The 144179-nt window shown below is 37.1% G+C and overlaps 3 protein-coding genes and 1 long non-coding RNA gene across 21 annotated transcripts; 3 read left to right on the top strand and 1 right to left on the bottom strand.

Moving 5' to 3' along the window:
- The first annotated feature begins 10419 nt into the window (after nt 1–10419).
- Nucleotides 10420–30885, top strand: GUF1 (GTP binding elongation factor GUF1). Of its 4 annotated transcripts, none has more exons than XM_023925282.2 (17): nt 10420–10674; nt 11769–11880; nt 12774–12922; nt 13128–13208; nt 14836–14913; nt 15734–15817; nt 16283–16347; nt 18140–18343; nt 19836–19975; nt 21170–21293; nt 21667–21799; nt 23175–23318; nt 24259–24392; nt 26335–26436; nt 28450–28569; nt 29472–29508; nt 30541–30885. In XM_023925282.2, exons 1-17 carry the CDS (start codon nt 10543–10545, stop codon nt 30676–30678), a joined length of 1977 nt encoding a protein of 658 aa, XP_023781050.2. In that variant the 5' UTR covers nt 10420–10542; the 3' UTR covers nt 30679–30885. The 4 variants fall into 4 exon arrangements, with proteins under 4 accessions (XP_023781050.2, XP_086743977.1, XP_023781051.2 ...); XM_023925283.2 differs by lacking the exon at nt 10420–10674 and adding an exon at nt 10870–11009; XM_086887851.1 differs by lacking the exon at nt 29472–29508.
- A 2228-nt stretch (nt 30886–33113) lies between these two features.
- GNPDA2 (glucosamine-6-phosphate deaminase 2) lies at nt 33114–40998 on the bottom strand. Of its 14 annotated transcripts, XM_086887855.1 has the most exons (9): nt 40670–40975; nt 39372–39446; nt 39123–39286; nt 38718–38819; nt 38078–38260; nt 37581–37765; nt 37313–37487; nt 35448–35515; nt 33114–34151 (listed from the first exon to the last, which is right to left on the bottom strand). In XM_086887855.1, the coding sequence occupies exons 3-8, from the start codon at nt 39244–39246 to the stop codon at nt 35451–35453; spliced, it is 834 nt and encodes a 277-aa protein (XP_086743981.1). In that variant the 5' UTR covers nt 39247–39286; nt 39372–39446; nt 40670–40975; the 3' UTR covers nt 33114–34151; nt 35448–35450. The 14 variants fall into 14 exon arrangements, with proteins under 14 accessions (XP_086743981.1, XP_023781056.1, XP_086743984.1 ...); XM_023925288.2 differs by lacking the exon at nt 39372–39446 and having other exon boundaries at nt 40670–40998; XM_086887858.1 differs by lacking the exon at nt 35448–35515.
- LOC111928062 (uncharacterized) lies at nt 40830–78197 on the top strand. The gene is made up of 9 exons (XM_086887863.1): nt 40830–41006; nt 49850–50018; nt 52788–52850; nt 52981–53047; nt 53471–53652; nt 54105–54156; nt 69674–69786; nt 70063–70168; nt 77728–78197. Exons 1-4 carry the CDS (start codon nt 40830–40832, stop codon nt 53001–53003), a joined length of 432 nt encoding a protein of 143 aa, XP_086743989.1. The 3' UTR covers nt 53004–53047; nt 53471–53652; nt 54105–54156; nt 69674–69786; nt 70063–70168; nt 77728–78197.
- Nucleotides 78198–126910: 48713 nt separating this feature from the next.
- On the top strand, nt 126911–140715 carry LOC147652986 (uncharacterized). 2 transcript variants are annotated; one of them, XR_015286515.1, is made up of 6 exons: nt 126911–127047; nt 128328–128387; nt 135375–135526; nt 137042–137143; nt 138394–138610; nt 138712–140715. It is a non-coding gene; the product is annotated as an uncharacterized LOC147652986 (long non-coding RNA). The 2 variants fall into 2 exon arrangements; XR_015286514.1 differs by lacking the exon at nt 137042–137143.
- The last annotated feature ends 3464 nt before the right edge of the window (nt 140716–144179 follow it).

The following is a 144179-nucleotide window of genomic DNA, read 5'->3' on the forward strand; positions in this document are numbered from 1 at the left end:
TTTTAATTTTTTTTTTTTCTTTTTTTTTTTTTTTGGATAATTACATTAGCCATATTAAGCTGTATATAGTGTCTTTGATTTTTTTCAACTCTAAGAAGGGCTGGTGTTCCCATAAATTTACATCCTCCTGCTACCCCTGTGCAATGTATGCACTGGGCTGCCAGACGCGACCAATGCTTCCTCAAGAGAAAAACCGAGCAGCTCCCAGGCCACTCAAGTGCTGAGAAGTGTGATATGGCTGTGAGGGCAGCTGGGATGGTGGGAAGTTGATGATGAAACATGGCTTTTGCTCTATGGAAGGCCTTCAGATATGGGTTCTGCATGAGCAACTACCTTGCTAAGTACACAGGCCATGCAGCCACAGGCTGGCTAGCTTTCCTTTTTCTAGGAAACTAGAAACTTTTAACATTTTGCTTATGTGTTTTGTCTATTTTGTAAATATCTTTCACATTTTGGAAAATTTATTTTCTATATATCTTAGTTTTATTGTTCCTATACTCTAGAGTTCTATATTTAGTCAGAAACTTCTTGAAGCTGGCTGCACTAAACCAAACACTAGTTTTAAGAAAATATTATTTCTCTGCGAGGGTGCCATGGGGAAGTACTGAGTCTCTGAGACACCCATAGTGACAGAGGCAGAATGACTGCAGTATTGCATTCCCACAAATATTCCCAGTTAAAGCAGTTATTTTAAAATTACTAATTGCAAAGAAAGGGTTAACCTCAGGTAGAAGATGGGAAGAAGAATGGAATGGATCCAACCATACAAGAGGAAAGACCTGAGGGTGGGAGAGAAGGGGGACATGACATTATGCCATAGCATGCCACACTTCATGTGGCACACAAGACATTTTGTTACAGCACAAAGTCGGGGAAATCATAAAATGAGGACACATAACAGACATCTGCCTTGGAAGGAGGCCAGATGGATGAGACACTGCAGCAGACAGCAACTGACTTATTTACAGCAACAACAAAGGAAATATCTATTTCCTTGAAGAGCTTAGAAGCAGGATTTGTTCAGACTTCAAACAAATAGGGCCAAAAGGCCTAGATCTTAAAGAAAACCAAAAGATGCCAAATGCTCAAGAAGCTGGAGTCATTCAGAAATCGTCTTTTGAATGTGAAGCTGGACCAGGGCCACTTCACAGGATTGCTGTCAATATAAACTCTGAATACACAAGCTGTTTCCCCTGGAAACAGGGGAAGTAACTTCCCCACCTGCTTTCAAACCTGAGTTGGGGAATCACTGCTTTTGATACTGTAGCTACGCTTCCTATGAGAAATTTGGATTGTCAAAAACCTTGTTGAAGTTGAAAGCAGGGTTGAAGTTGAAAGCATCCTTTGTTTTTTTCTTCTGTATTCATTAGGTCAAGTAGTCTGTAATAAGATAGTTTTCTAACGTGACATAATTTTTTCCATTAATCCATCCTATCTTTTTCTTTTTAATGGTTATTATAAATTCAATAGTTAGCACTAATGTTTTTCTGACTATCAAAGTGAGTGAGTACTAGGTCTTCCTCTTCTTGCTGTTAGGTCTGTCCTTCTCTAAGGAGAACTGCCTGTCTTTCATGACATCTCAAGGACAAGTAATAACACAAATGAGCTATCTTCTCTATAGACTCTCACCCTTCATCACCTTATTCTTTTAGTGCCATGGGAATGGAGCTTTAGGAATCAGTGTGATCAACAACACACCACTGAGCAGACCTCTAGCATCCTGAAAACACATCTCCAGGCCTTGTAGATAATAGACAAGGCATATGGCCTATTACAGTTCAGCAGCAATCTTTATTCTCACTGAAGCAGAGGTAATGAAAAGCACTACATGTACAAAGGCACTTGCAATTTTATATCAAAGGCAAACCTGGGACACACACACCGCACACACCTCCCCACTCCAGATTTACTATGAAATGAGACAAAAAATTTGGAAATAATTATCACTTTGATGCTGCAGGTGCTGCACTTCTCAAACATCTACAACCAGTAGGTACTCATTCTCATGTTCTGCTAGTAGCTGAAACATATTGATGCTTCACTGAGTTACCCTCTCTGACTGAAGCTGTATTTTTAACAAAAATCTTTATTTGTTTTTTAATACATACAGCATTGTTTTGAAGGTTTGCTTAAATAATTTTTTTTCCTTTCTAATTATCATTGAATTACTTGATTTCCAGGCATCTATTGTGATGATATAGATGTAAAATAGGTCTCATGCAAAGAACTGATTTTTGTTCAAGTTAGCTCACACTGCCTTAAGTTTGTTGAAAGTCCCCATGAAAAACAATCAGAGCCACTAATCTGGGAAAATTCAGGTCCATTATAAATAGTCTAAAAAAGTAATACACTTCCTCCACCTTGGTGGATGATAAGTAAAATATGTGAGCTATGAAAAAGAGAGCATTTTTTTAATGTTTATGAGCTCTATTCTTAAAAAGGTTGTTATTATTTTTGAAAAGGTTAAGCAGCATGTTCATTATGTGATAGACTAAGGCACATTTTTATGTTCTACAAACCAGGTATCCATGCACAGAAAATCAATCTTTTATAGTAACAAGCCAATCTTTTGCCTTTCCTAGCTCTGTTTGCTCATGCCTAATTACAGCATGTCACTTGCAGTATTCCTATTAAATATTAACTGAGATAAATAATGGCTGTACTATAGAAAGAGCACAGCATTAACTGAAACAGAACAATACAAAGGGAAAGAGCAGAAATGGTTCTATACTAAATGAGCTACAAAACTTTGGTCAGTATCATAAAAAAGGGAGAAAATACAAGGGAAATATAATATTCAATTAATTGTTTTGTCATTTACCTACTCAAGACCTCCTAAACCATAACAATCTCACAATTACTCATCTGCCTTCTAGGATTTTTAACTAGTTTTCTTTCTCTATAACTGCAGGTTATGTAACTCATGGCCTTACAACTATTTATAGCTTTTTAAAAACAAAACAAAGTGTAGAGACAATGTTCTGATGAGGAATTTCAATATGTTCTTGAAAAGTACTTTGCTGACCTTCATCTACTTACACTAACAGAACACAGAACTTCAAAGTTAATCCAACTGTATCTTCTTCAGCATGAATCAATTATTACTGGCCCACATGGTAAACCTGGGTTCATTAATTCTGTCAATACTACTTATGTTTTGCAGGAAAAAGAAAATGAGTTTTGGCAAAATAAAAAGAATTTTTATACCTTTTTGGAAAGGATGGGGAAATGAACAAATGCAGAGTAGCATTCTACAACTGGAATTCCTTGGAGAATAGCTAAGGCTGGGCTGCCTTAACATGGCAACTCCAAAAATTTGATTTATTTTTGAGAGAATAAGACAACAGTTAACATTTTAAAACAAAGCAACTTGCAGCATGGTAGGCCTTTAACACCTCTTAAAAGCCAAAGGACAAAAGTATGGATTTTTCTCTAGGATACAGAGCTCTCACTGCAGTCCAGAACACTGGCAATAGCAGTGCCCAAAGAGTCACAGGGCACTCAGCAAAGACAGAGGCTACACTGATTCAACAAACCATTAATCTTAGAAGGGAAGAAGAGGTATAAGAAAAAAAATAAACAAGAAATGAAAGAAGATGTAAGGTGACAATAATTACTGTAAATAAGGAGATGAGATCCACAGATACTTGGTAATAGAGTTCTTTAGGAATTTTAAAGATGATTCATTGCTGACTCCAATATTTTCAGGGAACAAAATCCATTCCTCACGAGAAAAAACCTCCAATCCTATTTATGCATAGGGTGATTCACTTTTCAGAAAGAAAACAATATTTGCTATGGAGAACACTTCTCTTTTGTCAAAATCCTATCCAGCAATCTTTATATATGTATGTCACACAACAAGGAGGGTTAAATTTGTTAAATTCTAATAGCAGTACCAGAAAACATTGTGCTGTTTGATTTTAAAATAACTGTATCCAGATAACTTGCACACAAAACTTTTAATTCTGCTGCCTGACAAGCTCTGTGAACCATTGACATGGCTTTCCAGCAACTCTTGAAACACTGTCAGTTCAAGAACAGTGACAGAGAGGAAATGTGTTTCAGTTTTTAAAGTGGGCAATTATAGACCTGTCAGCTAGATGCCAATCATATGCAAAATAATGGAATGGAAGCTACAAGACTATAATCAAGAATTAAAGCAGGATAACATAATTAATGGCAGTCAACTTGGATTTGTGAAGAATATACTGCATCAAAATAATTTGATTTCTTGTTTAAAACAAGGTTAAGAATTTTGTTAACAGTGGTGGTAAATAACACTCTCAATAAAAAATATGTTTATTTTTATTTGGTATGTAACTTTAATAACATGTTAAATTTTACTATAAAATTGCAACAAAACTTTTAAACTGAACATCACACGGATTGGTGTACTTGTTAGATCTCAAAGGCTTGGTGAGAGGAAATGATCATCATGTACTTGTGTGTCTAGTGGAAGTCTAGGAGAGTTTTTCCTTGCTTATAAACATTTTTACAATTCTGTTTATTACTTCTAGGAAAGTGATTTCTAATACAATTAAAAATAAGACAAAGATTGAGGATTATTTAGATAATGAGAAGCACAACTCTGATACAAAGCAATCTGAATTGTACTGTAGGGTGGGCATTATCAAACCTGGAATTTGTGTTGGGGCCAAATGTAGTTACCTATCTAAGTACAAAGAAATTGGTTTCTATGGCAGCAGCATCAGCTTCAGAAATTTTGTGGCAACACAATTACCCTTGAACACATAAATAGTTCAATTATGAGAAAGGGAAAGCTATGCTACTAGCCTTTTCTCATTAAAAAATCATTAGCAGAGAACAATGCAAATGTGATAGGAAAATCGATTAACCAGGAAATAAAGGAAAACAATAAAAAAATGTAATTCCTTAAATCAAAACCAAAACCTTAGGGAATTTAATCTGATTTACAAAGAAGACCTTAAGGGAGGTTTCCTAATCATGTAAGAACTTACACAAGAGAGAATCTTTCCTGATGGCCTTTTCAGTCCTGGCAATAGGCAGCTGAGTAGTTCAGAATAGATATAATTCCACTTTTTTTAAAGATTTAAAACTAGGTAGTTATTAGAGTAATCACCCAATGTAAAGTATTCTGCATCACTAAGAGCCTTCTAAACAAAGACTCTTTGGTTTTTATTTATAATTGTATTATAGTACAAAGAAGAATTAAATCCAGAAACTCTAGAAACTCTTATTATGTGCAGGTGAAAAATGAAGGACTTTTTTTTCTTCTGTCCAGATACATATGATACTTTTTGAATATTTTGAAATGCCTAGAATGAACTTTGGATGAGTTCAATTTACTTCGTTAACTTTATGTTTTTCTATTCAGAGTGCTAGAATATACTCCTTATGAAGTATGCTCTAAAATTTAGAACATTCTCAATAAAACTAACTAGATAATAGAAAGGTGAAAACATATTTTAAAGAGCTCCATTTCTATGAAAAAGCTAAATTTTAATAATTCTAATGAAATTTTAAAAACCACATTTTTTCTCACCATGTAGTTTGTTAAAATAATGAAATCATAGAATAGTTTGCATTGGAAGGGACCTTTGAAGGTCATATGCTCCAACCCTCCTACAATAAGCAGTGACATCTTCAATTATATCTAGTTGCTCAGAGCCTTGTTGAAACCGAGTTTGAATGTTTCCAGGGATGGGGCATCTACCATCTCTCTGGCTAATGTTTCACCATCAGTGTTTCACCACCCTAACTGTTAAAAACTTCTAATATATGTTGTCCCTCTTTGAATTTAACATCATTACCTTCATAAAAAGAAGTTTGTCTTTGGTCTTTGTTTAAAACCCTGTTCAAGTACTGACAGGCCACAGTGAGGTCTCCCTGGAGCTTTTTCTCCGGGCTGAACAACACCAGCTCACTCAGCCTTTCCTTGCAGGAGAGGTGCTCCAGCCCTCCACTCATCTTTGTGGCTTTCCCCCAGTAGCTCTGTGTCCTTCCTGTGCTGGGACCCCAGAGCTGGTGCAGCCCTGCAGGTGGGGTCTCAGCAGAGCAGAGCAGAGCAGAGGGACAGAATCCCCTCCCTGGCCCTGCTGCCCACGGTGCTCTGGATGCAGCCCAGGACACGTTTGGCTCTCTGGGCTGTGAGTGCCCATGGCTGGGTCATGTCCAACCTCTCTGCCAGCAGCACCACCACCAAATCTTTCTTGACAGGGCTGCTCTGGATCTGTTCATCTCCAGTCTTGTATTAACAGGGATGAACCTATTAAATATGTTCAAATTATTTTGTAAACACCAAATCAAGCTAATAGGAACCCATCTACTATTAATTAAGCCTTCCAAGAAAATCTTAAAATAGACAATTTTCTATTAGACTGGTAAAGGCATGCAAAGTTCTGTATACTAAGAATATAATATAGGGGATAAGAAGGGAGAGAAACTTACTTAATCACTGCCCATTAAAAATATATTCAAATTACAAGCTGCAGGAAGTAAACAGAATATAATTCTAAAATATTGTCTTTGTGGAAAGCAGAACATAGAAGATACATGTCTTCAATGAAAAAAAGTTTCCAATATAAAGAAAAACAGCAATTATTCTGTTATGCACTTCACTATATACTCTTCTTCCTCTGTAGGCTTTGGCCTAGAAACATACAGTTTGTCATTATTTATAAAACAAGGAAAAATGATTTTTTTTCTTTTTATTAGACAGACATTGATAATCTCAGCAGTTCTCTTTCAGAGACTAAAACACTGCTGTTTCCCCTCAATTTCTGCAGTGACTTTTGAAGATTAGAGAGGAAGATGCTAACTACCTTTTCTGCCTATTTTTAAGGCAAGAAGTAAATATGTGTCTGCTACTTTGTAGTCAGCTTGGCTACAACAGAAATATTTGGCCATCAGCATCGTGAAATGCCAAGAAATAAAAGATTAAACTGCACTTTCAAGCACAGTTGGAGAATATATATTGCAGCAACCTGACAAGTCAGTGTTGAGGAAAGGCTCCAAAATGGAAATTTATCCTAATAGGAAAAACATTACTTGCAGTCACTGCTGCCTCTTAGTCCATAATTACTTTGGTTAAGAAAGGTGTAGAAGAGATACAACAGCAAATGTGGACATTGCACATTGAAGATAAAAAAAAAGGAAGGAAGGAAGAAAGGACAAGGATTTGCTAGTTTTTTGTCCATGAAAGAACAACAAGGGCCTGTCAAACTCAGATACCCTGAGGAAAACTGGGTGACTACTCCAGTTAAAATACTGGCAGACCAGGTTAGTTAATTGAGGTGTCTATTCAGGAACCTCACTCTGCCACATAGACACACATTTAGAAGAAAAATGTTAGTGACTTGTCCTGTGTTTAGTTTGAGACTTTAGGTTTTTTCAGGGTAAACTTTGTCCTTGTGATTCAGGTCATTACTGTGCAATATAAAGTCTTAGAATTTGGCTTAGAGAATGTATTTCACAGATAGGGAAATTTCTGCCAACATTATTTTTTAGGTAGTAATTCCCTTTTAGCATCTGCTGGCAGCAGTGATCTCCAGTGACAAGAAAGGCAGAAAGGCTTTTGTCACAGCTATTTCATTTTCACAGTAAGTACTTGTGGAGAATAGAAATCTGTTCCGTTACAGAAATCCTCACCAATGAAATAAAGAAATATCCCCTTTTTCCTTTTTTTCCCCCTTTTTTTTTTTAACTACAGCTATTGAATGTTGCTTTGTTCTTACTTCTGCATTTCCACAATTTCACAATGCTACCAAAGATTGCTTCCAAAAGAGGTACATTGATGACTGAGTGGTGCAGTGTCTGCTGTGTTTCACAGGTACCACTGATTACGGATCTGTTTGGCCTTCTGAATGCATCCATACCTTACACTATGCAATCCTAGTTGCATTTTAGCAGCTCATACTTCAATATCAGGGAAATGCTTCCTTAGTTTTTATATTATTCATTGTATTAGGGTGTCCTATTTCACCCTGTGTGACTGTCACAGAAGTTTAGCAGATGACTCTGATCCCTGACTGGGTAAATGCTTAATTTTGCAATCTTTTCACTTTATGGGAAAACACAATTCCTGTTAAAACTCAGGCTATGAAACCCTGTCAATTAGGGAGCATATTTGTTTCTATTGAACACAACTGCCAGGAAATAGCACATAACACTGACTGGTTTGCATTTATGGTAATCACCAAATTATGTCTTCAACTTAAATGATTATTGACAGGATGTACAACACCTGCATTCAAGTGTAGGTGAAATAAGATACTTGGGAATCAGAAAAGAAATTCATGCTTGTATTTTGTTTTCACCTTTTCAGTCATGAATCGGTAAATATCTGAATTTACCATTTACATGGTTGGCTTCAGTATTAGCAAATGGAGCTAGTGACAGGTACATTTAATTTGTCCTCATTACAACAAATGACTTTTGAAGTCCAGGAAATGTGTGCATCCATCCATCATATTTTGACATGCAAATGATTATGTGAAAATTAATAATTCTTGCTTATAGCTTACTGTCCCATAAATACTTAAATATTTATTATTCTGCTAAACTGTACATCTTTCTATAATATCTCTAGTGAATGTGTCCCATTGCATATAGAGCTCAAATTGGTCAAAAATCTTAATATTTGATTAGTATATTTATCTGAGCTGAAAAGTGAAAATAAAGGCAGATGACTGTAATTTTTACTGTGCTCTATCCTGGTTTATGATGGACCTCCAATCTGAAAGAGAAAATTCTAATTAATATATTTTGTTCATATGATTAGGAGTCATGCTTGAAATGCAGTTCTATTCCAGTTTTTCTTCATTTATCTCAGAACTCTAAAATATATGGAAATATATGGATCTGCAAATAGCTTTACATTTGCAGGCTTCTGTCTCTCCGCATGGACCAGTCACTTCAAAGGTGTTCACTCAATGTCAACAGGACAAGAACAAGTTCCAGGATGAAGATGCAGCACATGAGCTCATTCAGTTACTCCAGCACAGCTCCTTGAATCCGGCCAGCTGTGTGCATGTGGTGCAAACAGAAGTCTCTGTTCTCTAAGGTGTAGATATGGAGTGCAAGTGCCACCTATTTGGTTTGAATTATGCTTTTTCAGTTATTTTTGAGACTACATGATTCTGCACATCCCTACATGTCCTGATAGTGTGAACATGTGGTTTAGCTACCCCTGCTGCTGTTCTGCAATTGCTGAAATCTGCCCTCTATATAAATTGCTCAATGCAAGAGAGTGCTGTCTCTTTAATACAGTATGTAAAGCATATTAGTTTAATTCTTGCTAATAGAGCACTTTCTTAGATTTTTTGATATTCATGTACCTTAGCACAGTGAAGACAATTATCCCTTTTGGGGATAATTGGACAGGATTGCTACATATTTGTGTTCTCTGGTATTGCACACACGTAAGTCAATACCTACAGTGCATCAAACAATCTGTGTGTAGCAGGAATAATGTTTTCCTCCAAATACAGCTGATATACTCATATGCCTGCTCTGGATCATGGCTTTGGACTCTTGGTTCCTGTTGCATTAATTCGCCATTCAAGGACGTACTTCTCCTTCCCTATACATTTTAATGAATTTGCCAAAAGATTCTCTTTTTCCATTACTACCCAAATTCCATGGGATCTGCCCAGCAGTGAACTTGGTTAGCAAATTCATCACTGCACAATCCCAAGTCGTTTTACATGGAGCTCATGCTGTCTGCACTACCGATCACTTTTATACAGCCTTTTGAGACCAAATGCTTCTGACTTAAAAAGGAGTGTGAATTTAATATTGATATCCTGAAATGAAACCCTCTTTGAAGGATTTTGCCCCCAAAAACTCACAGTGTTGCTTTATTTGGCACATCTCTAGATAGTGAATCTGATTAAATACATGTAGTTTTCTCAGCTAAGTGGTCTGCTGGCATTTCTGAAATACTTTACATAGCTACAGCTGAAATCACAATTGGATCGAGCAAAAGTGAAAGGAGGAGCCAATACATGTAAACAGAACAGCGACCCTTGCCTGCATGTTTTCTCAGGTCTGTAAAACCTGAATGCAAAAATTTCAAGAAAAAACAGAGGAACACGCGGTCACTAATAAACGCCAAACTAGGGAAGATACAAGCTGGAAAAATATCTGGAAGACCCGCAAAGACTGTGACGAAGAGTAACACACGGAAAACGCAGCTGAGAATACGACAACATTCGTCCGCTGTTAAATGATAGAATTTAACAAAGCTTTTGGCCACAACAGCCACATGCCAGCAGAGCAGCAGGCATGCCATGCAATAAAGCCGGCTGTAATGCCCGCACAGCAGCATTTGGCGGCAGCACCGCCCCACGCTCCGGCCGCGTCCCGGCGCCGCTTCCTCCCGTCACAGCGAGGCCGCCGCGTCCCTTCCCGTCCCTTCCCGTCCCGTCCCTTCCCGTCCCGTCCCTTCCCTTCCGGGGCGCTGCGCCCGGCCTGCGCGGCGCGGCCTGAGGGCAGCGGCCCGTGGCGGGCTGGGCTGAGCTTGGCTGGGCCGGGCTGGGCTGAGCTGCTGCCAGCGGCATGGCCCTCGCCGGCAGGGCGGCTCTGCGCTGGCGGGCACGGCTGCCGAGCCCCTGGCACGCCGCCGCCCCGCTCTGCCGGCCGGCCTGGCTGCCCGCGGCCTGGCAGCGGCCCCTCAGCTCCCGCGGCAAGGTGAGTCCTCGGGCGCCTGCCCGAGGCCCGGGACGCGCGGCCTGTGCGGGCAGCACCACGCCGGCGCTGGTGGAATTTACCTGGTGGTGGAATTGCTCACATTACTCGTTGGTAGAATTGCCTTATTGAGGTTTAGGGCTTGACGTGTTTCAGCGATCTCAGTTCTAGGGGCAGGTTAGGAAAGCTTGGAGAGAAGGATGTACTGTTAGTAGTGGACGCAAAGAACGCAGAATTCACGGGCCAGAAGGACATTTGACAGAACTCCCAGGATAAAGAAGGAACTAACAAAGCCAGCTCAGCAAGTGTGCTGAAATCGGCTCTGGCTGGGTAAAAAGGTAATTCTGGCAGGGGGAGATCACGACCCAAGACACTCACCAACTCAAGAGAAAGAGACCATGCTGGCTAGCTAGCATAAGAAGTGAGGGAATCATTTAACCAATAGAACACTAATTAAAAGACAACTAAGTAACTTTCAGGCAGCAGATATTAATGCCTTTATTTGCTACAATTCATAAATAGTACAAAGTTTTGATAGTTGTTTGCTGGCTTTGTGGATTTTCCACCAAGTGCCCCTTTCTGCACAGAACTATAAATAAATAAAACTTTGACTTCTGCGTATGGATTGGCTTCTTGCACACTGTAGCATCCTTTTCCACTGTTTGCTTACTCCTTATGATAAGGTCACTACTTGCTGAGTCTCTAGGTAATAGCTCTGTATTCATATCATGCTTGTGAATAATGATGTTCATAATGTTCCCCTTAATCCAGTTTTCTTAATCCTTAGGTTTATTAGTTTTACAAATGTAAAACTGTTAAACAAAGTTTTACAGCTCCCTATGTACATAAGAACATAGTATCTTTCACACACTTTACAGTGTAGTTCATGATTGTTTAGTGATAAAAAATATATATGTCTGTATGACTAGAGTGAAATACTGACATTTTAAACAATGGTGACAATTCAAGTTTTTGTATCTATTCAGCCTGAGCTTCTTCCAGAGAAAAATTATTAAAAGAATTAATTTGGTTTTCTAAAGGCCAGGTCATATGGTATATAGAGACTTGATTTATGAAAAGAAATTTCTGTTTTTCAGGACATAGTAGATATGTCAGCGTATCCTGTTGAAAGAATTAGAAACTTCAGTATTATAGCTCATGTAGATCATGGCAAAAGTACACTAGCAGACAGATTGCTGGAAATTACAGGTAAGCATTTGCATTTTATACTACCTTTTATTGACATGGAAGATGGCATCTTAAGTTTCTGTACCTTTGGTTATTACTAAAATTCCTAATATTTTTTGGTCTTCTAGTGTTGCTTGTGCTTTTAGGCTCTCAGTTGTGTAGTGTTACAGATATATGGATTTTGTGGTTGAGATCTGCCTATACATAGGTGTAAGGAAGTGTATAATTCATTTAAAGAGGTACATATTTTGGAAGGAAACTGAGAAGTTTAATTCCTTGTTCAGGCTTACTCCTGTCTTTCCAACCAGTCATCCATTAAATCAGTACATGGCAAGTTTGTGATGTTTATTGCCAGTGGTTAGGGTGGACTGAAAGGGTGGGACTGTCGTGACCTGGGAGTTTGGACTCATTTAAGGATGAACAAAACAAAACCAGGGAGAGAAACTTCTGATCAAAGTTATTTTTTATGATAACCTCCCATGTATCACTATGAGCATTTTTGCCTGAGGACTGAGATAGAATGTGATTTTGAATTCAGATCTGTCACTCTATGCTAGTGCTCGTCTGGCACTTGAGTTTGGTCTTAGAGCTGTGGGCCACTCCTCTCAAGTGATAGGAGGGGAATTTTCTTTGAGTATCAAAATTATTTACAATTCAAGGGAATTTTTGCTTCTTAATCTCTTAGAGGGTGTTTTTTAATTCTGTCTATTCAGAGTAGGAATTTTTTATTGCTTTAACGTGTAAACTATATTTGACAAATGTAAAGAGTTGAATGGTTTTGTTTTTGATTGAAAATCTTAGTTTAGCTTAATTGTATGGGAAAGCTTAATTTACTCTTGGTTAACTCTTGGTTAATGGCATTTTCAAGATTTATGCAGTAAATTAGTAAAGCACTTTTTTTTTCTTTTTTATAGGAACAATTTCTAAAACTGACCATAATAAACAAGTGCTGGATAAGCTGCAAGTGGAACGCGAAAGAGGAATTACAGTTAAAGCTCAATCTGCATCTCTCTTTTACAATCATGAAGGCATAAACTACCTCTTAAATCTTATTGACACACCTGTAAGTTAAATAAAAACAGTGTTGAAATCACACAAATCTAAGTGCCTTTATAGTTAAAAGTAGGAGATTTTTGGCATCTTGTGTTTACTGAATTCCTCTTTTATAAGAATATGAATGTATATACAAATGAAAACAACATAGTACAGAAATCTTTGCAAAAGACTCTAGAAAAACTTGAAATTGTAAACATCTGTTTTTTCCACAGGGCCATGTAGATTTCAGCTATGAAGTATCACGGTCACTATCTGCCTGTCAAGGTGTCATACTTGTAGTGGATGCAAATGAGGTGTAGTACTTAATTCTTGTTTTCTGTTTAGTATTTCACTATTTCCTTAAGCTAGAGTGAAACTGACTAGGTGTTGGGTTTTTTTTCAGTTTTTCCACTAAAGTTTTTGCTTCTGGTCTATCTCCTTAAAACTATTAGGTTGCAAAAAAAGAGTAATGGGAGTTAAAAAACTCTCAAGAGATAGATACTTGTATTAACAGATACCAGAGTTCTATGACATAATAATAGCACAGAATCAATTAGTGAAGAATCAGATCCTGTTTTTTAGAGAGTATGAATTTTGCAAATGGCAGCCTGGAGGACTTCTAGCTATTGTACTGACACCCATTGGAGTATCTTCAGTTAACAGACTAGAATATGAGGATTATAAAATCATGATTTTAAAGATGAGCATATTATCACTAAAATACTTTGTGAGAATTTTTTTTTGTGTCACATTTATGATTGAATTGTACAAGGGTCAAATGAGTGCTACTGTTTCCCATGTTATATTAAAAAAACTCCAAACTAAGTAGTTTTTTGTTACTTTTTAGTTACATCTAGTTACATTTTTAGTTACATTTGCTCCTTCTTAGCTTGAGGGGCAAGTGGACTTCCTGAGTAAGCTTCAGTAATAAATATGTTTTCCTAAATGTACTGTTGTTGTTTTTGTTTGCTTGGTTGTTGCTTTTTGTTTTCGTTTTTTTTGGTTTTTTGATGTTACATTTAAATATAATGTGATTACTTGGTAGTCTTGGTATTTGGCCTTCAGTCAGAATGATTGCAAACTCAACTTTCTCATTATTATTTTTTTATACGTATTCTTTGTTGCTCCTTTATATAGCCTAAAATGTTAGGCCTGTATATTTGTAGTGAATATCCCCATATAAATAATCTTCCACTTGAACTGTTCTGAGTGAAGGGAAGATAACAAGTAGCTTCTGTTTTCCCCCTTCTCTAATCCCCCCATGTCCACTTCTGCCCTCTCTGATCCAGCTGTGATATTATTGCTTTATAGTCTCATTCATTAGCATCTTTATCTCTTTGTTTTTCCTTGTCTGGTACTTGGATCTGGAAGGGAATCTTCTTTCTTCTAATCAGAGCTATTGTTTTTGCCATTCTTTTGAAAGAAATGTGAGGTGCAAACTTTATAATTTGTTTTCTTTTATAAAAGTAACTGTATGGTAAGTTGAAGGTACATTCCTGCTCTGTGGAGTAGCTATAGTCTTATCAACATCATGAACATCTCTTTGACAAAGTCTATTTGTAAATAGTTTACTGAGAGCCAAAAAGTCTGTTATTTATTTCTGAATAGCCATGATCATAGCATGCAGAAATATATGTACTTAGTTCATAATGTTAGCCTACTGTGTTACCTATAAATAATTCCATGAGAGTGGTCACAGATACAATATTATTGCTTTGTTTAATTATATTCAGATTACAAGAAAATACAATTAAGAAAGCTATTTTCTTTCTCAGCGGTTGCATATATTCAATCACTTTTTATTTATCCATCTCTTAAATGGAAGAGTTGAGAGAATAGCAAAGCAATCTTAAATTGTGTAGTATGCCTAAAAATATTCCCCAAAACCACACCATAACTGTGGAGGCTTCTGTGTTCAAATTTCATAATGTTATTTTCTAGGGTATTCAGGCTCAGACAGTGGCAAACTTCTATCTCGCCTTTGAAGCACAGCTTTCAATAATTCCTGTCATAAATAAGGTAATAAAGTTCTTAGCATTTTCTGTTAAATAGTTGGGTTGTTTAAATGTATCTAGGGTTGATCAGAAATGTAACCTTGCAGAGAAGTATATAGCAACGAAAGTTATTTGTTATAATATTTATTGGATTTCGATATAACATTACTAGAATGTAATAGGAATTTTCTGTATTTGCTATCTGTGTAAAATTTTACAGTAACTGCTGTGAAATTTTTAATTTCATGAAATACAGTTAGGTATTTAAAAATGTAGCACTTAAGGACATGATTACTGGCGGACTTTGCAGTGCTGGGTCTGTGATTGGAATTGGTGATGTTAAAATTTCATTAATATTGAGGAAATGACATAAGTAGGAGCTCAATATTTAAAAAGTAGAGTCTCAGTTTTAAATGAAATTTAAGTATTGTTTTCTATACTGTGGGGCTGCATTAGGGTTGTGTTACTGGAATCACAAGATTAATTACTGCTCAGCTTATGTAGATTTATACTGTACTTAATATGTGATCCTATAAACAGTGTAGGTAGTGTAGTAAATCACTTAATCATTTCAAATTACTTTGTAAACTAAAGATTTTTACTGACTCTTGGACAAAGGTTATTCCCTAATGAAACAAGCCAGAACTAGACTGGTTACAGATGGGAGCCTTCCTGAAATCAAGGAAGGAAGACTTTATAAAATGAATATTGATATTTTCCTAAAGATGGACAGTATTTAATCATAAATACTTAACAGTTCTTTTTTATACTTTTGAAAGCTACAGTACTGGATGATCACTGGGAGATGCGATTGGTTGTATATTTAGCAGTTTGTTGTTTTACAGATTGACTTGAAAAATGCCGACCCTGAAAGAGTTGAAAAACAAATTGAGAAACTGTTTGATATCCCTACAGATGAATGTATAAGGGTAAGATCTCTTAAGTTTTATAACATAGCTAATAATATAACTTTGTAACTAATGAATGACATGTGCATGTCATAAATTAAGAGAGTGCTATCTGTCTGCCTGTTCTTGTCTGACATAAGAATTTCTTTAAAGTTTGTCTCCTATAAGAGTGGAGAAAATAACTTTCAGCTAAAAATTCTAGTATATTTTGAGAAATGGAATCTGAGATTTTAAATTATTTCTCACTTTCAATCCATAAATGATTTTTGTTTCTATCATAAAAATAATTGTCATTCACAAAAGAAAAAACAGTATAATTTACAACCAAAGAAATATTTCTTGGTCATAGCATTCTAGAGTCTTAAGTATTTCTATGGGTAGTACTATCCCGTGGCCACCAAAACTGTCTAAGTAAACATGACACTATTTAATTAATAAGTGTAAAACTTATTAAGACTTATAAAATTGTTGTTGAATTTGTTTTAGATTTCTGCTAAACAAGGAACAAATGTTGAAAAAGTTCTTCAAAAGGTCATTGAGAAGGTCCCACCGTAAGTCTGTATTTAATTATGTGTATAATTAACCTTATAAAGTAATTAGAAAATTGTGAGCTGCATTTATGTGGTATTGGCAGTAGTTTTACACTTACTACGCATTTGATTTAGAGAAAATGCTTTATAGAGAGATGTAGGAGAAGCAGAAGGAAAATAATGGCTTGCACTTAAACAGGAGAGGTGAATTCGTCACCAGGGAGGCTGAAAAGCAGAGGTACATTTTCTTCACCTCTGTGTTTACCAGCACTGTTGGGCTTTAGGCCTGGGGAGCAAAATGCAGGTGGATACACAGACCCACTGTCAGCAAAGAAGGAGTTGGTATCTGAACTGTCACAGGAGCCTGACCCTTATGTATGCATGGGCCCTGATAGCATCCTCCTGAGGGTTGTAGAAGAGCTGGCTGTGTGTGTGCAAAGCTGCTCTTCTTCTTCTTTGAGAAGTCATGGAGATCAGGGGACATTCCAGAAGACTGGAAGAGTGCTAAAGTCCAATTTAATGTCCAAGAAGAGCTTAAAGGAGGATCCAGGAATTTATAGGCCCATCAGTCTTACTGCCATCCCTGGAAATGGTATGGAACAAATCCTCCTGGGGGCTATCGCAAGTCAGATGAAGTGATTGGGAAAAGTGAGCAGGGATTCGCCAAGGGCGTATCGTGCTTGACAAACCTGATCACTTCCTACCGCACAGTAACCTGCTGTGTAGTGTGAGTGGTGGACACTGGTACTTGGATTTCTCACTACATGGATAAGTTTTTTGATAAGGTTTCTCACAGACTCCTGGAGAAGCCACTGTGTTAGTCTGGAATGGTCTGTGTCATGAGTGGAGTGGCAGGCTGCACCCAGAGGGTGGTAGTAAATATCTCCTTTTCAGACTGGCCACAAGTAGGGTCTGCCAGGGTTCCACATTGGGCTCTATGCTATTTTATATCACCATAAGTGATCTGGAAGTTGGGATGTGTACCTTAGTGAAGTTTGCCAGCAATACCAAAATGAGAGGGGAAGTAGACACTTCAGAAAGGGGGAGCAACTTTGCAGGAAGACCTAGATAGGCTGGAAGAGTGGGCTAGCAAGAACCTTATGAAATTCAGCAGAGGCAAAGGTTGTGCACCTGGGAATTCAGGAGCACAGCACAGGCTGGAATCTGCATAGCTGGGGAGCAGCTCTGTGGAAACAGACCCAGAGGTCTTTGTGGACAAAGTCAATATGAGTGAATAGTGTGCTGCTGTAGGAAAGAAAGACAGCAGCATGCTGGGTTGCCTCAACAAGGACATCACCAGCAGAGATGAAGTCATCCCAGAGAAGTTATGCCATTCTGCTCAGTGGTGATCAGTCCACACGTGGAGTACTGTGTTCAGTTTTGGTCCCCGCTATGCAGAAAACGTGGACAGGCTGAAGAAGGGCCACAGAGATGATCAAAAGACTGGGAAACCTGCCCTTTGAGGAGAGTTTGAGAAAAATGGATTTATTCAGCCTTGAGAAAAGAACTAAAGAAAAAAGGGAGACCTTTTGTTGTGTTCTGGTATTTAAGTAGTAGCTACAAAGAGCCATTGGAATAAACTCTCCAGGAAAGTGGTGGATTCCCCCACATTGGACACTGATTTGTTTGGGCAGGGTGCTGGGCCATCTTGTTAAGCCTGTTTTTGCCAAGAAAAGTTGTATCAGGTGATACTGGAAATCCATTCCAACCTGGAAGGACTCTATGAAAGTGTTTAGGGTGGGTGTGCTTGCTTATTCAATATTGAATGAAAACACAATGCATAATACATTGTTTTAATTTTTTTTGGTGACAGACCCCAGTGTAATACTGCTGATCCATTGAAAGCCTTAGTATTTGACTCTACCTTTGACCACTATCGAGGTGTCATAGCTAACATTGCGCTCTTTGGTGGGGAGATTGCAAAAGGACAGAAAATTGTGTCTGCACACACAAAGAAAAGATATGAAGTTCATGAAGTCGGAATTCTGACTCCAAATGAACAGCCAACACATAAGCTGTAAGTAAAAACTTCTTACAGTGGAACAAATCATATATTGGGGTAAGCTACAATATCCTGCATTTCTGTTTGATTTTTTCTTTGAGAGGTAAAAAGTGGGAGATGTCTAGGTTTTTGTTCTTCTTCTTTTGTGGTGGGTTTATTTATAATTACTATTTGCAATATAATGCTCTGTGCCATTTTTTATTTTGGGCACGCTGAGGCAGAAGGTTTTAGGGAGTGCTTTTTGGGCATTGCTGTGGGAGGAATCCATTAGGTTCTGTAGTACATGGAACATCTGGACAGCTAGGTGTTCAAAGGCTAGGGTTCGATATTCTTATTCAGCTGTCCAATTTATTTCTAGGAACTGCCTTGTTTGAGAGTGGAAGGGAATGGGGCTTCATCTTAGTAATTGCTGCAGCATATTTTGAGGGTGGAAAACTTAAAATCCATGAATGCAACAGCTTCCAGAAACTGGCTTCTCAATGGCAGCAGTGGGAAGAAAATCAGGTACTTAGAATTAGTGGAGAAGTTTTACCAGTTTGCATCCAAATACTTGTTAATGACTTTATTGGGGGCATTCTCTGGTTACATTATTGTGTCTGGTGGATTGAACACAGCCAGCAACCCAGCCAGCTCCCTGCTCACTCCCCAGCCCTAGCAGGATGAGAACTGAGGAGGTACTTGCAGACTGAGATAAAGAGAGTTTAATAAATGAAGGGAAAAAAAAAAGAAATAAAAACAAGTCATGCAAAGTCCATTTTTCACCACCTCCCACAAGCAGACTGATGTCCTGCTAGTCTACAATTAAAAGCTACCCTGGAAAGACCACACTTCTTTTTTATCGCTAAGCATGATGTTCTGTGCTATGGAAGGCTCTTTTGGCCATTTTGGATCTGGTGTCCTGGCTGTGTCACCTCCCAGTCTCTTGCCACCCCCAGTCTGTTGGCTTGCAGGGACACAGTGAGAAAGGTGGGCCTGTTCAGCAGTACCAACATTGGTATGTTATCAACACTTGTTTAAGTCACAATTCCAAAACACAGTTTCATACAGGGCTGCTCTGAAGTTATCCATCCCAGCAAAAACCACTACCCTGTGTTTTGCTCAATATTTACCATGTATTCCCTTCCTATTAGCATAATGTGCTGATAGAAAGGGTTTGTCTAGTTTCATCCTGCTGGTATATGAAACTTGCTGTGCTAGCAGTTGGGAACTGTTGTGGTTTCTTTGTCTTAGGAGCTTCTCAAGAGTCTAGCTCCAGCTTTTAAACTGGGAGAAGCACAGTATTCAAAATCCAGGATAATAAATGTACTGTTCCACTGTAATGGAAAAAGAACGAGTTGAGATTGTTCACAACTCAGAGGTGAAACTACTTAAACCTCACTTCTGGACTTTGGATATGGGCTTTTAAGGGTGTGATTTATTTGAATTTCTGGCTGGGATAAATCAAGTAGGAAGATAGAGATACTGCTAATGCCAACAACCATGTCCATATAATAACAATTTTATTTAGCTATGCAGGACAGGTGGGGTACCTGATTGCTGGAATGAAAGAAGTAACGGAAGCCCAAATAGGAGACACACTGTTTTTGTATAAACAGCCAGTGGAGCCTTTGCCTGGCTTTAAGTCAGCGAAGCCAATGGTTTTTGCAGGTGAGGAGTAAATCAATATTAAGAGGAGTTACTTTTTTCCAGTGAAAAGAGTAAGAGCTGTTAGAGCTTTTAAAAGAAGACATATATATTAAGATTTGGGAGGATTAGAATTTTAGCTGTAGTGCATCACTTACGTAGATTTGTATGTTTTCCCTGTGACTAAAAAGGATTAGTAATAAATGCTGACTAGTTTTATATGAATGCAAGACATGCATTTTTGAAGACAAGCATATATTTTTTCCTGTGATATTGTTTCTAATTCCAGTAAGCTCTTAATAGCTGGAAAAGAAGGGTTCAAATTTAAAATGAAAAAAGAGGGAATTCTTCATCTCGATAATCATGTTTCTGTAATTATTGTGTTGGTTTTTCTTCTTTAGAAACTTAGCAACTCTTTCATTTTTGTTAAACATGGTAAACTGCCAGAGCTAATACTCAGAATGATCCTGTAAAATATTTGACTTTTTGAGCTTGAATCGTTCCGTTGAGCTGTTGCCACTAGCTTCAGTAACTACTACAAATGCTACAGAAGGTGGCTTTAGAAAAAAAATCTGTAAATCATTTTCCAGACTTGTTGTGAAGCAGTGTGTAAAACTCTCTTGAACTGTCTTATGGAGACTAGGCAGTCTCTCAGGGAGTGTCAAAAAGTATAATCTTGTAAACAATTTTGTGTGCATGTGTATTGCTTCTTGATGTAGACGATATTTTCTGAACATAAAAGGATGTGAAAAGTGATACAGTAGAATCTGTTTCCAGAAGTAGTTATACAAACAGCTATTTTTATTAATTTCAAAAGAATAGAGAAATATTTGCAACTTTGAAATGATGGTATTTATATTTCACTCACTCTTAACTTTGAGGGAACATCTCAGTGAAATCTATACATTTACACTCCAAAACAGTGGTTGTACTCAAGTGTGAATCTTCCACAAATGTGAAGGATTAGATGAGTACAATCATCCTACCATTAGGGTTTAGATGTTAATTCTGAGGTAATCAAAAATATTTTTATGTTTTGACTAATTTTTTTTGAGGAATAAAGAATCCTCATGTTGTTTTTCACATTTGAAAACAGATGGAGAAAGTAACTATTCCTGATTTCATTACTCTGTTAACTGTAAGTGGCATATTTGAAAGCCAGGTACACGGTAGGTAAAGCTCTCTGTCACATCATTTCTATTTAATATATTTTGACAGGAATGTATCCTATAGATCAAGGAGAATATAATAATCTCAAAAGTGCTTTGGAAAGGCTGACATTGAATGACTCCAGTGTAACAGTTCATCGTGACAGTAGCCTTGCCTTAGGAGCTGGATGGAGGTGAGGTTTTTGTGCTGCTTTCATTTTTGAAACTGCTCATAAATTGAAAATGCATGTTTAAGTAAACTGAAGGTAGCATTAAACTTAATTCAAAAATAGGAGCTGTAATTAAAATTAGTGATAGATAAAGGTCAAAAGCATTTGGTTTTCTTACATTCTTTGTTAGCATAGAGAATGAAGATTTTTGTGATTAATAGTTTTTGTTCTCCGAGACTCATTATTCAACTGTAGGATTATTTGGTCCCTTGGAAGTTGTTTTCTCTGCCTGATATTGTCATACTAGAAGTGTAAACATGCTGGAGGATGAAAAAGACCACTGTGAGATTTCAGGGGATGCACTAATACTTTTACTAACAGGGTATTTATTTTCCAGATTGGGTTTCCTTGGTCTTCTACATATGGAAGTCTTTAATCAACGTTTGGAGCAAGAGTATAACATGTCTGTTATTTTGACTGCACCTACAGTTCCATATAAAGCTGTTCTTTCCTCAGCGAAGTTGATAAAGGTATGTTAAATTCATTAAAAAATTATATAAACAGCAGTTTAAAACCCTTCTATAATAAACATCTAGAGTATCTTTTTAAATGTAGGCTAGTGCTGTATTTTTTCATGTTAGAAACACCAGTATATTACTTAAGTAGTTCTTAATTTTTTCAAAGGATGTTAATAGTTCTTTCCTCATTCATGTCAAGCACTCTCTTATTATGTCTTATACTTTTCCTTAAAAACAGGAGTGTAGGACACATATCTTGCTGTATTCTTTTAAGTGCTTACTGACTGGACTGTGTTAAAAGCAGGTGAAACTATCTTCCAGGCTTTATCTGTCAGAAAACATGAATGTTTCTAGGAATAGCTTGTAATGATATTGTAGATTGGCTGTGCCTGGTGAAAGAAAGAGATAATTTTTGATCACAATTAAACAGGTACATGCTAACTTCATTACACTGGGTGTAAATAGAATTACTGTGTTTGAGTTTTAGGGAGAGAAAGAGGTAGACTTAGAGCAGCTGCTGACAGAGGAGGCTGCAAGTTGACTGGCTGATTATTCTGTAAATTACTAAAAACTTGTATAAGAAAGGTTACTGTAGTTGTAAGGTGTGAGGCATAGACCTTTTATCTCTGGTTGTTTTGGTTTCTTACCCATGCAGTATAGCAGCTATTATCTACACCTTTGGTGTGTGATTCTGGATTGTTGATGTGGGATTCTTTTCAAACAATGCTGGAAATTGGGTTCCTGTCAGTGGAAATGATGTAATTGCTTGCTTTGGAGGAGAGGGAAGTTGCATTTACACAATAAGCAGCATAACCTTCCTTTTACCTTGGAAGGGTAACTCCAGCCCTTATTGGGATGTTGGACTGGAAAAATGACATAATGAAAGCACTTACACAGGAACCAAAACTTCATTTTTGAATCCACTTCAGCATGTGAGGGAGCTTGAACCCAAAGTTCTACTTAGAGAAGAAAGTCCCCACACTGAACTCCAAAGTATTCAGAGCAGGTCTTCTGTTGAAGCTGTGTAACTTAGAGGATAAGGATGAAGTAAGAAGGAAGATCCTCAATTTACAGGGGAGAAAGAGACCTGGAAAGATGGATAGAAAGGTTTTTTGCATTTCTATAATTTCCCAAATAAAAAGCTAATTTCTGTATAATTATATTGAAAGATATTTAAATGATTAAATGATATTTAAAGATATGCTGATACATTATAGAAATCTCTTCTAAAATCATCCTTGTTTTAAACTTGGGTTGCATAATGCACCAATGTTTTCAGGCAATTGAAACATTTTTTAGAATTTTTTCAATGCTATATTTGTCTCCTTTGCTGTTCATTTTGCTTACTTCTAAAATTACAATATCTGGTTTATTTGCTTGTTTTCAGGCATATGGAAAAGACCAGATTACTATTATCAACCCTGCTCAGTTTCCTGATAAACTTTCTGTATCAGAATATTTGGAGCCAACTGTTCTGGGTACTATTGTAACACCTCATGAATATATTGGGAAAATAATTACCTTGTGCCAGGTTGGTGTATAGTTTTAATTTTGTCTTTTGCATTTTTAAGTTCTTCACTTAAAGTGAAGACAGTAAGATAGTATGATTATAGATACTAGTACTTAAATAGTATCTTAGAAATGATTATTGAATACTTTTGAAAAAAAATAATTTTTAACTTTTTATTTGTAAAATTCTGAACTACAGAATCCATGTATTAAAAAGTTAGTGATGAATCTCAGTGACAACAAAGCTCTTGGTCTGTACTAGACTAATTCATAGCTAGTTCTGTTCTCTTGAAAGAATGGAGTCTGCAGCAGGGGACTAAGATGTATTGGTTCTTTTAGAAGTATATTCATGGAAATACAACCTCTGCCAACACTTCTGACTATGTGTCCATGTATTTTTTTCAGTACTTCACAGAAAGTGAATTTCAGATAGTGATGACCAAAACACTTTGGCCTAACTATACTTGGAATACTTCTAACTGAAAATGTTTTACTTGTCATGCATATTGTGTTTATATTATTCACAATAATTTTCTTAGCTTATAACATTTCAAAATGCATAATACAAAGCAGTATAGTACTTGTATGTCAATACAGTGAAAAATAAAATCTATTAAAAAAAAATTTCTAAAATAGCTTTAAGAACATGCTCCTGGGAGGAAAAACGATGAGCCTGCAAGTCCTACTGTGGCAGCAGTTAGCAGAAACTATTAAGGATTTCAGAAATTAAGCATTTAGAGAGGAAAGGCTTGAGTTGTACATCTAGTTAAGGTGTAACCACGTCATTTGTTACAGTGCTGCAGCTTGTCCTGGGACTTCAACCAAACTATCAATAAGAAAGTTACTTTGGGGCTTAAATACAAGGATTCTCTTGTGTAGCTTGATTGCTGTTCATTTTAATTTGCTTTGTATTTTTTTGTAGAAAATTTCAAGGGAAACTGAAACAATTTTTATTTGTCTAGGATCGTAGGGCAGTCCAGAAGGACATGTTGTACATTGATGAAAACAGGGTTATGCTAAAATACCTCTTTCCACTGAATGAAATTGTGGTGGATTTTTATGATGCTCTTAAGTCTCTGTCTTCTGGCTATGCAAGGTAACTACCTCCCTTGTTGCCCCTTCTCCTCCCCCCACCCTGGACCCTGAAGAGGGGTGGCATGGTAAAAAAAGGCCTGAGGAACAGCTGTGGAAGGGCATGGGTGAAGAATATTGCTTTATGATGGTGCTGCAAATCTAGTCTCTCTTCACCTCAAATGGATTAGACTCACTGTGAAAGTAGATGGAAGTAAGTCTGAAAAACACGAAATGTGTGTCACAACCTAATAATCATTGTCTTTGACAATGTGTGTATTTTTCAAGGGCCCCCTCTGCAGTGGCACAGGCTCATCTGTATGAGTGAGACCTAAATGGTCCGTCCTTGTCTGAAGTGACACTGCAATTTTTTTCAAAAGGAATCACTGAAATGGTACTACTTACTGTATGAACTGTCTGTCTCTTGGTGGAAAAAGGCAAACAACCACATTGATTATTTAAAGCTAGTAAAAACAATGTGGTACTTAAAACAAACAGTACTTATTTTACATGCTTTATTATGTAATGAAAGAAAATGGTGTATTTTGAGACAAAATTTTCTGTTGCGGGTGGCTGCCATGAATTCAGAGTCTAGTACAGTGCTCAGATGTTTGTGAAGAGCCTTGGTGAGTTTAATGGAAGGGAAAATGTTGCATGGCAATGAGCTTGTGCCCCAGGAGGCTCAATAGCTCTCACAAACCTGGCATGGTGAGATGTCTTTAATGAGATACGTTACACAATAGAAACCAGTATACCCAATTACATTATTTATTTTATAAACATAAAAATGAATTTTATTGAAGGAGTGAATTTGCTTTGAGTTTATGTTTTCTTTAATTATGTCTTATACTTACTCATGTAAGTAATACATGTTTTGCCCAGGTTTTTATATATATATATACAGCAAAAGCATAAGCAAAAGTGGAAAGGCAATGTACAAGAAATAGAGGGATAGAAATTTTGAATTTCCTCTCAGTATCTAGCTTTCTCACTACATAAAACCTAACCTGTTTATCAAGAACCTATATTTTTAGCAGAATTATTTTTAGCAAAGGTTTCCTTTGATTCATGATTGCCAACGATGTTGCATTATCTTATTTATTTGTTTGTTTGTTTTTGATTTCCTAATTGACTCCTTAATACAGTTTATGTATGTAGTGCTCTTGGTAATCCTTTTTCTGTAATATAGATCCAGTCACACATCTGTGAATTCTGTGAATTCTATCCAGCTAAGATAGAAGTACTTTGAAATAATCTCAAAGGATTTTTCCCTCCCTTTTCTGGTATTTCAGATTTGACCCAATAACAGTGGTATTGATAATCCTCCACAATTAAACTTACATACAAGATCGATCGATTGATCTATCTATCTATCTATCTATCTGTCTGTCTGTCTGTCTGTCTGTCTATCTATCTATCTATCTATCTATCGCATACATTAACTCTGCATCTCTTGGATTCAATAAGAACTTTTGCAAACTAACACACAGACAGCAAGGCCCACCACACCTGCCAAAGAAGAAATCTGGTTTGGAAACTAAGTGAAAAATTTAGTTGTCAGAGACAGTGATAATAGTGGTCACATAAAAAGTTTGTCAAATGAGAGGATGACAAGAAGACAGTCCTAGATTAGTGTTTGTTCCCTGTGACATTCAGGATATTTACTGTTCAAAAGCTGTATTGAAGGGTTAATTAAGACTGCATTAAGCATGCAGGTTTCTAATTGCTAATTAGATTGGAAAGACATCCTCGAAGTCAAGACTACATCTGCATTGGAGGGGACATTATGTGCAGCACCTTTCTAGTCTGAAGATGTACTGAGAGACTATTAAAAACTGCACTCTCATTTTATTAAAAAGTTCAAATGTTTTACTAAGAAATGTGTCTAAAATTTATGGAACAAAGAATGCAAAATATAGTTTATGCAATATCCTGATTAATTTTTTAACTGCTTTTATTTTTTTTAGTTTTGATTATGAAGATGCAGGTTACCAATCAGCAGATCTAATCAAAATGGATATTCTTCTAAATGGAAATCCAGTGGAAGAACTGGCAACTATCATACACAGGTAGGTTGGCTGGATTCCTTATACAAAAGAAATAAGGCTTCCTATTATTAGTCAATGAAAACATTGTCTATTAATAGGACTGGATGATCTTAAGGTCTTTTCTGACCTAAATGATTATATGATTCTAAATGACTCTAGGTGTATATATATTACTCTTAATATGACAAATGTGTATGAGCATTGAAGATTTTTCCATATGACCACCTTCATCACCACTGAAAAGGAGAAGCATTTTGTAGTATGAAAATTAGGAAATACATACCATAATTAATAGCAATTTTTTACTTCCCTTTCTCAACTTAAGTACTGGATATCATATTTCTGTGGAAAATGTAGGGCAGAGAGAAAGAAATGCAAAATGCCAATCTTCTAAAGGGCTTCAAAATTTTAAGTACAGACCAATCTAGGAGATGCCAAATGAATCATTTATGGTGCTTAATACTGACAAAAAATGGTTTTGTTCTCATAGAAATACCTGTTCCATAGAAGTTCGTTGTTACCTTGTTTACAGACAGAGTACCAGGAGAATGTAAATATCTACTGGATGCAATTACCTGAGATTTTTTTTATTAACATGATTAAATATCTATGAGTATCTCAGGCATTAGAGGTGAGAAAAATGCCTTTCTTGTTTCCAGCCTGTCCCCTGTCTTTTCACAAAGTTTTTACAAAGCTCCCTTCTGTAACTTCAGCATCCATTTCCAGTAATGCCTAGATAAACTTTTGTGGGTTTTTTGGTTTTCCTTCTTAAAATACTAATTTGTTGTTGCTAAATATTTGTATATTTTCATATTTTTTTACATAAATGCAATCTTGAAATCTTTGGAATTCTGTAACTCCAGAAGGCTGCCATAAGGAAAAAAAAACCCCTTGCCTTGTTCAGGATCATGGGGATGAAGGGGAGTAACTGTCTTGCCTACAATTGCTAGTTGATGTATTTCTCATAAGCATGCCCTGTTTAGCAATCTACCTGCATTTCCTACTCTGAAAAGATGCAAAATGGAGAGGACCACTCTGCAGAAGTTTGTTATTGCTTTAACACGTATTTTTTGATCAATTTAGCCCATGCCCTGAGCTGTTTTAACTCACTAAACTGACAACATTTCTTTTGGCTTTAGGTTTCTGTTTTTGGTTTATTTTTTTTAAACTTGTAGTTGCATTCATTCTGCTCTTCCTGCAGGTATTCTCAGTGTTCCCAGTGTAAAATCTGCAGCTGTAAGAATTATGCTGAATTACATTTATAGAGAAAGCATTACAGAGAGATTACTGTAAGCTCAGTATTAAGATAGTCATAATTTGTTCTTACAGTACAAGTAAATATATGTACTTCTTAAAAGTCTGACACTCAATGAACATGACTTAAGTACTTCATGTTTAAACTGTTTGCTCTATACAGGAAGCAAGGAATCACATTGTCACTACCTGAAAACATGTATGTTGGTAAAAAATGTCTGCAAATATGGATATTTTTATAAAGAATAGACCCTTTTCTTTCTAATGGCTTATGACAGTATCTGTTAGTAGCTACTGGAGACCTTTTGTTGTTTTCTCTTTCCAAAACCTGAAGCATATGCATATGCTGAATATAGTTGGATAATTTTTATTAGCAGATGGCAAGAGTATGTTAATTTTTTTTCTTGTGATGTAAAACCAGACTTTGAAAGCATTCTGTAATATATATATTTTGATTTCTTGGGCCTAGGATCAATGAAAATTCTCCTTGACCTAGTTTAAAATCTCACTTTAAACTGTGGCAGTATTTAAAACGTCTTCAGTGTGATGGATTCTCAGGGTGTTTTTTATAAATAGTTGATATGATGTTATATATTGAGGTTAATACAGTTTTATTACCTGTTTGTATGAAACAGGTAACATACAGACACCACTTATTAGATGCAAAATTTGATCTGATCAGCTTATCTTCTGAGTTAAGAAGAGGAAAACCTCTACTAAAATCCTTCAAAGAGTTTGATTTATGGATATATTTTTAGTGTTGCTGACCTTTTTTTTCAGTGATAAAGCCCATGCTGCTGGTAAACTCCTGTGTGAACGTTTAAAAGAGACGGTTCCTAGACAGTTGTTTGACATAGCCATCCAGGCTGCCATTGGCAAGAAAATCATTGCAAGAGAAACGTAAGTGAAGCCCTTCTATTCCCCTTTTTTTTTCTGTCTATATTTTAAGATATGTAAAATACAGACTTGTAAAGTCTTACCTAGTTTTATACATTACAGGACTTTGATTTTGCTATAAAGTTGTATTTTTCTTGTGTATACTACTTGAAGAAAAAAAACCACATTTGAGCAGTGACTATTGACTAAAGATTTTGAATTAAATTTACACAAAGAAATTGTATTTTTATTTTAGATTCCTTGTGGTCAGAATTGCATTTAGTGGATAAAGTGTAATTTGCAAGACCCATGTGTCCACTTCCTCTTTGGCAGTGGAAGAAGTTTCTTACTACTGAAAAAAAATAGCTACTTGAGGAATACTTTGCTGTTAGTCAGCAAAAAAATGACTGATTTGTGCTGTTCCAAAGGAAATGTGTTGCAGCTGAACACAAAAACATTTTCCTAGCACATGCTTCTTTAAAGCAAATCATTTCCTTGATGTTGTGTTTCTCATCACATTTTTGCTGTTTAAATAGGATTTAACTTGTGGTAAAATAGTTAAAGGTCAGAATTCAGGTAGAGGTGCTTTAAGAATTTGTTTATATATGTATATACACACAGATGTAACACTTCTTGTGAGTCATAACAGAAAGTCCAGATAAAAAGGCAAGATTGTGATTTCTTTATGTACATATTCTACACTGTAAGGAATGTTTCTAGAATTGAAAACTGTGAATTACATATTCTGTTTAAAATTTCATCTTTTGTATACAAAACCTGAAAATGTTATGATTAAATTAATGCAAGATGCCAAAGCATCTTACAAAGCTAGTGGAAAAACAAGTAACATTTTAACAACTCAAGTACTTAGCTTCACATACATATGTTCTAATATGTTAAAGTGTATGTGTTACTTTATTTTTCAGGCTTAAAGCTTACAGAAAAAATGTTGTGGCAAAATGTGTAGGTATTTTTTCTCTCTCTCTTCTTCATGATTCTGAAATTTGTAAACTTTAAGAGTCTTACTAAGATGATAGTAAGATAGATCTCTTCCCAGAAACCCAGCAAAGACATATTCTGCTTGTGCTCCTAAGTGTCTCTGGAATTTGAAGATACTTTTAAGCTTTTATTTTAAAATCCAACTCTTGTAATCTCTTGCTGTAGCTTAAAGAGTGGATCAGATAAAGTAACGGCTTTTTCAGTCACATATTTTTCAATGTCTGTTCACTCCCATCTCCTCATCATTTTCTAATAGTTGTAGACATGCAGTAAATGTGTGTGTGTGTGTGTGTTGTGTACACACAGGCATATAGGTAACTTTGTGTTTCCTAAATTGGTTTTCAAGTTATAGAAAGAAATATAAATGTGCTTCATTTGAGACTAGATTGTGATTAAATTTCTACTCAGGTTTGCAGTAATACACTGTAATAAAGCTTTAACTGTGCAGTAGTTGACTATGGACAAGACTCAACAAAGCTATTGGAAAACTGTGATGCCTCTTATTTAGCTTGGATTTAACTCTCTGAAGTGAACATATTGGAAAATACATTAAACAAGTGTCCCTTTCTCACAACTGTAATTCTTCTGCTAGGCACAGGTGTGGGATGGTGTCTGTTCAACAGTGTACAAGGGTTCAGTTCATTTTTCTAAATGTAAGCACCTAATGCCAAGTCAAGATGCCTCAATGTATCTGAGCTGGCATGCTGCTGCTATTCCAAGGGGATTTGGATCTAATGTGTCAGCCAGGCTTACAGCAATGTATATATTTAGGTGACTGAGTTCAACACACAGTTGTCCAAATTAAGTGCTTATTTGGTTCCTTGTCCTTTTTAACTAGTGGCCTTTAGGCCAAACTACTTGGAGTATAAAATAATATTTCTGTCAAAATATAACCAGCTTTTCTGACTATTTTTAAACCCTTGAGTTTTGTGTTGCTGGAATATACTGTAGCTGCAGTTGTAGTTTAGACTTAGTAATTTTTATTTTTTTTCACAGTATGGTGGAGACATTACAAGAAGAATGAAGCTTTTAAGGAGGCAAGCAGAAGGCAAGAGGCTGATGAGAAAAATTGGAAATGTTGAGGTTCCAAGAGATGCCTTTATACGTGTTCTAAAGAGAGAAACTGACAAATAGAGATCAGTGACATCTGATCTTCCAGATCATGTCAACTTTTTGTAGACAGTATCAAAGTGAGCTAATATGTGATTTATCACTGTGAAAGGGAACATACTTGATTTAAATGGTATGAATTCAGCAAGGATGAATTGAAAGGACTTAAAAATGTACATATATTTGTAGATTATTATGAAATTAAAGTTACTAAACTGCATTAGAAGTTCACATTGTATTGTTTTTCATGTTATTTCACTGCTTCCATACTTTTAACACTTAAAATTAACATAATTTGGGGTTTTTTTTTGCATTGCAAGTCTATATGAGAGGAACCATATGGCAAAAAGGTTATAAAAATAATTTCAAGGTATGTATAACAATGCTGTACTGGTTTGTTTTTTTCTTTTAAAATTTGAACTGTCAGCAACAAAGGTATCAAGCTATTTCCTGTTTTACTTTCTCTACAGTTGCTGTTGTCAGGAAATTGTGATGCTAGGAAACCACATCAGATGAAAAAAATCAATACTTTTTTTTAATTTAACACACCGTTTATTTAAAACCAGTTGAAATGTGTAAGCTTATCACTAGTTCAGCTCAGCTATGCTCATCTGCACAGAAATGGCAAATTTTAATATATTAAAAAACTTACACTTTTCCACTAGTAAGACCAATTCAGGCCTTAAAGAATTTATTTATCATGAAGGTTTGGTTTTAGCATATCTTGGTGTAGTCAATGAAGTTTTATTTTTGTTTACATACTAAATTTTGTCAGTGAGTCCCCAGTTAAATGGTGTGTAGTGTATGTGACAAAGTATTACTTTTGGAAGTGTACACAAAGCAATTATAAACATAAGTTAATGACCCTACTATATACTGTATTTACAACTGTTTACCCACCTCCAAAAAAGCTTTTAAGCTGCATTAATTTTTTGATCTTCAGGGACTAGTTTTGCTCTCACAGATCTTAATCTCTTGTTATTAAATATATTTTAAAGAGCAAATTGCTAGTCATACCTACTAAAGTGCTCAATCACCAGGAAAGTCTGCCCTTAAATTTAGGCTTGTACCTACACTTTAATCATAAACTAGTTGTTGTATTTCAGCCTGTGTACAAGGATGAATTGGGAAAATCTTTGGAGGGATGGAATTGAACAGGACATGTTCAGGACATGTTCCCTTTCAACATATATTAGTTCAAAGTACAGAGAAAGGGGAAATATTCTGATACTTTAATAGTTTGTTGGGGCTTTTTTCTTTTGTTTGGTTGAGGTTTGTGGTTGGGTTTTTGTTTTGTTGTTTTTTGATTATTTTTTTTTTTGAAGCTGTTTCAGGTGCACTGAAAAACCAGCAACATCTGGATATGAACAAGATATCTGTACCTCTAAATAAAGATACCTAAGCTGCTGCTACTGACCCTGAAGAAAGGAAGGATGCTATGGATAAAGGCTCTCTAACATATTATTATTCCTCCTCTGTAAAAAGCTAGCATTAAAGAAACCACAGATGCAGGGATACATGCTTAGGAGCAAAGCAGCTAAAACAAGGTCCTCCCCACTCCTTGAACTAGACCTCTAAGAATGCACTGGTTCTGTACTGAGGAACAAGGCAGAAGACAAAGGTAAGCTAGAGATTATCCAAACAGTAAATTATATCCTTGCTGAGTGACACTCAAATATATGTTACCTAATTAAATGAGTTACACCTATGGATAAAGTCTTGAGAATCTGTTTTAGCCTTATTATGTGTCACCTGAGACAGAAAAAACATACAAATTTTAGTCATAATATTTGAATTTTTGAATTTCAAAACACCTTAAAATGTGAAGAAGAATAAAATGGTAACCTTGATATGCTAGGCTAATTTAGAATTATAAACTTGCTTAGCTGTAAAGGCTAATGGCAAACCTAACACTGCATTTTGTCATACATACCTGCAACAGCATTCTCCTGAAAGGCAGTCTTTTCAGCCTTTTTTCCCCACATTGTTGCATTATTCTTCAAAAATACACGTGCATAAACTGAGCCTTAAACTGAAAACCTGTTTTAAATGTGTGGATGTTCAATGTACAGTTGAGAATTGGAACACTAGGCCTGGCTTCCTGCTTTGCTATAGACAGATTCTTCCATGCTTTTCTAATTTCACAGAAACAGAGAACAGTCCAGATTTTAAAGAACCCTGTAAGACCATTTGTGAGAAAGATGAGCCTAGATGAGACTACCACAGCCCTGGGGAGACAATGTGATTTTGTAATAAAGACTACATGCTTGTCATTTAAGTGAAAACTTAAATTGTTGAAGTTAAGCTTAGTTGCACTTTCTTGCAGTGAGTATTTCACACAAGGGCTTTCCCAAAAAAAGTCTTCATCAGTAAACTCTTTTCTTTCTCATTTGATGCTTAATCACTCCCTGAAATTCTAATGTATTTACTCATAACAGTTTATATTAGAAATGAAACAATTTTGAAATTAAGAGATTTATATTTAAGTTTTACTTATATTCAAAGTAGGAAATAACATTCCTTGTAACAGCTCAATGTTTATAATGATACAATGAAAAAGTGATTAACAGCTGGCTTAAAATGATCATTTGCAGACATTATAGGTCCTGTAAATTAACCTCTTTTCAGGCATTCAATTGTAACATCAATTATATAATTGACCAGGTACCTCCAGGAAGGAACATTGAGATTTCTCCTTCTGTATAAAGCTTGATTACCAAAAATACAAAAATCCTAAAGTGATTTGAAGTACATGAGAGGAAAAAGTGCTATTGTTGGAAGTTTAATGTTTTTATCCAAGGAGCAAGTTGTAACTTTGAAGAATTTGGTGCGTTTTTAGGCACTGTTTTTGTATCTTCATTTGCCTGAAATATACAGCAGGACTTGAGATGCCCAAAAACTGTTTAAGACAAATTTAAGGCAACCAAGTGCAAAAGCTCAGTGTACATTTGATATATGTAAACAGAACATTTCATAGTAGAAATTGTACAACTATTACAAGTCCATAGTATTAACAAAGGCCAAAACCTTTCTGCCTAGAGACACAAATGCAAAATGTAGTTACACTAACCAAGCCAAAAATTAAGAATTCTGAGAAATGAAGTGTCATCATCTCTAAAATGAGGCAGATGCAATACATAGCTGTGCTAGAGCAAGTGCTCTGCTTTTCCTCTATCTACGTAACATGCAGTCTCTCCCAAGTTTGTTGTGTTTCATTTAGTGATGAACCAGCCAACAGCAGAGCTCCAAATGTTAAAGCAAAATGCACAACACAGCAAACAGATGGAATGTGAATGTACAGATATTGGACCTTTTTAAAAATACAGTACCTAGGATTTGCCATTTTAAACAGTTTTCAGCATATTGCATAGCAGTGAACTCATCTGCTACCTAAAACTGTGGCTGCTGACCCACATGGAGTTCCTCTTCAGTCTTCTTTCAGTTTTCTTTCATACTGTACAGTGGGTCCACAAGCTTATTGTGCACATGCATTAAACCTTGGGGGGAAAGCAACAACGCCAGCTTTACATTAGTTATACTTGTTAACATGTCCTTCTATCCACATTTTTATTTGGAATTGGCTTCAAAGTATACATTATAAATAGTTAATTGAAGAGAACAACAATGGCTATTTAAAGTAGTTCAGAATCAGAGACAGTAGATATATTCCTGTATCACTCGCATACTAATGATATATTCAGTATCAGCTGAGCAGGGACCAGACAATTCTCTGATAACAGACCCAAAAAGCACATCTGGAATACTTCCAAATGAACTGAATACATATTTTTTTTGTGTTTTAAAAACTGTCTAACAGCAACATAATTCACTCACAGCACAATTTGCCATAAAAATAAGATGCACAGATAGTGAAACTTTTATCTTGAGTTCTTTTGCAATGTTCTAGCATTATGGTAATACTGTCTTTGTAGTAGTCATGTACTTGTGGTCCTAGACAGGAAAAATCAAATTAAATTATCCAGACTCTTAGTGCAGACTCATTTTCAGCAATTCAACTGTTTTCTGTTCTAGATAGGCTTTTTTTTTGTCAAGTCCTCCATAGCTATGATTAGGGGGTTTCCTCTTCAACTACTTTAATTCTAGAAAATGCTGAAGTGCAATTAATAAAAAAGATGCTTCCTTCTTAACTTTTCTCTAACTTAGTAAAAATGTTACCTACATCTAGGTATGTATGACATTGGATCACTGGCAGGTTTTTAACCTCATTTCACCTTGAGGACTAATAGCAGTAATGATCAGTGTTCACAATCTGCAAAGTAAAAGTCCATTTTAATACTGAACTAAAGATTTGGCTTCTAAAATTAAAATACGCAACACTAAAAGTAGTTTTCTTAAAAACCATGAAAGAAATCTCACAGTACTGTGTATTTTAGTGTCTATGGCAAAGAATATTCAAATACCTTTGCTAAATGATGCAGCTGGTGGCAACCTTAATGTCACTGCAGCAACATGAAATTCGAGTTAACTATACAGTCTTAAGGTCATTACTGTAGGTGACCATAAAAAAAGGCATCTTATGCAGCATCTATTACTAATCACTATGTGATTATTTAATATAAAATACAGATGTTAGATCAAGTCTAATATTTTTTTCAGTTTAATGGTGACAAAAACTTAAGTATACATTTGACATAAAAGTCATTTGTCCAGAAAGAGTAACAGCTGCATACACTACGCAAACTAGAAACATGTTGTGAGCTTTAAAACATTTAACTTTCTACCAATATTTTCCTCATCTAAAAAGGGGAAATTAAAAGGAAATAATTACTCACTTCCTAGATGCATGAAAAATGGTTACAAAGTATTGCTTCTGTCTTACTTAATGAAGAATATTTAAATCCTGTTAGTGAAAGTGTTACAGGAAAAATAGTGAGAAACAAAGTATTTTTTTACAGGAATGCACCAGAATTGGTAGATGCCAAAACAATTATTTCAAAGGAAAGTCACACTGTATATTCAAGTATGCTTTGAATAAACAAATTTCTGCACAGTTTTAAGAGGATACATACAGCATAAGTATGGAAAAAAATATCCTGAACTAACTTATCTGCAGGCAAATTAGTAAATTCAAAATTAATTTTCTGTTTCATTCTTCAAGAAAGTTATTTTCCCTTTTACAGCAAGACCATAAGCACACTTGATAATTTTAGCCTGTTATAGGTTTTCAGAAAGTTAGAAAAAATTGAAGAGGTTAATCTGTTTATCAGCCAGTGTGGCACTTGATTATAAAACAAAAAAACTGCAGTTTCATATTGAAAGTTTTAAGTGCTGAAAAGTCTCCATAAATCACTACCATAAACAGCAGTATTAAGAACAACCTAGCTTCCCTAATAAGTCTAACCTGAAGATCAAATTCAGAAATAATTCCAAATTTGATCCATACCGATTTCTCCTCCATCTTATAAAGGGAAAAAAATCTCACTGATTGGAGAGTAGGTAAAATTAAGTAAGTTTAAAGTACCATCTTTTTAAAAGTTCTATTGCTGTGTATTACAGGGTAATTAGATACAGTGACACAATAGCACACATTCATAAATTGTAGCCCTTGATGTTTTTTAAAGCAATGTTCAGTGTCATTTATACCTAGTGATTCTACATTAGATTTGTATTTCTCAAGCAAAGCCTCTGCTTATATAAAATACAGGATAACGTTTAAAACTTATCCAAGCAGTTAAAGAAGTTTATCTTTGAAAACAACAGTAAGTACTATCTAGCAGTATGATACAGGAAGAGACTGACCTTCCCTCCTAGCCCACAAATACATAGCAGAGAACAGCATACTGAAAAATCCAAAATTAACAAGCTGGCCACAAAGAGGTACCAGGATAAAAATCACAGAAATGTCCAAATTGCAATCTAATACATATATGAGCACTGCTGATACAATGCTCTAAGAAATAATTTAATAAATTACAGTCTTGATACCTCAGCTACTACAGGTACCTGTGCTAGTAAGAAAGACAGCTGAGTCACGCAATTGCATGTGCTGTGCTAATAGAGTCAGGAGAAAACTACTTTTCTCAGCTTCTACTGTCTGAGTGAAACAGAATTCAGTCCAAGAAGTCTCAATTACTATCATATATCCTGATTTACTTTAAGTTTGGCCCATTATACCTACTACAAATATGAAAAACACACACATTAAAAGGGTGCTATGTTTTAAAAGGCAGTATAGATTGTTATGCTAATTGCATATGAAAAATGTCCTCAGGTGGCTTCAAAGTCTGTATCACAGTTTACCAGACATCACATTACAGCACATAGCAAAAGCAGCATGGAAATGTATCAGGATTAATAAATGTATTAAGATTTTTTTAAGCTAAACTTTCCAATATACTTAAGACCTGTATTCTGGAACACCAGATTGCTGCTGTTTGAAGTTCAAGATAATAAACTATTGTTTCAAACTGGAAGCAAAGGAAATACTCTTCCCAATTAGATTTGTCTGGAATGGAGGTAGCACAAGTTATGCCTCCTGACAATTTTCCAAACATAAGAAATAAGTTAATATTTAATATTTTGACTATATAACTTTATACATAGTGTCTGCCAAGTGTTGGAAGGCTCAGATTTAAATCAATATAATTTCAAAGCTGTTGGTTATGAGTAAACACGTGACCTCTGATTCAGTGCTCACCTTTAAAGTACTTCACAGTTTTAACTCTTAGTTCTAAAGTAGCATCTTCATCACACACAAAGATAGTGCGAGGGTGTTGCTGGAAAGCAGAAACTGTCCACATATGATTGACTCCTTCTTCAATTGCTTTGTACAATGCAAAAGCCTTGTGTGCACCCGTTATAAGAATCATCACCTGCGAAACAAAGGTCTCTTTACTTCCAATCCCAGTATCAATACCAACTAATCTTGAAAACACACATGCAACTAGAACTAAATGAGTTCTTACTTCTCTAGCATCCATCACTGTACCCACACCAACTGTTAGCGCCATAGTTGGTACTTTAGATAAGTCTCCATCAAAGTATTTAGCATTTGCCAAAATGGTGTCCATCGCTAAAGTCTTTAATCTTGTCCTTGAAGACAAACTTGATCCGGGTTCATTGAATGCAATGTGGCCATCTGGACCAATGCCTTTTCAAAGTTAAAAAAAATAAATCATTCCAGACCTGAGGGGTGAACACATAGCCTAAAACATGGTAAATTAATAAAAAAGGACTCATCCTTTCCCTTTGGTTCCCCATTTTCAAGAAAAACTTGCTTAAGTCATTAGTAACTTGGACACCAACCTTTCTGTTCGGGAATTTACACTGATTCTTTGTTAATCACAGAACTGTCTTACACAATAATTGAAAAATCTGGGGTTTAGTTAAGTTATGGAAATAATGATTAAAGAACTGATGTACATGCTTGAATTGTAAATAATCATAGAGCATTTCCTCATACCTCCAACAAACAGATCAATCCCCCCTGCTTCTTCAATTTTCTTTTCAAATGCATCACATTCCGCCTGTAAGTCTGGTGCATTTCCATCAAGGATGTGAGCATTATTCGGATCTATGTCAATATGCTTAAAGAAGTTATTCCACATATAGGAGTGATAGCTCTCTGGATGATTTCTGGGAAGCCCTGAAATTACCATATGGCAAGACATAAACAACCAGCCTTAATTCTAGTCTGTATGTAACTAGTGTAAGGCATGCAAAACAAACCTGAGTCAAATAAAGCAAGATTTCAAACTACATCAAGAAGAAAGGTTTCCTGTTGGCATGTACAAGGTAACTGGTTTACATTACCTCCACATACATCTTATCCCAGAGTGTAAATTCTTCAACAGAAATGCAGTCCCAGTATTACATGGCAATGTAATTTCTACAGAAATACCGTGAAACACTGAATTTAGCCCAGTGTTTATTTTTGCATTTTTGTAGATAAAGGAATAGAGGAAAATGCTTGGACACCAGTTTAATATAGGAATACAAACATACTAGAGTAATCTGGTACTTTGACAAAAATATTTAATAGTTTTTATAAGGAGAAAAAAAAATAACAGTACAGTATGTTCTCAGATAATAGCACATCTTACCTACATACTCATCCATGTTGAAAGTCTTTACATATTTGAAAGAGAGATCTCCATTTTTGTGATATTCTATCAGCTTTTTGTAGCATCCCAAAGGTGTACTCCCTGTTAAATAAAGTTTTTCTACTGTTCTGTGTATCTGCACAACATTTTCAGTGTATTTAAATGTCTTCACAGTCAAATTTTGCTACTATGCATTTCAACATACAAGCAATCTACTGTTTCTCATTTAGTATTTATCAGTTTCTCAAACTTTCACAACTTTTCACAGAAATCAAATCCATATTTTTAAAAAAAAGTTAGAATATTACCAAAAATAATACTTATGTTCTTTTAAATACAGTATGTGCTAGCAGTGATACATTGTTCTAGGCTTAGTTATTTACAAAGACTTTGAATAAAACTTGCCTGTTGGTAGACCAAGCGTGAAATATCTTCCTTGACTCGGCTTGAACTGGATAATACGATTACAGATGTATTTGGCTGCCCATTCACTAGCCTGATCATAATCTTCAAGAATTACTAGCCTCATTATGGCAGTGAGGAACTTGTATGATAAAACAAACTTAAACCTGGAGAAAATGGTGAAATTTTAAAAATAAGCACCACACAAATAGTTGTAAAACTCTTATATTACAGAGGAGATAAGAAATTCACCTTTCATACCAATGACTTGCATTAGCATACCACACTCTTGTAGTCCCAGTTCAAGCTGGACAATCAAGAGAAAAGCTACAGAATCCAAATGATAGATTACAGTCAAAATATTTATTAAAATCCACAGACTAATTTAAAGCAATTAGCAATCAGTTAAAAGCTAAAACAAGCCATTTTGAACTTCAATGTTTTCATCAAGTGTTACCATCAGAAAAGAGGAAATACTCAAATAACAAGATTAATTCCTGTTTCTTATGACCAGCGGAATTCCTACAACTTCAAAAACAAGACCCAAAGTAATCCCATGTTTCTATATTCAAAATACCTAATTGGGACTAAATAATTAAAGCTCCTTTCACTCCCATTCTAGCTCCTTTACAATGCCCAGTAATTTTATTAATCTGAAAAAAAAATAAAGCATTAGAGAGATATGAAATGTTTACAATTTGCAGGAAGAAATACAATGTAATGTTTTTTCTTAGCCACATAAATTTAAACAGAAATTTAAAAGGCTTTGAGTGCAATTGTATCAACCTTTAAGATGAATATTCAGAAAACAAGCTTGGTTGCTAGAAGTATACAAGCATCTCTTGCATTTCAGTGAAAATACTTTTTCCATGAATTTCTGTTTAACAGAGGCCAGTAGTTACTCCAGAAAGACTGAGGCTCTTTCACCAGTTTGGGACGCATTACTCTTTTTTTTTTCCCAGGTCTGGGTGTGCTCGGCATTAGCCAGAACACAACCACAACCGACCACACAACCTTTAGCAGACCCAAAATCAGCGGCTGGTTTCAAAGAAAATATGAATTAAAGGACTTAACAGGGTACCATGTTTGTCCCACTGAAGGAGGAAGAAAGTGACCATCACCGTGTGCTGCCTGCACCGCTCCACCTCCCTGGACAGCTGAGCCGTGACAAGTCAAACTCACCTTTGCCGAGGAAACGCTACTCCACACGTACCCTAAAGAGTCAACACACATCCCCGAGGAGGAGAAGCATGCCAGCAGGAACAGAGTACGCGGCTCTAGGGCGGCCTCGTAAAATCCCACTTCTACCCTGGGGACACGGGGATGCTCTCCAAGAGCAGGGACCCACGGACCCGCGAGTTTTCGGTTAAGGGCACTCTTTTTGGCTTTGTTTAGTGATGGAGCGGGGGGAAGGATGATAAATCTACACTGTCAGAGGGAGAGACCTTGCAGCCAGAGCGCCGCCGGCACTGCAGCCCCGGGCCCCCACGGCCTCCCCTTCCCTTCCCTTGGGCACCCGCACAGCCGGCGCCCTGCCCGGCCCCGCTCACCCGGGACAGCCCGCGGCGGCCACGAGCGGCACCAGCACGAGGAGGAAGACGAGGAGGAAGATGAAGAGGAGGAGGACGAGGACGGGAACCGCCGCCCGCCCCGCAGCTCCCGCGCCGCCGTCTCCAGTGGCGACCCGGAAGCGGCAGGCGAGGACGGGAAATGGGCGCCTCTGCCCCTGTCAGTTCCGGGCGTGTGTGGCCGGGACAGGGCCGGAGCGAGGCGGAGCTCGGCCGGCCCCAGCTGAGGGGCCCCGGGCTGCTCGGGGCGCTCCAGCCTCGGAGCGCTCCTCTCAGAGGCGCTCTGCTGCGGAGCACATTGACATCTGAGTGGAAAAAGGTTCCCCTGTAACCTAAATGTTTACGTGATGCAGCTGCAAAAGAAGCCGTGCGTAGCTATTGGAAAAAAATTGATGCGGTGAAGCATCAACGTCTTGGTGAATCACAGGCTGACCATAGGCCGGCAGTGCCCTCGTGGCCGGGAATGCCAGTGGTGTCCTGGGGTGCCTCGGGAGCAGTGTGGGCAGCAGGTCCAGGGGGGTGACCTTGCCCCTCTACTCAGCCCTGATGAGGGTGCATCTGGAGTGCTGTGGGCACTTCTGGGCTCCTCACTACAAGAAAGGCAGGGAGCTACTGGAGAGGGTCCAGTGGAAGCCACAAAGTTGATGTGAGGTCTGGAGCATTTCACTTACGAGGAGAGACTGCAGGAGCTGGGCCTGTTTAGTCTAGGAAAGAGAAGACTGGGAGGAGGGCTCACCAGTGCATATAAATATCTCAAAGGCAGAGAATGGTGCCAGACCCTTTTTGGTGGTGCCCAGAAACAGAATGAGGAGTGATGGCCATCAACTAAAACAAGAAGTTCCATCTAGGTATGAACTTCTTTACCTTGAGAGTGGCAGAGCACTGGAACAGGCTGCCCAGGGAGGTCACGGAGTCTCCCTTTCTCCAGACATTCCAAACCCACCTGGACACATTCCTGTGTCACCTGCCCCAGGTGACCCTTGCCTCAGTAGGGGGGTTGAGCCAGGTCATCACCCTTCCAACCCTGACAAGTCTGTGATTCTGCTTTAAAAGCAGTCTAGTAATTCCATAGCCTGAGCTAAGCTATAATTAAACAGGTGTGGGGTGATAGATCTTGATGTGTGGAAAGGGCCAATAGTCTGAAAGGGTGCTGCTTCAGAATGGAGTGGGGAACCTGGAGTAGGGGGGTGAGCAAGCAGCATGATTCTGAATATATGTGTATACACGTACTGTAGGCTTAACTGAGGCCTTACCAAAACAGAAGACCAGGATAAATTTGTTTACCGGGCAGGCACATAATTGTCTAAGCTAAAACATGATGGAAAGGTAAAACAAGGGAAGCTAATAAAGGGGAGTGTGTATTTAAAAAAAAAAAAAGAAAAAGAAAAATAAATCTGGGGTCATATATGATCATAATGATAACATGTTTTTGGCAAGACTGAGTTCAGCTCAGTTTGTTAGAGCATGATGCTAATAATGCCAAGGATTTAATGGGGGTTTAATCCCCGTATAAGTCATTCATTTAAGGCCCATCCTTGCAGGCCCCTTCCAATTCAGTGTATTCTGTCATTCTGTGAGCCTGTCGAGCAAGGTTTAGAAGGATTGAGAAATACTTTGCCAAGGGCATGAAAGGTGTGTTTGCAAGCTTGTGAAGGAAAATTCCTCTTTCTGAGATCTCTGGGGCTTAGCAGGCAACCAGTGAAAATGCCTTTTGTTTCAAAACTGGCCTTTCATTTGAATTTAACTTTCTAATATAAACAACTTTAATTCATGCATGTTCTTCTGATAAAGTCTTTATCTCAGAAATTTTACCAGGTCCTAAAGAATAGTGTTTTGCACCATTTCTTGAGTCATGCTCTGAGCCTCTGCTGCTCTCATTGTGTCGGAGTATACTTGCAGTGGAAGTGATTTTCAGATTCTGTGTAACAGTCTAGATTTCAATTCTGGATTTTTTCCTACCTCTGTGGACCACATGTAACACCTCAGTGGTAAACTACTTCTGCATACAGCAGACACATTTCTTTGATATTACTATGCACCTAGGTACCTACAGGCCTGAAATCACCCCTGCCCCAGAAAAAACAACTCTGTTGGTTTCCACAACCTGATTTATTTTTTTTTCTATCACAACAGAAAAACTTAAAATTCAGGTAATAGGCTCCCCCTTGTTTCATGTTTTCCAGGGGGTCTGAGAATATGTGATGTACTCTTCTACACTCAGTGGAACTTGTCCTTTTTCTGACTGCCTCTAAATTTGGAACAGCAGCTTCTGTTGCCTTTTAGCAAACTTCACAATGCTATCAACTGCTTCTATTAGACAAACAAATTCCCTGTCTTTCATAAACATATTCAATTCTTACTCTCATTGTTTGTGTGCTAATACCTAGGCTATGATTTTCTAAGTAATTCTTCAGATTTTTCCTTTCTAATTAGTAGCAGATGAAAAATGCTCTATATACACTGAATGTCATAGCTAACAATTACTAATTAAGATGCAGCTAAAAAAAAGAAATCTTAGTTCCTTATTACATTTCATTGAATAGTGTAACTAGAGATTTCAAAGTCTCACAGTTATTTATTACAAGTTGCTTTTGGAAGCCGTCTTTCTGTGATTTTTTTTTTCCTTTTATTTTCTAAATAGCTCTTTCTTTTAAATATTAATTAATTTACTCTATTCATGGTGATTTGATTTGTATACATCTACTATGATCAGATCGCTTTTTTTAAACATGTGTTTAAGTAAACATGAATTTAAACCAGATGTACTTCAACAGTACCCAAACTACAATGAGTTTTATCTGAGGAGGACCACCTCAACTTCAGGTGAATCCAGACTTTTAACAAGGTAGCTGTTCTTACAGATTCCCTCTGATTTAGTTGGAAGAACTAAATAAGTATCCTGATTGTATCCTGCAAAAAGCTGGGACCTGTGAAGGAAAGTTACTCAAATTGGTGTTCACATACAGGAAAGACTCTGAGAACAAAACAAAAGGTTGCAATGAAAGTACTTAGGCATTAAATGTAGAGATTAAGAAACAAGTAATTGCTGAAAAGACTGAAAAAAAGAATTTACTAGCTTGCTGAATGGAACTCTTCTGTTGACTCTGGCTGAGGTGGGATAATTTTCCCATAGCATCTGTGACAAAGCACAGCATTGACAATGCTGTACTTTGCACTGGTAGCTAGAAGGGTGTCAATTACACTCCTGTGTAGCCCTCCACAGCATCAAGGCTGTGTCCCCAGCATTCCCCCTGGCCAGGAGGTCAGGGTGGCCAAGATCTTGGGATGGGACAGCTGACCCACTGACCAGAGGATATTCTATAATGTAAGCTATCTGCCCAGATACAACACTTAAGGCTGGAAAGGGAAGGGTGTGGGGAGGAGAGAGCCAGGCATTTGTTGTTACTGTGTTTGTATTCCAAAGCAGCTGGTACACACTCTGAAGCCCTGCTTCCCGGGAAATAGCTGGACATTGCCTGCTGATGGGGAGTAAGGATGAACCTTGTCTTTTCATTTGCTTCCATGTGCAGCCTTTTCTTTTTATCAAACTGCCTTTATCTTGATCCATGAGGATTTTGTCCATCTTATTTTCTCCCACAGTGTCCTGCTGAGGAGGGGAGTTACAGAGTGGCTTGGTCAGCACCTGGTGTTCAGCCAGGGTCAACCCACCACAATTCTGCTGTGTAACACCTGTGCAATCGAGCATAAGGATACAAAATAACATAGCAGCTGAGACCTTTTAGAGGGTGATGACTGTGGGGAAAAGGGGAAAATCTGCAGTGACCATTTTTTTCCCCCCCCTTATTTTCAGAACTCTGAAAGAATATGAAGACAGTGGTTGTTACCCCTGGTACTTCATTTAATGCCATAGGTAATAGCCTGCTGTTTTCCTGCCATTAAAGCAGACTGAATTTCTGGTAACTTCATTTCTTTTCTGGACATAAGCCTGAGGGGACCCAATCCACTCGGCAGCTCTGCTTGTTTCTCACAAAGACTGAGGAGAGTTTCACATGGACATTACATCCCTGTACTTTTCACAGCAGTCTTCAAAACTTCCCTAGTTAGAACCCTGTCACACATGGGGGATGCATGGCATGTGATATCATTTGGATAATGTTTTATGCAATTAGCCCAGGGGAACCAGTTTCCAGTGAAATAGGAAACATGAGATTCTGTGATGTCAGGACTGTATCAGCAGAGACACAAATGAAGCATCTAGCTAATAATATTTAGCACCAACTTAATTTTCTTTAAGTTGGTGCTTTCAAAAACTTTAAATTTTTAAACTTATTTTAAGATAAGTACCCTATGCTTTTGTTTTCCATTTTTGTTCTTCCAATGTGTTGGTGCTTCCTACATGGATTCTGGTGGAGTCTGTACCAAAACAGTACGAGCTGGTTTACTACAGGGTAAACAATAAAGGTGATGACAAGAGTATTTATTGTACCATCACTCTGTTACCTTTTTGCTGGTGAACTCTTCAGTTCTTCTGAGAGTAGAGGTTCAGTGTGGGAGTTGTATTTGGTACTACTTCATTTTGCCACGTAGAGAGATCTGATGCTGATCATTTTCCTGTGCACCTGAAATACCAGGATATTTCTCCACAAGTCTCTCTGCCAGGAAAAGCAGGCAGAGGTGCCTGCTGCGTTCCCTCTGGATCAGATCTTTTACTGATGTGTCAGCTGTGTCATAAGTATGGGTCACTTACCAATGGTTGACTGTACCCCTGCAGTGTGGAATATTCTTGATGTATGGCAGGGGTGTTGAAAGAAATTTCTGAGAGTGCTCTCAGCTGCTGTTAAAGCCCATTCCTTTCAGAGTACACAGTTTAGACTGGGCAGAGAAATATATAGGATGTGTTTAATATTCTATGCTACTCCAGCCATGCAGATGGGAAATAGGTTTCCTGGTTTTGTAGCCAGGTTATTCTATGCCAGTCAGCTGAATGCTTAGGCATGTTTCTGGATATATGTTGTTTATGAGTCTCAAGAAACTTAGTGAGTCCTTAGTGCTCATGAAAATATTCTCATTTGACTGTGTTTATGCAAAATTGAACCAGGATTTAAAGTTTCGTGCTAGGTATTCGCAGATGCTGGGAGCTAACCAGAGAAATCAGTAAGCGTCAATCAGTGTTTTTTATTAGTTCTGGAGAAAAAAACAATGTTGCATCCCATTTAAGATTGTTGCTTTTTTTGCGCAGTGCACTTTGCCTTTTGCATTTTTTTTATAAAAGCTTGCAGAAATCATAGTTATAAAACATACTCAATAAATGTAATCTGGACCTATTATCAGTGTATTGAGTAAACGTTTCAAATACCATGTTTGGGTTTGTTTTTTTTAGCCTTTTTCACTCCCTGGGTGCCGCAGTTTGGGCAGGGTGACAGCCAGGTGGCAGCAGCGGCCCTGGAATTGTCGCGTCCCTCGCTCCGGCCGCCGCCTGCCTGCGTTCCAGCGGCTGCCGGCAAACACACACAATCGCTTCTAGACTCCTTGGAAACATAAATAAATTAGTATCTGCACCTATGTAAAAGACTCCAGTAAAGTAGGATTCATGCATGTTTGTTGGGTTTTTTACAGCTAATTTCTTTCACACACATAGAATTTTATTTTTGGGAGCTCTGCTGGTGTCCTCTGCCATGGGGACCGTGCTGTCTGTCTAGGCTGAGGCATGGCTCGAGCCGATCAGAGATATATTTACACCTAGTTTGCAGAATATACAGCGATGGCTGTTTATCTGGACAAGCTCGGTGTTTTCTGTGCTACCGTTTTAACTAGAGACTTTTTCAGTCTGCTCACACTTGTCTGCAGCAGCCCACTACCAAGTAGAGTTTAGAAAATGGTTATCAAACTGTGCAGCTGCTGAAGTGTGGGTCCTGCCTGGGTCACTTGCCTGAAAGGGAAGATAGATAATGGTTCTTGGCCAACCTGGGGATGTTACAAAAGAACTGAGAAAACAGAGAAGCCTTAAACAAATTATTCTGCCAGGAGAATTCATTTCCTTGTAATCCTTACGAACAAGTGCAGCTGCCTGTCTCCAGAGGGTGGGCTGTTCTGTGCTGACTGTACCATTTGATGTTGTGTATGTACCTGTTTCAGAGACTAAACAGCTAATCTCCAGGTGACTCCCATTACAAACCCCTTTTCTCTGAGTGCATAACTCACTGCTTTTTTGGTGTGATTTTTGTGCTTATATGAGGGCTTAGGGATCTCCTATAGGAATGCAGTTGTGTTGCTGTTCCCACCCATTCTACCCCTATCCTGGAACCAGTCAAAACTTCCCTCAGACTTTGGCACTGGAAAGCACTCATCATTCTCATCAACTTTTTAGTATAATTTTGAACTTTGAAAGAGATGAATTGTAGCAAAGATAAATTTTCCCTTTAGAAATGTATTTATATGTCTTAAAACTACCTTAGCTTTTGGCAGTTTGGTGATAATGTGGGATGAGAGACTATTTGGATGTGACAAAGCCTCCAAATTAGCAACCAAATTACTTTGGTTATTGTACCAAACTACTGGTTTGGCATATATCTACATATATATATATATATATATATGTGTGTGTGTGTGTGTGTGAGTGTAAAATAGCTTGTTATTTTATTTGACTTGTCAGATCTCTGTTGCCACCTCTCAAGCCAAGAGGGTGGTGATCAGCAGCAGAGGTGAAAGACCCGAGGCCAGATTTGTCCCTGGCTCTTCAACATTGTATCCTGTATTTCTTAACATCCATGTAGAGTTAGGCTTTCCAAATATGTATTCCTTTTTTAAGATCTAAAAATATACAAAATGCAACCCATTTACTTCAAAACCTATAAAATTTATTCATACTCTACAGGTAGGATAATACTGGCACAGAATTAAAAAAATGCACATGTCTTAATTCACCTCAAGGTTAATGCAGTTTGTAAAAGGAAATACATTTTTGGTTGACATTACCTTAGGTTTTAAATGTTGTTTAAAATAGATGCTTGGGCAAGCTTGAAACTGTGCCAAGGTCTGACTTAGGCAGGCAGAGTAGGCACAAAGTACCCACCACTCCAGCATCTCTTGAATCTTCCAGGAGCACAGGGGGAGAAATCAAATAGTCACAAAGTAGAAAAAGATGGAAAGCACAGCCAATATTTGGTGTGGCTACTGTTTGCTGAGTTTTTCTGACATGGGGAGTTACACCTGCAGACAATTAGACAAAAGGAGTACCCTCTCTCCCTGTGAGCATGGATGTAAGGCAATCTGACTCACCGGAGCAGGGAGTTAGGGTGTCACTGTTTTTTAGTTAAGGGTTTGCACACAAGGTTTGATGAGTTTGCCTCTCCATGCTCAGTGTGCCATCCTTAAATGTCACACTCCTTCCACCTTCCTCTTGTAGTCTTTCCCTGCCAAGGCTTTACAGTGCTTGATGTCCTTCTCTGGTAGGAAGGATGGGACCTCTCCTAGCCTTGGTTTGAGTAAAGTAGACAGAAGCTAAAGAGAGTTTTCAGTTAGTAATTTGCCTAGTTACATATAAAATTAGTCTTTTTCATAGGCAATGTTTATGGCAATGGCCCATTTCAGTTAATTTGTGTGTAATCAGTGAGATTACTGTTTTTTCTGTTAGTGGAAAACATTTACTTTGTGCTGAACTCCTTTCAGAAGTTTCAGATTGGTTGCTGCCTGTGTGTAGCAGGACAACAGCTGGTATGTGGGGAGCTGTTTTCTTCAGGCTGCCCTAGCACTCCTTCAGGATGTTTAGATAATGCAGAAAACGGGCTACATAGTACCTGCTGTGGCTTTCCCTAGGGGAGAAGTGCTACTCAGAGAAAGTACAGGATATACTCTCAGGGCTGGGATGAGTAGTGGGTTTCTTTGTTTGAAGAATTTGTAGACCCGGGCCTGACTTGTGGTGGAATGTAAGGTGTGGTAAAACTCACTCCACTGTGTTGAACCTTAGGGGTTTTTACCTCAGAAAAAGGGGACTCTGCTTGTAGCCATAAGATTGAATAGAAAATTAGGTGGGGCAGGCTCCATACAGGTTTTAACATGTGACAGACAGGCCTGTACTGATTATTTGGATAAGCATATTCAGCATTTTTAAGATGTTTTTAAGATGTTTTCCTGTTTTCACCTATGCAGAGCAGAAATGGGAATTTGTGAGTGATAATAGCAAAAGCTTTCAGAAACATTTTCTTGGCTTCAATTGCTTTAAAATTCTATAAATTAAAAAGAAGTCTTCCAGTACAATTAATCTCTAAATTTTATTAGCCTTATTCCTAGAATGACTGTCCTCCTGCAATAGCAATGCACTTATGTTTCTGGTTGCTTGTTGTCACATCTCCACCTCTCTACTTTTCATACCTCTGGTAAGGTTAAAAAGCCTCAATAGGAAATGAAAAAGCATTTTACTCCTGCGATATGTGATTCCATGAGGCAGATGAAAGTAGGGCTTGAACTGAATGATGGCTGCAAATTGTGATTTTTAGGTGGTGGTCTGACTTGTGGCTGGACCTGTTGGTCCATATAACTTGCACATGGCACCTTGGGCTGCTTGCACTCTGAAATTCAGGCTCATGCCTGTGTTGTTACAACTGACATCTGTTTCAGTAACCTGCAGCCAAAGTTCCCCATGACTTCCTGTAATTGCTGTTGGCAACTGACACAGCCAGATTATGTCTAGGAGTAGATGCTCCTGCTGATTTCAATTTAGACAAGGCATGAATCCACAAACAAGAAGCCACAAACGGTTGGAAGGAGTCAGCTCATAACTGATTCACTGATGTGTGGTAGGGGTGTACTGAGAACAAATCACATGAATGTTTTTTTGCATACAGATGGATGCTTGCTTAAAGAAGACCTTCTCTGTTCATTCTGGAGATATGTCAAATGCTCTTTGACTAAGAATAAGGGACAGTTGCCTCCATCCTTTTAGCTGCTTCCAACTCAAAACCAAGTAGCACTCACAACGCTAAATTCCTCTTCCCAGCGTAGAACCTACTGGGCTGGATGGACCTTTGCATTCATCCATTACAGCTCTTCTTGTATCCTTATAAAACATTGAACTATAAAATTAAAATATTATTTTAAATATTATTATATAAATAAATTAATATTATGTTTTATTATATAGAATTAATATGATTATATAAAATTAAAATTTAGTTAGGAAATTAAAATTTGGTTGCCTTATAGTTTATCTGCAGATGGGGAACATTCCTGACACTGAAGCTGAGAAGAACATACTGTTGGTTAATGCTGTGGAAAAGCAGTGTAAGCTGGATAGACAAAGAAAATCTGAGAGAACCTAAGAGAAAAGTGAAGGTGCCTTGTGGGAGGGAACCACTAGAGAGATACAGAGAAGGTGATGCAGAGAAAATGTATGGTTCTACTCCCTCCAAAACAGAGAACCCATCCTATATGAGTTGGGTGTAATTTCTGTGTGCAGTGGTCCAAAAAAAGTCAGTGTTTAAGTTACTCTCTGCAGGTTTTCAGACATGCACATGCATTTAATTTGCAAAGCCTTTTACCTGTACAAGTTTGACTGTGCTTCTTGAACTACCCCATCTCATTAAATGAATTTCCCCAGAAGACCTCCTCTTTTTCAAGTTCAGCCTTCTGTTTTCCCATCAAAGCCCAAAAACCAATGATTTCTTTTTCTTCTCCAATTCCCAGCTTAAATGCCTCATCCCTCCATCTCTCTCCAAATTCATAGGGCAGCTGGTCTGCATGGTTTTTTGGGCAATGGATGTATACTTCAGTGAGAGGCAATGGGTTAGGCAAGAGACACTCTGAATCTGAAACTCCTCACTTGAGCCCTAACTGCTAAAGCAATGGGTTTAGGGCAAGCAGTACTTAAACAGTTATATAATTCACTGCATGGTTCTGAGGTTATTCTGAAAGGCACTTGCTTTCCTGCATATCTCCTAGGGTGGGAGACACCAAACTTTTGGCTTGGAAATTCCTCTGATGATCCTCCAGTGCATAGGATCACGAAGATATGTTATGCTGTACATATATTTAATGTGTAAGCATGTAAGTTTAATTTGGACAGTAATCATGAAGTAAGGTTCTGATTCAGAGGAAGGATTGTCAAATAATTTATAATTTATATTGCCTACCCTACCTTTTGAATACATCCATATTGTTTTTATGGAAATAAGCAGGGAAAAAACCCTAAACAAAGAAAACACTCCTTTTTTTTATCTTTTTTCCTTTTCTTCCTTTCAGCCTAATTATTGTTATCTGGGAAAAATTTGCATTTTTCTTTGTGATGAAGAGAGAAATTGCTTGTACACCTTATTTTTCTGATTTCTTAATTCTGGCACTTGATGAGTTGAAACATGTGCCATGAAAGACCATTTTACTCACAGAAACATAGGATCATTGACGTTAGAAAAAATCTCTAAGATCATCAAGTCCAACCATTAACTTGGCACTGTCAAGTCTACCACTAAACCATGCCTCTAAGCACCCCATCTGTGTGTTTTTTGAACACTTTTAGGGGTGGTGATTTCACCGCTTTCCTGGGAAACCTGTTTCAATGCTCGGAAAGTCTTTCAGTGAAGAAAATTTTCCTGATATCTAATCTGAACCTGCCCTGGCACAACTTGAGCCTGTATTCTCATTTTACCACTTTTTACCTGTGAGTAGTCTGCTTTCAGGTAGCTGTAGAAAGTGTTAAGGTCCCCTCTGAGCCTCCTTTTCTCCAGGCTCAACAATCCCCACTTCCTCAGCAACTCCTTGTAGGACTCATGTTCCAGGATGTTCACCAGTTCCACTGCCCTTCTCTGGGCATGCTTCAGCACCTCCATGTCCTTCTTGTAGTGAGGGGCCAAGAACTGGGCAAAGGCTTCAAGATGTGACCTCACTAGTGTCAGGGGCCACCAGTGCCCTCATCCTGCTGGCCACACTATTTCTGATACAGGCCAGGTGCCACTGGCCTTCTTGGTCACTTGAGTACGGCAAACTCATGTTAAGCCAGCTGTCAACCGGCATGTCCAGGTCCTTTTCTGCTTTACAGCCACTTTTCCCCAAGTCAGTAGTGCTGCAGGGGGTTATTGTGACCCAAATGCAGGACCTGGCACTTCACCTTGTTGAACCTCATACAGTTGGCTTCAGCCCATAAATCCAGCCTGTCCAGACCACTCTATAGACCCTTCCTAGTAGATCAACACTCCCACCCAATTTGGTGTCATCTGCAAACTGAATGAAGATACCCTTGAGACCCCATCCAGATCATCAGTAAAAGTATTGAACAGGACTGGCCCCAACACTGAGCTCTAGGGAGCATCTCTCGTGATTGACTGCCAGCTGGATGTAACCCCATTCACCACCAGCTCTGGCCCAGCCATCCAGACTGTTTTTACCTGGTGAGCAGTGCACCCATTGAAGCCAGAGCAGTTTCTCCAGGAGAATGCTGTGGGAAATGGTGTCAGAGGGCTTACTGAAGTCCAGGTGGACAGCATCTACAGTCTTTCTTCATCCGCTGAGCGTGTCTCACCTTGTCATAGAACATCAGGCTGGTCAAGCAGAACCTGCCTTTCACATGCTCATGCTGGCTGGACCTGATCCACTGGTTGCCCTGGATGTGCCTTGTGATCTCCTGTAGTTTCTTACAGCAGTCAGCTGCTGTGTCCTGACACATGCACCGAAGGAACATTTCAAAAACTTCTCAAAATCTCTTTGTTTCCCTCTCCTTCCCTCTTCCTATCTAACTCTTCAGCTAGTAAGGCACAATACCATGTAATACCTATCAAACCAAAGACATTTGATTGACCATCTAAGGGTGATGCATCTAAGGGTGTTTTTTGCAACTGAAACAGTTCCATCTTTTTTTAGGAGTTTGAAGGCTTCAGGGATCACATGTATTTGCATACAGGAGAAAAACATTCTTTGGCATCAGATGTACAATATACTACACTGTCAAGAACTAGGATTAAAGGGTGTGCCCTACCATCTGTCAGACTGTCATTTTCAATAAATGCTATGTCACTGTGATATTACTATGGCAGAGACACTGCCTAAAGGAGAATACACACATCATCCTAGGAGGATATTTCTGAAGTAAAAAGAAAAAGTAAAGTGTGGCAATAAAAAAAGAGTGTTTTGTTTTGTTTTGTTCTTTTCACAGCTGTTGGAGAGAAAAACGAACGGCCAGAACTTGAGAATTTCTGTGGAAACCAAATACTGGACAGTGAGGAAAAAACTTTATTCTTGATGCAGTTATATATCATACAAAATATGTCACAGTCATTTGAGACCATCACATATGACATAATTGATCCAAGCCTTGGCCTTTTTTCTGTGTTTACCTGTGCTTCTAGTTGGGAAGGCCACAGCTCAGTGAAAACAGTCACGTAATCACACACCACGGTTACTGCTGCTTTGCAGGTAGGAAGGAAAAAGCATTTCAGACACTGTTGCTGGAGGGTTATTTTTCATGGGAACTTACTCAGACACTTTGAAGTTATGGGCAAGTTCGTATTGATGTTTTGTGTGTTGGAGATACAGCAGAAATTCTAAGAAAATATCTTTAATTGATAAAGTAATTCTTTTTTCTTTGGAAAATGTCAAGAAAGAAATTACAGAGGTTGCTGTCAGTAGTTCCTCTCAAACTGTCAAGTGATCTGTACAAGGCAGTTCTGGATTTTCACAAAATTTGACCTGTTGTGCCCACATTTCTCTGTCTCCCGGTAACACACATGGTCTGGGATAATCTCTCAAAAATACCCTATGCTTCTTTCTACAGCTGGGTAAAATTATAACAACTTTATCAGAGATAATCCCTTTGTTGTTCATCTCAAAATTATCCAGGTGGGCTTTTCTGTGTGTTAATGCTGGTCAAAAGTCCCTCAGCAATGCAAAACGCAGAGAGATGTGTGCCCAGCAAACTGGGCACTTAGGAGATACAGCTTCTGAATGCTGACTCTGGTTCCAACCAGAAAATGCACACCAAGACATTAGAAAGCTGTGCTTGGCAGTTCCTGAGAACCAAGGTAAGAATTCTAGAGATTCACATGTTCTTATGAATATAGAGGGACTTTGATCTCCTAAAATGTTTTTTCTATATAAATTTTTTTGTGCAATCTCAGTGCATGGAAGCTGTGCATTTGTCTTTCAGAGTTTTTTTTTGGTTTTGTTTTTTTTTTTTTTAGTTCACTGTTTTCTGCTGCCAGTGCTGGCTTACGTAACTTGCAGCATGATAAGGATCCCTTCAGCAAGCCAACCGTGAAATCAAGATCTTTTGATCATGTTTAAAGGAAGAGCTTGTTTTTCTTCTTTTGACATTGTATTGGGCTGTCCTTTCTCTTCTGGTGTCATTGAAGTTAGGCAGTCATAAGTACAGTTGCATAATATATGAGATGAAACACTTGTATAGTCGTTAATAAAATGACTGAATTGTTGACAGTTCTGCTGCTGTCTGCCAATTACCTCATTTCCATTCTAGGAACAATTTTGGACCACTTTGGGCTAAATGAGACATTCATGAAAACATGATGGTAAGTCTTTGTGCCAGAAGAACAGAGCAGTCTGTAAAAAACTGCAGGTGCTACAGGTGAGCAGACAAAGGAAGGGTGCTTGCTGGTACCTCCAGATGCAAAACATGGATCAAGGTTTCCCACTTACATTTTGGATCAGGTGGAAAAATTTCAGTGTCTCTTATTTTATTATAAAATATAGAGTAATCAACTCTTTGTGTTTAGTTTTATTTCCAGGGAATAGTTCAGGGCTTGAATAGACCATAAGTCTAAGAGAATCACCAAGTCATTAAAAAGCACTGGTCTAAAAAGCATTTAGTCCATTACTCAGCTTCTGTTGTAGCCATATCTTTCCAGGCTGTTTTTTGTCTAGACTGTTTTTTAAAACCTTCTCTGGTGGTTATTTCATAGTCTCCTCCAGTGCTCAATTATCCTTGCTATTGTAATGTCTGTTCTGATGCCTAACCTAAATTTCTAGCTTGTGTAATTTGAAACAATTACATTTGCTTTTTACACAGAGGTCATGGCATCAAGGATTCCGTTTGTCATTGCAGATGCCTTTCTTCTTTTTGAAGACCACTCTGATGTTTCTCCTCAGTTCTCCCATCCCTAGACAAAACAGCCCACAGTCTTTCAGTCTTGATAGATCTTTTTTCTCCTTGCTTCTGTGTAAGAGAAGAAAACAGCTTGCTTTTCCCGTTTTTCTGGCTAACTGCATGTTCAGAATATTAATCATGTTTCACCTTTTCTATTCAGTAATCATTTGGTATAATTTTCTGAGTGGGTCTGAAACCCATCTAACAAAGACAGGATAGAAACTGCTCAAAAGTCATAGTAAAAGAAAGTAGAAAATACAAGCTTTGGATGTAGGGTTTAGTTTAACATCTAAGGAGGAGTTTTGTGTGAAATTAAAAGAAGTGCATGGGATATCTCAGATATCTAACTACAGCCTCAGCACTCAGGTTCTCTTCCCCATTCCTCTCCTGTCTTCTGTAGGAACCATTCTGGTTCCTGCAACATTTCTGCAAGTTATGATTAAACTACAGAAAATTGCAGTCACAAAATTACTTGCAAATCTCTTATAAAGAATAGGAGAAATATAGAGCTTCTCACCTTGTGATGAAAAACTACAATGTTTTTTTCTTCCTCTCCAACTGTTGAAGAGTTAATAAGTTTATGTCAGAAAGACAACAAAGCTGGAATAGGGGGAGGAAGGGAAAGAAGCTTTAGTGCTACTTCCTGACACAAAGAATTTTTTTTGAGTGCAAATAGATAGGAAGGTTGTTTTTCCAGGCTTTGTAACAGAAAGTGTCTGCAAACGTGTTTAAGTTTGATCCTTCAAAGCATTTCACTTTCTCTAATTTTGGTGAAAGCACAGAATAGAGGGAAATGATTCAGGATAGCTACAGAGCCAGGGAAAGTAATGGGTGAAACTCAGATAAGATGAAATCACTCTTTTGCACCATTAAAAAAGGAAGCAGAACCCATTTCCAGGTCTTTCCACTTCACTAGCAGTGAAGATGAAGATGATCATGATTGAGTACTGAAAAGATGGAACAAATGTTTTATTTCTACAGAGATATATCAGAGAGTGCCTTTTCATCAACTGTGTTCTGAAGGGCAGAGAGCTGAGATTTCTGATGGAAGCCTTTGCCATTTAGTTAAGTCCTTTGCTAACAAAACTGCATTGAACTGAGTTTAAGATTTATCTAGAAATAAGCAGATGACAATATTTCTAGTGTTTTGATAAAGATGAATCATCTTTGAAAACTTAAACTGTGAATTACCTCTACACATTGAAGAACTTGTCAGGAATTTGTTCTAAAATACAAAATTGGTAGACAACTGATTACTGCAAGAAAAATGAAGTAATATGTACCAGTTTTCCCTACAAATCTACCAATGCTTTTCTCTTACCTTGCATATCTCATTAAAGAAGTTGAAGAATTAACTCTTCTGTGCCCTAGAAATGATAGCTGCACTGGATGAAACTTCTGCTCCTTCTTATGTATGTACTTCAATTTTTACTTCTAGTGGAGTCCCTTCTGTTTAAACACAATCCAAAAATTTAATATTTAAGGTATAGAATAGTGTATTATACAGTTGGCAGTGTGTCATAGAGGTTGCATCAGGCAATAGAATGACCTATGTTCAGTTCTGTGAGAATTGTTTTGATCTGGGGACTTTGTGTTCTCCTTACACATTTTTCAGTAGTTAAGTGTGTGGCAGCAGCTGCCCTGGGTGCACACCATGTGTTTCCACATTACTAGCAATGCAGAGCAGTCATCTGTGTGCCTCGCTCAGAGGCAGTCAGCCTCTGACTCATGTCTCTCCAGCCAGAGCTTGTTTTCATTTCTGGTGTGTTCTGCAGTCTGTTCAGTCTCTTGAGCATTAGGAAAACTCACCTATGCTGTCCTCCTCACTTTGATCTTACTCTATAGCTATTTAATTTCTCCCATGTGCTCAGGACAGTGCTGTGATTAGACAGTAATCCTCGAGACTCAGAACTCTGTTTTAGGAACACTGGCAAGAGTTTTTAATCAAGTGTCATAGATAGTAATATAGCTATAATATGCAGACTTCTGTCTTGGAGTGAGGACTCCATATGGCTTGAATATATGGCCATACAGCTTGCTTAATCACATGTGGGCAGCAAAATCTGGATCAGACCTTCCAGTCTGTGCAATGCTTAGGGCAGGAGGTGGGGAGAACCAGCTCCAGAATTCAGCAGTACATGCTGCCATAAGGATGATCTGCTTCATGGCAGCACCTGCATATCCACTTCTATACTGTTTGATGAGGCTGTATTTGGACAGTGGCAGACTGTTTACAACAATTTGACAGTATCTCTCCATGATGATGCCAATAGACAGGGACTTTTGACAAGGGTGTGTAGTGATACAACAAGGGGTAATGGCTTTAAAATGAAAGAAAGGAGGTTTAGATTAGATATTAGGAAGAAATGGTTTACTGTGAGGGTGGTGAGGCACTGGAACAGGTTGCCCAGAGAAGGTGTGAATGCCCCATCCCTGGAAGTGTTAAGGCCAGGTTGCATGAGTCCCTGAGCAGCCTGGTCTAGTGAAAGGTGTCCTTGTCCATGTCATGGGGGGGCTGGAATGAGACTCCTAAGATGTCTTCTGAGCCAAGCCATTCTATGATTTTGTTTTGATTTATAAGTTCAATGAGCTGCTACCTGATCATGACAAAGGATGAGACATTTTACCAATCTCTTTGTTATAAGTCAAAGCCATTAAACAAGTAACTGGACAACATTAAAGCCTGAAATAGAAGGCAGAAATCTTTATTAAAGCAATATTTTTAATACCTTTCTACCAGGAAAACAAAAGAATGAAAGAATGAAAGGTAAATTGAAAACTTCTGAGGTTAGCTAAAGATTCATCACTGGTGTGTCATCACCTCTAGATACAGGGGTTGTACCGATGTGTTGAAAAGAGATTTCCCTAGGAATGGCCACCCTGTGGTAGTGATTCAGTGCCAGCCCCGGATCTGGCTGGGGAAATCCAATCTGAGTGTAACATTGCTGTTCAAAAGCATAATTACTTGGCTGCTAACGTCAACAAAGTTGTGTGTGGGAAGAATCCCAAGCATGGTGTGTCACTGCAGATACCACGTAATCCAGGGTAAACCAGCAAGGCTGACCTTCTTTGAGTCCTACTCTGTGGGTATTTCTGGTGCCTAGGGGCTTAGTAATTTACACTTTTCAGCATTTTAAATGCTAATTTTTGTTTTCGAAGGCTTAAATAGGAACCAAACAATGACAGTGTATGCCAGCAGCTTTACTCTTAGTCTTTAATGAAATTGAGTTGTGACCTTCCAATAGGAACTGAAGCACTGCACTAAATCAACTTCTAGTTCAATGTGCATCTATCCTACCATTATGCTAATGAAGGTCCAGGCATGGAGCAAAAACTGCACTACAGATGCATTAATTTTTAGAAACATTCAAGATGAAGATATCCCATCAGGGAGAGAGCCAAACTGAAGAATAGAATAATACATTATATGCATAGTGGTTTGTATAAAGCAAGAAAGAAAGCAAAGAAACAAATGGGACTGTAGGAATGTAGGGAGCAACTTTGAAAGTCTGGTCCCAGTGCAGCACCTACATAGCAACAGCATTTTAGAAGGACTGAAAGGGTAGCAAGATAAGAGCTCAGAAAATATTTGAGAAAGAGAATTGAATGAGCAAGTAAGGAGATAAAATTGAAAAAAAAAATTTACTTACAGGGACTGCATGCAATTGAGAATCTAAAAAAATATTGTATAGCTGCTATTACACCTTCCCATTCTGTCTGTCAGCCATGCCAGTTCTAAATTATAGTTCAGTTAGCATTGAGAAGCACTGTACACATTCACACTCCCTGCCCAGAGTTATTCAAGTTGCATCTTAACTTCAGGCCTTACCTCTGCCTTGCTGGAGAGATCGTGCCATGGACCCCATTGCATATTATTTAGTTTGGGGCTTCAGTACAAAGTGATTCCTGCAGTTATTGGGATTCTTCCTCTCTCACTTCATGGAATTTCGGGCACTTGAACAAAGTGTATTTCTAAGCCAGACATCTGAGTTCAGCTCACAGGCATTTCTGCACTGTTCCATCATATACTGAAGAAGAGAATTGCATAGAAATATTTTGTTTTATGAAGGACCTTTAGAGAGCAGCTTGCCATTTCATGTGGTCTTTAGGGTTATTGCTGTGTAAAGCTCATGCTTTTACAGCACAGAGTGAGCAGTGTTGTGCTGCATCCAAAACTGGACTCTCTGACCTCTTTTGGTAGCCAGGTTGTGATCTGGGCTCACCTGAAAATAATGGCCTATAAACAGTAATGTCATGAATGAAGATGTCTGGGAACTGTTAATCACAGGTTAGACATGTTCTGGATGAAAGAGAGGACTGTGAAATATGATCAGAAAGAATCTCCACTTGCAGGTACAGGTCCTAAGAGGGCAGCAGTAAAGTGAGGGAAAGGAGTTCGGAGCTCTATTGCCTAAGGATACAAGCTGTATCCTTGTCACTTGGGGTCTGCCGAGGGGCAGTTCCACACCAGTATATACTGGTAACACTGCAGGAAATAGGAGCATTTTAGTGTTTTTATGGGATTATTCAGGTTAATCCCGTGGCATACACAGCAGAAAAAACAGAAGACATTTTCAGACTTCTGGGACAGAAGATGTCATTCTGCTACAAGAATATGTACATTTAAATCTCAAAATAGAAAGTGTTCAATTTGCTTTTTTGCATTGCAGCTTTCAGCCACAGCAATCTAACATATCTTTGCATGTAGAGGTGGATCATATTACAGTTAAAAACTAGTTATTTCTTTAGTAATAGCTGCCTTACTTGCTTCACTTAATGCCATCTGTAAGGTGTGCTTCTAGTTGCCCTCAGAGAACCTATTTGCATGCCCAACTGCTTTTTGAAATGTAATTTATAGGGATCAGTGAGTGACTGACACACATCTACAAAGACATAATAAAACTCTATGAATATAAATTACTGTTTTATCCATGATTTTTGTCTGAGACACTGTTTCATTCTATAGTACAGAAACATTAAAGAAACTGCAGATCCATGTTACAACTCTTTTGGTAACTAACCTAGTTTAAGAAGTTCCAAAGACTTTTTCATTATCACTTCTGAGATGGTATCAGTTCCCTCAATTGGGCTGATTAAAGTCCTTGATTGTACTCAGATTGCTAAATGATCAATTTAGAAAGTAAAAGAAAAACCAAAATATTACTTCTTCCTGGCTCACTCAACCTGTATTATTTAGCTCTTTTAACAGGTTTCATTAACAGTACTGCCAGAGAATCATTCCCCTAAAATAGATGAATCTGCAGCATAGGTCAGGAATGAGTGATGGGGATGAAAGGTCTTACCCAGTGTCTAGTGCTAAGAAAATAATAAACTTGAGTTTCAGTGTAGAAATTGTCCTTAAAAGACTTTAAGTATATATTTGTTAGGTCTTTGCTTCAGAAAAGAGCCCTGGTACTCTGCAGATTTGCATTACATCAGTACAGACAACAGACCTTCAATACTTAAAAAAAACAATCCCAAGATATGTGAGCATAGACGTGAGTCCTGGCCTGACTGGGAGCTCAGAGCAGCTGCAGCAATGTGATCCTGATGCTGTCTCCCCCTCTCTACTGTTGAGCACCGAGAAAAACAGCAGGGCTGACATGGAGCCTTCCCTGCCTGCTCTCGAGGGGCCAGTTTGGATAGCATCTGCTTGGCCATCTCTCATCCACCTGCCTGCAGCAGGGCAGGACAGGGAACTTGGCAGTGGCTGCAGCTGAGGGGCAGCAGCTGCTTGCATGCAGGGTGGGTACACAACGCAGAAGGTGATTTGGAGCTCAGGTCCAGTCTCCTCAGATAATCTTAAAATTCTTCTTCAGGTAGGACTTCTAAAGCAGTAGGGCCATAAATGACAGAGGAAAATGGAGAGCTATAAATGTATGGAGTAGAAAAGTGTTCACAAATTCAGAGTTGAAAAGTCAGATTAGTTGTTTTCAGAATTTTTGCCTAGAAGTTCTATTTAAGGTCACATATTAGAATACATATAATGACTTAATGACTATGTAACATGGAGAGGAAAAATCATTAAATTTGAGGTGCTTTCCTTTGAATTAGGAATGGTACAAGGAGGAAGGTGTGGCACACAGTTTAATAAATGTGCAAAGAAAAATTTCTACCTTATCATAAGACCAGAAAAATTGTTGTTGCCTGGTACTTTACACAATGATGCAACCTTATTTTAGAAACTCAAACTGCAAAAGTGCTTTGGCATCTAGAAGAGATTTTTTTTTTCTTATTTGCTATCAATCAAATGATCCACAGGAACTGTATAATCCAAAATTTGTTAGACCTCTTCATTTTAAGCCTAAAAATGCATTAAGCTGTGGCTGTCCTTACTTACTACTCCTGTGAGTAGCTAAGCTCCCAGGTCCTGCTGAAATTCTTATGGAATTTGCATGTGGGGCTATATGGTACAAATGCCCAGAAATACCTTATTTAGGGATTGTGGTGAGAAAATTACTAATGAAACTGATACATGATTCTTTAGTTTTAACTGCAGCCAGACAAACAGTGATTATAGAGATCCATTTTTCCTGCCTGCAATAGTACCCTCTGCAGTACTCACTCAGTCTTTTTGGAGACAGAAAACCTCAATTCACCATGTCTGTAATAAATGGGCCTAAATCATTCTCCCAAGGTTACTTCTCTAGGTTTCACTCCCTGGCTATGTTAGCTGAATACATTCAATATAAATAGAAATTTAAAGTCTGCCATATGCTACTTGGGTGATATCCTAAAAATAGTGCTGTCCCACTAGTATTTTGAGTATCACACTTGTAGGAACTTGCTTTCTCTGTCACAAGTATTATGTGACACCTGAGGCTTTTCTGAGTCACAGCATTGCAGGCTAGCATTTTTTTTTAGTTCTCTAGAATTCTAGAAGTACTGTCACTACTCAAGAATTACTTTACCAAATGAAGTGAGAAGGGGGTGACTTTTCTTCCCCTGTAACCTTAAATTTGTTTACATAGTTTTCTTCTGATAGCATCAGCATTAAAGAATATGAGATATGGCAACAAAAATCTATTTTTTTTTTAATGGTTTGTCAGAAAAAAGTAAACTGTTGAATTCTGACCAATGCACAGTAGGGCAACACATACATTTTTATGCCAGCAGAATCAGGAGATTCCAATTTGTACTGTCCCCATTACTGGCTTGAGTGAATCTTGTAACAGCGCTCTGCTCTTGCAGAGTCACAGAACAGGTCAGGCTGGGAGGGACCACAGCAATCATCAGGACCAACCCCCTGCTCAGGCAGGTTCATCCTAGAGCACAGGGCACAGGCTGTCCAGACAGTTCCTGAATATCTCCAGTGAGAAAGGCTCCACAGCCTCTCTGGGCAACCTCTTCCAGTTCTCAGTCACCTGCACGGTAAAGTTCCTCCTTATAGTCAGGTGGAACTTCCTGTACATCAGTTTCTGCCCATTGCCTCTATCCTATTGCTTGGCAGCACTGAGAAGAGCCTGGATCCATCCCCTGACATCCTCTTTTCAGATACTTCTGCACACTGATGAGGTCCTCTCTGTCTTTTCCAGACCGGAGGCCCAGCTCCCTCAAACTTTCTTTGTAAGAGAGATGCTCAGGTTACAGTAGGCACCTTCAAGACAGGACCACACTTGTATCTGAACTTCAGTCTGGAAAATGAGATACTTCACATCCCTCTAGTTCTTTGAATTCAAGATTGAAAAAATGTGACATGCAAAGGGAGAGTGGAACATCTAATTTATTAAGCAATGTAATCCTAAGTATTATGATATTACCAATGTAAACTTTCAAGGCTGGTAATGCATGTATTGATACAGTTAGGATGGAACAGTTTTAGAATATTTGTATATATGTATATGTGTACAAAACAATGATTTGTTTCTAATTTTATCACCTTTATAGTTTTATACTGTTCTTGTACTGATTTTGTGTGTGGTTTTAATCCTGCTTTTAGTTGTTGTTTTTTTTATCAGTATAATATATCTTTTAAAACTGAGCAGGCATGTTGTTATGCCAATTGGCAGGGAAAAAGATCACTTAAAAATCATGCCAAATCTGTGAAGGGTCATCTAAGAAGTCATAAAACAGGTCAATTCCCTCATGAGTGAGCATGGAGAAGCACTTTTGAGAGCTTGGAACTGATTCAAACAATGGGAATCCAGCCTGCACCACCAAGACAAGAAAGCTACACAAGGGAATGGACCCCTCATGCCTTGCACTGTGTCACTTTCAAAATTCCTGTGACTCAAGCATTGCTTAATGCTGTTGATTTTGAGCATAGTTTTGTAATGAACTTGACTAAACAATCTATAGGTGTACCTGTATGTAGCCCTGGACATCTGGTTACTGCTTGCTCTAATAACTTGCATAGGCTTTCTCTAGCACTGGTAAGCATATGAATGATCAGCTTATTGATCACCACAGAGAAATGGTTTAGAAGTTGATATCCTTTAATAATGTATTCTTTTAAAAGCAAAGCTGGTTTCTTTTCTTCTTTAGTTCATACAAGATCTATGCTCCTGCATAGATTGGTTGTACATGAACAATCAAGAATATCAATTCAGTTGTTTAGAGCAAGAGTTCAGATGCTGTCTAGAAAAAGACAGTATGTTTTTCCTCAGTCTTGTAGTGCCAATATTTTTATTGTCATTCACAGTTCAGCAATATGTGTTTTTAATTTAGCTGGTGAATCTACTACAGCCTGTGAAATACGAAATTACTATGCCCATTAGAGGCATTGAAAAATGAAGCATTTCATTTGGGAACCATGAAGTTTCAATGCCAGTGATTCACTTCCTGGGTTTTCAATTTAACAGATTTGATTTATCGACAGAGAGCTGTGATTTTTTTTTTTCCTTATGTGGTGACTTGAATAAATGATGGCACATGACATGGTTCACCTACTAAGGGCAAGAGTTAAGCAAAGCTGATGCTGTCTCATATGCATTACTTGGAACAGATGCAGATGGTGTCTGTGTCTGACTGTTGGCTAGACAAAATGAGACAGTAGTTGCTTGGCAGCACTTAGAAATTGTTTGACAGATAATGGATTGTAAGAACTTGGTCTCTGTAGAGCAAGAGGGCTTGGAGGTTATCCCTGCTATCAAATTACTGCACGTTTAAAAAAAGCTTGCTACAGCAAATCTTTTAGCCTTTCCACACAACAAAAAATGGGATGGTAGAAGCAGTGGAAGGAGATTAACTTGCACTAAATCTGGTCCTATTAGGATGTATTTAGATTGCTAAATTCTCAAGATTTTTTGTAAAGGACAAACCATTCCAAAAGATTTCACACTCTTCCTGTGTTTGGAAGCTTTACATTTTAAATTACATAGGTTCTACTGTGTTTTCCCAAATCACAGATGAAAACAATGGACAGCTTGGTGCTCAGCATTCTTTACTCTGTTTTGTTTGAGTACATAAATTGAGAATTGCTGAGTGACCATGTTAATTTTTTAAAACAAACAAGCAAACAAACAAACCCCAGACGTTGAAGCTCCTGTTTTTATGTGGATAATTACATAGTTTGGGTTAAATTAAAAGTTTCAGCTTTCTGGGAGCATAAAGGGGCAGTTTACCCCAGATCACTGGTGTTAGAAGACCCATAAAGAAATTGCTATGGGATCACATACAGAGGTACTAGTATTTAGCTGTCTTTATTTCAGCTGTTGCTGGGCTTGTGTGTGTGCCTGGAAATTCTGGGCTTTTTGTCGAGTCTCCCAGCATAGGAGAACCAACAATCTGGAAAAAGGGGGGTGTATCACTGGGAAGTTTGTAAGGCAGACTGTGACCTCTGCTGGGATTCCAGTCCTGACCAGCACTCTAAAGGTGAGAAGGAAGCTTTGCCCTTTCCAGTTTTATTAAAATACCTTGTATTCTGAAAAAAACAGCAGAAAACAGAAATCCTTAGTCGTTAAGGTTGGTTTTGTGCTGCATAAATATTTTTCAACTAGCATTGCAGCTTGAGCTTCTGAGTCTGAATGCCTCAGTCCTGAAGGATGACTGCTGCAGGACCGAAAATATGTGAGCTCAGGATCATCCTAACCTGATTTTACTGCACATGGGTGTGCCCTTAATTGTGCTGTCAAGGGCAGAGCATTCACAAGTCTCTCTCACGGCCACATCCAACAAGAAAACTTATTATCTCTCCTAAGTATTTGACTGAATGCAGGTAATGGGGATAATGTAGCTCTGCCCTTGAAAAACCAGCCTGCAGTCTGCTCTCCATAGGAGTTTTGGACATTCAGAACCTTGCTACTGATTAGTTAGTATCAGCTTTCTGCATCATAATTGTTTTCTTAAAAACAAATTAAAAAAAAGAAAACAAAAACACAAAAATACAACTTCATATGGTGATGACACTGCTAATTAATTTCTACAGAAAAAGTTAGAGGAAAATGAAATAATCATATCTTAACCAGCTCAGAAGGTGGCACATAAAACTGTACACAAGGGCACAGTTCAGATCATGAAAGAGACAGGTCAGTGTCTGGAAGAGAGAATTACCTTTCTTGTTTAAGGATTTACAACATACCTCAGCTCCTTGAGACTTTTCCTGCAACCAAGGACAGATCACAGTGCTGATACATTTCTTTTAGTACTAGAGAATGGACTGCACAATCATACTTGTTCTCAGAAATGGATAGTTCTGGAGGAACCAAATGGACACTTGAAAAAAAGCAGATTTTTTCTGGAAAGGAATGCCATATTCAGTCTGTTGAGCACCTTTTGTCTTAGTGTTGCCAGCAATAAATAGAAGAAACAAATCTTCTGAAAATTCTCATCTGAAAATGCTGATGCTTCTGAGAAGATCATCTAGACAGACATTCTCTTCCTCACTGTATGGCAAGAGATTGCAGCATATGGAAATGTATTATCAGACAACTGCCTCAAATGCCAGCCTTCTTCTTTCCTCCTTCATAAGGCACCAGTTTCAAATAACTAACAGAATTCTCACAGAAACTGTGGAAGTGTGAAACTACCTGGATGAATCCCCTCATTGATCTCTGACACATGATCAGTCTGCTTACAATGAGGACAAAAGGATTTATGCCATTTCTGCAAAACTTGGATGATGCATGGAGCTCTTAGCTAGAATGATCACTGCCTTTTGATATATAAGCTATCCATCATCCATATGTCCAGACACCCATCTGTCAGGGAGGCTGATGTCAGCAAATTCAAAAAGGGGCTGTTATGTTAGTGTAGTTTTGAAGGTGGCATTACGTGAGAAACAGGGCAAAAGATTTTGGTCTGATTCTGCTGTTATGCCCTGAACACTCACACTGATTCATTACCAGTAAAGAGGTCAAGTATATCCTTTAATATTGTAGTCACTGTATTTTTCACTGCTCCATTAAAAACCCATGAAGAGAAATTTTACAAGACCTTGTATACTTATTTCATAAGGCTTCAAAAGAAGGATTTGACTAAAGAGAGTCAAATACGTCCAAGATAAAACTCATATTTTCTTATATTTGTAGCTTCATGGCATTACAAATCCTTTTGCTATGCTTGTAGTGACACTTATGTTTTAATGTCCTCAGTGCAGAGCTACCCAGGCATTCCTCACGCACCCAGAAGATGTTGTGAATGCAGCTGAGCAGAAACCCTTCTCAGCCACAGTGTTCCTTGTTCAGGAACACTGCAAAAGATCTAGCTGTAAAGGAAAAGTGATGTTTCCAGTGATTTTATTTTCTTTCACTGTTAACCCAACCTTTCAGTAAATTGCAAGGCTCTCCAGGTTTGGATGTTTCTATCACACCCAAGTCATATTTCACATGACAGCTATTATGACATCTTGTTTATCTGCACTTAGAAATTGGAAGGCTCAGATCAGCCTATCTTATGCTGTCTAAACATTTATTTGGCAGACATAGCTTTAAGAGCTCCCTGACCTCCTCCTAAAACATATCTCCTCCCAGTACTTTGAAGGTGACTTTAGATACAGATATTAGCAGGGGAATTCATTGGAGAGCACTACACATTTTAAGAGTCAAACATCAAGGAAAGGTAACAACAAAGCTCAGTAAACCTCATGTGACTATTAGAAATTTTTGTACTCAGTCAAATAAGATATAAGGCTAACACTGAGCTCTCAATCAGTGTGTCATCTTCTCCACAGCTGTGCTTGCACACAATAAATAGATGCCTTAACATCATTTTGGGACTGAGGAAAAGTCCTGACCTCAGACCCAGGCAGGAGTAGGCCTTGGCAGAGCTGGGCAGCTATGAAACACCCACCAGCCCTGGGCACTGCTGCAGCTGGTCAAGCACCACAGCCAAGGCAGGGATTACACTGTTCAGTGTGGTGGCAGACTGCTTCTGTCCTTGCTGAAAGGCAGCCTTCTGTGCCAACTCTGGAGTGAACAATAAATGGTGGGAAAGGGGAGAGGGAATGGATGGCCAGGATGGTCTTGCTGATCTGTTGGCTGAAGCAACTGCCCACTTACCAGAAACAAGTGCTGCTCATTTTTTGAGGCCAGTCTGTGCTCAGGTGAGAGTGGACAGCCAGCAGAGGACATTAATATTACTCTGAAGAAATGACTTTTCAATGAGGTGACAATGAGGTGATTGATACTTATATAGGGAGTATCTGGATTATTTCCTCCAAGCTCCCTCAGATTGAGAGAGATGTTAATAACAGGGCAGGTACTGAAGTCAAATATATTTCAGTCAGTTGATGTCTGTTTTGACAGGATCATATTCTAAAGTTGCTCTTCTAATAAATGTTGAAATGTCAGGAAAAGTTGGGGAATAATTACAATTTTAAGCAGAAAACATCACTACTATGCTGGAAGTAATTGAGTTAAAGTAAAATTTAATTAAAAGCATGTGAGCAAAAAAATCTTAGAATGATGAAACACCCATGTTGGAAGAAACCTCAAAAATCATCCATTCCAACATTTGTGGGCAAGGGAGTCTAGATGATTATCTAGCACCTCTCCAGTTGAAAATCTCTGTTAACAGAGACTCCACCACATCCCTGGGTAGGTTGTTCTAATGAATAGTTGTCCTAACTGTAAAATGTCTCTTTATTATGTCAAAATGAAACTTCTCCTTATGTTGGGTGTAGATATATGAACAATAAGAAGAAAGGCTGAATATAGCTGTTGTATGTAGCAGCAGAATGTAATCAATAATCCTTAATTTGAGGGTTGAGTTTTTTTAAGTTAATTTAGGGTCTACTGAGTTCTTCACAGTGACACAGCAAGGTATTTGTACCTCAAAAGCCATCTGTATATATATGTATAAAAAATATGCTGGTATATTATCTAATTGCCTGTCTTTGTTGGGTCTTTCTGAAGTTTACTCTACCAGTCTCTGCTGGCTGGTTTGTATCACCTCTCTGCTTGGTCCTTCTTTCCAGGGTGTGAACAAAAAAGTCATTTAGGTTTATGAGGGAAAACCTGACCTTTGCAGGCCCATGCTGTTGCTGTTTATTTAGCTGTTGTCTGCCTTGTGTTTCCAGATTAATTCCCTTATCATTTGGTCTGTTGTTTTTGGCAGTACTGATGTCAAACTATGTGATAATGTTCTAGACTTTGCTCATCTTTACTGCAGATGTGGTACCATATTTGCCCTCTGGGTTGTTTTGTTTCTAATTGATTTTAGTTAAGTATGTGATAAAGGTACCTTTGCTTGTCTGAAATTTAAAAAACGTAGCAGAGGTGTGACCTTGCTGCCTTGTGATATATCTTTAGCAGAGGAAAGGTACACAGGTCTGAGGGGTGAGCATTCCCTTCCAGGGGATGCTGGCTCCTCAACACACATCAGCTAACATCCTTGGACACAATCCTTACTCTGTTTATTTTACAAACATACACATAAAATCCTTTCCCCTCAGAACATAATGGCCACATCCAAACCGAAATCTGGATGCTGGCAAGGTGCCCGAGTCCTATGCCATATGCCATGCTCCTGAAATGCACATTTTCTATATTTTGTTTTGCTTAAAACATAGGACCAAAATAGGTCCCAGAGGGTCCCTAGGGGCTCAGTCTGGATTTTGTGCTGTATGTGCTCCAGCCTGCAGTTCTATATTGCCAGCAGTCAGTTACTTGTATTGATAATGGGGAAGATATGGAAGAAACAAACATTTTAAAGTAAGAAAATTCTCTACCAGCTGGCAAAATGATGGAAGAAAAATCCATCTTAAAGTTTAGCCTTTTATATTTACTTTTGTGTATTAGAACTCTTCTGAAAGTCTATCCTCAAAAACATCAAACTCGATGCAAGATGAAAATCACAGTTACCATTGGCAGCAAATAAAACAGATGACATGTCTTGAAAAGTTCAAGCTCATTAAAAAAATCTTCAGGAACTACTTAGCATCTGTATCTGAACTTCGCTCCTAATAATTCGTGCATTGAACAAATGTTGTGCCTTATAGTGGTGGCTGTATTTTATCTGAGAATTGAGCTGTCAGATTAAATCTCCTCTTAATTCCGAAATGACAGCATTTTCCTTCTTTCTAATTGCCACCCTGAAAAATGAACTCTTTTCTTTTATTCACTTGTTTTATATTTATAGCTTCATCACCTTCTTCCCCAGAAATTTTCTTTCTCATTCATTTTCTCAATTTATTTATGTCTCAACATTGCTTCCTTTCTGTGTCACATTGCTCCTTCATTCCAGGCACATTTTGTAAAAACATAACGATGTCTCCCAGTAGAAAACTGCATTAAGCTGAAGAGTATGTGCTGCTTTATGATAACTCAGATAAATATCTGAAAGAATTAATAATTGTATCCAACCTGGAATACTGTTTATCTGTCTTCCTCAGGCACAGTTAAACTGTCTCAAATAAAGATATTGCACATAGATTAGAATTAGGGATGTATTTTGTAAATCTTCCTTGAACTTCATCTTTTGATACCTAGAAAAAAAAGTTTGATCAGTTGTATTTTTTTTATGGGACATGGACATATTTGTGAAATAAATTTATTTCCTCACAGATGTGATTGATGATAACACCAAGAAACAAGTTTACTGGATGTGAGTCTTTATCATCTTTGGAGTAAATGTGAGACTACTGTTCACCCTAGTCTTTCTGATCCAGGGGAAGAAGGCAAGTGGGTGTTTGAACTAATACTGTTCTTTAAGACACAGAAAATATTATTTAGAGAAGAAACACAGATTGACTAATAGAAAAGAAGAAATAACCCTCTTGTTTCCTTAGTGGTACTGGACTTAAAGTTGCAGAGGGATATTAATAAAGTATTGAAAAATATGCCATATAAATCCTCATAATTTTTTGATCAGAGCTTACTTATTTTTTTATAGCCTATTTAAGTCATAAAGTAATAATGACAGATTGATATAACCCATCCATGTATACATACAGACCTTTTTACCCAGTCAACAGAAAGGCTACAGAGAACTTGAGCAGTATCAAGAGAGATGGATGCCTTCACAGAAGACATACAGGGAACTGGCTATCTTTGGAGCAGGTACCTATTAGATAAACGTGTTTTGTTTAGAATGCATGTCTTTTAAACTCATTAGACTTCAAACCAGAATATGAAAAGCAAAAGAAAGAAAAATGTGCCACAGTGAGCTGGACTGCTGAGTCATCTTATTGATTGCTTTTTAGATTTAGATTTATCCATTGTTTCTTTTCTGAAGACCACCTGTATGACACTACTACCAACATTTAACATCTTCACAAGAAAAATTCATTTCAGAAGTTGTGTCTTCTGCACTAAGCCAAGATGTTTCACCTGGGTGTGAAAGTCAGTGGGTTGGATACTGAGCTCAAGAAGCAAATGTCACCTGAAAAGTGCATGTCTACTGTTCCTATCAAAAGAATATATACCTGGTCTGATCTATTGCTTACAATGTTCCAGGTCTTGAAATTCAGTCTAAGCCAGGCCATCTGCTAAATATTATAAAGTGATTGCTATATGGACTACATTTCAACTCTATGGTATCAAAATGACAGTTTTTATTTTGGCTATTCTCCAAGCCTTTCCAATATGCCTTCCATTTCCTTTGCCTCCTACCAGTTACATAGGCCATCTGTTTTCCCAGTGAAAGTTAAAGAGCCAATATATGAAAAGCACAAGCTCCTTTTAAAATAACTTTCCCACTGTTTTGTATTCATGTAATTTCATAATGATCAGACTCTGTTTCTTGTTGCTCTTCCTTAGTGCAGGCGAGATTTGTTAGCTTTCGAGGGTGTTGTTGTTAAGTAAATGTTGTTTGAGGTTTTCCCTTCAAGTGAAGCTCTCTGAGAAGACATCAGTTGGAACAATCTGGCGTTCTTTCATGAAGATTTTCTCTCTGGTTTGAAAGTGACATATGTGTAGGATGAAAATTACATATTTCTTCAAGAGTATATGTTATTTTCGGCTATTGTGATCTGTACATTCTGTTCATGTTTTATAAAAGATGAATGTAAAAGCCTTTTCTTTCTTTTTTTGAAGTTCTTGGAGAAAGTCTGCACTATTCACTCTGATACTACAGAAAGAAATTCTGTCCCAGAAATGTATTAAAAAGTAACATGGAACAGATTCTGTTGTGCAAGAGAAATAATAGATACATCCCAGCTGGGTTCTCGTACTCTCTTTATTTTCATTTACTTTCATCCGATCAATTCTTTGCAGTTCTGTCTGGTTGCTGATATGGTACATCAGGGAAATTACAGCTGATTTCTAAAACCTATTTCACGGAAAGCACTGAAGGAAACTAAAGACTCAGCACAGAAGTGACAGAAAGAGATAGCTTTCCTGCTCCCTCATCTATAAAGGCTGTACTGCAAATCGCTATAAAAGCTCCCTTCCTTAATTACTGAAATGTTGGGGATGTTGCTTAAATAATGACTTTGAAAGCAGGGGATTAGGAAATAACTTTTCTCAAGGTTTTGATATAACCGGCAAAACCTTAAAAATTCCCAAAGTCATAAAAAATAGATGAAATACCTTCTAAGGCTTTTGTATCAGATCTGCGCAAAGGTACAATTACTCATATAAAGATGTTGATGGTAATTTCACTCTCCTTTCATATACATAAAGAAAAGCACATTATAGGGGGATAGCTAATCTATAGAGAAATGTGTGCTTCTAAGCTCTATGCCAGATGTAAGAAATTAAAGGAAATTAATCTGAAAAATGCATTCTCATTCTATCACTGACTTCTGAAGTGTAAGTTAACCACTTCCCTAGGTTTCATCTTTTTGAAGACAAGAATGAGCACCTCATTTCAGGAAAATGAGATGCTGTTGAAAAAGATGACACTGCTTATGAAAGAGATGTAAAAATTCAGACAAACAGAGTATAAGATCCCTCTTCTGAGTTTTTCCTATATTTCACACTTTCCCCAGTAATGCAAATCAAGAATTTGGAATAAGGTTTCTCCAGTGATAGCTAATCAGTTTCAAAATGGCAGTTGTACAGAACTTTTTGTTGTTGCTGTACATATATATACTTTTATATATATATATATATATATATATACATACACTGTTATATATATATATTGTTATAGCAGTAGGTATGCTATATAGCATGATTTGACTTATTATAGGATACAGACAACATATGAATAATTAACCTTTAATGCCAGCAAAAAATGCTAATAATACTATCCATTACATAAAGAGATTTTTGCCTCTGATTTCCAGCTTAGACCAGTATAAATGCAACAGATTCAAAAAGTATTCAAGATTGAATGAAATTAACCAAACTCATGGGCAGGTTTTTAAAATATAGATTTATAGACCTAATGAATAAAGTGAACAAAATAAAATTACTTTCCATGGAGAGCTACAGGACCTTCATCAAACCTCAGGGAATGGCAGGCTGTGATGCTGCTTCTCAATGCCATCTGTTCTTTGGGTTTGAAGTGATTTATGGGAATTGTTCTTGTTTTCCTGTTGACAGTTCAACTTCAGAAGTATGTGCTCAGGCAATAAATGAAAGTCTAAGCTCATATATACTACCACTAAAATATACTGTCCTGAAAAAGATACAAAATATGTTGAATATAGAAGCCTATTTCAATAAAATGTTACTTACTTCAGTATATGAACACACTGAAAATATACTAGTCCTCCTTGCTTCCATCTCACCAGGGACTTTGGGTAGATATTCAAAGTATATATCACTTAAATAGTTTTAATATTACTGAAAAAATTACATCAATCTTCATGGGAATGAGACTGAGCCAACACTGAGTATTTATTAATATCTCTGCTTCTTCTCACATTTCTTGAAATTTTTGTCTAAAAATAATATTGTCCCACATCATCCAATTATATGATACTGGGCTCTGCAGTATTGTTCAAACATGTTTTTTATGCTGTTGGAGGATGGTTTTGCATTCAGAACAACCACTGGTTTCAGAATTGGATTTTATTTTCTTAGCTCAGGTTTGGAGCACGCGATTTTATTTTCATGTATTCCATGCCACTGGCATATAGGCAGGTCTCTCCTGAGATGTTAGGTAGCAACAGGACTTTGTAGGAAAGGGTGAGTTAGTATGGATTATAGTATTCAGTTTCCCATCCTGAATCTCTGCCCATCAGGGAAGAAGTGCTGAACAGTTGAATCCGGCCAGATGATGGCAATTCCAGTTAGAATCCACTTGAGATGTTTCAGACTTCACACTTGTTTTGTGACAGATCAAAAGGCTTACAGTAACTGTCACCAAGCTCAACACACCTGTCCTTTGGAAATAAAGCTGCAGGTCCTTGAGTCCTGAGCCTCAAATCGACTTCCAGAAGTGTTTGCTCCACCTTCAGCCTGGAGATCATGGCATGAGACACCTGCCTTTGATTCCTTGCTGGAATGCATTCATAATGCATCCATCTCAGTTCTTTCCAACTGAGGCAGTGCACAAATCTCAGCATGAGCTTCCCATACTGTCAACAGATTCTCAGTCACTTGGTTAAAGGATTTGTAGGTTAGTGTTCTGGTGAACTCTGTGTTTATGACGATTTTTGGTGAAGCTCCTACATCTACTTGAATGACAATTGCAGTTCAATTTGGTTTAAAAAAACCACACATTTATAAAATGTTGGTTTTGTACTAACTCAAGGCAAGTCTTACTCAAATCATTAAAAATTTTCTTTATGAGAATAAAGGCCATAGTGAAAAAACCACTGTTTTGTTGTCCCATGGAAACTGTAGAAGACAGTTTCCCAGTGAAACTGGGAAATTTCCAACTGGCTGCAATTGTCTTTCAGGCTCCTAAGAGAGCCAGGAGGATGCAGCAAACAACATTGTGACAGCATGCTGCCATCCTTAGGAAAAGGCTGATCATTATTCACCATTTCAGCTTTTACATCTAAACTTGCCAAGATCTATTTACAATTAAGATTTTACTTTTCTAGCAAATCCAGGGTGTGATCTGTGTACTTTCTCTCCTAAGTCAGTAACTTAATGAAAGGGACTATGAGCCATTTAATTTTTACTAGTTGACAAAACTAGGAGTTTTGTTGCTTTCCCCATTGTTTCCATAAGCTGGATCAATGCCAGCCTCACCTGCCTCCTTTACAAAGATTTAAATTTTGTTTTAGTCCCTCACCTCCATTACCCACTTCATTGTTTCTCCATTTTTGCTTCTTTCACATCATGTCTTTTCTTCTTGCATCCATTTGGGTTTTTTTACCTGGGGGTGGGGGAAAAAAAATTGAGAAAATGGAACAAAATAAATAATATGCCAATTACCATTGCATGTTCTAATATGTATATAACCATTATTATGTAATCTAAATATAATCATAATATAATATAATACCTACCTGTTGGTGTAGCCATTTATGAAAGAAACAACATGATTAATAGGAAACTACCAGTTTCCATCAATATTAAAAGTATGTCCAATTCTATAAGACATTACGTTTAAAACCCTTCTGTATGCAGTGAGAACTTGGTACATACAAAGATTGTAGAATCATACCCTAGTAAAACACAATTGCAAAATGCTTAGAAAATATGAAGTACATTTGTAAGCATAACTATTTTGCAGGAAGTAGTAATGTCCTGGAATAGATTGATGGAATTTCATTGTATTGATAGAAATATATCCTTCAGTGAAAATCACAAATTCAAATCCTTCTTGTCTTCAGTGGCAGAGATTATTTAATGAGTTCCTACTTTACTTCACCATGAACTTCCTACCAATAACAGATAATTTTTAATTACGCTAGGTATTTTATTCTTAAACTTCAAATCCTTTGTGTTTATTCAGAGCATAAAGTCTGAGGAGAGCACATATTTTCATAACAGTTTTTTTTAATACAGTGACAGATGATACTCATATTTCCAAAGCATCAAATGTAACAGCTTGGTTCTATTTAATCATCTGGATTTTTTTGTTTCATTTCACATTGAGTTGTAATTGCGCGTTAGAAAAAAATTCTAAATATCTGACCTAATGTCCCAGTAAAACAAATTATTTACTGAAGAAACACAAAACTTAATATTTGGCAGGTACAAAAATGCATTAATTTTGTGAAACATCATTTTTGTTGTTCACCAATTGCCCCAGACTATATCATCAGTTCAGAAGGAGCTGGCTTAGCATCTTAGAATCTGAGCAGCAACATATCTTTTTGCCTTCCTCAGTACTTGGAAGTTTTCCATTACACTCTCCTGGCCCTTTCTAGATGCCTGCATTAATCATATTTCTGCTTTCCTTGTTAAAATAGCAAGGACTTCTGTGAGGTGGGATGAAATAAATAGGAAAATATGAAACACATTTCTCAGTGTGAGAAGATTCTAATGTAAGTAGTTAATGAAATATAACCTGAAACATCTTCAAATGTCTGGTACCAACCTTATGCAATTGAAGAATGCAGAAGGAAAACTGTTTAAGTAACCATCCAATATACAGGAAAGTTTAAAAACAAAAAAGGCGTCCAGTCTAATTCTAATTTCAGTCTGAATTTAGCATGGCTCAACTCCTTAAATTTTTCAGCACACTTCAATTAAACAGGAAACACCTGTAGCAATGCTCTTCACCATGTTTCAGTCTAATTCAAATAGAAATCACTTAATAAGTTTAGTACTCAGAACACCTGCTACCTTAAAACATATTCCTTTGAGACACTTTTACTCTAAGCTTTCCTATATCTTCAAAAGACTGTGAATAAAGCCATGGCTCTTTCAAGAGCTTAATATTCCCTGAGATAAAAGTGGAGAATGCATAAATTGTTCTTTGTGAAAACAGGATGAGAAATTTGACAGCTTACCACCTAAATCATCTCTGTTTGGATGTGGAACTCAGTTGTACATCCTGCACAAAGAACACATAAATTTATCACAGATTTTGTTAGGTGATGTTGGACAAAACCAGAGTGCCTGGTCTTATAAATAATGAATCCTATTTTTTCTGCCATTCTTTAAGAGTTCTGATGTTCAAAACTGTCCCAAATTCAGCAAAGTATTTACATTCCTAAGTCCTGCTCTGTGGACAAAGGCAATGACTAATTATGGATATTTCAGTGGTGTCTTCCCATGCTTTTTTCTTCTCTCAGTGATAATGGGATAACTTTGTGTAGGTGATCCAGTAGGGCAGCTGTCTCATTAGTTTTCCATTTTGCTGGACTCAACTGACTAGGAAATAATTTTGCAAGTGAATTGTGCCTCTTAGGACCATTAAGATTTTTGGCAGAGCAGGACATCGATGACCCCTTTCAGCAATTCAGAAAATGTTGAACTGTAGAAAAATGCCAGAGGAGACAGTCCCCAGAATCAAAGAATATCACAGAGCCAGGCAAAGGGTGGAAGAATTGGGATCTAATGGAAGTAGTTGTAATAAATGTGAGCTTAGAGGTAGAGTCAATGAGACTTTCAAGCTTTCTCTCTAGAGGACATGGCTGGAACATCAGTTCCAGGATGTGAACTGCCTGGATAGGAACAAGTTCTGTGCTCAGCCACCCATAGACATCCAGCACTTCCCAGGGGACAGTTGTGCAGTCAGCAGCCCTTGCACCTGGTCTGCAATTCAGCCTTCATATAAACAAATGTTGCTTCACAATCCTACCTTTTAAAAGAAAAAACTAAAGTATTCCATTCGTCATTTTTAAAAATAGCAATAAATTCAGAGCATTGGTGCTTCTCTTTTGGGGAAAAAAACCCCCCATGACTCAAGCACAAAATATCCCACACAAACATAATGTTTCATATTATTGGCTAGCATACTGAATACACAAGGGTAAAATGCAGTCCACAAGATGAAAGAGATACAGGGTAGAACTCATTTTGCATCCTATCCTCTTTGTGCATGTAGTCAGACTGCAATATGCACAAAACTTCTTGGTTAGGAGCATGAATTAAAGTCAAATAACAATTAGAGAATGTGTATAAACAGTTAAAATTTTTAATTAATGAAAATAAGGTATGGGAACTGGAGAAGAATTAATTTCTCGGGTGGCTTAGCATCTATTCTTTATATTCTCTAATTAATTTTTTAGAGTATATCCAATGCTTCTTGTTTCTTTGGCTTTTCATTTTGCCATTAATAAATAATTTTAGCATGGTACAACATGTCAGCTTTACTGATCCTCACAGATGTTTTGTGCATCTGAAAATATTTGGGTTTGTATTGGGGCTGTATCCCAGGAACAAGAGCCCATGATTTATCTCTGTGTAGTTGAATATATAACAAGCTGCACTAATCACAGAGCATTATTATTTAAGTGATAGCCATATATATTCATTCTCCAAACACAGACTAGTCATTTGAAAACCAACACTGCAGATTAATGTGATTCTGCATAGCAAAGAAGGGCTTTTGTCTCTTCTGGCTCTTTGCTTTCCCGTTGGGGCTCCCACGCCAACTGCCAGAATTCCCACTCTTCCAGCAGTTATTCATTTCAGCTGCTCACTGCCTTCTGTCTTCTCTCATGCTTTCCAAAGCATGGAATTTTTTTCCAGAATGTTGTTTTTTGTATTTTTTTATGAATTTGCATCGTTCATATATGTTTTTCATAGTGTCTGTTGTTTATGTTTTTCCTCAGAAGATAAAGACTGCTCTTTAAAGTTTTGTAATTTCTGTGTTTCAGGCTGTTTGCTGCAGACAGTGACTGAGAGCCCAAGAACTGGACAGAACAGAGACACAGATATATGTTCCACGTGATGTATGTCTGTCCAGACCCTATGCAAGCTGTCCAAGACAAAAGGATCAGCTTAGAGTTATAACAATTTCTATACAAAAATATTTTTAGACCCTGGCATAAAATAATACACTGTTTTTTTAAAAAAATAAATATTTTTAGTGTGGAAATATTGAAATTGGATATCCAAATATGTCATCAGGATTGGTTGTAAATGGTAGAAAGTGTGTCATGACTAATTCTTTCTGGATGCTTCTGGAGGCTTTCATTTCTTTTCAGTCATGTTTTTGTATTTATTAGGTACCCAACTGCTAAACTGTTTCAGCAAAGTGTTTGCCTTAGCAAAGTGATAGTGGCTATGGTAGATGCAGAAAAGAAAGATAAGGCTGTGTTAATTAATAGAAGGAAAAAAAAATAAAGGTTAAGCATAATCACTGTCTTCTGTTAAGAGAAAAACATGCTGTGTGTTGAAGCACAGCTTGGAAGCACTGAACCAAGTCAATCAATATATTCATGAGGAAGAACAAGTAAGCTAGTAAAAATCAGTATTTCACCATCTTCTTTGGCTTCCTCTGCTCCTCAAAGCTCTGTAAGACAAACCTGCTTGCCTGGAGTTGAAGCAGAGTTAGATGGGAGCACTGAGATTTCTAATCTGCTTCTAAAATACATGTATCTGTTTCTAGAAGGTATTTATTTGTTTTCTTAGTATTTTGTGGAAATCTCTGTTCACTAGACCTGAGGATCTGAGGATCTAGTAAATTCAGAAACAAGGTGTGAGAGTAGAGCTTCAAAGTGGTGTGAATTATGCTGTTATTTCACTGCTCTATTTCAATTTTCAGCAAAGTGCCATCTGTTACTTGAAATCATATGGAGTATACTACGAGGGAAAATTTAGAGGCTTTCCATCCACCGTGTTAGAGTAGCATCCTTTGGAACCTTAAAAACTGTGACAATGAAAGTTTGAGTTTTAGTATTGTTCCTTCTAGGATTGCACATTTTTTAAATGTGAGGCGATTTTGGATTTCCTGGCTTTTGTCTGAAAATACTTTAATTTGCCCTACTCATTCTGCCTCTAACATCTACTAATCTATGTTGAACTGTTGAAAGAAATATATTTCCTTTGTTAAAGAGGCACATGGAGGTCTAAAGTTATTCCTTAAAATATTTTTTACTGTACTGATTAATAGACTAATGAGAGGGAAAAATACATGACATTGGCCACTACTCCTAAAAATACTGAATAAGAGTGAAAAACTTCACATTATCATGATTAATTTATATAATAACAGAAATATTATTAGGATATTATTGCATCAACTCCAATTAAGCCATAGATTCACTATTGCTTATATCACATACTTGGAATCAGGAATCTGAGAGTATTTATTGTTTATCTGGTGGCAGTCCTGTCATGGTTGTGGTTTGGTGAATGCTGCCTCACTAGTTTGCAAGTCTAACTGCTGACATAAGTCATTGCTATTAGCTTTTATTTTACATAGCCAAATGGATTTTCCCCCCTCCCACAATTAGTGTTATTCCTATGGAATATTACCTATGGCTTTAGAAAAACTGAAATTTTAGAGCCTTTAATGCAGTTTTCACAACCTGATGTTCCTGGTAATTTAAATATTAAAAACATGACTTATAAAGTAAATATATGCTATTCTTATCCACAGGGAGAACATGGTATAATTAATTTTTACTCTTTTTTTGCCTTGACAACCTAAACTTGATGGCTTAGTATAAATTCTAATTATTGGAGAAAAAATGACAGATTCAGGATGCAGAAGAGAAGGAAGAAGCTAAAAGCAAAGGGCTATTCCCAGGATAAGGAAGCCATCAAAATGCTAATAATCCCTGTTCCAAAAGGGTATTATTGTTTCTTTTTTCAGCTGCATTTGTAAACACGAACATCTGAAACAATGGTTCCATCTGCACAGACTAAAAAGCTCTATGTCCAAAATGCACATTGCTTCAGAACCTACAGAGAATAAAAAGCCCTGCTTAGTTACTCAGCATTCAGAAAATAACACTGGACTGAAAATAAACAAAATTCTCTAGAAATCTAAAGTTTAGGTAGAAAACCAGCTTTGTACAGAAACTATTCTGATCAAACTAGAAAGGAGAGAACTGGCTCTCCGTGTGATCTCAGTCTGGTGGCTGTTCCAATGCGGGTAATTAGTAACCTAACATGACCTTCTAGGAGTTCTCAGAAGGAAGGAGAATTGTCTAATTTACCTGATTATTTGACTGACAGGCTGTATTTTGAGAGAAGAGAATTGAATCGCTGCAAGTTCTTGATGTCTCATTGCAGCACTTCTTAAAAATTGTAAGGGAAACAGAAAAAAGGAATGGATAGGGCAAAAGAAAAGAAAAACAAAACAATAAACCCAAACTCAAGGAAAATCAGGAGAGGATAACTCTCGGGTGAATACAGGACTGAGTTGAAAGAGCACTTCTAACTCTCGCCTCAAGGAACATTCCTTTAGCTTTGGTTGCAGAGCTACAAAGGCAGCAAGGTAGTCTCACTGTCAGTGGCAAGCTCACAGCAGAAGCAGAACCAACAGTCTGAGTCTTATTTGTTCATCATGCAGGTCAATAAAACATGTATTTATCAACACAGATCTTTAAAATAAAGGAAAATAACTAACTGTACAAATGAATATTTTGAGAAATGGCTTAATGAAAACATTTGTGTAGGAAAACGGAAAATTCAACACCCTCCTTGAAGATTTATTTTCCTTGAAATGCCAGTAGAGGGGGTTTTCTTTTTTTTGAAACATTTAACAGAATAAATAAAACTGTCACTTGAGAAAAGGGAGATGTGAGCAGGTGTACATGTATGTTACTTTGTTTTATGTAAGTCACTTGAACAGACTTTGTGTCTTCTAGGAAAGGGACAGAGACGTTTACATGAAATCAATCAAACATGCACCATTCTTTGGGGTATATCATATAGACATGATATACCTCAAAGAAGAATTAGCCTAGGTATATGTATGGATAGATTATAGATAACCTGCTTATAAGCAGTCCTGCCTTGTGTTTGTGGTGGGCAGGCATGACAGATTTCACTGCCTAAAGCAGAAATATGGAAATGTTTCAAGAACTTTATCTTAGTCTAAGGCAAAGAAAAAATGAGAATGGAATTTTCACTTTATTAAAATAGTGAGCCTATGAAAATGAAAAATAATTTCTGCAACATAATTGATCTGCAATGTATTTGTTACATTGAGGAAAAGCAAATTTCCCTTCAAGTCGTTAACCTCTATAGAACTGATGAAAATAAATTTAGTTTTAGTGTTTTGGGGCATAATTACTTCACAAAAAAACCCAAACAAAAAACCCAACAACCATACCATAATGAATGTTTCCAAAAATTAAATTTCCTCTTTAATTAAGTTTGGCATATCACTTTTAAAGGAAGTATATATTTTTATTTCTTGCTATCTTCTTTCACCTCTGTGGTTTTTTGTTATGTGTATATAGATATGCATGTGTATTTAACTATTTATTCTGCTATTTATGCTCCCACAACCTTCACCGTTGCTGTTGCTCTCTGGTAACTGTGTGTCATTTGAAACTAGGCAAGACATTGAAGCAGAAGGGCTTTGACAACGTGGGTTTTTTTGATTTTGCATGTGTCTCTTTAGTTTCAAAATATCAGCCAGTGACATTTTTCATTTGTTGATTTAAAGGATGAGTTGTCAGAGTAGGAAAAAGATGTATGGAGCTTACAGTTGGCAATGGCACAGTTGAGAGCCTCTGGCTAAGAATCAAGAGACAAACAAATAATGTGGATGTCATCGTGGGAGTCTGCTGTAGACCTCCTAGCCAGGATGATGATGCAGAAGAATTATTCTTTGAGGAGCTAAGGGATGCTTCCAAGTCAACTTCCCTTGTCCTTATGAGGGGCTTCAGCTTGCCAGAAATTAACTGGGATCATCACACAGCTGGTAAAGCCCAGGTAAGATGATTCTTAAAAAACTTGGGTGACAACTTCACTTTAAGGGAGCTGACTCAGAAAGACGCCCTCCTTGATCTGCTGCTTGTCAAGAGAGGATCTAGCAATCCTCTAGTAATGATTGGCAGCTGCTGAGGCCACAGGGATCATGAAGCGACTCAGTTTAAAATCTTTGATGAGAGGAGGAGAAGTGCCAGCAAAACATCAGCTCTGGAAATAAGGAGAGAAGACTTCAGGGTGCTCAGGCAATTAGGGAGTAAGGTCCCCATGGAAAACATTTTTGCAGGTACTGGGGTCTATCAGTGGTGGTCACTTTATAAACGTCCCCTCCTAAGGGCACAAGAGCAGACAGTTCCTAAGTGTTGGAAGTCAAGTAGACAAGGCAGAAGGTTGTCTAGGATGAACAGGGATCTTCTCTTAAAAATAAGACAGCATTTTGTGTATTTCTCCCCCCAGACTGTTGTGTGCAGACCCTGAATTTCTTGTGTTTACTGCCACGTCATTCCTGAGCTATAGAAATTCATATGAAGTGCTCAGAACGGTAGATTCCCAGAACAGCTTGGGATTACCAGTACCAGCTGATCCACAGGACTGGGCTGTGAAAAGAGGTTGTGTTTTTGCAGGGGAGAATGTATTAGCAGGCCAAAACTGACAACAGTGTTTTCATGGTCCCAAACCATCAGGTTTGGAAGCACATAAGTCCTGTAATTTGTATTTAACATAGCTGTCTGACTGTCCTTGCATGGACCTCTGCAGGAACTTAACACCCTCATTTAAATAAACTTAACAATAAAGTATATATTAAAAGAAAACCCAACAAAACAGCATGGGGACTGACACCCCTCTACAGATGTTTACCTCTCAGGAGAGCCATCTTCTGATGGAATTACTAAACATGATGAATTCTGGATGAATTCTTTTCAGATGAAAACACCTGTGTTCTCTGTTCACTTTAGAAACTCCCAAGGCAAAGTATATTCTAGCCAGCCCATCCAATGAAACTCAGCATTGTGTCACATCACATTCTGATAAAGTGTATATCCTTTGAAATGAAATGGTTATTTTCTGCTTTGTTTTACTCATTCCTGTTCAACCAAGCATTACTGGGAGAGCTAACAAAGAGTGGAGAAACTTTAAAACTTCCTTTTAAAGCCAAACTGTTGTATGCAGCCTACTTAGATTTTGTATAGAGATTTTGAAGGCAGAATAATTGTAGTTTTATTGCAGGAAAAAGTGTCTATCCTATTTAGGCTGCAGACCTGTAGTGGAGCTAACACCATCTCACGGCATTTTTTTAGTCTACAGTGTGTCTATAGTTTTGTCACATGTCTACATATTTGGGACCTGTTTATCCCATTCTGATCCTATTTTGGAGGATGAAATGTCCTCTGTATCACCCTATCTGTCCTGTGCCTGAATTGTAATGCACTTAGAGCAAGATGATTTTCAGATACTTAATTTCCATTTACTAAACACATCTTACAAGGGTGACCACAAACCTCTTTAGGTTTCCTGCCTTCTATCTGAGTGCATCTTTGTTGCATTCAACAAAATATGTTTAAGTAGTGGCTTTACTGCAATAGCCCCAAAGTACAGGAAATAAAAAATAGCACTGTGAGGTGCTTAGTTAGATATTGAGACAATGGAGATCAATATAAGACATCTGCCTGCTGCACTCATTCCAGCTGAGCAGACCCTTTTTGTCTGAGGTTCCAGAGAAACTGCAGATTTCTCAGCCAGTGACTGATGTTCCTGAAGAAGTGAATTATTTACTAGTAAATATATGACACTGGTATTTTTAGTCTCTTGCTATTAATTGTGGAGAGAAAAAGACTGCTTTTCATTCCTTAAAGTAAAATAAAAAAAAGGACTTCTCTACAACAGCAGCTGACTTACAACGAAGATTGTATTTTATGCCCAATAGGAGGATATAGGAGCAGACACATCTGTCAGGCCTGTTCCTTCCTTCCTTCCTTCCCAGTAAGGGTGGTAATAGGGAGGTGTTTTTGCTAGTGTTCCTATAGCCTTTGTAAAATACATTGTAGGTGAGAAACATTTGCAAGGCTTATCTTTCTTTAAAGTGCTTTCCAGTGTCTGTCCTAAGAGTACCTTTAAATTCTTTGATGAAGCAGTGTTTGAGATCTAGTCTTCAAGTGGAGTCTTACCCCAGCAGGGTTGAGTGTTGTTGTAGACCACTGTCCCTTAAAATGGAATCTCAAATTGCCATATGGCTATTCAGGAAGCTGCCTTTCTGTTGCTGCTTCCAGACAATGGAGAGAATTTTTCCGATGTCATGCTCTAAAGGCCTGAGGTACAGTTAAAAAAATTATAGAATTATATAATGGTGAGGGTTGGAAGGGACCTTAAAGATGACCTAGGTCTAACCCCTCCCTGCCATGGGCAGAGACACCTTTCAGTGGACCAGATTGCTCAGAGCCCCATCTGACCTGGTTTTGGGTACTTCCAGGAATGGGTATCCCCCAACTATTTCAGGCAGCCTGTTCCGGTGCCTCACCAATGAAAAGAGCTGCCAGCCTTCCTGGCTGCTGTCCTTCATGAAGACATTTGTAGGGCAAGGTTTTTCTCAGATTGCCAGACAGAGGAACTTCTTCTGCTGACAAAAGGAAGGGGGATAGCTTGTTTCAGTATAGGCATAGGCAATCATGAAACTGCTCAGCATAATGAAGACTGAAGTGCAAGTGGAAGAATTCTGGAGAACTAGAAGATAAATGGACTGAGATGCTTAAAGAAGAAAAAGTCCCTCAGGGCCAGACAGCAGCTAAGTGTGGAAGGTTGAAAAGTCCATGCAAGACTAATTTTAAATTCCCAGCTGCAGCTCCATTTTATGTCTGGTCCTTGGAGTCTAATTTTTTCTTGCCTTTTAAAGGATATAGATCAAATCAGTAGAAGTTAAAAGTGCTGAATTTTACTCTATACTGTTACCTTTTATATTTTTCAGAATTTAGACTTTTTAACAATATTTTTGTAAAGTGTTGGTATCAGTGACATCTGTACTGCGATAGATCCCTGTGATTTTATTCTTCTAGATTTATATTGAAACTTTTATGTATTAGATCAAAAATATTTACAAATTCTCCTTTGGCCTACTTAGTCTCTTTTTACTAACTGCACAGTGCCCTGCAGCTTTAATAATGTACTTTCACCTAAAGTGAATACATATGAGCAAAAGAAATTATATTAGCATATTAATGCATCAGTAATTTGAACCTTAACTCAATCTCCCTGTCTCTGTTCACTGTCTAATGGGGCTTATTTTTTGTATGTGTATATTTGAATGACTTCTCTGGTACTTAAGTTGTATTTTTCATTCTAAGTAGATTTTCTGATTATTATACCTTTTGGAATATATTGTTAGCAGAAAAAGCAGCAGATTCAATAGGATGAGTAGTGACAGAAAAAAGAGTAATAACAGTAACTACACTTTGCTTCTGTCATCATCTGCAAAACCTGAAAAATAGTATTTCCTTACTTTTCATTTGTGCATCCAAACAATGTGAGGATTAGGAGATGCTCAGATGTTGTGGTGATTATAAGTACAGTGTATAAACAAAATGTGTGATGTCAAAAAACCAAGTAACTTATTGCAGAAAATGATTGCATACACCAATTACCTGCATGTTGAAAAATACATTTTTAAACCATACAATTTTTGAAAGTAACAATGCAATTGAAAACCAAATCAATGGGGAGAGGCTGGGCCAAGTTTACCAGTTTTTTCTTTAATTATTTTTTCACACAGCTCATGTATGTGTGTGTGTGTATTTTAATGAAGAATTATATTAATTTCAAAAAGTCCTTCACATAGTCGTTTTGTGTTTTAAGAGTGCTTCCTTTGTGTAAAGGTGACAAGCTCCTAGGAAGAAATGATCTGTGGCACTGTTATATAAATTCAACTAACCTGCTGGGACATTTTATTCTTGTAAGACACCAGAAAACTCCACTTTTGCTATTATCTTTGACAATGATTCTTTGAGCTATCTAAATCACTCATTTGTGACAAATTGGCATAGCCAGCAGGATCCTAAATCAGGATTCATGACATTGTATGGTAAATTATTATATAATTTAGGAGTGTTAAAAATAGAATAAAGTTCTAGTAACTGAAATGTTTAAAATAACAAGTAACTTGTTCCAGAAGAAGAAAATATATTTCTTCTAGATTTAACGTTTGTGTTTCTTCTCTAATAAGATTATAGAAGTATTTTTTATCCTCTGTGATCCATAGGAGCTGACATATTTTTATATGTTGTAGAAATTAACCTTAGCTAGTGGTGTAAAAATAAAAAAAGTTTTCTTACCGCTTAGTCTGACATTTTTTTTTCCACATCAGTCTTCACAGCTGCTCCAAGTACTTCAGTTTTTCAGATGATATGTCTGATCATGGCAATTCAGCCTAATCCAAGTATCAGTCATGCAAGCAGATTGCTCTTGAGTAAGGTTCACTCGAAAGAGCTGACTAGGAGTAGCATGATGAACAGAAGGTCATCAAGACTGAATGTTATTTTTTTCAGAACACTACTGAGAAAACTCTGGAGGGACTCCAAGCTAAATCTTTGTTTCCCTAAATGATATTAAGATAGTTTCTCTTTCACAGCATGAGAGGGGAAGTTCCTTGATAGACAAATGGTGCCGCTGCAAATTGAACATGAAAAATAACTGGCAAGGAAAGAATTGGCAAAAGTAGGAAGCAGACAGAAGATTAGCACTTAGCACAGGGAAGAAATTGGAGGACCTATATGCAGCTAGCAGCAAAATTAAAGGGCAAAGAAAATAACCCAAATTTCTACCCAAGACTGTGTGGGCATGTTTCTTATTTCCTACCAGAGCAGGATTCTTGTGTATCCATCTGTTAAAATGCTATGAAATCATGAAAGCAATTTTCCTGCTGCGCTCTGTTACTAATCTGAATTCAGATTAATCATGCTTAGCTAGGAGATCATCTCCTATCAACCTTAGCATCTCGTCCAAGCTTGTAGTGACTTGTGTCTTGTACAATGCTCCAGACCAGTTTTGTTTTCTGTCACTCATGGACTGTCTTCTTGTCAGTGAATCACAATGAAACCAACTCAGATGCCTTTAAGGAATTGTTGGAGATGTGAAAAGTGCAAAACTTCATACACTCATTACTGTGTAGGTTGTGTTTTTCATCTTCTGCTTCCACCATCATAAATGGTGGATAATGGCATGATTAAGCCACTTGAGCTTTGGCCCAGTTTCCTGACTCAAAGATGTCACAGGTCTCTTTGCTTCTGTCTGTAGCTCTGCAGGGATCATCCAATTTTCTCCTTCTCTTACAGCCACAAAATACTGATCTGTTTCTCTAGCTCTTTCTCTCCTTTTTGTCTTTTTTTTTTTTTTTTTTTTTTTGTTAATATTTTTTTTGTTTATTCTTTTTCCTGCTGGATCTGTGAAGATAGAATGAACTTAAATGAACTTTCAATTCATTATTTACAGGAGCACCAGATGCTTTTTTTCTATCAGAATAATTTTTTTCAAACTAAGGCTCTTCAATCACAGTGTGGAAGTATTTTTCTGCCTTTCAGGAAGAATGCTTTTGCCTGTTCCTCCACTGACCATTAGTGTCCCTGAAACATGTATTTACACATATATGCAATAAAAAAAACTTATCTTTACTTAATAAAACTGCAGAGTGTTAAATTATTGTCAATATCCCTTGCCTGAAAAAATGCTGCTTCACCCAAAGACTGACTGTTCTGTCAACCTTTTCCTACGAGTCCCCACTTTTTAGGTTCTGTGTAGATCATTCGTCTGAAGACGTTTATTACAAGACTTTCGAATAAAAAGGCCACCAGATGGCGACAGAGGATAAATAGTAGGAATGGTCTTGTACATTTTGCAAGCGATGGTCTTTGAGTGCTATTCTGGTATTAAAGAGTTAGCTCCATTTTCTCTTTTTTTCCCATAATGGTCTTGTGTTCTTGATTTATGATTACAAGTTATTGCAAACTTATTTGTACAGTTTTTTTGTTCTAATATAGGTAGAAATAATTTTCCCTGCTATCTATCTTGAAATATCAGTGTAGATTTATGTCCTTATTTTAAATCACTTTATGCAACTTTTTTGTTTATTTGTTTGTCTTCTCCCCCACTGTGTTTGTTACTGTCAGGGAGAGACACAAAGCACAGACCTGAAGATATGCCAATGGATACCAGAAATGGACAAGATTTTCATGGTTTCACTGAAATCTTTAAAACTTCTGATTCTTAAATTGTAGAAGGCCATGTTTATCTCATCCCTTCCCTTCCATTTTTTTTTTTTCCTTTTCCCTCTTACTCAAGTGTTCAGTGTAAGATATCCATTTGGTGTGCCCTCTGTTTGAGGACTGGTGCTTCAAAGGCATTTTGTGTGAAGTAGCTTCCTTGGAGAGCAGCAGAGACGGGAGGCTTCCAGGCAGGGAGAGTTTTTATGTGTGGAGCCCTCTCCTGTGAGCTGCTCTCTGCACACTCTCAGACAGCAGCACTTCCTGGCCAAAACCCATGTGAATACCAACACCCAGCTCGTAATTATCCTCAAGTCCTTCTTTCTAGGAACCATCTGCCATTTTACAAAGCTTTGCAGCACAGATACTCGGAGAAACTGCTTGTGTGTTTGGAGACTTTGAGGAGTCACAATGTGTTTCTGTCTGCTCCTTCCATGCAGGCTCTGGTATGTTCTGTGAATCCTCACTGCAGGCTCCAGCTGCTTTGTCTGCATTTCGCCCCCAAAAGGGATGATGTGCTTACTGCTAAGTTAAAATACATTAAATATGCCACTAGTATTTTTCCATGTTGGCAGTTACAGTAGTTGCCATGGGAATGTCAAATCATGTAAATGGGTGAAGAGGCAGCTCACAAAACAATATAGATTAGAGATGTGGCCCACAGTATTAAAAACATGTACAAACTGTCTTCTGCACATAAGCACACAATCTTCTGTCACTAAGAGGCTTCAGGAAAATAAATTGATACTTCTCTAGACCTGCTTTATAAATGAGCATCTTAAATAAATAAAGCATTTAACTGTGATGAGTAATCTCAGTTCTTTAATAAAGGATGGAGTTATGCTAATTGAACAGCAAAGTTGTTTGTCAGGGCTGACAGATATCTGCATACTTCATTTATTCCATTAATTCATTTTCTGCAGCATATAATTATGATCCCTTGCACAAGTGACAGAATGACAGATAGCATTTCAGTGCAGGGCTCTATATCTATTTTATTATGATCAGTGGAGTATAGCAGTTATATCATTTTTATCAGGAGCATGCTGAGAATAACCAAAGGAGAATTCTAATGATTATGGACTTGTAAATCTTCCATTTATTCATTAAGCAGCTTATGGACAGACATGAATTTATTTTAAATTAATATGTTGGGTTATTTTTTCTTTTGTTAGGTCTCAGAAATTAAAATTCAGAGAAAGATTGGCACTAGGAACTATTAGAGGTATTAAACTCAATAATTCTTAAGCAGTGAGGGAGATAGAAAGAACATTTTTGTAGAAAATGTAATTATGGATAAGGTATAACTGGTATTTTAGCTTATACCATGGAAAAAATAAGTTAAATTCCACCCATGTTGACTAACATTTTTAGTTTCAGTTTGGTTTTTCTTGTTTCTAAAATGTTGCTTATTTCATATTGAGATTGTTCTCTTATGTATGAATCATCTAAGTTAGAGCAGCTGAATAGATGTCTGCCTTGCCCTAATCACAGAATGTTCTTTCTCACATTCTGTAAACAAGCTCTGTTTTTCAATATTCTGCAAAAGTTACTGTAAAATATGACTTTGTTCCAGATAGGATGGGATTAATTCCTTAACACAGAATCTGAACATCATCTCTAGGGGTCTTTTTATTAAATCTGTGTGCAAGTCCACAGGGGGAAGGAATTAAACAGTGTGAACTTGGTAAAAAGGGGATAGTATGTCTTTTACCTATAAATTTTGATTTCAGTGAAACATTACATGAGTTTAGACAGAATTTGTGTGGTGTGGATATTATCAGATTCATATAGGTAATGTAACTGTAAGATTCATCAGCCTCAGGCATTAGACCTTCTAATAAGAGTCAACTATTGTGTCCTGGAGAATACAAAAGGTTTATTTTGACAGATAAATATTTTTTAGAATTGCTCAACAGAACAACTCACTTCAGACAAAAAAAAATAAAATAAAATCCATCAAGTTCTGAATGTAATAAAAATTGTTACCAATTTTTTGTGACGATGTTGTGTGTTTTGTTTTAAGGTCTAAAAATCTATAGCCAAATTGAACAGATACCTTCAGGTTAAAATATACTTTTAAATGAAGGGATGAGTCTTTTATGATAAAAATCATAAACTATGTCACGATTAAAATGTGTACCATATTTGCCACGCATTTTATAACAACGTTATCGTATTAATATTGTTGTATATTACTGTAACAACTTCTGTGGCGTTTGGAGAAGAATGCTGTGTCTAGTGCAGCCAGGTGAGCGTCTTTAGAATTTATAGAAAATACCCTCTGTGTCAAAACTTGGATAAATTTTATTTTAGAACCAGTGCATGAATTTCCAGTATTTTATATTTTTGGAGACCTTTCATGAAGAACATCAAATGCCTTCTGAACTCGTATGCAGTATAAGCATGACCTCTTCTGTGTCAGACTATAAGACAGGAAAGATGTTTCTTGATGTTTGTTCTCCTCAGACTATCAGTAAAATGACTTTCAAATTCTGCATTTGAAGGTAAAAGACTGAACTGGGGGTGATTTTTTAAATGCAAAATGGCCAAATAGACTGCATTGATGAAACAGTTCTGCCCCTTTTCATATTTCAGAGGTATTTTGTACCAGATTTAAATTTGTGAGCAACTTTTAAACGAACCGAAAACAGAAAATTGAAAGTTATGACCACTGACTCTGTGGTTTTTGATCATGAGTAAATCAGGTAGTTCCTTTGTGGTTTAGTTTATTGAGCAATCTAATGAATACATCATACTGTATATAATATGTATAATTTCATAATGGATTACAATCTGTAACCTATTATGAAATTATTCATCATGTTATGAGGTATTATGAAGACTTACAATGATTTCAGAACTTTTTTGCCTTCCATTATCCTTGGAAAATTTATTGAGATGGGGTACGTCTCTTCTCATTTTGAAATGAAGTAAATAAAGAAATCTCAGTTGTTATACTGAAAGATTCAATTACTAATCATTAGGAAATGAAGAATTGTATAACACTAAAACTTGTGCTATTAGCCTCCTATAAGGACATTTTACTCTTTTAATCTGAATGACATACAAGAGGCTGTTGTGGGTATTTTTTCAGTAGAAATCCTCTAATGGTTTGCTGCCCTGAATGATGAACAGATGTGAAATAAATTCTCAGCCATATTTTTCTGGGTTGTGCCTTAATGCGGCAAAAAGTACCTTATGAGGCAACCCTCACAGATGAAAAACTCATCAGAACCTCCTACTTTAATTTAACAATGCAATTAAAATTAGAAAATCCTCCTTGCTAAATTATCAAACAAACAAACAAAAAAAAAGAATACTTGGACATGCTCTTGCAGACATAATTTTGTGTACTTTCTGTGTATTATAATTAGTGTTTATTGGATAGAACAATAAAATATCTTGGGTTTACATAATTTCAAATGCTAAAAATAGCACGTGGAAAAAACTTCCAAAGTGCTTTGTCCTCAGTGATGTATATATTACATAAAAATGTGCAATAAATGCCATCAATAGACTTTTTGCACTATGCCCAGATGTTCTTGCTGTTTTAATAGCTGTGTTACTAATTACATTACACTTGGGTACAAATTCAATGAACTTTGTTTTAGAATAAGAGTTCTCAATTACACAGGCAGAATAACATTCATGCTTCACTGGAATTGAAAGGCTAGGGAAAATATAAAATATACACAGGATCAATGGTAAAATTTATTTTACATAGTTAAATTTATTTTACTGTAGTACATTAGACTATTTTCTGGTGACTAATATCAAAGGGAATAGATAACCATATGACAAGATATAGGACAGTAGTCACTGCTTTTTTTTCCTGCTAGCAAGTGGCACATATGTCTTGAGGAATACCAGTTGTTAATAAACACTGCAATTTTATTTTTGTTTTAATTACTCAAGAAATAAGAAGCTTCTAAAATTTGCAGATAATGAGCAAGCTACATTAACTTTAGTGACCCTCTCTGGATATATTTTGGGTGAGACTAAAAAGCAAAGTGCTTTTGAAATTTTAAGCATGTGTGCAGCTTCCTCTGTTGTGATATGATAATTTATAAAATTAGACATGTTCTTAAATTCTCTAGTGACTTGGGCCTGCATGTTGCAATCTCCTCTGGTGAACAGCTTAGGGCTACAGAAAATCATCAAAGAAATTACAAAATGAGCAGAATTTCTATTACTTTGATCAGGGAATAATAGGGGAAACCAGAATGAGAGCTGTTACGTTTATTTGAAGTAGTGGGAGGACAACTGTAGATTATGTGTATTACATATTTATCACTAATGTTTTTCTCAGCTATGTTTATTTGCATTTTCATTTTACATGTGTTTTTGTTATTCACAGGAATTTCAGGAAAAAGATTTGCGTGACAAAATATCTCCTCAGATTTTAAATGTCATTTGTTCTTTGAAAATGTTACAATTTCAACCACACTTCTTAATTGAGCCTTTGTATGTTACTGTGTATACTAGAAAACACATTTTCCATGTGTTTGAAGCTTTTAAAAGTAGACAAATTCCTTGATTATATTTATAAAATTTGTTGAATTTTTAAGTTTAAATATTGTTTACATACTTAATAAGTAAATTGAAATTTTGGTTAGAAAAAAAGAGATGAGTCAGGAGGGAAGGGGAGTGGGTGGGACCCTTCAACATAATTCTTCATTTGCATAAACTTGTCAAACTCTTCCTTCCTGCCCCCCTCATCCGACCTTCTCTAGGGCTAATGCCAGCTGGGATCTCTCTGTCCCCAGTGACACATGGCCACAGCCCAAGGAAAGGAGCAGGAGCAGTAAATCTGGTGCCAGCTCGCCCTTAGGTCAGATGAGGTTGCATTGGAAGCAGCGCTGCCAGCTGTGAGCAGAGGTGGCCTGAGCTGGCCACCAAGCTGACTCCCCTCTGCTAACTCCCCTCCTCCTTGGGGAGAGGGACAGGAAGGGAGGAAATATCAAGAGAACTCATGTGAAACCCCATTCCTTCACTGCAGACTGCTCTCCTTGCCCACTACAGGCCACACTCCTTTCGGTGAGGCAGCAACCGACCCAGGTAAGGGCTGTCACCATTGCCAAGAGGACAGTGGTCCCTCTCTGCCACTTTTCCCTCGTGCTCTTCCTCTGCCCCAAAGTGGGGTCTCCATGGGCTGCAGAGATTATCCACTATGCCATGGACCTCCTCCCAGAGGAGCCACCAGCTTGGCCATCAGAGTGGCTGAGCTGTGCGCTGCAGTGGGCCCTTTGGAGCCAGCTGGAACCGCCTGGAACCAGCTGTGTCCAGCACAGCCAGCCCCTGGCCTCTCCCCAGCCACACCTGCTGCCCATATTTTGCTGCTGCTGTCCTGAAATACACCTCAGACATTGCAAGTACAAGCAGGATCTCAGAAGCTTTTACTCTACAGAAAGTCTAAAATGCTTTGCAGAAGCAAATTCTTGATTCATTTGCTGGCTCAAAGTATGTGGGATTAATCATGATATCCCTGTCTCCAAATACATTTGAAGTTTCTTGTGCTGTAGATTATACGTAGCATGTGGATAAGGTTTTCATGGTTTTTAACAGTGGCTCATAGCAGGAGGCTTTTTTTCCCCTTGTGTTCATCCTTCAGTGTGTCTGACTGGTAAGACACCTCTGCCCCTGCCCCTTGTCTTCTCTCAGACTTCAGCTGTCATCAAGCAGTGAGGAATCAGAGACACAGCTGCAGGAGGCATAGAAATGGCTGATTTGCAGCCATCACTGTTACAGTCCTTTCAGGGAGCTTGAATATTTTCCAGGACATTATATAAATTGGATTTTTTGACATTCAAAGCATCAATAACTACCGCAGAATTTAGATACATTAGTAACTGGCATGCTACCAGCTCTAAAATTGCTTATTAGTTTGGTCTAATTGTTTTATAGTATGAATTCTGGGATTGTAATCTGATAAAAGATATCTGGTAAGATACCTGGGAGAGGTGGTGCCATTGTGCAAGTGCTTTTGATGACAGTGCATGCTGTGGAATTTTTGTCACTTATGAAAGTGAATCCTAAAAGTGTAATAAAGTGTAATACTCATGGGAAGTTCAACGTTGAGGAATGTAGGTTTGTTGGAGAGCAAGGATGAGTTGCTTGCTCTAAGCTGATAGTGAGTTGCTCACTAAGTCTTGAGGAAGAGTTACTTAACCTATACAGTGCCTATATTGTCTGTTTCTGATCTGTTTAAACATTTATCACTAAACCTCTTGCCTAGGCTGGGATATCTGCTGACACATTCTACAGGAGTTACAGGGGGCACCAAAATCTCTTTTGGTAAAAGAGTTTGTAGGTTTTGACTTTGGGAATTAAGGAACAGCTGTTCAGTACTACTCTAGTGAAAATCTGTCTCTTTGTAAACATCAGAATGCAAATAATAAGCTAACATACAGATTAATAGATGTCACAGGCATGAGATGAGCAGCTAATTTCATGCCCTATGTATTAGCATAATTAGTTGTGATTTATTACAGGAGTAAAGCCCAAATCTCCTTTACTGTGCAGTACAATAGTGTTCACTGTCTAAAAGAGAGTCTGCCTAAGGTGCTGATGATAAATACCCGTAGCAGCAGTAGGTGCTCCTTCACTGGCTGTGCAGCAGGGATTGGTTTGCAACCTTGGCTTTGACATCCATGTTTTAGATACTGTAAAACTCAGTAGAATGATCTGAAAGTGATACGGACTTCTAGTATAAGAGAATCATAACTCCCTGGGTTTTATCTGTAATTAATTTAGGCTAAGGAAACAGAAAAAAAACAAACTTGGAAACAGAAAAACAAGGTGATGCAAAAGTGAGAAACACAAACAGGGAAAAATAGATGAGTCTTCCAAGGGGCATGTCTGGGAAAGTACGTTTGACTGCAGGTCAATGTCTATCTGTTTTCTCATTCCAAAATATAGGTTTATAACAGCTAAAAAAGTACTAAGTAAGTAGTTATACTCTGAGGTGGGCTCCTTTTCTTTTCCTGAACTGGTCTGCATTTGCAGCTTCCTATCCAGATGTTTTGAAAATCCTGACTATTTTCTTCTGGAAAAGGTAACCAAATGTGGACTTCCTCTCTAGAGAGATGTCCATCTGTTAGTGATTTTTAATGCAGAATTATCTTGTGATCACTTATCTTCAGGTACAAACAAAAGATGTATTTGTTTCATATATAATTTTTTATGCTTTATTTGTAACACATTATTCTTCATTATTTGTGTCACACATTTGCAGTTTTACATGAGGTACCTTTTGTTCTGCTGCTGTAAAACCTGTTTTCTTGGAAGCTGTCCTTGAAATCTCTTGGTTCTGAGTTCATGTCTGGGTATCAACAATGAACAGTCAGTTTTTGGCAGTCCTAGATGATGCCTTGTCTGAATCACTCAGCCACCACCTACATAGGTGACCCAGTAGTCATGCTGACTAAATAGAGCATCAAGCTGTGGGTGTTGTCAGGACGGCTCAGAGTAACTGTTGATGTCTGGGTGTGGTTCAGGGAGCCTGTTGTGTTTTAATCTTAAATTATTCATACACTTGGTCTGTAGCAGGACTCAGAAATGTTTGCAGCTCACAAAGTAGAAACAGCTATTTCAAACTTCCCAACACAGACTTGTGGCTTTTTTTGTTGCTAGGTTTTTTGTGTGACTGTTTGCATTAAATTAGACCCTGCCTGATTTAAGTTCTTTGTAGGGGAGCACATGTTATTTGTTGTAAATTTTTAAAGGCAAAAATGTCAGAACTTTGTCACCAACTAAATGGCATTTTTCAGAAACAGCTGTTACTGAAAATTCACAAGTAAGATGGTAGGTCTGTTGTAGTCTTTTACTAGTGAGACATTTATACAAACAGATGTCTTGTCTGATGGAATGAAAACAGCAAAGCTAAGAGTGAAGGAAAAGCAGAAATGGCATATATGTTATGGGTTTTTTCAGTAGAAAAAATTTACCTGCTTTGTTCAAAAATTCACTGGGTTCATATTAAGATTATTTCTTGCTGCAGAGGAGCCCAATCTTCATGTCACAGAATGACTCTTGAATTGCCTCTATTCATATGCTGATGTTCCTCAGGTCTTGACCAAATCCCTGGACACAAATACTGAGTGTAGGATGAACACTGCTCTGAAAATCAGAAAATTCTACCTAGCAAAACTACTGAAGGCAGGTCAGAGCAGCCATCTCCCACCTTCCCGAGCATGACCATTTGCACATGTAGAGAATTTCCAGTCCATACATTTGCAATGTGTCCACTGCCAAGTGTCTACCATAAACATCCCAGCTACATCTTTCCAAACACTCTGTTTAAGGAGCCAGAACCTGGCAGACTGGGTAGCAGCTGGTCCATATCATGCAAGCTGCCTTCATTGGTCTAATGGTTGTAATGCCTCACTTGCCTATAACAGACCACCCATTCAGAGAGTGTTGCCTCCCTCTGAAAGCAAGGAGATTGTTTTATCAAAATACAGCTCACTGTAAATACATTCATTCCTTCAGCAGCAGTTTGCATTGCGAAGTTGTGGAATGTACACAAGTTCTTGTAGCTGCTCAGGTGCCACCATACAGAATTTGTGGTTAGCTCTTGATTTAGTTCAGCGTTGTTTTGTGAGCACTGCTTTTTTTATTTCCCACTTGCACCAACCGCTGAAATAACTGTGAGAATAATTCATTGTGTCATGCATTTGGCGAGGTGTCTTTTTTCTGTTTTCACATTTGTCAGTTTTTCTAAGCTGGCAATTTTTCTAAGCTTTGTGAAACTATTTGCCCATAACTCCTACAAATGATGCCTAGTTCAATATGTCTTTGTTACTTAAGGTTTTTTCTGTGTGTGTGTGTTCCAAATGCATGCTGTCTTGCTTTTGGTATATTGTATGCTAAGCCAGATGAGCATAACTAGCAGAATGAAGTTTTGCATGCAAATATGTTTCAGCTCAATTGATCTGGAAGCATTCCTGACAACAAGCTCATTTCCCAGAACAAGCATAAAGAAGCACAATGAGAAAAAGGAGTTAAAATAATCTTTCCTTTAAATGTTTAGTATTACTAGAAAATGTATTTCAGAATAAAACTTCCAGTCCACCACTCCATCACTTCATTTTTTTGGTTTTCATTTTCTTTACAGCACCATTCCAAGGCTTTGTCTGTCTCTAAGCTCTTATCACTGAAGCTAACCATGAGTGCCAAGTGAGTACTGTATGTGGCCCACCAACAATCAGGAAATTCTCAGGGGAAAAGTCTTTTTTTCAAACAGCTCTTCCTTTTGGCAATGCCTTTCAAACTCTGCTGAAAGAGTTTAAATTCCAGGCTTTTCTTCTCTCAGCCCTGACCCTCACCCAAATCCTGAGTCTTCAGGAGAGCTACAACCTGAGAGTTACCCATCCACATGAAAAGGTTCTCAAGGCAGACAATATTTTGTTGCCCACTTCTTCCCTTGGCTACTTCTGTCCAATTCCATTTTCTGCTCCAGCTCTAGGCTTTGGCTCCATTCAACTTTATCTCTATTCCTAAACCTAGGGCCTTGGCTATGCATTAGTCAATAGTCACAGCTTTGGTCCAGGCTACAAGGTTGTCAGGGAAGAAAACTCTGTCCACTTCTCGCCACTTCATTTGGAAGCCCCTGTCCAGTGCAGCCCTAGGTCTTATGTCCTTCTGAACCTTAGCCCTAAAACTAAGCACTCTCTTGAGAAAAGATGTTACAGATGCCCTTTAGCATCCCCCTTCTAGCCCCACTTCAACTGCAGCTCTAACCTTTCTGTCTCTCCTAAAACTTGCTCAACTCTTAAACTCACCCCTAACCTTAAGCTTCAGCTCACTGTTTTTATCCAACACTTTCAATGATGCCCACTTTAAAGATTTCTCTCAGTAGACATTTCCCAGCTTTCACAAAGGCTCCTCCTGTTGATTTTTTTGTCCATTGGTAGGTCCAGACATCCCTGCCCCAACAATCCCCTCTGAGACACTGCTCGCCTTCTAGAGAAATTGTTTAGTGATCTCAGGTAAGTGATCTCACTGCCCATTTGAAGGGCAGAGAATACATGCAATTTTTAATTAATATGATCAAAACTTTGATAACTGGAGAAGGCTGGGAAGGACCAAGAGGGGCTGAAGGACCTGAAAAAACTTGAGCCTTCAAGAGGTTAAAGCGCCTTACTTTTAACGTAAACTGTCTGATCAGTCATGTAGAAGGCCCACAAAGAGTAAAAATATTACAAACTAAATTAAATAATCAAAAGTTGAGGACATAATATTATCTTTCACCATAATCTCTGCTTGTACTAAGTGGACATGTGTAGTAGTGACATAGAGAATCCACCAAGATTTTAAAAATATCTTCATTATATTTTCCTTTATTTTATGCAAGTTTCATTTTGTTCCCAGGGAAAATTGAAACAAAAAGAAGAACTTGTGTACTAGTTCTAGTAAACTAGGCAACACTTGAGAGAGAATTGCAGTGACTCCCAAATTCTCAGGGAAATATTTCAGTTGTTGATACTCTTTAGGCACATAAAGGATGTCTTTTAGTAATGGAGCACTCCATACTCAGAGAACTCCCTTCCTCTTTTTTAGCCCAGAACTAGGCTGTGAAAAATTACTTTGGAAATTAGCAAAAGCTATTAATACTCAAGGGCAAGATGGAATTCCTTTTGCTATGGACATTAACTAGTTTAATAATATCTCTTACAAAAATATGAAATCCTGCAGTGACTATTAAAAGTTTTTACCTAGTCATATGCAAGATGGGGATAAAATCAATTAAATTTCCTAAATATGAATAACACTTCCCTAAGAATGATTCATGAGTATATTAATCTCTCCATTGTTGGACTCCATAATGGTGGGGGGGTATTCTGTGTTACCTCACTGCTTGTATCTTTTCATGCTGAAAGCCTGCATGGAGGCTTTGACTCTACTTTTTGAAAGTAATCAGTTGGCATTTGGTAATGATATATATTTCTAATGAACATGTGTGTTTACCAGGCTTCCAGATTTCCTTTTTTATGAAAGAGCAGAAATATATCTACTGATTTTTAAAAAATACTTTTAAAATATATTTGAGAATGCTAAATACTGTTTATAATACATACATAGGAAAATTAAATTAGCAGGAAACAGGGGGAAAAAAGGACAATGGGTAATCTTAATTAGCAACTTAATTTTTCTATAGTAATTGCCTGCAGAAAATATTTGTCTCATTAAATAATAAGTCCACTAACACTCTATTAATGGAAACAGTTTTTTTAAAAAATTACTGGTTTGTTTTTTTTTACAGATGGGGATTTTTATTATTATGCCTTCACTGATGTATGAAAAATTATGGGTTATGTAAGGTTCTCATTCTTTCTGTCTCAAAATACTCTTCATCATATTTTTTTCTTAAGTTACAATAAAATCAGGTTAAAATTTCCTGTTCTAACTTCATTAGTTTGTATCATTTAATTTTTCTGTAAAGTAATGTAAGCACCAAGAAACCACCTCTGGCATTTTAAGATCACATTAGAGATCTGATGGAAACCTGCTTCTAGACACATTGTGACATTGAAAATGAAGGTGTTACATAAAGGCATATTTTCACTTACAACATTATTTTCATTAAAATATTTTTTTCAGTAAGACTACTAGACTTCCTAAATTTTCTTGTTCTTTTGGACTGAAAAGTTTTACTGAATTTTTTTTTAATAATATATTTCCAGTAACTTCAGGTATCAACATGAATGACTAATGAATGACTAACATTTTAATTTTAATCTTATGGCCTCTATTATTCTCACCAACAGTAGAACTGCCAAAACAGAAGGTTCAGAAACTACAGTGGGTTTCCTGAAATATTTCAAAGGCTGAAAACAAAATAGTATTACTACTGGATCTTACATTGGTTTGTATTAGTGAGTGACAGTATTACATTGTTATTTTTGCATACTGGTACTACTCAGTCTTACTAGATTAACATTTCCTTGCATGAACTGTAAGGATAAAATCTTTGGTTTATATTCTAAAAGTCTCTTGGTACCTGGCAGCCTTAGAGAACATCTTCTGGTATCTCTACAAAGCTGGTGCTGTTTATGTTCTATTTACTGGTGAGCATGATTCCATAAATTCTGCATTCTAACTTTCACTGTCTCAACATATTTCTCACAGGGAATTGGGTAATATGTTTAAGAGATTAATTATGTGAACAGTAAATAAGCATTTCTGGAAGTCATAATATGGATGAATATACTGTAATATGAACATCCTGCCCAAAATCTCTTAGAGTAGCCTAACCATAGCAGAATAATTCTTTCCCCACAAAGTACTGAATTCCAGAGATGGAAAAAAATCAGTGTGTGTGTGTGTGAGAAATCGAATTGATTTTTAGCATACAAAGTAGTTATGCAACATGTTTTGAATCTTAGCCAATTTCCTTCAGTAGCCCACTCTTTAATAAAAAGCATAAATTGTTTATTTTTAGTTAGAACTAAGGCAATTATTAGCAAATTCTGGTTACTGTCTTGAAAAGCATTATATTATGCTTTAAAATGTCCAAAGGACTTCAGTGTATGTAAAATTAGTCACAGGTGAAGAGGTCTTCTAGGGCAACAGTTAAGAATCAATAGCCTGATATCAGATCAAGCTTATGAACTATGGAAAATCCCCATGGAAAAGGCTGGCAATGAACAGAAAAGTAAGGAATTTTGGGAATATAAAGCTGCCCATATACTCAAATCACAACCACTTCTGATGTAATAAAATGCCAACAATTAGGTTTTGCCTAAGGACTGATTGCCAGTTTCTGAGTGGTGTGCATGTGTTTCAGTGCCTTTTTACTGACAAAAATAGACAAGCTCTCAGAATAAATAGATATGAAGCACAGGTAGATATCAGTGTTGATTTTTAAATATTGTAAAGTATTTTCAAATAAATTATTTCCAGTAATTGTTTTTCTTGTTTTTCTTCAATTTAATCAATGAACTAAAAAAAGAATACTTGTGTTAGACTAAAAATAGGTAGCTTTAATTAAGCAGAAAGATATGTCTGGTTTCACCTACAGAAATGCTGCTTTACCTGGTATTTTAAAGATCCTTCCCTGTTTGGAATTGGACAAAAATCATCCTCAATGTAGATGAAAGTACCATTGATCTTTGCATCATAAATTTTTAGTTCAGTTTATAAATTGTCAAAAATCACCCTCTTGAAAGCTGCTATTGCTTCCTTCTGGGGATTAACAGCTATTTAAATTTTCTTTCTTTCTAGCTTCCCACTAATATGCTAATAGTAAATCTGAACCATCTGCCATGTAAACAGAGAAGTGGAAAAACCTTCAGCAGCTCTCATTTAGCCAATTTACATAAGTTATTATTCATAAAATTAAAAGTGTCCTTGAGTCACTTAGAAATTTTCTGGTCATTATACTTTTTTCCTAATCATCTGGTAGTTGCAATAAGGAGACAAAACTGTAGTAGAACAGGGTGTGTTTGTTACTAATGGCAGAATGATATTCATAATTCAAGTAAATTGAATAAATAGGTTAGTTGCACAAATTCTGTGGAGAGTAATTTCTTAGGTAAGGGAACATATTTGTTTCTGGCCCATGAATGGTTGGCTGCTAGAGGTTACCCCACGGTTCTGTTGCTCCTGAAATTATTACCAAAACATACCCCTTTTTTCTCTGTAACTCCATAAACTCATGTAATCTGTGAGTTAATGATTTTCATTTATTTCATGCAGATTCTTTAAAACTTATCTCAGTTTTTTCTGGTTTTTTGGGTGGTTTTTGAGATCAAGATAAAGCAATAGTTTGTTGTTTTTCTTCTGCTATTGCCATAGTGCAGGTTTGACTGGCCTCTAGAAATCCATCTTTAAAAGTAGTGTCTTGTCATCCAGCAGCATCTTTTCCTGTTTATATGTCTGCACTTTCACATCAACTGCACAGTAACTGCAAACATTTGTAACAATCCTATAATATTTTGGAAAGGTATTTGTCAACACCATGTTCCATGCAGCTCTCTTGTCAGATCAGTTGTTAAAGGCCATTTGAAGAAGTGGTTTTAGTTCGATTCTGTGCTGACAAGATTCAATTTCACAGAATAAGCACCACCATTATAACCAGTCTCAGCTTTGTGAGGAAGAGACAGTCTGAACTCCTCCCCAGTTAATCAGCAGGTTCCTGAAAGGCAGGATAATCTTAAGGAAAAAAAAAAAAAGGGAAGTGTTTTCAGCACCAGACTCTGGTTTGAGTCAATAAAATGATATTCTGGGACCTTTAGAAGAGAAGGTCATTGATTAAACACATAATAAAGTGTGCAGGTGGGTTTTTCATTTGAAATGTCATTTAATTAAATTAAGAGGAAAATAGATCAAGACAAACAAAAGGAGGTTACTTTTGATACGGCATATAAATAAGTTGTGGAGCTTCTTGTAGCAGGATGTGTAAATTAAAAGTGACTATTGCAACTCATAGAAGAAAACCTATTAAAAATGTAGGCAATTGTACAATCTTGAGAAGTCTCAATGTCTTGCTGGTGGAAACTATCAGAAACTTTCATCATGTCCTTTTTGTCTTATTTATGTATCCCTAGGGAAATGATACTTGACCATATATGTGTCTTGAAAGAACATAAGTGATGACAGACCTTTGGTCTGACCTAAACCAGCTGTTTTTTGGTCTTAAGATCTTAGAGAGATTGAAAAAATAGTTGCTTAAATCAAAATATAACATTAATTTAATAATTTAGCCAGGTATAATTAAATAATTGGCAGTAAGATTTACTGCTATGGAGTTTCTTTCTAAAAATATAAATGAAAGTTATTAAAAATTGGTAAAAAAAATCTTATTAAGGAATTTAAAAATTAATCCAAGTATGTATGTTTACTGGAATTAGCATCTCCAAATCAAACTAAGTTGTCCTTAACCTGAAAATATCTTTTGTGAAGAGATTCACATACAATTCAGATACTGAGCAGAAATCTAGTTATATGCTATTTATATGGAATATATCTGGGAGAACTCTATCTCTTTTTATGCTCAATCCTTCACCTACTTGCTGAGAAACAGCTACTACTCAGTTACAATTAAGAGGTACATATGAAAGAAAAATCACAGCTAATTTATTCAGTAAAACAAAAGAGAACCATTGTTTAATTTTGGTTTTTTTTTGTTTTGCTTTTCTTAGAATTATCCTAACCTCTTCAGATATTTATTAAAAAAAAAAAATGATGGAATGACAGATCTCTCATAATCAACAGAGCAGAGAAAAAGTGAACCTGGAAAGTGCCAGGTGTAATGAGCCAGCAGCACAGTGCTTTCCTATATATTAAACCTGTTTCATGACACATTTCATGTTATTTCATGGGCTTTATATTCCTCTTTCCTATGGACCTCAATAATTGAATGCATTTTTCTGTTGTTGCTCAGTATCCTAATGGCTCATATCTGAAACATTTGTGTACTTTCCCTGTTGGCAATTTGTAGTGCCTCTGTTAAGGTGGAAAGATCGTTTTTGGGAGCTCTAAACTGAACAGGCACCTTGGGCAGTAGCTAGAAGTAGGATGACATATGTTGAAGGCTATGGCTCATGTGGGTGTAGAAAAGGGTTGTGAAACCCTGCTTCCTTGTGGATTTGTTAGAAAGCCTAGGGATGTGAAAAGAACCTGTCTTCCTCACTCTTTGGCTTTGAATGCACCTTGGCTATTCAGAGCTGTGGAAGGCCACAGCAGGATACACAGGAGTTCAGGCAGATATTGTCACTCGGGCAGTAATTATCAATTGCAATCAGGGACTCCATTTCAGTTTTGCATCAAAAGGGCCCTTTTCAGTTAAGAGAATTGAAGACCCATAACACTTTAAAATAAGGTGTTAAGAATTTAGAAATCAAACCCTAGTGTGAACTCATTGCCAGTCTATTCAATTTTTATGGTACACAGGCAGAGTCATAATCTGGCGTGGGTGTGTGAGACTTAGTGACACTGGTTTATTACTTAATTACTTCATTATTCCATAATTATGCATTATTACTAGTTATGCATTACTACACATATTTGAAATATGCAAACTGAAATGAAAGTGTTGGAACTGTTCTGCCACGTGTGGGTGTTCAATATGGTGTTACTTAGGGGTAGTTCATTCTGCATAGGGGTAAGTAAAACTTCTCTTTTCAATTGAAAGGGGTGTTTGCTTGCTTCTGACTTGTGCTTTTGCCTTTCAGTGTCTTTCAGCAGCATAATCACAGCAGTTACCCATTAAATGTCATATACAAAACCTGAAACTGTTCTTTTAAACCTGCAGAGAAGAGTTTTAGCTTTAATATGAGTATAGGCTGGGAATAAACTTGTCCGTCTTTGTACAGCATACGACAACTAAAAGGAGCTAATTGCAGTTTCCAGCCCCTTCATTCAAAATAGCTTCTGACTTGCTTAATTCTTTAGGGGTTATTTTGACTGTAGATTGTATGAACCTTTCTCTGATCTCTTTTGTGTAGTGCTACTTCCCCACTGATATAAACACTTATACCTGCCTGCCAGAGCCATCAAATATCTGTTGCAAATGAAACAATTGCCCGAGAGCCAGTGAATTGTCGGACTTATGAATGAGTGGTAGGAACCTGGTATGGCATCCAATGGGAACACAATAGGGGAACAAAATTACTCCTTCAGAGAGAGCTCTGCAGCTCCCAGAATAGACAAAAAGCTCTATTAGCTGCCACCCAGCCAGACATCACAGCTTTACAGAGAGCAGACTCCAGGAGAATTTTTCTGTGGGCTCAGCAGGCAATGCCTAAAACAAAGATAAATTTTATGGAGACATCAAGAGGCACACATGCATAGCTAGAACTGATCCTTTCCTCTTGTTGGCCTGCTAAATTTTAAGGACTGCATCTGCAACTGGGAAGTAGCTTCCCAGTCTATGTAAATGTAAAACTTAAAACCAGAAACTATCTTCAAACAGTATTACAAATACAGATGTATTCTATATTGACATAATATCCAGAGGAAAAGCAAAGTTCTAAAGGGTTTCATATTTTCACCACCTTTTCTCAAGCAGGAGTCAGTGGAATTGAATCTTGCTTGAGGCACTGATTCACCTGTGTTGGTCCTCAGACATTAGCTATCAATAATAATACCTTCTCCAGATCTGTTATGCTACCTTTCAGAGGTGGCAGTGTATTTGCTATGTCTTCTCCAGCTCTCTTGATTTCTAATGATGTCTTTTTGGCAGTATTTTATGACAGGATCATAAGGAAAAGGCCTAAGTTTTCAGAGACATCCAAGTAGCATGCCTTTGGATTTGAGAGTTTGTGCTGTGGACATTGGGCCTGTGTACAAATGGGCCAGGAGAATATCTTCTGCCCTCATACTTTTGTGAGGAGGCTGAAACAACAGGACCTAGTAATAACAGAGCAGAAAAACAGACAGCTAGACTGATAAAGTCATTTGCTTCTCATGGTTTTTGTTACTCATGGGTTAGGGAAAAGGGTTGTGAAAACAAGGCACTAGACTGTATCACAGATATTTAATGTTCTTTCTGTATGTGACAAATTAAATTCCTTTCTTTAAAAAAACTCACATAAAACACAGTAATAAGAGCACTTACCTTTGCTAATACCTGGACACATGACAAAACTATGTCTAGCGAGCTGAGGGAAAAACTGCAGTGGAGAAATATTTTTTCCTTGGCTTAGGAGAAGGGAAACAAGACCATATTATTGAAGCAGCTTCATTATTCTCAGAGCAGAGGCTAAATAATAGAGAGTACAGAAGTTAGTGCAGTTTTAGAGCAGGCCAAGGAAGACAGTTCAGGCCAGGGACAGCACTCAGCAATCCCTCTGTGGCATGTGTCATTTTGCTGCTCAGGTTACTGAAGAGGTGAAGGCAGCCCTCTCCTGACCACCCCCTCACCTGACTGCCTTGTTGGGGTCAGACCTTTCTGCTTGTGTCACAAAGGTGTGCTGTGGATTTGAAAGGAAGATAAACATTTCTCACTGCCTTCTTCTGTCAACAGGACTTGAGGATATAATTCCCCGAGGGTCATATAAGCCCTGTCCTTGACAATTCTTTCTCTCTTTGTTAATACTGACAAATATTACGTGTTGCTGTGGCTATCAAAGGCCTAGGAGGTCACTGATTCTACCAAATGAATAAATACTGGACTGAATACCGACCTAAAGCAGCATTTTATTAGCTTGTGGCTGGAAAAATATTTAATTTGAAACAAACATTAAATTTGCCATGCTGCTTCTCCTTCCAGAATGGCAGTTCAGGGTTTTCCATGTCACACCTGTAGCCATGTGATGACCTGATCATAGAATTTCTTGTGTTCAAAAGACTCATAAAATGCTGGAAGTTAAACAGAAGCTATAATAAAATGCTTTTAATTAAATAGGAACTATGTAGAAAGTGGCTACATAAACACTGGAATATATTTATGCAATAAACATAAAAATTGAATAAAAAAGATTCAATTGAAGTGCAGTTTACATGATTTTATCCAGGTATAATCAAAGAGCAATAATATTCAGCTATACAGTCAATATTTAAAAAAGAAACTAAAAAGGAAAAAAAGTGGGTTTTTTTTTCAAGTTTGATGGTAGTAAACATGAATAAATCTTCAAACATCCATTCCACAATTCTTGTTAAGTTCAAGAAATCTATAGATTGGACCAAGTCATATACTGTTATGTAAGAGCACAAAAAGAATTAGTCAGAATGACAATATGTAATGGACTAGAGAAATAATACTGATAAACCCAAAAGATTTAGAATCAGAATCATTAAAATGTCATGTTGGACACTATGGAGCTGTTGGAGTGATCTGTCTTTGTTTATTAGGCTCTCAGAAAGACATCAATCTGGTAGAGTACAGCTAAAATGTTCCCCAAAGTGCCAAAACAATAGTGGTTAAAAGGGCAACAGAAGAGGTGTGTATGTGTGTGGACATAAATAGGCCTTTCCACTGATAAAACTGCTCTCCACTGGGTAGTGGTTTGTGCTGGATGGATTGCAAACTCTTCTTCCCTGGAGGATAATTAATCAGTCACAGTTTGTGATAGTTCTTTCCCTGTAGGAACAAACCAGATATCTCTCTTCATACCTAAATCATGTCTTAGAAAAATAAATGTTTCTCTTTTTCTAGGAGTATTTTTCTCAAAACAATTTTTTTTCCCTAATTCATAGAATGATTCCATAGAATCATTCTTAGGGTTGAAATGAACCTGAAAGATCATCTGGTTCCAGCACCCCAGCCCTGGTCAGGAGCACCTTTCACTAGATCAGGCTGACAAAACTCCATCCAACCCTACCTTGAACACTTCCAGGGATGGGGCAACCACAACTTCTCTGGGCAACCTGTTCCAGTGCCTCACCCCCCTCACAGTAGAGAATTTCTTCCTAAGATCTAAGTTAAACCTACCCTGTTTCAGTCTGAAACCATTACCTCTAGTGCTGACACTGTCTGCTCATATAAAAAGTCCCTCATTTTTATAAGTCCTATTATGGTACTGGAATGCCATAATGAAGTTTGTCTGATCTTTCTTTGTAAGTCCCCTTAAAGTACTGAAAGGCTGCAAGAAGAACTCCTCGAAGCCTTCTCCTGGCTGAGCAGCCCCAGCTCCCTCAGCCTGCCTTTGTAGGAGAGGTGCTCCAGCCCTCTGAGCATCTTCATGGCCTCCTCCACATCTGCTCTAAAGGGTCAACATCTTTCTTGTGCTGAGCTGGACAAAGCACTCTGGGTGGAGTCCCACCAAAGCAGAGCAGAGTGGGAGAATCACCTCCCTCAAGGTGTTGGTCAGCCCACTTTTGATGCAGCCCAGGATGCCATTGGCCTTCTGGGCTGTGAGAGCACACTGATGGGTCATGGCCATATTTTCACCCATGAGAACCCCCAAGCTGCTGTCAATGGCACCTTCCTCAGTCTGGGCTCATGTCTGGGACTGCCCCAACCCAGGAGCAGGATGTTTCACTTGTGCTTGTTAAACTTGGTGAGGTTTTTGTGTCTTCTTAAGGCTGTCCAAATCCCTCTGAAAAACTCCTGTCTTCCTGTTGTGTCACCTGCACTGCTTGGCTTTGTCATCAGCAAACTTGCTGAGAATGCACTAATCTCGCTGTCTATGTCATCAATGAAGATATTGAGGAGCACCCATCCCAAGACAGAGCTCGTAATTCTGAAAATAAAATAAAATAAAATAAAATAGTTTCTGTATATGACATCAAATTTAACACATGCTATATTTTAAAAGGAGATTAATTTTTGTCTGGAACGTTGTAGGAATCATGCATACCTTCTGTACCAATGTAGGAGTTAAATTTTCTTTGTCGTAGAACCTGAATGTATACCTTTGTAAATACTTTATTCAATCCATGGTTTTCTGAAATAAAACCTGCTTTATTAGTGGGGGCAGCTCAATGATGCATTCAAGTGCAAACTATCCACAAGGAATAATGTATTGATAAATACTATTAGTGACAGAAACATTAAAATTATGTGCAATTTTCAACATAGTTTACTCAGAGTATATTTCAGATTTTAAAATAGAAACTTGATGGATCAAAAAATTACATATCTGGAGGGCAGCTCAAAGTCCCATGTGCGAAAGAATTGCTCATATTGTTAGCACACAGATCATGTTTGCACCTAGAAAATTGTTTAATTGTGTCATTTTGCTGCTCAGTAACCTGAGCAGCAAAATTATTTCATCGTATCTGTGTATTTTGAGGAGTAAATCTGTCCTTTCTGAAGGTCTTGCAAGTGACTTATTAGAATTAAAAAGAGCATTTAGGGTTTTTTTTAAAAGAGTAAGCTAAGAAGGAAATGTACATTAATAATAGCTTAAGCATGTTGGCACATACCAAAAATGTGGGAGAATAAAAATATTTTTCTGTTAAATGTTCTACTTATTTTCTCATGAAAAAAAAGTGTGGCATATTTGTCATATGTGTATTTCTTTGTATGTATAGTTTATGTAGCTATACTTTTCCATTTAATAAAATGTTGTATCTTCAGACACTGACATTTAATTGAGTATGTAATCACTCTCATCTCAGCAGGAATCAGAAAAAAAGCCAGAGATTTAACAGTGAAATCAAGGAGCTATTGAACACTTGAGAGTATCAGGAAATCAGTCAAGTAGGAACTCCTGATGACTGTGAATTGGGACGTTTCTGTGATCAGAAGGAAATATCACTGTTAAAGAAAGGAGGCATCAAGTGATTCTTTAAACTTTGCTTTTGGTGGCTTTCTAAAACACTGTTTTGAAATAGGGATAGCTTGAAATGTCTTTTTGAGAAAAAAAAAAGTAACATAGATAAAGGCTTAGAGAGGCTTATGCTGCAACTGTTGAAACAAATATTTAGTATTTCTCTAAGTTGGGCCAACAGAATAGGAAGTATTACATGGAAAATTTAGAGTTGATCTGGAAGATAATCAACAGTGTTTGGATTACTCAGCAGTTCTCTTTAAGAAATAATGGCAATAGAATCAAAAATTTGTATGTGTTACTTTCTTTAAATGGTACTTTTTCTGTTTTCAGCTCCTTGCTTTCTTTTTACAATTGTGGTAAATGATATCCATGTTTATTTTTAGTATTTCCTGAAGCATTTTATACTTAGCGTGTTGGCAAAACATCATGGTTCTGACTAGTTTGGCTGTTCTCTGAAATCTCAGCTCACACCAGATAGTGAACCTCAACTGCTGTGTGAAACAGGTGAAAAAACCCTATGAACCCTTGAAATATTGTTGGGCAGTTTTATCAAAAACGCTTTACAGACAAGAGGTATTATCTTTTTTTTTTTTTTAAATATTTATGAATCTGCTTATCATTTAGAGCTAGTGGATTGCTGATGACCAATGCTGTTATCCTTTTGATCTTTATGGATTTTAATTTTTGTTCCAACTATAGCCTCTGTACATACTGTACAGAGCATACTGTACAACACCTTCCTGTAGCTTGGAGGGTTGCAAGAGAAGTTGCGGGGAGAACTGGGGTTATATTTTCTAAATAAATTAACAGATTATATTGACATGCCTTATAGTAAATACTGTATGGTGCATGCAGGACTGGGACCAATGCAAACACAATCAGGCTGGAGAGTTACCCAGCAGCAGACATAGGTTTAAGAGGTTTGTAAGTGAGATGGCGGGTTTGGGTGAGTGATGCCTTTACCCTTGGTGCAACAGAGGTTCTTGGGCATCTTGTTTGAAGGCAGGCAGATCCATATTTTTTTCTGTCAGCATTAGTGAGATTAATTTGCTATATGTTTTGTTCCTTGGTGATACAGAAAAGAAATTCAGACCTTGATTGGATGTCTGAAGGAGCTATGACTAATTTTGAAGGAGAGGGATATCTGGTGCAATAGTAGGGTGCACAGAGAGCTGCTGTTTGATGTTTTCACCCCTCCTAGGATGACACCATGGGCTCTGCCTCTGGACCTTCTTTTTTGTTTTTCTTACTGTATATTCTTGCTTTTGCTACCCATGCTCTTTATCCTGGTCCTTTCACAAAGCTTGAGAACCTAGAAGTAAATCTCACCAAATGAACTGACTAACAGTCACAGATAACTTTTTTTCTTTTTTTTTAAGGGTAGCATTAGGACTTTAAATCCTATTACTTTTACAAATGTAGAGCTTGATAACCTGACTGTAAGCAGTCAACTAAGATGTATTATTTCATATGCTTTTTTTTTTTTTAATGTTGGAAAGGAAAGTTTTGTCTAATTACACCTTCGAGTATGAAAGCATTTAGCTGGTTCATTTAACAAAAGTCCCTTATGAAATTTTGCATCATGTTTGACAGGACCGTATGAGAAAAGTGTCAATATGTATTAACATTTCCAAAGCAGATGTTTTCTTCAGAAACTGAAGACGGCCACTTACCTGTTTCAGTTTACAGATGCTTAAAAAGAGGGAGGGAAATCTCCTTAGCAAAACTGTGTTACAAAATCAATCACTGAAGTTTGAAAATAGTATAATTCTAGTTTTCTGTTTGCACTCTCTGAGAGGTTCTTTGCTAAAAACCTTTAAAAGTACCTGGAGGGCTAAGAATTCTACTAAAAAAACCAAAATGTTACTAAAATTATCAATTTTAGTAATTTCTTTCTGGCTGGAAGTGACACTATACAGTCTGAAAGCAAATAATGTTGACTAAGTTAAAAAAAACACATAAAAAACCCCAGCAGCAACAAAACCCTCAAAATGTCTTGGTCCTCTTTTATGAAAACACTTTTGGACCAGTAATTTCTTTGTAGATATGGATAAATTGTTGTTTTTTATATATATATATATATATATATATATACACATATACATATACATATACATACACACACACACATATATATGTATAAACACACATATACATACATATGTATATATATATACACACACATACATACATACATATATATATACACACACATACTTACATATATATAGATATACATAGATATACATAAACATATATATAAATAAAGGGTTGTGTTATATTCCTTGCTGAATGCAAAATCTGACTAGTACTATGCTCCTTAGAGGCACATCAAGCCATTCTCGGTAAAACCATGGGAATGCCAAGCAGTGGATGTTTGGATAGGTCCTTCATTAGCTTCCTAATGGTTTTCATTTCAATAACTGTAATCATAATTTAGTAAAATGATACTTAAAACAACCTGAGTAGCAAAGCAACATACCAAATAAAATCACCCTTTTGTGGCAGGCTCTGTGACTCATATGAGTGCTGAGCTCTGAAGCCATTGTCAGACTGGGTAAAGCTCACAAAGTTCATTCTGCTGTGGCCAATGTGTGCATGCACAAGCCAGGGGCATATCCATCTGGCTGGGGATCTCTGTCACAGGAACCAGCAGCTCTGTGCACTGAAATCCCTCCACAGAACCACCTGCTGTTTGCACAGCTATACTTTATTCAGCAACATGGCATAAAAAACATAACACACTATAACATAGCAACCTAGCCTAGAACAAACACAGCAGCTGTCGCTGAGAACATTCTTTGCTGCTCTTTGTGAGTGTGACATCATCTTGCTCTGCTATAATCATGGCTGCAGTTGTTGTGTAGGGTTTTTTGTAACAGCACTATGGGAAAAAAAAATAATAAAAATCAGCTACTGCCATTTTACATGAATATAATCAAACAAAGTGAACAGACCAAGTCTCGAATGAACTAACGTGCTCCCAGTGAATCTACTTCTGATGCAGAAGGATCTGAAAGTGAATGTAGCCTTTAGGAACTCCATAAAATATTTATAGTATCTTGTTCTTTATTTATCAATGCCACCAGCAACAAAACACTCCTTCATTTTACAGAAGCTCCATTTATATAGCACTGCATAAGAGAAGCAAGCAAAAGTAAATGGACAGAGAAAGAACCCTGACTCTTAAAATGGAATTTAAATTATGAAATGGGAAAATGCAGCTCTGAAAAACAATTTTAATCTTTGAGCTGGATCTGTACATTACAGAAGAATGCATATGTCACGTATATCATGCCCTTACCTGTTAAATACAAATCTGGGTATGGTACTCTCAGTTTGATGCCTTCTGGCTGCTTGTGTCAAATGGGTCACGTCAATTTGGATAAATTATTTCACTATAAACCCTTTTAGAAAAAATGAGTATTTAGAATTTCAGTCAGATCATGGTGGCTCTATGCAATTGCTCATATCCAATTCCAATGGCTGGCAATAAAGAGTTCATTTAAAAGCATGAGGAGAAGGAAAAATATTAATTCAGAAAATACTCAGGGTTGAGAAGTTTGGGCACGCGACAAATTTTTGCATAACATTTGAATTTCCATTTATTCATTTAACCAAAGAGCACACAAAATTGAGGAAAATAGGAAGAATTTTTGTGTGTTAATATTTAATTTAACTATTTAAAATGCAAAATAAAAGTTCAGCTGAAATTAACTTCAAACCACAGAATAATTGTTGTGGATGGCCTTTCATGTTCTTGCTCAGCAGAGAAAGGACTCACTTTTGGTTCCTTTGCACCTTTGCAGTACTGACTGCATCAGTCACAGGCAGGCAGAGAGCCAATTACCATCTATCATACATCATTTATAAGATGGAGCACTGAGAAGAAATAATATTCTGAATAGCCCTAAACCTAACCCTGACACTAATTCTTCTGTCGGTACTTTATTATTTCTAAGGTGGACATGAGCTAACATTTCATATCAAATTGGACACTGTCAGTTCATACAGGACAACAACATTCCTATGCTACTTGTTTTGCTTCAAAAGGACAACAGACTGACTTCCAAAAGAAAAGAAAAGCAAAATCTCATGGTAATGTCATTTACTAATGTTTTGATATGTGGATCATTATTTTAAGTTTTATATGTCTGTTTATGTCTGGCTAAACAACATTCATTTTCTGTTTTGGTGGAAAGGTTTGATCAGTTAAAGAGAAAAAGTATGTGAATGGTTAAGAAAACTTTCTGGGAACTCCTCTCATGAATTGGAGGATTATGCTGCTGATTATTTATGCTGTGTTTTGTAGAATTGCTTATTTAAAACAGAGTAAAATTCCTGACGTAGCTAAAACTTTACACAGTTCCCTGAGCTACTTTTATGCAGTCAGTGTCTTTTAAATACTGTTACATAAGATAGCTCTCATCCTTTTTTAATAGTTAAGACTTTTGAAATAAGCCCTTTTGACAGTGCAAGATACATTTTAAAAAATCAGATCTAAGGAGGAAGTTTCTGCTATGTGTGTTCAGGATACATTAGTTCAGTGGTCCTTTTTCCTATAAGATCCGCTGCCTTTTACCAAAGTTAGGCCTAGAGAGGAAATCTTAGTTCTTCATATTCCGAAGCAAATAACAATGATTTTATTCTTTTGCAGATTGTGTGTTCATCTGGCCTTTTCTAAGGTAGGAAAAAAGCTGCAGAGAAGAAATGAAAGCATCTTTTGCTCCAGTTGTGAAGGAGACAAAAGAAAAAATCTCAAGAGAAAATGAAATGAAGGCGAGGGCTTACATTATGCTGGCTTTTTTTGTGTGTGTGTGTGTGCCTGGAAATAGCCTGTGTTCTTCCTCTCCTATCATCATAAGGAGAGATGAGAAGAAGAGGTCCCTCATCTCTTTTGAGAGCAGTAGTGATGCAGTTTAAACTTAGCAGCTCTAGGTAACACTGTCAATTCTGCTTTGACAATTAGTGATGAAGGAAAGTGTCCTGAAGCAAGGGATGTTAATATTTCAATAGGTGGCATTGTCTCTGCTAAGTCAGTGTTGCTAGAGGGCATTTTGATGATGGTGTTTCAAAATGTAAAGCTGACATTCTGGTCCCTTGTAGCTGTTGAGATAAAAGCCAGTGATATTTTTACAAAGATGAATAATAATAGGGAAATCTACTTGTGATTTTCTTCATCTTCACTTAATGTAAAATGAAGTGAGCACATGCACCTAAATACCTTTAATCTTCACTCTATTCAGTGATCTATGCACAGGCAGTGCAGGAGCTGCACTTAATTAACATTAATATTGAATTTTTATCCTTAGGCTAATGGAGAACAATTCACATGAATCGGGAATTTTATCAGGATTTAAATAAACCAAGTTCTAGACTGCAAAGAAAAACAGTTTGCACAAATGTCTGTTACTTGGCCCTTATGAGGCTTCATTCTCAAAATCTTTAAGCTGGTCTCTCCTACCATAACTCCTGCCCTCTGAACTTTATCTGAGAAGTTTGGCAGTCTGCGTTGGAATAATGGGCATTTACCCTTTCTTGAAAATTGGTTTATATGTTTATATGTTGGTTTATATGTTGAGGGTCAAAGTCACAAGTGGTACTGTCATTCTGCAAAAGCAGCCTGATTTTTAAAAATCCCATCTATTCCTGTGTACAAAGCAGCAACTGACTGTACTGTAACCATGGAGACCTGCAGCAGATTCAGCAGTTGATTTTAAGACTCATGCTTCAGACCAGAAAATGTTAGATACTCTGCATCACAGAGGTGACAAAATCAGCCTCAAGGGAGGGCTGCTGGTTGTGCAGCTGCTGGAGACCCTCTGGAATCGCTGGATCCAGGTCTGTTCTCAGAAAGACTTTCACTGTGTCAACATCCATGAATTCCAGGCAAAGTCTGGGTCAAACCATAGAGTTTGGAGACTGAAAAATCTTTTATGCTATTATTTAATTTTCAAAAATACCTAGAATCCTGGCTGTGCTCTGGAAATACATATTTTGTCTTCCCTTGCAAGTGACCTACCCCCTACCAGTCTTTCTAGTGAAGTAACTTGTAGTAAGACTATAGAATTATATCTTGTGCTTATATGGCCATGAAACTTTCCTTATTAAAAGAATGTCAGGACTGAACTCATCATATGGTGTAAACTACTGATTTCAGGTACATTTGATCTTATGTAAATATTTTTTATATTATGGCTCTGTATCTTTTCCACTTCCACAATATTCTCCTATCTTTGCAAGTTTCATTAGAAACTTAGAAACTTTCTAGAACTTAGAAACTTAGATCAGGTCATAAATGGATAGCTGCTTTAAGTAATAGCTCAGATAGGATCTCTAAATTGTGTTAGTTATATGGTGGAAGAAATAGCTTCTGGATGTTCCTTGTGGGGTATGATCAGAGCTAGGGATCAAACATGTTTTAAACAGTGATTTAACACAAGAAGCTGTGAGAAATCAAGGTTGCTTAAACAGCAGGAAAACAGAGAATCAAGTCAGGAATTGAAAATAGAGTAATAGAGTCAAGTTGATGAGAATAAAATAAAAGTATTTTGATAAGGGAAAGAGAGTGCATGGAAATGATGATCTTTTCTTTGCTAAAACTGACCCACAGTACATATCAATCTTATTTCTCTATTTAAACAGCATAGCTTCCAGCATTTGGTTTGTCTTATCAATATCATCAGCTCTGATATTCCAGTAGGTGATATATAGCTGTGTGCCTCTGAATAAAAGAGATTTATTGATACTTGTGGCTAACATTTCTTCTGTATATAAGAATACTGTAAAAATGATACTCTAGAATGTCATTGCCTAATTGAGTACAGAACAACTGATGTTGGGAAGAAAAAGTTACCCATGAAGATTAGGGTTTTATCTACGTAGCCACATTTAAGGTTTCAATGCCTGAGCTCTAAGAAAACTACTCAGAGGATGTACAATATATTTTTTGCCCTTCATCTTTCGTTTTTAGATCATTCTTAAGAAGTGCCAAATCAAATATTTCCTTGCTCTCCACTACTGTCTGTGCACAGGAAATTCCATATTTTGTTTTATGTGGGTAGAAAAAATCATCTGCACCCACTGTTCTTCTCTGATTCTGCTCAATGTAATGCATTATACGTGGAGGGAAGGGAGTGTTACTCTTTTTGATTTAACAGTGGGAGTGATTTAGAGCATTAAATGCTTTCTTTAGTAATAGGCTGTGAACATTTGTGAATACAACTAATAAGTAGGAATCTGAACTGAATCTGTCATGGCCTGTACTGAAATAACAGCTTTTCTGTGCTCATTGCCAGCCCACCTCCTTAGATGCACATCCAGAATCTTGAGGTAAGAATGGTTCTCTCTGAGGATGAGGTGCCCTCAGATATTGTTCCCACCCTGGTATACATAAGGGCTAGGGATTTTGGCCTGGACATGGATTCTGCACACTTAAGATGCTTTTCTGAAAGTCTGCTTTCTCTCAACCCTCTGGCATGGATTGCTGCCCAGGATTTTTACACCTCACATGCATATTTTTCCTTGTTGAACTGCAGCAGATGTGTCAAAGAAAGAGAGGAGATTCCTTGGAAGATGAGAAAAAATTTACAAAAAATTGAAGCTGAGGAACAAAAACAAAGAAGAGGTAAAAGAAAAATTTTTGGAAGGCAAAAGTCATGGAAGATAATAAAAAAATGGATAAAAAGGAAATGAAAAAAAACAAACATGCATTTGCACTTCTATATTGAATTTTTATTCCAGGAATATATTGGATCTAGGCAATAAGGGTAGAAAGCAGTTTCCATGTTGTACTTCTAATCTCACACTTTTCCTTGCAACAGTGGGACTAAACAATGCCAAAATGATTTTATGGTGCCATGGGATTCTGCAGCTACTGCAAGTTCTCTGATGGAATCTGTCAAATGTAAAAGCATATTCATTAAGGTCATGCACTTTTCTGCTTCCAGCTCTGTGCAGCTGTGGCATTTTTCCATCTGTGTTTCTTGTTAAAGATCTGAATGACTCATCCTTGAATTTGCCTTTGAGGTAGACAGTTTTCCTACGGCAATGAAACCCAGCTGGTACACAGAAAGAAATTGTGTGTCGGTGTCAAGGAAGGATCATTCTTCAAAAAGTTGAACTAAGTCTAAAAGCTGTGATTTTAACATTAATTCTTCAGTTTTATTTTAGTACTTTGCAGGTTATTCTGTATAATAGCATTTTAAAGGAACAGACCAAATATTAAACCCCTGATATATTATTAGTTAAACACTTTCTAGGGATTTTCAAATAGTATTAGGAAGAAGAATCTAAATCTTGCTGAACCTCAATTTTCTTCTCTGAAAATACTGGTATTTTCTACAGTTTAGTTGACTAATTGTACTTCAAAAACTTCAATATAATTTCTGCTATTAGGAAACACTTCAATTTTAGTTGTTTCTTAAAGTTTAGTGTTTATGTAAGCCTTCTTAAATGTCTGTGGGTTATTAAACTCTTTTATTTGCAGTTTTTTTTTAGGCTCGCCAATTAACCAATTTCTTTGCAAAAGCATTAATTGAATTGATTCACTGGGAGCTGAGACAATGTACAATGTGATACTGACTGTTATGTGAATTCTAAAAGAATCAAAATGAGGACTATAATATATGTTACACTACATTTAAACAGTTTGAGAAATTCATTGTATTCGAAATAGGAAAATCTATATTACAATACAGAGCATGCATCCAGTCATATGGATACTAGAATAACAAAGTGGAACTGGAGAAGCCTGGGTCTCCTAATTGATATTTTACAATTAAAAGAATGCTCTCCCCCTGTACTTGGCACTGGTGGCGTTGCATCTCTAGACCTGCCTTCAGTTTTGGGCCTGAAACAAGAAAAACATTGGGGTGCTGGAGTCAGTCCAGAGAAGAGCAATGAAGCTAGGAAGGTTCTGGAGCACAAAGTTTTGCCTGGAAGAAAGGAGGCTCAGGGGGGACCTTACCACTCTCTACAACTGCCTGAAAGGAGGCAGGAGCAAGATGGGTATCAGTCTCTTCTCCTAAGTAAAGAGTGATAGGACAAGAGGAAATGGCCTCAAGGAATACCAAGAGAGGTTTAGATTTGCTATTAGAAAAAAGTCTTTTAGTGAAAGAGTGTTCAGACATTGGAGCAGGCTGCCCATTAAATGTAGTCACCATCCCTGGAAGTGTCCCAAAAATGTGTAGTTGTGGCACTTGCGTGGTAGTTTAGTTGCTTAGTACTGAACACAGTGGTCCTTAAGCAGCTGGACTCAATGATCTTAGAGGTCTTTTGCAACTCCAACAATTCTTTGCAAACAAAAAGCTAGTATAGAAATTTTTTGCATCTGTCCTAATAAAGAATTACAGGACAGTGAGCACCACAATTCTGTGCTCAGTATAGCTGTTTATCCAAATATGTCATGGAGGTGTTCAGACAGGATGAAAGCAAAATCACTGCTCAGAAAAGGTTAAGGCAAAATGTCGTTACACAAAACAAGATAACATTTATCACAAATACAGTAAAGGATGATTCCCTCCAACAGCAACTACTGTAGTCACAAATATCCAGAAGAAAACAGTTAGAAGATGATCAACATGAATGCATGGGACAGAGCACAGACCCACGTGAAACATAGACCAAACATGCCATCAGAATTTATAGATGTGTTTGAATATTGAAAGGAAACTCTACAGATCAGTATCTTGCATTTTAGCATAACAGAAAAATCAATGCTTCAGGAAACAAACTCACTATTAACTTCAATTTCAAGGATGTTTCTTCCAGTTAGTAAGAGAGTCATGCATAGGTATTTGAAGTAGCTTTAACCAAAAAAATACTTGAAAAAGGGAATGTAATACTAGAAGTAATACTTCAAACACCTTTGACTATTTCTAATAATAAATCTTGTAGTATTAGCCACATGGCTGTCCTGGCCCTTAGAGGAGTTCCTGTAATATTTGATATGAATTTTTGCAGCTGCTGTCACCTACCAGTCAGCCCCACTGCTTCTAACAATTTCTTGTTAAAATTTCTAAGGAAATGCTGAAGACAATGCAACAAACAATAATTACAATACAACAAAGAATAAAACATTGAAGACAATACAACAAACAATAATTTAAGACTAACTCTGTACTGTAATAATGTGGTCAGTGTTCTCATCCAATGCATTTAGATCCTAGAATCATGGAAAGGTTTGGGTTGTAAGACACCTTAAAGATCAAATAATTCCAACCCCTCAGCCAGGGGTGGAGATGCCATTCACTAGACAAGGGTGCTCAGAGCCCCAGGCAAAGCCCTGGATGAAGTTACCCCATCCCAGACCTCTTGGGAGGAGTGGCCCAGGAGTTCTGATTGGGTTTGAGTGGTCCCTAACCCTAAACTCCAGCCTCAAAGGTGGAGACCCTCAAGGGTTCTGTCCCTCAAAACCCCTCACCCTGCTTTTGTTCAGGGCTCTCTGTCTCTGGATCTACGTTGTTCCCATGCTGAATAAATGGTTTCATGAACAGAGGCCGGTCTCGTTGGTGTTCCATGCTGGCCCCTAGAAACTGTGGCTTCCCTGAATATCATCCTGCAGTTGCAGACTGCAACAATAGTTTTTTTTCTGAATCTAGTGAATCTAAGTAATTATTTTAGTTGGGGGAGGGAAGAGAATGCTTTAATTAATGATTCTTAAAGTATATTTATTAAATATTAGCAATTATTTTAAAAATGCACAAAGCCAACCATTGCAGTTTTAATTTCTTGACTTTTTCCTGACATGATTGACATTTCTTCTGAGCTGTTCATATAGTTGTCTAAATTCTTGTCAAAATGTATTGGTGTGATGGCTGTTGTTTTACTTTTGACAAATCCACATCTAGATAGCTAGATTTAGTTTTCCATGACAGAAATTTTTACATCTTTGTTGGCACTGCCAACCATGACTTCAAGAACAAATATGAATTTGAATATGAAATTCACTAATTTTTTCTAAATTCCAAAATTACATTCTACAGCTACATTGCATAAATCTAGAAATCTCTAAATAATGCTGATTAAAATATTATTATAATTCATTTAAGATATAACTATGATGAAGTGAACATTACACCACAGTCTGCTATCAAAGAAATGCTATTTGCATGTAGAGGAATCAAGGTACTTGGTGTTTCTTCTAAGTTTGGCTATGACATTAGCTGGGGTAAGAAATGTTCTGAAATTCCCTGGACTGGTTGTATGCATTTGTCTGCTTCTGTATGTATATGAGATCCTCAAAAATAATGGAAACCTCAATGTCATGACTTTACCTTTGACACTCATCTAAAGACCAATGTCCCAGCTGCTTGCAAAGGAATAAAGCAAGGTCATCCCCATAGAGTTGTGCAAATAGCCAGGACCTGTCTTCTTTATGGTACTATTAAATTGAGAGACTTCAGGGGCCACCTTGGTCTGAGCATAATTACTGATCTCTTCTTCATGGGATCCAGTGAGACAACATGTGGGAACAGCTTAAAGCTGCACCAGGGGAGGTTTAGACTAGATGTTGGGAAGTATTTCATTACTGGGAGGGTGATCAAACACTGCAAGAACCTTCCTAGGGAGGTGGTACCTCAAGCCTTTCAATGTCTAAGAGGCAATTGGAAAATGCTGTTAATAACACACTTGAACATTTTGTCAGTCCTGAAGTGGTCAGGAAGTTGGACTAGATGATTATTGTTGGTCCCTTCCAACAGAAGTATTCTATTCTGTGTTGTGCTATGCTATGCCATGCTGTTCTATGATTACTGGTCCTTAGGTACCATTCAAACACCTCAAAGTGCTTTAGGGCATCTCCAGACTTTGGTTACACACCTTCTGCTAAAATGCTTAGGCAGAGTTACTCTTGTTATATAAGAACTATCAAAATGATTGGATAGAAATTTTTGCTGATAGTTCCCAGACTAGGGATTGCTGAATTATTTTTTGTTTTCCTTTTCTTTGAGAAATAAAAATTAAATAAAAATTAAAAAAAAAAAAAAAATGAAATATCTGAAGTGTTCAAAGGCAGTGGCCCACAGGTAGAGATAAAAAGAATGACCCAGTGGAAAATGATCTGGGTGTACTGGTTGGCAGTTAGCTGAATGAGAGCCTAGGTGGCCAAGAAGGCCAATGGAATCCTGGTTTGTGTCAAAAATTATGTGGCCAGCAGGACCAGGGAAATGATTGTTCCCTTGTACTCAGCACTGGTGAGGCTACACCTCAAGTCCTGCATTCACTTTTGGGCTCTTCAGTTCAAGGAAGACGTTGAGGTGCTAGATTTTGTCCAGAGAAGGCAGCAAAGCTGAAGAGTCCAGAAAGTAAATGGCATGAGGAGTGGCTGAAAGAGCTGGTGTTGTTTAACCTGGAGGAGACTCAGGTGAGGCCCTGTTACTCTGTACAATTGTCTGAAAGGAGCTTGTAGCCAGGGGATATCGGCCTCTTCTCCCAGGCAACAAGTGACGGGACAAGAAGATATGACCTCAAGTTGCACCAGGGCTGGTGTGGGTTGGACTTTAGGATGAATTTCTTCCTGGAAGGTGTGGTTGAACATTGTAACTGCCCTGGTGGTGGAGTCATCATCTCTAGAGGTGTTCAAGAAATGACCACGTGTGGCATTTAGTGCTGTGGTCTAGTTGAGAAGGTGGTGTTCAGTGGAAGGTTGGGCTCAAAGATTTTGGAGATTTTTTCCAACCTAAATGCTACTAGGATTGTATAAGGATCTTTCATATCTTGTGGTCCCATGAAAATAAGCTTCTCGCACAATTATATGTTTCATTTCTGTATGTGACATAAAATTTTTAAAACCCACAAAACTTCACTTCACTTATCTTAGCAATTACAACATTGGCCTGAAATCAAAACCCCATTATGGGGATTGGCTGAATTCAATTGAGGAATGGCAATCCATATCCTCTAGGAATGCCCATCATTAATCAATTGACTGTTCTAACTTGAGCGCCTTCTTTCTCTTTTGTTGGAACTCTTCCACTTGATATAAATAATTAACTAAGCATTGAAAGAGTGATGTGAACTTGCAGCTTTTATATCCTGGTTGAACCTCTAATTGCTGGCCTGGCTGCAGCCAACTCATGCCTATTTGCATTAGCCATTCTCTATTTGGAGAAAAACGTGCTTACAAAACATTTTTAACCTGAAACAGGGCAGTGAAGAAGAGGTCTATATTAAGAATCCAATCACCTAGGGTATCTAGAGCTTCCTACAGGATCAAAACCCTTTGCAAAATGCCTGACATCCTGTGGTCTTCCTAGGAGGTATCTCAGGAGTAACTCAGTTGAATCTGAGTTACTTAAGGAGCTACACCAGAGCTGAATAGCAGAAAAGCACTGTTGGCTGAGGAGGGTAGTGCCAGGTAATGTTAAGGATCTAATTCAGATGACTTCATAAAAGGAGTATCTGCACTGATATTAGGCAGAGATTTTTGACAAGGGAAGCTGCTGGGTAGAGGACAGATTAATACTCCAAAATCAATTTATAGAATTGACTGATTGAAAAGGAACCCTGCAAATTAGAATAGGATTAAGAACTTTGAATTCCTGTATTGTTAACTAAAGTTATAATAGCAAATGAGTGCATTCAATTGGCTCAAAGGAGTAGTGTATACACCTAGATTGTAAATTCAAACTTTCAAGAGTTTTTTCCTCATTTGTTTCAAACACCAAGAGAAGCTTTTCTCTTAAAAAGCTCTGCCTTTCCTCTTTCACCGTTATGCATCTTACAGCATTGTCAGACATCAGACTGAAAACCACTGAGTAAATGAAAATACAAAGATTTTATTTGCTCGATTTAGCTGTCATTGATTTGTCAGTACTGTCTTCAACATACAGCTTTAGAAATGTTTTATTTCCCTTTTACTTTTGTGATATTTCCAAGGTAATTTGAGATTCATGTTTGCCACCCTTTTTCATAGTCAAGAGAAGTAAGTCAAATTATTTTGAAGGCCTAAATTTTAAAGAAAAGCTGGTAAAGAAAGAAACCAATACAATTTTTTAAACCTTGTCAGTCACCTAAAAATAAATGCTGTAGAAATGAATAATTGTTACAGAAAATTTCATGTTATTATTGTATGGGATATCTCCATCAAAGTATTTTGTAGTAAAGTTGTTTGAATTTTGCATTTTCTGGTGATGCTTTACAGGTCTGTTAGTCTCAGTGGGACTCTACTCAAGAAGAGATGAAGCACTAGAGACACTGAAACTCCCTGAATTAGTCCTTTTTCATCTGCCTGGTTTAGCTTGTACCTGCCCTCTCTTCACTCTTCTGTCCAGTTTAATCTGCTTTGTGTATGTGATGGAAGTCTGTCAAAACAGGATTTTTACAACTAAGAACACCAAAAATATCTTCTTTTTATACAGCTAAATCTTGAAATATCATTACAGAAATATTTGAATCTAGTGTCCTTAAAATCTGAAATATATAGAGCATAAGGAGGCCAGGAAAGAAGATATCTTCAGTAGGAAGGAGTAACAAGCATTAAAGAGAAAAATAAAAGCTACAAGTTAAAAGGAAACATTGCTAAAAATACAAGTAAAGAGCAGCTTTAAACAGAAATCAACACTACCATGTTAAGAAATACTTAACATGCAAAAACCTCTTCAACCTCTTTATGCTACCATTTTTAAAGGGCATCAGCTGAGAAAAATTGTCACAGGACCTGAGGTTCACCAGCAAATTTCACTTAGTGTTACTCCTAAGTGCAGTTCCTTAACAGTTGTTGTCTAGGAAGCAGCATAATCCATATTTCAAATTGTGTTTATATAACAAAGAAGATTGTATTACGTCCTGCAAAGGCCATTTGGGGCTGATTCTCATTCTCAGACCAGTGGAAGTCAAAATTTTTCTTAGCTGGAATCTGTGGCCACGCTGCTATGAGGGGAAATCATGCCTCCCATTTACATAACGAATTGAAAGAGCGTGTTGTTGGTTTTGTTTTTTCTTCCCTTCATGCCTAAATATAATAGTTTTTCTTCATTTGCATTAGCTATGGTGAAGTATATTCAAGTTGAAGTATGTGGGCCTCTTGTACAAGTCAGCATGTACTCATTATTCTGAATATCTCACCAAGCACGTAATGTGTATTTGCTTGAAGTGCACAGTGATTTTTCCACTGCTCTGTTTTGTTGGAGTATCATCAAGTTATTTTATTTTTTTTTGTGAATTCCTAGCTCTATGTAAGGCTGATATTGAACTGTTTCCTTCTTCCAAAAGTTTGAAAGAAAAAGAAATTTTAAATATCTCTAGCTATAGAACTTAGAACTCTTAAGTAATAACATAAATTTACTGTTGGTGCATATTTTCTCTCAGTGGGGGGGGGGGGGGGGGTGTCTTTATTTTTTAATGGTTTAATTCTGCAGTTATTTAAACATAAATGGTTTTCCCAATTGTAAGAACTGTTTTTGCATAACAGATCTGTTTTGGTTCAGCTTGAAATGACAGCTTGGTACTGAAACTCTAACTCTGTTCTATCTCATTTGACTGCCCCTTTTCTATTTCAGTTTATGCCATTGCTACTGCTTGATCTTATTCTTCTTTCGTCTACCCAAAGCCAATCCACAAAACATCATGGGAAATGAGAGCTGGAAGAGACCTCAAGAGTCCTCTTATGTATTTTCCTTTTTCTCTTCTCGTCGTGTGGACTCTACAGATAGGACACAGATATAGAGAACTTAAATTAATCCTTGTTTGACTTGGACATTCTGTACTGAAGAAGGTTTTGTGTTCTTCCTTTTTGCTCTGTGAATTTCACTGTGAATACATGCTGTAAGAGAAAACTTCTTCTTACAAGGAAGAAAAACACACAGCCAAATAAAGCCAACTGTGCAGTGTTCATCCTGAGGCAGATAAAAAATACATCAGGCTGAAGAAATATTATGTACTCCAAGATGGATTTCCCCAAGTGGTTTTCATTATTTATCAATTATCTGTAGACATGAAAATTCCCTCTGGAATCTACAAGTAATAATTTCAAGCCCATCCAGAGCTTATTCTCGTCCATTGCTCATCACTCATTTTTCCCTATGGAGGCTTATGCCGTTTCCTGATTTTTGGGGTTTTTTTTAATACAACGGAGCATGATTCCTTTAAAAGCATCACATGAGGTATTTCAGATTATGATAAATTATAATTTTATAATAGAGTATTGAGATACAATTAATACATTCAGGCAAAAGGTCATGTGATGCTGATAGATTGTGAATCCACCTAGGAATGTTTGGGTCTCTCCTCCTTTCCATCCTCCTTACCCATCTACGCTGACCTGATATCTCCTAGATATCTGATCTGATACCTAGGGTCAGGGCTAAACTCCTGGATAAGGAGACATGAGGCAAGCCAGGGAGACAAGGACTGAAACTCCTTACTCTTCATAACATGAAGGACAGGGAGTTGGAAAAAGTGCAAAAGTCTAGAGGGGCACAAAATAAGCATGAACACCATGACACAGTGGTAACATCAGTATCATTAACTTTGGTAGCAGATGACATTAGTCATATTATAGTCATTTATGAAAAGTGTGGTACTATTGTGGCATGGATACATTATGCCCTGCTATTTCAAATCAACATGCAGTCAGCAAATAAAATAGAAAATCTGTTAAGAAACTCACATGTCCTGGGTTCTAAGATTAAAACTCAGGCCTGACAACAACACAACAGATATGAGGAAAGATTTGTACTTTGGAAGTCCTGTAGGCCTGGTATACATTCTAAAGCCAAAATACTACCCTATCACTATGAATGGGGGTATGAAATACAAAATCATTTATTCTTTGGTGGATTGTTGGTCAACATTTAATTTGTTAAAATGTTTCATAATAACCATAGCCTAAAGAAAATTTTCTAAGCTCTGAAATCCTATTTGCTTTTGGGTAGTATTCCCACTGTTTTCATTGGAACTACTCATCAAATTATGATGCATCTGGTGCAAATGTGACAGAACAGAATTATATGAACACCAATAAAAAAAAAATCTGCATGATTAGTGCAAAAGAGTGGAAAATTATATTAGACTTTTAACGAGCCTTGACCTAGCCACAATAATTAAGTACTGGAGGTGGTCATGACATCCATCAGTTTTGGCTCTCTTGCTATGAAGGAATATTTTCAAATCAGTCAAATACAATTATGTTTTATGGGTATATAAGTACAGTAAAATGTCATTCAAAGCTTGTATCTTTCTCATTAACACGGTTGTTCTGACTAATATCAGATGTGGCTGCTGTGATTTGACCATTTCTGGTCAATAAATAACTTTTGACATTTACATCTGAATATAACCACAGTATTTCCTCATATTTTATATTCTTGCTGTGATTAATTTGCCAAGGCTTTTCAAATATGAAGTAACCTTCATTTGCTAGAGTAGGTTTGCATTTCTTTAATTTATTTGAAGGTTTAAATATACTAGTATATGTTTAAATAAAATATTAGAGTGTTAATTTATACTTGAGGAAGCATGCATTTGTGTTCATTGGACATTAATGTAATAGTGCTGAGCTAAACCTGAAAAATGCTTTCTTTAAGGATATTTACTCTAGGCTTTTTTGTATTAAAGAATCATTACTGAGTGTGAACACCTAAAAAACCCAATGCACTAAAGTCTGCTAAAAAGCTGTAAGAAGAACACCTGTGTTGTTTGCAATGGGATTAGAAACTCTTTAGGATCAATAACCCTAAAAAAATGGTGTTTGACTTGGAAATGGCCACTGATGGGCTGCAGGTGCTGCAGAGCACTACATAAGGTATAGGCTAGAGAAGCAAGGTCCAGTGGCTGGAGTAGAGGGCAGAAGGAAGGCTGAAGAAAGATGATGACTTTAGGCCAGGAGACATAAAATCAAATAATTCAGTAGGCCTGATGTGGACGCTTGTCTGGAGAGAAAGCCACCAACTAAAGCAAGGTATTTGAGGAAAATTTAGGGGTGGGGTTCTGATGAGCAAAGCCAGACCATTACTGGGAAGTACTGGCTCCTACAACACTTTGTGCCTCCCTTGCAAGAGACTTTATAGAGACAAGATATGCTTGTTAGTGTTATTTTGTTTATTTATATAATCTTTTATTTGTATATATATATAATTTGTATATTTATATCATCTCAGATGTCTGTAAGCATTCTCTACCACAGTAACTTCACATAGTTACCTACTGCTTCTCTTGGTGTGAGAAATACTGAAAATGTTCATATGTAGACAACAGTGTGAACTTTTAAATTGTGCCATGTGAAACAGCTAAACACTACTTTAATAAATTTGCATGCTCTTCTTTTAGTGACAGGAATGCTATAGCTTTTTTAATGGGAATAAGTACTTGTGATTTTGTAGTGATGAATTCCTCTTGGTCTTCAAAGACCATCTCTTTATCTTTGGAATTCTATAGCTGATGTTAGAGGAATCAGTCAGACTGGGGTCTGATGGTTTCTTGGCTTTGACTCCTTTTTCCATTGTTACAGTAGTGTATTCAGGTAGTTTGGATGCTTCTTCCTTTGAGAGTGTGGGACCAGAAAAAGCACTTGCTTGGGCAAGGTTTGCTACTTCCTTGTTTAAAGTAAACCATCTGGACACAATTCTGTGCCATGTGGTGTAGGATGACTGTGCTTAAGCAGTGAGGTTGGACCATATGACCCTGCGCGGTCCTTTCCAACCTGACCTTTGTGATTCTCGGGTTCTGTGAAAGGGTTTCCTTAGCATGTTTCACTTGCTGTTCTCAGAATTGAAATCTAATTTGTAACCTTTTCCTGAACATCTCAACAGAATGTCAGAAAAGTAGCTAATAATATTGATAGTGTAGATATCCTGGAATTTACACAAGCAGAAAGAAAAAGATCTTCATCTTGCCTTTGCAGGAAGGCAGAAAAATTAAAAGCACACTCCTATTCTTTCATGGTTCTGGAAGATGGACATACAATGTGGAATGGAATCCTGATGACAGTAAAACTTTTGGAAAGATAAGAAAAAACTCTAGTATAGTTAAATTGGATAAAAATATTTCTCATAACCCCAAAATATGGTGAAATACGGAAGGATGCTGGCATCCTGTATGCGGTAGCTCTTCATTATATTCCACTGCTCTTTTTGTTCCTTTTTTCCAAAGTATATTAAGAGATAAATTAAGATGGTTGAGATGTGATGTGATCAAGGCTATAACAGCATGTGTTTTTTTTTTTTTTTCTTTTTACTTCAGCCAACATGTTGCCTTTTTGATGGACCTAAGAAGTGCTAAGAAGATGGACTAAGAAGTTAAGTGGTGTTCTTGCTTTTATGTGACATGTAACCAAACCACCATACATGTTCTGGGGAGCTGTGGGGTTCTGTAGTGATGGAATATCATGAGAGTTTTTCAAGCGAGCAGGTATTGATGCCTAAGATGAGTTACAGAAATGGATTTTGTTTCCAAATATTGGATGGGAAAGATGGGTATATAGGAGCATCCTTGTCTTTTTCGTCTCAGATGTGTGGGAGAGGAAGGAAGAGGGAAGGGACAGTTGCATTATTAATTTACCAACCAAATTATGGTTTTTATAATTTTTATAGCAGCCTGACCTTTGATGACACCTTTAGCAAGATAAATAAATCCAGTATCACTGAAAAGGTTTTCAGAGGCATAGGACCTCAAAAGATCTGAGACAAATTCTCTATTTCATGAAGTACTTTATTTGACTAGAAAACATCAGGGGAAGACTGTAAGAGGAATAGCAATATATCATCCTTTACATAATTTGGAGAATGATGTCAGAAACATACCCAGTAATGGAGGGACAAAGTGAATAATCTACAAGGATTTGATGAAACCTATAATGGGCTTTGGCTTTTTTTGTTGCTTTCTTTCCTTAATATACCTCTTCATCAATGCATGATTTTTTTCACAGGATAACAAGGAAAGGAGATGTGGGAAGGAGAGAAAATATAAGGAGTACGAGGTTGACTCGTTAATTTTTAAGTAACAGTTTGACCTTCTTGGCAATTGGTATTTTTTTATTACAAAACAGACAATTATTGCTACAGCTTAGCTGGCTTTTTGTCTGTTTATTCACAGATCTTTTGAGAAACATATTTTAACACAGAAGAACATTTAGTCTTTGCTTTTCTGGCTGTTGCCTAGTGAATCTATCTTTCGGTAGAACAGGTCTGACCACTGCAGCTTCACAAAGTGCTCTATTATTTCTATAGAGATTTTCCTTTTCAGGGACTGAAGGAAACCTCATATATTCAGAAGACAGCAAAATAGATGGCATTTGATTCAGTGGAAATAAATGAAATCCTTTTGTCCTATGCACAATTAGGACCTGAAAGCCCATTCTTTTTCTGCATTGTTTAGTCAAACATTTTGTTTGACCTTTCTTCATTTTCATTCTTTCTCCTACTGTTTGTTTTTGTTATTTTTAACTTCAGAAATTCCCCAAAATACTCCATTCTCTGTTAGCTATAATGTAATGCCATTGGTGAGAGTGAAAAGATTATTCCTTATACAACATGATATATTGTTGGTTTTCAAATACATTTCTCACCACCACTTTTCAATGATCCCTTCATAAATCCAGCTGAGGGCAGGCAAGATCCATGTAGCTCTGTGAGAAGGGATAAGCCTAACTTACTAAAGATTCATGAGCTGTTTTCTCACACTCTCCCAGCCATTATACACAAGTACATTATACCTGATAGAATCATGCTGAAAGTGAAATAATGTTTCTGTGGCAAATGAGTTTAAGAAAGATCACCACTAGTCTCAAAAGGAATAGAATCTCTTTTTCTTAATTTACCATAAAATATAAATTCATTTTAGCATATGAGTTTAAAATTAGCTGTAATGACAGTTTGATTTCTTCAAAGACAACATTGTACTTCTGCCTTACATGAACTGTATGAGTTTACATACATTGTAAAACATTCTCTGCATACCCAAAATACAGACTGCATGCAAAACAGATAAGAGTTGAATAAAACTGGAACAACAGATATTGTTCCACTGACTTTATTCAGTTAAATCTGGAAGTTTTTTGCATCTGTGTATCCAAGAGTTGCTCTCTTCTTTTTCCCTTCTCCATTGAATGCCTTGGCTTTCAGGCAGCAGCAGAACAGCCATGCAGGGACAGCAGCAGCTGTACTCCCTTTCATCAAGCATCCAGCTCTTGTTGCTCTCCTCACCCCTGCAAGGCAAACTGTGGCCATGTCCATCCCCTTGTGAGCGAGAACCAGGTGCTTGAGAAGGAAGAATGTCTGTGCCCTTCCTTGTTTGGACCTATCCTGCCTGACAGTCTGTGCATTAAGAAATGTGTATAGCAGACCATCCACCCAGGAAAGCTGCTGCATCCCTGGCAGTCAGGCAGGTTGGAGTAATCTTCTTTCTCTGTATTATAGAGAATAGAGGAGGAGACAATTTGCCAAAGTGTGATATTCCCTGGTTTTGCCATTAAGCCTGCTGTGTTGCTCTAGTACTGAGGAAAAAGAAATTTCCCACATTATTTTCCTTGAAAACCCATGGTAAACTATATTTAAAATGGAAAAGAAAATAATTTTTTGTTGTTTAAAACAAACATGTTTTGTTTAAAAAAAAATTAGCTATGCTGGAAATAATTTAAAACCTTTCCATATGCAATGCAGAATTTCTGCCTCATATATAATCTTAAAATGAATGTTCTAAAAATCAAGAATGTAAATTCAGTTTATGCCTAGGGCAAGTCTTCTTTGCCTTGTCTATCCCCTGCCTCCCCAGGAAAGCTCAAGTATATCATATCTTCTAAAGCTGAGAAAGAATATAGCTATCAGAAGCCCATTTTTCCATCTTTATTTACATTGGCCAGGCTACTCAGAGAGAAAAAAAAACAGACATATCTCTTTACATCATCTCACTGAGCCATGAATTCTTCAATGTAAGGGGCAACTCCACTCCTAAGTGATTTTTAACAGTAGAAGTACCTGGTGGATAATAAATACACTAGAAATTTTATCTCAAAACTATTTACAAGGTAAAAATGAATCAGTCATCTTACTTTTGTCACCAAATACATGAGTCTGTCCATTTTTTCTTATCATTACACTTTCCTTGCAATGTACATTTCAAGGGCATCAGGTTTCAAGAAACTAGATATTGAGGAATTATATTAAAACAAATCAATCTGGATGATGAGTAGATAAGTCTTGATGGAGCATATTTATGGATTTAAAACTATATTATTTATTTGAAGGTTGGGCCAGGAGTAGTGTTCTATGAAATTGTGATCTCAGCATAACATAAAGCAAACAAGCCTTTTCAAGTGGATTAAGAGTACTCAAGTGGTCTGAGCAGAGAGCTATAACAAATATTGACTACCAAACCAAAGAGAGGAATGCAGTGAGCTACATTAGACAGGTTCATCCCTGTCTATATTTATTTTATGTATCCCTGACAATTGAAAATAATGAAAGAAATGTGGCTTTATAAATAGGGAAACGAGAATATTAGCCTTTCTAAGAGGCTGCCAAAGAGCTCTGCTATAACTTTATATCCTAGAGTGGAAAAGATTTCTTTCCTTCTCTTCTGTCCCCTGAGGAACCCTCTGCCCTGCTTTCTCATTCCAGTGCTCATCCCTGTGACTCAGGCTGTGCTGCAAGATAACTCCTTGACCCCACAAGGCTAGATAATACTCCTTATATATGCTGCACTCTTTCGGTCCTCCTAACATGAAATGATAGCTCCTAAGGGGATAAAGGGTGTTGTTATCAAGTTAAGTTTCTTTAACAAGCCAGTGGTCCAATCCAATATAAAAATCAATTTTTCAGAGCTTCACAATGAAGAAGCATAGTGCATTTTTATTGGATCTAGCCCTGAGCTATCTTGTCAAAAGTTAGAAAAATATTGTTCAAAACCTCTTATCAAATCAGGAGCTTCTAAGCTTTGCTTGGAGAAGAACCTAAAGCATCATAAATCTGTGAAAGAATGAAAAAGTGAGTTGCACTAGGTGACAGAAATTGGTTATGCATTATCTAGGTTGTCAGCTTTCTGGAAGGATAACTTAATAAGTTTGGGGTTGGTTATTTTTTGTTTTAAAGTTTGTTGAGAAGTCAGGTTCACTGACAGAGATGGACACAAATTATACTGGAAACTAATGACTTATTTTAATAAGAAATAAATGACCTTGTGATTTCCTCAAATGAGGACAGTTTTCCCAGTCAAGACAGTTCTAGGTCACTAATTGCCATAGAGTGACACTATTTCCCTTCCTTCTCTTCAGAATACTGCACAAGAGAAACTTCTGAATTTTGGTAAATATTTATGCTGAAGGGAAGGGCTAAAATATTTTTTAATAAGTTAGCTTGGAGATAGATTAATCATATTTATTGTAATACTCATCAGTCATTGTATAATTTTAACATCATCCTAATCAGGAAGGGGAAAAAAACCTAAAGTCACACTACCAAACCTCCTGCTTTTGTTATTACTATATTGTAAATTAGTTATTTGATTATGATCTACATTTTAGACATTCTCTTCCCTTTTGCTATTTAGATAAAGATCAGGTAACACTTAATTGCTATCCAAAGCACAGGGTTTATTCCAGTGTATTCTGCCAATTATTCTTCTATCCATCCCTTTGCAAGAATACTTGTTAAATGACAATCACTGAAATGTAAATGAAGATCAGTGCTGGAACTGTAGGACTCTTACATGTCCTGAGCTTCCTGTGCTTGTCTTTCTAACAGTAACAATCTTATTCCCATTTTGACTTTCCTTTTTCATCAGATAATTGGTTGCTGAAATGGTGACATAACTTAAATCTGGGGAGTTCAATGGAAAAACGTGAGATGGTTTTCTTTGGAGAACAGAGATATCCTGGGCTGGATTAGATACATACAAAGACATTCAACCAGAGAACAGGGAAAAACCCAGGTGCAAATTTATTTCAAACCATTTTGTTTTTCCTCAAGCCAGAGAGGCTTAAATCATTACTCTGATCTCTTGAACTCAAAGAGAAAGAGCTGAAATTACTTCAGTGGTGTCTAATCCTGAGAACTATCAGAAGAAGAAATTACTAATTTGAATGCTACAGATATCCTGAAGAGACACTAAAGTGAAATCCCTCACAGACTTTTCTTCCACAGTAGGATTTTATGAATTATCTTAGCTTGGTTCAGACTAGGCTTTTACATGAACAATTTTTGTCTTCACCAGCTGGGAAAAAAAGAATATATTATTTGGTGGAGATTTTCTGCCAAGTTTGACTTAATAATTCAAAAATGGCTTCTCACTGAGGTATTTTCTATGTTCCTCATTCATTAGGACATGTTATACTAAGGTTTTCTTCAATTAATAATTTTCAGCAATTAAGGCATAACTGTAGCTGTGAGGCACTTCACTGTTAGTTCAACCATTTCAGAAAACCTGACATGCCACTCCATAAACATACTGGGTAATCAGAACTGGAGAACCAGATCTGCATCATTTAAATTGCAAATCTATTATGGATTTTAAAATGGTGGTGATTTTGGCTGAATAATTTCTTTTAAAGTTTCATATAAATATGTCTATTTGTGTTTCAGAACAGCAAACATTACATCGTATCTCAGTCCTCAGTCTTTATTTCTAAGATGTAGCTTAATTTTCAGAAATTGTGCCTTTTTTTAAAAAAAAAAAAAAAAAGAAACCAAACTATACAGTTTTAGGGTGAGGTTCCTTAACCTGTCATTCAAACATGAAATCTGATTACCTTAAGTGAGATTCCATATGTGTTCTGAAAATCCTGGGCAAGCTCTGACCAAATGTTTGTGGTATATTTCCCCATAGAGATGTCTGTTTGTGGAGATATAGAAAACACAGATCTTTAACTGACAGCTTTTCAGTCCTTTTTCTGTTAGAAAATGTATATCTCTGCCTTCTTGATTGACTACAAATTGCTAAATATTTTTTTAAAGTCATTAATTCCACCTAAATCCTTCAATAGAACATTCAATTATAAATTTTTTTAAAAATACTTCTGCACTTGCAGAAAGGTCAGTAATCTGGATTCTTCATCTGGGCTTCCCAAAAGAGTTTTACTTCTACACACATTTCTGCTTTTAAAAATCAAGATTACTTTCTCAGCCTGTGAGAACCATTAGCTTTCATGATTATGTATTCTCCCATTTATGTGCAGTGTTTTCCCCACATTCTGCAGTTTACTGATAAATGAACTTCTGTACTGTCATAGCAAGCTTATTAAAATAACTAGGAGTTCTTGTAAGCAATGCCAAAGTAAGATGCTAGTCACATACATGCATGGAAAACATTAAAAAAATAACTTCTGGTTTTTTTTGGAGGGGTGGGGGATGGAGGGGCAGGTTGGTGCAACCAGATATCTTCGAAATTACTAACTGGTTAAAGTGAGGAAAAGGGTTTCAGGAAAATATGACAGTATGCTGCCTGGATTTCAGATACTCCTTACATCAGTGAGCTGACAGTCATAAATATATATTGATTTTGCTCGTTCCAGCCTGGGATATTCACCCAAATGCCATTCTTCATCAGGTGAACAGACACAAGAAAATGTTAAATTTTTTAGTTTCTCATATTGAGTATGTGTTTGAAGGTTTTTGGAGTAGCAATAGTGCCTGATTAATTATCAAAGACAGAAATTATGTATGTCAAACAATGTCAAAGCAGTGATTTCCCAGTTTCTCTAAGGCAAATAGCCTAGCATTTCTGATATGATTTACTTTCTCCAAAATATAGACTATCCAAGAAAAAAGGTTTTTCGCATACATGAACATCCAGTAGAGGAACATAAAATCCTATTTTTAACTGGGTGAGCACTTGTTCCCATAGTATCATTCAGCAGTATAAATGGTGTTAGAATTACACAAAACAGAGTTGATGAGCTATTGCTAGGCAAGGGTCAAGAGTTTGAAAAGGTTGGCCTTTGGGGACTAGAACTAGATCACCTCTGAGTTCCTTCCAACCCAAATCATTCTATGATTCTGTTTTTCAGGGGGTTAAGGAATCTGTAACTTTACTCATTAGTACTGCCTCTTAACAGGATAGAGGAACTGTTACTCCACCATAAACCTCTTTCTCCTTCTCTATGTATTTTTCCATCTTAAATATATGTATTTTCTAGAACTTGTAGTGTTTGACTCATTTTGAGTGTTGATATGCTGAAGCAACAGTCAGAGCAAAGAAAAGATGTGCTATCCTTTCCCAGACTAGGATATATAGGATGGTTATTTCCCTGAGGAGACAGGAATTTGCAGCCCTAAAGCTGCATTGTGATTTTCACAGGAGTACTGCTGCCTTTGGATGCAACCTCTCACCATCAGAAAATCTGTGTAGCATCAGCAGTGCTTTCTTCTATTCAGTGATGAGCTGCTGACTGGGAATAATGTGGAAGACATCTAGACTAAGAGAAGAAACCTGGAGAGAAAAAGAATACAGTAATTTTATTTTTTACTTGCTTCTAGATTTATTTGTTCACACTCTGATAGCAGATTCCATTAATTGAAACATAATTTCTTTGCACTTTGTGCAGCTAGATCTTTTAACTGTGAAAATAGGATCCAAATATTTTTAATAACCTACCGGTGAATAATTTGAAGTACAGTTTTGATTAGCTCTAGAAAACATAATATTGTCTATTTTCATGTTCTGTAAAAGGCTAAAAAATGGCAGGATCAATTAGTTCTGATTTCCATACCAATCAGTCCAGATGGTTCCCATTATTTGCTGAAGATGGCTGCAAATTGAATTTTTCAAAACCATAATTCATACTTTGTGTAATGTACAGATAAAAAGTAAAAAATACAGAACTACTTTTTTTTTGCAGAGAAATTAGAGCTGAACTCCAGTCTAAGCTCACCTTTCCTCAGACTTGGAAACAACTTAGGAAAGTGCTATTATTAGTATTATAGTGCTATAGAAAGTACTGCTACTATTCCAGGAAAAGGGAAAATCAGTCTATGTTGTGGTTTTTTCAGGGGAGGTGAAAAAAACCATCTTTGCTTAGATAATGTTCTAAGAGGTTTACATGGTATCTTAGTCAAAGATACTAGAAATTATGTTGATTTTTACAAAGTGTTTGTTACTTTGTGCATAAGCCATTAGTAGCACTTCAAACACATTTATAGCTGAATGTACAGTCTATTCTATCACAGACCATAGACAATCTACAGTCTATTTTATATCAGAGAAAAACACTTAGAAAAAACTGTTTATAGACAAAGTTAATTTAGGAGGCACTGCAAGCTTTTTGTGAAGAGCCCCACAAAATCAACTATACTCATACAATTTATCTGAACAGCAATTAATAGTAATCCTTCACACTTATAAATAAAAATTTAAGCAATTCTGGCTCCCCAGGGATTCAAACATCTGAGTCCTATGTCCTATCTCTTCCTTATTTCATGTAATGTATCTTGGGTCCGTAAATAATGCAGATTTCAGCCTGCATATGATGCATAATGTTGTAAGCATCAGTTTGATCCAGGAGTACCATTGCAATATTTATTGCACTTACTACCATTCCCCTTGAGTAACAAGAATTTCAAGAAGTTTTATACATTTATGCATGTACACAAACTTTAAATACATGCATATTACATCTTTACATATATTACCTTTATATAACTGTTTTATATGAATCTTATATATATATTCAGTATTTTAAAAGGTATAATTTTATCCTTGTCTCAAAAAGCCAGTTGAAGGTAATATCTTTAGCTTTATGAGTCAACTGGAAGTTTTGTTTTAAAATATCTGGAGGAATTGTGCAGTATTTCCTGATTAGATATCAAAAGTGTCAACTTTTGACAGTGATCAACTGTCTGAGAATGTGACCTGTTAATCCAAATTAGCAAGATGATATTTACATGGAGATTTCATTATATATCATTATATAACATTGACACAGGTATCAATCATTATTACCTGTATATTTTTTTAATCTGTTTTAGAAACTATTGAAGCATTAAAACATTACTTTTGCATAACTCAAGAGAGAGTTTGAAGGATCCTCAGCTATCTTTTAGAAGACCAAAGAAATGGGAATTTCAAAGGCAAGATATGCAGTTAGAACTGGGCTTTGTTGTAATTCTTGGCTTCTGAGAACAAGTTTATCCTTGAATGCCCATTAGCTATCAGACATTTATTCCACTTTCACTAACATATGTTTTCCCTGTTTTGCAATTTTTCTTTAAGATTTTTAACCTGATTGCCAACAAAAACAAGAGTTGTGTGATTACATTGTCAGCCTGTTTCTTCCCTCTTTGATAACATTTGAATTCACTGACTAATTGCAATCCAGGTTAGACAGGCAGAAAAACTTTCAAAAATAATTAAGTTCTTAAAAGCTTTGAGGAAATAAGCAGCTGAGGAGAAGAGGGAAAAGTTGTGAGCACCTGGATGAAGGGAATGGCAACTGTGAGTGTGTAGCTAATGAGGCACAGGCAAACACACAGCAGTGAGAGATACAAGTGTCTCCACTGCTGGAAAACCTTCAGCTGGGTCTTGTACCTTCTTATGCACTGGAATAATTGCAGCCCTGAAAGTAGGAAGTGAAGCTTCTCGTGTTTTCAGTACTTGTAAAAGGAGGCTGAGCCATCTAAGTCTTATTATTAGAAGCATTTTGGAACCTGATGCAGTCCTGGCAGTTATTTTTATATTTTTTTTTTCCTGAGAAATCTACACCTACTTCTTATTATGCTCTGAGAAGTTTTATATTTGGAGGCCCCTGCTTAGAGAAGCTGTGAAGTAAATGAGATTAAGTAGAACAACTAATTGAGTTCTTCAGAGACTGTCAGACCGAAGGCCTAATAAGCACCTTGCAATTTTAGTACAGGTAATTGGCCCACAGCCACTGAAGAGGAAGCTGGGTTTTAGGGGGAAGAAAAAAAAAAAGAAAAAGAATATCCATAAAAATAATAATAATAATAAAAAAAAAATCTAAATATCTTGAGTGTGAACTACTGGGTCAATGTCATGCCATTTGGTACCCATGCGTGGAGAATGCTTGATAAAAGAGAGCTTCTCGATGAAACAAAAAATAAAGAATTATATGGAAAGGATATGGAAAATATGCAGCTGTTTGTAGGGCAGATAGAAATTACCTTGTTTGGCAAAAACTTTACTTGTCTCTAACCATTATATCATAATCAAGGTAGCAGTGAGCTACATGTCAGTTCTAATTTAATACTATTGAATCAGGGTCATCATTAAAGTAGTGATTCATTTGAAGCATAATTAACCCCAAAAATACTAGAGAGCTGTGAAACAATAAGCATTAAAAATTAATGTCTCTGTCTCTGAGGACAACTCAGCAGTGGCTGACACCTGCAGAGCTCAGAGGTGACCCCGAGCAGAGAAGCCTGCAACTATCAGTGGCTGTCAATTTATGCATCACAGGGGGAGAAGTTGTTCCAGCTCCCATCTGAATCTCTCTTAAAGGACTTTCATTCTCTGAGTCAACCTCTTTCCCACATTTTTTGGTGGAGTCCTCTTTGATGCATAGCATTTAAAGTACAAAGGTAAAAAGTGTTGTATCCTGTAACCTTTACAGGGCGCTTATATTTTGTTATTTAGTACCTAAATCTTGTTTCTGTTGTTTTGTTTTGTTTTCTTCCGTTAGGAATCAACATTTTACTTGAAAGCTAATGGATACTCAGGGTAATGAATGTTCTTCATATTTTACTTATGCAAACCACAGCCAGGAGAATGCTTACAATAAATCAACTGCTTTTGCAGCAGACATGAACAGCATTTGCATGCCAGCACATTTCTTGTTTAAAATCAGTCAAGCTGTGCCTTAGAGCTGCAGAGGTTTCTCAGGCTGACCTGTATGGACTGCAGCCTTACTTACATCAGAGCAGATGTTCCTGAGTGTGGGCACTCAGCTGAAGCACAATCAAAGCTTGTTGGACCTCTTCAAAAAGGGTCTTTGAAGAACTACTGCAATTATGACCCATATTGTAGTGTCTCCCCATAGGAGACGTTTCTTGGCTTTGACTTGGTTTAAAGAGAGGTGAATTGGTGTGTTTAGATACATACTTATGGCACAGTGAATTACACAACATCTTCTACCTCCAGTAAATTTATATTCTGGTCATGGCCTGGCGCAGATGACTCAGTATCTCCCGGTTTTTGTTATAAGATTCCCTCTTACAGCTTCATAGTTAGATGTAGGACAGAGGTCTGGGCTGAGGACTACTGGAGCTGGCAGCAGCTGAAGGTTCCCCAGTGAATTATAGAAGGAGTCACATCATTAATCTGTCTTTATTGCTGTTGTGTCTCATTATCTCTTTGATATCATTTTGAGGTGTGAGAAGTGGTCCTGTGGGTCATGCACTGAGGCATCCTGTCCCCACTACATGTCCCTGTGTATTCCTATTTCTATATGCTCTTTGCATATCAACCATACCAGCATCCCATATTTCATTATTCAAAAAAACTAATGGTCATGTGTGTGTATACAGCCAAGATTACTCCAACACAGCTGAGATTTTATCTTCTCTATGATGAGCTCATGTCTTAGAATATAGAGGGGAAATGTGATACAAACATTAAATTTGTCTTAAAAGTACAATAAAATGCTAAATGTATAACTTATCATAAATATTTTACAGCACAGCCATAGGAGTTCACGGTGTTCCCATTATAGCTCTTAACTTATTCACTTTCTGTATGAGACACTTCCATACATGATCCTTCTTAATTGTGAGTTCACAGATGAGTGGAATTAATTTTATCCTCACATATTGCAGTTTTAACATAAATATTTGTTCCCATTTGTACAGCATGTCCTTGAATACTGCTGAGGAAGAGACTATTTGAAAATGTGACTTTTACCTCTACTTTATCAGGATTTATGAGCAAATATTAACATGGATATTAGGGCATGATCTGCACTAAGTTCATTTTCATAACCCACCATATTAAAAGTTTAAGTGAATGAAACTTGTAAAAACTACATCCTATTCCACAGTTCTGTATTGTGAAAATTACCTTCAATATATTGTAAAAGCTCATCAGGATATTTTTGACCTGATCACTTTCAAAGAAATGCAAATCTTTGCCTGTGTATAGACAATTGTATGGATCTGATTCATTAGAACAGGAAATTAAAAAGAAAATGTTGCTGCCTTCTAAATGCTGGAGTCATAGAATAGTATGGGTTGGAACCTATGAAGGTCATCAGCCTTCCTGCAATAAGCAGGGACAACTCAACTGGTTTGCTCAGAGTCACATCCAACTTGACCCTGAATCTTTTCAGGAATTGGGAATCTAGTGTGTCGCTGGGCAACTTGGTCTAGGGTCCATCCCCACAGGAAAATATTTCCTTCTCACATCTAATTTAAATCTACCCTTTTCAAATTTAAAATCATTATTCAGTGTCCTGTTAAAAAGTCTGCCCACGTCTTTATTGTAAGTTCCATTTCAGTATTGAAAGACCAATAGATGATCTCAAAATAATGTGCAAATTTAATGAAGGGTACAGCCAGACTTCTATATTGTATTATGTATTTTGTAGTCTTTTATAAGCTATTCAGCAGCATTTTAGCATGAATAGGTGTTGAACAAATGCTTAACTACTCCACCAAAGCAACAATAAAATTATGCTAAATTGTGACCATAATACAATGTGTATTTTTTGAAAAGAGGAATCAATCAGCCCAGCAAACTGAATGTGCCAACTGGTTTAGCAGTTACACATCCATGTGGCCAAGGCAATAATTGCAATATAAAATGAAGGTCTAATAGAAAAATATAGTCAGTTTTTCAGTTTGAAGCGATAACAAATTTTTCCCCTAATAAACAAAAAGAACAGGGGTTTATATTCTGATTAACTGTTTTATAATTCTATTTTCAAATACCAGAGTTATCACAATGTATGAATGGTATTACAATGGATAGCTACCTGGTCAACTTTTGAATTCTTGGTTCAAAATTGATAAATGCATGTTATTTGGTGAAGTGGGAAGGGGTCAAGCGCAATTTGCTCTGCTTAGAAGAGTAGGTGAAACCCTTTACTCTCCCTACAGGCTGCAAATAAAACTGAGATAAACTGTGGTACTTGAACATCTCACAGCTTCAAAGGTCAGAAAATTGGGAGCATTCTCTGCAAACTTCAGAATTTGTGTTCTCCACTGTCAAACTGAGTCTGACCTTTAAAGGACTGAAAGAGCCCTGTCTCTCAAAAATAGTGAGGCTCCTGATGCCCAAACACCTTCAATCATTACTGGAGTTAATGGAGCAAATATTTGCTCATGGATGTAATCTACCACTGATTTAGGATTGCTTCTGCTATATACTCTCAGATGAAAGTTAATCACATTATAGTAGACACATGTGGGTAGAATGGGAGTGAGCAGATTTTAAAGAGTGCATATAGGAAATTCAGAGAAGAGCATGCAAACTTTCTGCAAAGATATTTTTTGTGCACCTTCACTGGATTTACCTCCTAAGTGGTTTTCCCCATGACAAGTGAGATTGTTTTTTGTAATATGAATATATGGATTATAAGCAAAGCAAATACAGTCTTTGGAAAACTTCTGGTCAAAATAACAATCTCTTTAGCTGTCCATATAAATTCTATGGAGAACTTAACCCTGTTTTAGATACAACCCAATAAAATGGTTTTGGCCACCCAAGGATTGCAGGTATCAACCCAACTGGAGGTTAGTACACTGCCACTCTGATGTGCTTGCTATCAGAACTAGTGCATTTCAACCCTGTCAGAGACAATGCCTGTCAGAAACACTTCTTTCTCTTTGGGGTTTTCAGTTGCCCAGTCTCTTTGGATTTCTCTTTAGATAGGATCAATGCCATGCTTAATGCAGGTTGGGGAAAGGTGGCTTGCTGCCTAATTGCTGGCTCCCATCACAGTTTTGGATGAAGTTCATTATATAGGTGTAGGAAAAAGCACAAGATCCATTAATGCTGTTTATCATTCTTTTAAATCTTCTATGTAGTAATTCTGTAAGGACAAAGTTCACTTACAGCAAAACACGAGGACTTGTCTACATAATAAGGTGTACCAAAAAATTTAATTTGATCAATACAAACACCAGAAGAGAAAATCATCTTCTCTCACTTCACTGTTCAGTGAGAAAGGGTAAGATAATGTTAGATAGTGCTATCACTAGCTGGTCTCATTTAAAGGATCACCTTGCTTGCTGGAATTCTTATCAGATAAAGGCCAGTTTATTTGTCGAGGAATGTTGCTTTTGAAGTAAGGAGCAGTACTGAATTATTTGCATTCAAATAATTATAATATAATAAGCAGAGCAATTTTCTTTCACATTAGCATAACCTTTTTTGAAGCAGAAAACTATAATAGCTCATTACTATACTACAGCAGCTTGAGGAATTATGGCTCCCATTGTGTTTCATACCATAAGTGGTTAGGGATGGGTAATTTTTCAGAAGTTAATTTAGGTTCTTGATTTTTTTTTTATTGATGCTCTGAAGCTAGAATATATCTTTCTTCAAAAGAGGATTTCATTTTTGTTTGTGATCCTCTGAGCAGTGATAACCTTTATATTTTCTAGACAAAATCATGACTATCCAATTTAATTTTTCCCTAGTTCTGTGAAAGGCTGAGAATTTGTAAAATGCATTTCTCTCACTGAAAACAATTACTTTGTAAAAATGGTTTCCAGTGGGGATTCAGGTACCTGATAAAACAAAATGGATTAGTAAATCAAAGGAAAATATGACTTGAAGTGAAAAGGATACAATTTTCTTCCTATTTAACATAGGAGTCACTGAAAAGGGGCACTTGCATGTTCATGGAACATTTTGAACTTAAGATTAGTACTGTGATGGTTTCTTTAAGGTAAAAGTGAAATAATTGAAGACCTGAAGGGAAGTATGCAAGACTTGGTGTGGGGAAGGACAAAGGGGCTGAAAAGAGAAATCCACATTTTATGATTACGTACTGTCACAGCAACCATTCTGACTGGAAAGCGATACAGTCTAAAAAATTAGGTCTGAGGAATGGAATAAGAAAACCTGTTTTCTATTCTTGGCACTGCTGATGATTAATGGAGTGACCCTAGAGAGTCATTTCAAGTCACTGTTTCTCTCTTTTCAGGACTGGATTTGAAGGTTCTAGGGAAGGATTGCCTTTTTTGTAGGGCCTGTATAGTGAAAAGAATCTGGGTCTTCTAAAACTGTGATAACATGAATATTCTTAGGGAAATGCTTTGCTTAAACTTGAGGTGACCTGAACCAGATATTTCTGGAGCATCAAAAACAGTATGAAGAAATCTGTCTTTGTTTCATTGTGTGTTCTTGTAAGATGTTATTCTTGACTTCATGTAGAGGAGAAGAAATTCAGTCTTTAAAATCTCTCTGTAAAGGCTGCCTTCCAGTATTTCTCTACAATTTTGCACTCCAGAGTATTTCAATCATCCAGACTTTTAAGACTTTAATTACACATTGTCATTGAAGTAAACTTTTGAACCTAAGAGAGATGTTTTAAAGAAATTGAAGTAACTTTAATGTGCAATATTCCTGTGCTGAATTCCCAGCATTTTCATGATTTTTCAGATTATTAAACGCTGACTTCAAAAACTATTTCTTCAAAGACTTGTCTGTCTTCAGAAATAATGAGAGGCATTTCTCACTTTAGAAACTTTCCCTCTCCAACTATAAGCACACACAAAATTTAACTTTAAACAGTGTAAGGGTTTGTCTGCCTGAAGTTTGCAAGAGGTATAACCATGACAAGAAAAAAAAGTGATCCTTATCTCATTTGATAGCACTGCTATTGCTTTGTAAGTAGCTGGAACAGTCTCTTGTAGTTGAATCCCCAAACAGAGGACAGGGAGGAAAAAAAAAACCTTTCATCATCTTCAAGTTAAGGTTAGTCAGACATAGCAGTGAATTCAGGGAAAGAGGACTACCCTTACTAAAACCAGTTGTTTTTAAAGGTAAAAAAATTAAATCTCTTTGAAATCTATGCATTTGCATCTTGTCAGTTTGGGGTGAAAAACCACAAAAGTTGCTACATTTCAGTTTTTCTAGATTTTAACTGTTACACAAGGCTATAAAATCTCAGTAGCAGTATGTTAAAGCTCTTCTCAATCCTTGCAA

The sequence above is a fragment of the Cyanistes caeruleus genome, chromosome 5 (genome assembly GCF_971803275.1).
Source record: "Cyanistes caeruleus chromosome 5, bCyaCae1.hap1.1, whole genome shotgun sequence".
Classification (NCBI taxonomy): Eukaryota; Metazoa; Chordata; class Aves; order Passeriformes; family Paridae; genus Cyanistes; species Cyanistes caeruleus.

What these genes read in the sequence shown, in the direction of transcription:
- GUF1 (XM_023925282.2), top strand. Translation starts at nt 10,543, where the DNA reads ATGGCCCTCGCCGGCAGGGCGGCTCTGCGCTGGCGGGCACGGCTGCCG. An exon ending in GAACAGCCAACACATAAGCT is followed by an intron (nt 18,344 to 19,835) that starts GTAAGTAAAAAC and finishes AATTTTATTTAG; the next exon opens with CTATGCAGGACAGGTGGGGT. An exon ending in AAAATGTTGTGGCAAAATGT is followed by an intron (nt 29,509 to 30,540) that starts GTAGGTATTTTT and finishes TTTTTTTCACAG; the next exon opens with TATGGTGGAGACATTACAAG.
- GNPDA2 (XM_023925288.2), bottom strand. Translation starts at nt 39,246, where the DNA reads ATGAGGCTAGTAATTCTTGAAGATTATGATCAGGCTAGTGAATGGGCA. An exon ending in GATTGATCTGTTTGTTGGAG is followed by an intron (nt 37,766 to 38,077) that starts GTATGAGGAAAT and finishes AACTTTGAAAAG; the next exon opens with GCATTGGTCCAGATGGCCAC. An exon ending in AACTGTGAAGTACTTTAAAG is followed by an intron (nt 35,516 to 37,312) that starts GTGAGCACTGAA and finishes TTTCACTAACAG; the next exon opens with GATTTAAATATTCTTCATTA.
- LOC111928062 (XM_086887863.1), top strand. Translation starts at nt 40,830, where the DNA reads ATGGGCGCCTCTGCCCCTGTCAGTTCCGGGCGTGTGTGGCCGGGACAG. An exon ending in ACTAGAGAGATACAGAGAAG is followed by an intron (nt 50,019 to 52,787) that starts GTGATGCAGAGA and finishes TTCTTTTCACAG; the next exon opens with CTGTTGGAGAGAAAAACGAA. An exon ending in TGGAAACCAAATACTGGACA is followed by an intron (nt 52,851 to 52,980) that starts GTGAGGAAAAAA and finishes CTGTGCTTCTAG; the next exon opens with TTGGGAAGGCCACAGCTCAG.